Source organism: Falco biarmicus, chromosome 1 (genome assembly GCF_023638135.1).
Source record: "Falco biarmicus isolate bFalBia1 chromosome 1, bFalBia1.pri, whole genome shotgun sequence".
Taxonomy (NCBI): Eukaryota; Metazoa; Chordata; class Aves; order Falconiformes; family Falconidae; genus Falco; species Falco biarmicus.
Window position 1 is genome coordinate 61,842,497 of NC_079288.1, and position 144,179 is coordinate 61,986,675.

The 144,179-nt window shown below is 41.0% G+C and overlaps 1 protein-coding gene across 3 annotated transcripts; it reads left to right on the top strand.

The window, feature by feature from the left end:
* Positions 1-22,518: 22,518 nt before the first annotated feature.
* On the top strand, positions 22,519-90,316 carry TECRL (trans-2,3-enoyl-CoA reductase like). Of its 3 annotated transcripts, XM_056350489.1 has the most exons (12): positions 22,519-22,854; positions 37,935-37,986; positions 59,593-59,637; positions 60,906-61,009; positions 74,473-74,588; positions 77,259-77,364; positions 79,134-79,206; positions 81,277-81,320; positions 85,045-85,102; positions 86,409-86,494; positions 86,908-86,953; positions 88,522-90,316. In XM_056350489.1, the coding sequence occupies exons 1-12, from the start codon at positions 22,621-22,623 to the stop codon at positions 88,647-88,649; spliced, it is 1,092 nt and encodes a 363-aa protein (XP_056206464.1). In that variant the 5' UTR covers positions 22,519-22,620; the 3' UTR covers positions 88,650-90,316. The 3 variants fall into 3 exon arrangements, with proteins under 3 accessions (XP_056206464.1, XP_056206475.1, XP_056206484.1); XM_056350500.1 differs by lacking the exon at positions 59,593-59,637; XM_056350509.1 differs by lacking the exons at positions 81,277-81,320; positions 85,045-85,102.
* The last annotated feature ends 53,863 nt before the right edge of the window (positions 90,317-144,179 follow it).

Sequence of the window (144,179 nt, forward strand, 5' to 3'; positions counted from 1 at the left end):
ACAGCGTGAATTTCTGGATCACTGTGTCCATACCCACATTTGGCATAGATCAGAGCCAACTGTTCGGTGGCTGAAAGCAGAATTGGCCTTTGAGATCATTCATGGACAAATAGTAGCACCCATTGTAGTATTACTAGCATCAAATAATGACACAGAAAAAATGTGCAGCCATATGGAAGGAAGGTACAGACCGTATCTGTCTGGGTCCTGCTGGTTTTCTGCACAGGTACTGTCTATATTAAGATCCCATACGTATGGTGTAGCTTGGAGCAACCCCAGAGCAGCTTTACATGGTAACTTGGCCAGTTCTGTTCTTCAGAATCATTGTGTTGGGAACAGCTTTATCATAGTCTGCAGTTTCTGATGTGTTAATCAGTCTGCCTCAAGAAGCTGACAGTGTTCAGTCTGCTGTATTTCAAAGTAAAGAACAGGATTTTCTGAAGAGTCATGGTTAATTTTGGTTATTTAATAAGACATAGCAAGGAATTGTCTAATTAGCAAATATTGTCTGATACAAATTATCCGTTACTGAACATCTGATACCCTGTCTGATTGATTGTTGTTGAGCATGAAAAGCTGTTTATTACTAGTGCTATTTTCAGTGGGTCTGAGAAGACAGTTTTTATTTTGTTAACCTGCACGTAGGTAATTCTCAGATAGCCATCCTGTTGTTCCTCTGTGGGATAGATGTATATATCTTATAGGATGCAAAAGGTGTTCACTTTTAGTGTGGAAGGGCGAGAAGCAAACTACAGTCATCTTTCTAAAAACTGGCAGTCATGGCACTGTCGCTTATGTTGCTGTTCTGAGAGCATGGGTAGGATGCAGTTCCCTTCATTTCGCAAGGAACTACTTGGCCATGTTGACATTTGCAGCCCTCTGGGATCGCCCCAGCTACTGACCTGTTTGCTAAACACTAGTTCAGCTGTGTCAGTTCTGTCGAAAACTATTTCCTGGCATTTGTGTTCAGTTCACACTATTTTGCAGTATCCCAGCCATGATTGTTTCCTTTCTTGAGGAAAATAACCTCTCTACTTAGGCCATTGAAAACCTGGGTGTTAAATGCCTTTCATGTCTTTTATCAACACTGTGTGCCTGCCTTCTCTCTTGTGATAAATCATTGCTTTTCATAGCGTGTCCATTTGCCATGCTTCGTGTCCGCAGACTGTTAGTGGGGTTGTTTCTGAGAAGCTACATGGTACCACATGACCTCTGAACACTCTGAACCGTGCATTTATGCTTGGAAGCAAAACTCAGACGCTCTGTCCCTTGCGCAGCAGGAACAGCAACATCTGCCTTGGGCTGGGAGGGAAGCTGAGTCCTCAGAGGCGCAAAGGGCTGAAGCTATTTCCTTCTGTTAGTTACTCAGCTGAAGTCACTGGGAAATTACTGAGGACAATACATCTTATTGGAGAGATCAGTTCTGCACATCATGACAGCACTATGCAGTATGCATAGTTCCTTCAGGAGCAAGCAATAGAAGTTACTCACAGGCACAGCACACCTGCAATTCCTTGAATGTACTCGCTGGCAAGCAGCAGAGATGAGGACTAGCTTTCTGTTTGCATAGCAGCTCTACCACTGCTAGATAATAATTCAGCTTGAAGGACAGCACATCTGCTTCCTACTCCCAGTTCTGTACTGTACACATCTGTAAGCTCCACGGGTATTCCCCATATCTGTCCCAGTGCGCAATAGGTATTATGCCATTGCATTTCAGAAGCAGCTAATCTCATACACGTAACTGGCGCACACTCCAGTGAGATTCTTTTGGGGCTTAGGTTTTACTCAATGAGATAAACAGACCTGAGATTCTCTGATTCAGCAAGAGACAAATACGTTGGAGTGGGGAAAACCACAAAACTATACATGGAAGTGGATTAAGTTTTATTAAATTCTATTTTTTACAACTATTTTATTGAAAACTTTCACATGTATACAGCACAGGAAGAAAATATTGAAGGAGACAGTCTACTATTCTGATAGAATCAGATCAGAATTAGATATTGGTCTGCTACCCCTTTAGAAAAAGCCAGTGGCAATCTGGGCTGCTTTACAGAAGTACTCTGGTGTGCTCATTTCTTGAATGTCATGCTGAGTCTGGGCATTGTGTTATCAGTAGGGAGAGGTCAGAACTGAAAGAGAAAAAAATGATGAGAAGATCACTGACTTGGAATGGGCAACTTGTACAGCATGAGGAAAGATTAGAAGTACTAAAGTGATTTATGCTAGCTGAGGATCTGAGATGGCTAGTTTAGTTTTGGCCCCTAGCCAACCTAAAGGGTGAGAATGAAGCTCAGCAGTCTGCAAATAACTGAAGGCTGTTAAATACCAAGGAGGAAATGAAATGATTTAATGAAGCACACAAAGGTGTAACTAGAAGTAGTTGGACTTAATTAAGGAAGGGAAAATCGTAAATGAGTATCCAGAAAGCTTCTTGCTAATGAAATATAATAGTCTGCAAAATCACCTTCGCCTGACACTTTTAAAACCGGGTGTGACAGAATACAAATGTCTTGCAGGTCAAGAAAGATGGTGTGTTTATAGCATATTAATTTGTAGTTACCATGGGGCTAAGCTAACTGAGGATTCACAGTCTTGAGCTCATAGTATCTAATACTTCCCAACAGACACACCAAATAATATGTACATCTTAACTGTTGAATGCCATCATGTATGCCTGAGAGTCGTAAGCGCATACCCACAATTTTTTTCCCTGTTGAAAAAAACTAACAAAACAAAAAAACACCAAAACCCCAAAACCTCTAGCTGGTAAGGCATGCTTAGCGGAGAAATGGTTTTATGGTTAAATGAAGAAGTGCTGATACCTATGTGGAAGAGTAAAGGGAGGATAGCCCTAGTCAAAGCTTTTGAATCAAAAGACGTTTTCTGAGCTGTCTCAGAATTCTTACAAAATGCCCACCCTGCAGCGAAGGCACTTCAATGGGACTGCCTGTGCAGTCCCAAGCAGAACTGAAACTCGGCTGGAGAATTTAGGTACCTCTATGATGCAAAAAGGTATAGAATTGTTACTGCTACCTTGACATTAAAACTAGTAGCAACAGACTGGGGAAGTGACATTTCCATTTGTGAACAAACTGTGTATCATTAGCTTGGATATTTGAGAGATGGAGATTATTCTGAATTTGCTAAAATGGCCACATCTGAATTTGTTTCATAGCTCATTAGGGAGCTGTGTATAATAAATTACCCAGCATGTTATGTTCAGCTAACCTGCCAGCTCCCAGGTTTGTTTTATGCTCTAGGTTGCTGAATGTGAATGGTGCCTATTTGACCATTGTTTCATTGTGCGAGTGTCAAAAACAGCGACTTGACAGAGCTTTTCTTTCTATCAAACCTAAAGCATTTTTTCACAAACATAAGAGGTGATTTCCTGCGCTTTACATCCATGAGGGCTGTTTCCAGTTGATAAGAAAGAACACATTAGCAGAAGGACAGAGGTACCTAAGGTCAGGAGGGTCTATTTTCCTTTCCTAATTGTTGCCCACAGGGATGGTTCCTCTCTGCCCAGTAATTTCCACTGCCCAGTGGGCAGGATTTCCAGACAGGCTTGAGATGTCCAGTATACCTCAGGGACATGCTGGACACAGGCTCAACCTTGCCATTTTGTTACTCACTTCGTGCTGTGCTTTCTTCTGGCTGCTGCACAGCCTTGGGTGTGGGGAAGAGGCTTCAGTTCCATTTCCATCTGTGGGGTTTGGGGGCTGGTTTTGTTTTTCACTTGACTGTTCAGTCCCAGTTTGCTTTGTGGTCCCACCTTATCATCTATAAAGTTGTGAGAAGGCAGAGTTGCTGATGTGGGTCAGAGTGTGTAGTGGTGCTTGTTTTTTTTTTAAACAGTTCAACTTTTCAAGGAAGAGAGGCTTTTTTTTTTTCTGCTCCCCCCCCCCCCCTCCCCCCATTTGAATACTCCTGGGCAAGATTTTCTTATTTGTACTTAATCTTTTTTTCCTTTTCTTTTTTACAGTTATTACCTAAAATAGGTCTCTACAGAGTAAGAAAATGTTTCATTAACTTCTTTGATGCTTCCTAGGAAAGAATAATTCATTAATGAAACTAGTTGTACATATATATATATATATTTATATATATATATATGTAAGTATGTATGTATAATAGTATTCGGGCTTTCTCATACCAAAAGCTTTTGATGATGAACAGGGAGCTTTTGTGAGATGTTTCACTGTGGAGTGTTTCCATTTTCTGCCAGCACCGTTCATCAATAGGATTGATTTTTTCACAGGCTGGCTGTTCTTGGTCATAATGCTGGCTGTATGAGACTGTGTGGGAACAATTGCTGTTCACTGTTCTCTGGCATATTTGCATTAAATATGGTCTAAACACAAAAACTGTACTGACTGTCTATGCAGATTTCCCAGTTGATTTCATTATATCAGCAACATCCATAACTTTGATAAGTCTTTTAGATTGGAGAGTGTTTTTTTCAGTGTTCCATGAGTTGTTAAAAAGGAAAAAATAAAAACAAAACCAAAATCCAAACCAGACAAGGATTGGATACTCTTATCTCATATAACGTGGAAGAAATAAATGTATCTTTACCAAATCAAATTTCAAACAGATATAGGAAGACTGGTGCTCAGATAGACTCAGATTCTTCCATGAAGTAAGTCACAGTGTAGACTTTAATTTACGGGCTGGTATTAAGGGATCAGTAGCATTCACAGGTACACAAAAGCAATACACGGGTGTTAAGGCATCTGAAAGCAGCTGCATTTGTAAAACCAGCCACTTCCATCTGCTGGGACGAGGCCAAGGTTTTGTCCACTCATGTGGTTGTACGGCTGACCAGCTTGTGCACTGAGCTGGCATTTGAGAACTGCAGACGCCTTGCAGCAGTCAGTAGCTGTGAGCATAACTGGAGGCAGACTGTGCCATACTTCTGTTTCACCAGCTGTGGCCAAGGAAAAAATTGCACTCACTTCTTTATACGTGCTATGATGACAAGTGCTCTGTTAGAGCCAGGCACTAGGGCAAAGAAAAATGGGCTGCCTTTATTCCCCTGTGCAGTGGGTAATGCTACTAAAGAACCACCCCTTCACACACACACACGCATCCAAATAGCTCTGCAAACTTCTGATGTTTTCTGACACTGACCAACGCAGGGGATGGAAACAATATATTGTATGCAACAGAATAGAGGGATTTCCATTTTCTCCGAATCATATAGTTTACCTTAATTGCTTTCCTGTAATAATATAGTGATAAGGTGTTGGCTTTGTATGAATATTTCAGGGCAATAAAATGATAAAGTTACCAACAAAAGATGGCTTACAGTGATTATTTAATGCATTTCATAGATATTTAAAAGACAAAAAGATATATCTGCAGGTGGAATGTGAAATACTACATTGAGAATGAGTACAAATGTATTAATTTTATTACTGGGGTAGAGGAAGAATAAGTTAGCTGAAGGTAGTGAATAAAACATTTTTATATTTCCTGACTATCTGCGATCTTCTTCTATTAATGATCAAAAGATCTTTGCAAAATTCAGATAATCTCTTGTGCAATAGGTGTACTTTATTTCATGAAAAGGAATGGGAAGACTTGAAGAAGACACAGGACTCTTTTTCTAGTGGACTGGTTAATATATGGGGGCAGATTTTATACATGGGCTACACACATCAGAGCGCGCTAAGGCTGTTACCGAAATCTCGGAATGAAGAACTTATCGACACCAATGTGATGTAGATAAGCAGACACTTCTTTATTGATGCCTGGGTGCGTGAGCGAGTCCTCTCACAATCAACGCACACCAAGTCTCAAAATCAGACACCATATATAGAACTTATTCATGCATATTCATTAAATATTCATGCATAATCATAATATTTCCCATAAATCATTAACATATTCTCCTCCTATATCCGATTCTGTGCAGTAGAGCTTAGAAAGGTCTAGAAATGGGTCTGGGGTACGATTTGGGTAGGTGGTATGTGAGTCAGTGGTCGCGATCTCCCCCTGCCGGAATTACCTTTTACTAAAGTTCACGATTTCTTGGCAGGTAACTACAAGCTGTTCCAGTCGACTCTCCCCGGTTTCCATTAATCTCATATTCTGACATTTCAATACACCTTCTACATGCAGAAGACTGGTCAAATACAAAGAAACCTTTCAAACCCTAAAGTTATTACCTAAGTTTTAACAATGGTTCTAGCCCATTCTTCTAGCCTTGGTACAGGATGTACAGAAGATCTCATAGCAGCTTTTACTGTGCAACTATAAGTTTCATTAAAATATTTCTTGTCCTTCTATATTTCGATTTTATAAAATAATTTTATAAAATCAAATAATCAATCAAATAAAGTCAATCAATCTTAACTTATTAGCAAATCTATAACAAGGCTGTACATTAGAAAACATGCCCTGCATGCAAAGATATTCTTGCTTTGTCCCCCTCGCTCCCCCAGTCTCCATGCTCTGCGTGGTGTGGGAGTGGTGACCCAAAGTAGCAACTGAAAGCAGGTTAAAAGCAAACCACAAAATGTTACAGCTCCAAGCGTTCAAGCTGCAGTAACGTTTTGTGCTGCCTCTCTGGACCGAGCTAGTGCTAGAACTGAAGGAACTGAGCGAAAGAGCTTGTCAGATCAAAACCCAGTGGCTACTAAAACCTCTGGATGGCTTCAGTGAGTGATTGTGTGAAGAGCAGCCCACCTTTCCACAGGTCCCCAGTTCCCAGAGCGGCGTGGGCCTGTGCATTTTGCTCCCTGCTTGGAGCATGGGGAAGGTAGGGAGCCTTCTCATAATGCAGAGCAGGACGGCCATCTCATGTGCTGCTTTTTCAAGCCAACCACCAGGAAAACCAACAAAACAAGATGCTTTATGTAGGAATCCTCCTGCATGCTGAATCCTCACTTCTGCACCTCCTAGTCAAGGAAGGTGGCTTTCCCTTGAGTGTCCTGAAATAAGCACTTGCAGAAGCAGGGAATGCATAGACACACATTTGGAGAATTGCCTGAGGCTCTTGGTAGTTTGCACATTCATCCACTGCCTCCCACTGCTGAGGCTCAAAGGACTATGGTGTATCTATTGCTGCTCCTTACAGCCCACTCAGGAGGCAGTCTAGACCTTGAGAACTACTTGACCAAAGACCATGGCTTACCAGCTGCTCTGGAGAACAAAGGCTGTGAAGATGAAGGCTTTGAATTGTTAGGGGCAAGTCTGAAGTCACTCTGAAGTTTGGACCACAGTTTACTTTATGTAAATAATTTATCCATGTGTTGCCTAAACTCCCTCATTACCAAACTCTGATTTAGTTAAGAATGTGCACAAAGTTTAGGTCAATGACTCACCCTTTCAAGTACCCACCATCTCAAGTTATCAAAACTGATGAATGGAAGGACTTCTAATCAAGGGAGTCAATCTTGGAAAACAAAGAACAGTTAATGATAAGAACACCGTTATCTAAATTATAAAGAAATGCAGAAAGAAGTCTCCAAGTGAAAAAAAATCTGGCTGCAAGACAGACAACCTGATAAGGTGTTGCAATTCACAGAAGATTAGTTGAAAGTAGGAGAAAGGTAATTGCAATGGGAGATCATGACCTCCAACGCAAATAGCACCCTGGAAAGAGGGCAGACCCCTGCTTGGGGAGCATGGGTAGGTGGTAAAGAACTTCAGCAGTGCTACCTGAGGATGTGCGCTGATTTGCATTAGAAGTGAGAAACTTGTAACCAATCCTGTTCGTGAATGGAAACAAATATGTAATGTTCTATGAATACACAAGTACCCTACTGTATGTAATGTGTACCTTCGGGTAGCTTGGTGTGCATGTTAGGAGGAAAGATCCCCCATGCACTCAGCGCTGCAATAAAACAATGTCGGTTTTCTAAACTATCATTTGGTTTGGAGAGTTTTTCTGGTTACGATTTTCAGTAATGCCTGCAGTAAAGTTCTTTCTATTTACCCTTGAGAAGTGCAATCACCACTAGGCATCTGCCCCTGAAATAAGCTTGAAGATTTCTCTTGTGTTAAGTAAATTGCTTTGTTAAATACATGCCCCCTTTTTTTACATTCCTCCCCATTTAAAGAAATTAAAAAAGGCATCTTCACTCTTCAGTGTCAGAGAGAAAGAAAAAAATTATTGACTTAATGGTCTTGTCTTTTTTTCCTCCCCATTCTATTACCCTTTATACTATTCATTTACCTGTTCACTATTAAAATAACTCTCTGATGGTGGCATTACTTGGTGAAGTGATACAGATATGCTAAGTGGTGTGTGACAGATGAATTCCATTAATTTTAAAACCTGCTAGCTATGAGGTAGCAAGAACTGCCTTTTTCTGTCTTTATTGACTATTAAAGCTCCATTTTGCAGCACATACTGTTCCAGTGACATGGTTTTCCATGCAGAAGTCTTGATTTTTTCTCAGAAATCAAAAATCTCCCCTTTCTGAGTTCAGGTGGGCTGTGTAATATTGCAGTTAGAGAAAGTACTTTGTTTTGTTAATAAAATGGCTTCTCATTAGCTTCCCAGAATATAATGTTTTTTAATAGGTAAATTAAATCCTTGCTTATTAATTGCAGTGCCTGCAAGTGCCATTGGCATTCTTTCAGTATATACATGCCAAAGCTGTTGCTGGCCAGGATGTGACAAGGCAAAGGAAGAGATCTGAGGTTGAATGAATCTGTCTGGTCTGAGTGATCCTGATGGGAGATCTGACCACAAATCCCTCTTAATTCCTTTCTGTGATTGCTTTCTGCTCTAATTGCTTTGTGAAAAGTCAGAATTACTGTCTTTTTGATAAGCTGACATACTTTTTAGATTGAAATTGTAAAGTGTTTTACTCCAGTGGAGGCTTCCACTTTAATGGACTGGGAGTGCTTACAAACTTAGTTAGCTTATCTCATTTTGGCTCAGTTCAGTGCAGCAGCAAACAGCTGAGGAGTAACTTCATTAAATGTGCTGTGTGGCAGGGGAGCACTGCTTTGCCAAAGTCTATACTTACTGTCAAGTATGTTATTTTAAAGAGGAAAAGCTAAGATTTCATTATACATTTATTCCCATAGTAAAGATAATTGTATTTGTCCATCATACAGCAACTTTCATGGATTTCAATAAACGTGAATTAAACCCAACCTAAACATTTAGTCTGCAAATAAAATGATAAATATACGTATTTAAAAATTAGCTCTCAAAATAGGCTTTTATTTTATATATGTATCTTTTTAATTGGACTGCGTGCTGAATATGGAAGGCCAGATCTTGATCCTGGTTACCCATTAAGGAATGACAATAAATGGGCTGGGGCTAACAGATTTATGCAGATGTTTTCATAATAAAAAGCTTAGTTTGCAGTGTTTAATATTGGAATGGTAGCCTTGTCCTTCATTCTCTGGTGGCAGATGTGTACATGCACTGCTCTGAGAATGGGGTAGTAACTTGTTTTAAGTCTAGTGGGAGTCCTGGGCTACTGGAAGGCTTTTTGTAGCTGAAATCTAAGGTGCAGTTTCTGATTACATACAGATTGACTGGATACCTGCCTATCTTCTCTGAGAAGTCTGCTAATCCCAAAATTTAGGCCATGCAGTGACTAAAGTGGATCAGAAAGCAGAGCAGAAAGCAGAGCTTTCATCTTTGTGAGTTTCTGATGGTGGACGTCTAGATGGATGTTCAGACAGCCCAACCTTGGGCATGCAGATCCACAGAAAAGGGAGTGGTTTTTTCCCAGACCTAATTTTGGTGCCTTGATTTGCCTTCTGTCCACCAACTATGTATGTAAGAAAGGTACAAAAAGCAGTTTCCTGGGCTGGATGGTGTGAATAGCTGTATTTTATTTATTTCTAGGCTAAAATAATCTGAACGGGACCACGACCAAAATGAAATAATTGTAAAACTTTTATCCTATAAAATGTTACTATCTTTTTTAGATTTAAAAATATTTGATTTTTTTAAGTGCTTCTTTCAGATACTTTTAATCAAGGACACAAACATGCTGGTGTTATTCAACCAAAACCAAATTTCTTCTTGAAGTTTTCTGCTGTAAAGAGTATAATTTTGGTGTGTGTTGTTTCTGAGCTCGGCCTCCAGGTCACTGTCCACTGAGTCCTGAGGCCCTTCAGTTTTTGGTAAGCTGCCTCTGGCCAAATGCCCAGTCCATGTTAATGCATTTTCTGTGATTTTCAAAATTCTGCCCAGATGGTCTCTTCCTCTGGAAGAATTTGCAACGCTCAATCTCACATTTTCCTCAGGGGAGAAATATATAATTTAATTTGTGGGTTTCAGTAGTCTTACTAATGACTTTCTACTTGTTCTGTTGTTTTTAAGTAGTTTTGGATGCTTCACTGGCACTTTTATATTGTCCTGTATTGTTTCCATCAGTTGCTCAATTTCAGGAGGGAGAGATGTAAACTGTACTTCAGCTGCTCTGAGACAAAGCTGACAGAGCTACTGAAAATGAGGCACATGCTGCTGCTGAAGATTTTGCCTTTTAGGGCTGTGTTTTGCTAGAGAGAGCTGGAAAAGTATATCCATGTGAGAGCCTACCGATACTGAAATGCTTGTCTCTCAAAGTCTACAAGAGCATCAAGTTGAAACCATTAACTTTTGGCTCAGAACTTGCCCTTTAGCAGTACACAGAACATTATTAAAACAACCTTTCAGGATTTTGCTGGTGAAGAGGTCTGACTACTTCTTTATCACCGCCTCAGCAGTGCTAACTGAAGGCATGGGCCGGAGGAGCTCAGCCTGTCTCCTGATCCGACAGGTTCACAGGTCTGCACAGAGCCCCGCTGGCAATGAGTCCAGCCTGCACATCAGCTACAACAGGGGACCTGCTGGCCTCTCCGTGTAGCATTCCCGGGACCTCTACTGTTCTTAAAAAACCTCTCACTTTGTTTAGGAGTGTTTAAAAAAGGTGTGCTGCAGTAGTTAGTGTATAATAACAAAAATGATAAAAGCAGAACAAGCAGAAATTATTTCATCTTTACCTTCTGGGAAGCCATGCAAAAGCAAGATAGAAGGTTTCAATGTTCCTGTTCTGACAAATTCTTTTTCAGTTACAGCTGGCTGAAAGCAGAAATGTTTTCTGGGAGAAACTTAAAGAGCAACTTCTTTTTTTGGCCCTATTCATTAAAGCTGTATTCTTATTCTGGCTAAAGAACCAAGTATTTAAGTTTCAATAGGTATTAGTCTGCTAGGGGAGTGCTCTGAAAGAAATATTTCAAGGTGGAGTTTGTGGTTCCCTGTATGTAGGTAGCCCTGTACTTAGCTTACAACAAGCTGACACCAGTGGTCAGTCTGCTTTGCTCTAAATGCTGTGAATTCAGAGAAAAGCTGTGACCTCAAATGTTCATTAGAAACCTGAGGCTTTACAATATGTCCATATTTTTGTTAGTAAGACTGTGTACACCAACAGTTCACATTGCAGCTGGGTGCTTTAATAGCTAAACCGACAAAGAAAAACTGCCACAGACAGTGATAAAGTGCCTAGTAGTTATTTTCTGTGTCTGTTCTTGGCTGTTGTGCTTTTGCATGCAAAATCAGCTTTTTTTGAGAACAGAATGAAACTACCAGTTCCTCTGTTGACAGCAGAAACAGCAAAGCAGGTTCTTTACCTGTGAAGAAACTTGCAGGCACAGCCAGTTCCTCTGGGGGCGGACATGACACCAAGAGCTTGGGCACAAAGACCGCTAAACTGGGTGGACTCGGGTTCAGCATCTGGGGTGCTTGTACATGGTTTGCTCTCAATGGAAAGTCACAGCAGAAAGCAGTTGATGCAGGGTCTCTTGTACGGCAGCGATGACCACAGTTGTCTGCAATTTTGGAGAGAGAGAAAAAGAGACAGAGACTGTGAAGGTACAGTGTGGATGTCACGCATGCACAGTGAGTAATCCTGGTGAACTCACACCTCCCAGTCAGCATGATAGAGCAGTACACAAGGATTGTTGAAGTGGATCTGCAGCAGTAACATGGTTTGCCAAATGTCTGACAGCTTGAAGTGTTGGACATACGTAAAAATAACTGATGGTCAGGAAAGAAAAAGCAAAGCTATACCTCATTGTTTTTCAGATAGGACACAGGACTGATTATTTGCTAAGGCTGTGGAGGATGTCTAGCAACCTGGCTGATGGGGGTGGGCCCTTTCAAACGCAGACATATTCCAGTCTCCTGCTGTAAGACAGCACAGGTAAGGTAGGATTTGTAAAAACCATGAATTTATGTATCTCATCAGCTTGTGGTAGCGATAATTGCATCCAGTCCTGCTAGGCAACTGTGGATTTTCCCTTTGCACTGGTAAAATTCTAGTCCTAGAAGACTGCAGCTGTGATGCTGAATCTTCCTTCATTTCACCCTTATAAATGAGCATCACCTTTAGCCTTTTAGAGTACTTCCTACAGCTGGGTATAGAGGGATGACATTGTTTCTACCCAGGGGCTTTATTTCACAGCATTTTTGAAGCTGTCTGTGGATCTGAGTTGCTTTCTGCAGCAGGAAGTCCTGGTGAAGCATGCTGATATATTACCTGTAATCCTTGAGTGTTGCTTCCCAGACTGTTAAATGTCAGGGCTCTCCTTGTCACATCTATCTGTATGACCTTGCCCACGGGATGGCTATGGAAATTGCAGGAATGCTTTACAGCGACAGTTGTCAGCCTACAAACAGCATCAGCTTTTTCTTTTTTTAAAGCAAAGATAATTCTGACAGCTGGATATAACCACACAGTGGTTGTCCTGACATTGTTTGCAAGCTGGTCACAGTCATTCCTGACTAGCAGCTGTTAAACTGGAACACAGACTCCACAGGTGTTGAGTGACATGCTGTTGCCCTAATGTGCCAAGCAACAAGTGCTGTCTTTTAGCAGCCTGAGCTCATATGCTTTTGGAGTATACTATGGCAATTATCTGCTTTGGCTTTGCTTGTCCTCAGAGCCAAACTACTTACTGCTGAGTTGTCACATGCTAACTAACATAAGCAGCAAGCCTCTGTCCTTTCTGGTTTGCTACAGGAAAAAGGAAGTTGTGCATTGCAAACTTCACACAAATTACTGCACTCTTCCCTGCCAGCTGTGCTGTACAGAAGCAATTTTTTTTACATTAAAATGCTTCTGTGCCAATGTTGGTGTGATAAAACAAAGCATGAATGAATTGGGTTGTGCCAGTAACAGAGAGCCAGGTGGAAAATGCTTTCTTCACTGGGAATACGTTTCACAAGAAGCCACAAAAGCATTTCTGGAACTAACAGTACCATTTTTCCTTGGAGCTCAAGTTTAAAACGCTGTTCTTCTCAACTTGTTCCAGGCTGCTGTGTGGTATAATGCCATTACATGGATGAAACGCACATTGTTTGTGTCTGCGCTTCTTTCTGGTGGTTAAGAAGGAACGTGAGGGGAGGCCTGGAGCTCACATGGGTTCCATCCTCTTGCGTGTAGCAGGATGCCCTGACGCTGTGCTGAGATTTATCGACCTTATGTCTGTGGGCAGCTCACCTTCCCTACGGGCCAGTTCTCCTTTCCCCTCAGTGCACAAACTTGTGGCACGGAGCATGAGAGCACAGGCCAGATTCTAAAAGCGACCCAAGTGCTACAGCACTCTGCTGTCAGGCAGGCAGGTCCTGGCAAGGTATTCGGAGTCCAGTTGAGATGTCAGGGCACCCTGTACCTTGTGTAGGGGAGGCAGGTGTCTCAGCATGGGGTACTTACACAGATCTTGTCCTTTGAAGTTACACAGGGACTGAAGTCCTGGTCTGTTGGGTGTTCTCCAAGAAGAGAGAGGTAGTCAGGAAGCAGGTCTCTCTGTGCCTGGTTTCTGGAACCTTATCATGTTTAGGCATGAGTGAAAGGACCAGGTTGCTCCATTACCTTGTGAAGGAGCCAGCTTTCACGATTCAGCGTGGCACACATGGATGTGCCACCGGGCTCCCCATGGAGCTACTACTTACCGTGATTCTGTCAGTACCCTCTAATCTACTTGGATTTCCTGATGGAAGGCAGGCTTTATTTCAGGGTATGTGGTGACTCCAGGCGCTGTGAGGATGGCAGGTTTGATGAGGTAGTAATCCTGAGTGCATGATCCTGCTACATTAGAGGGAGTAAGTCAGTGACATTTTCACCTAAACCTGCTGCAAGCCGGGCTGCCTGGTGGAGCACCGTTTCCTACGCTGGACCAGACCCCAGCTCCAGCAGAAAAATGGTCTGATCTCAGGGGAAACTTCATTCTGCTTCTGAAGTATAAAGAGTGGGTTTCTTGTAGTGCCTTAAACATGATAGATTTCTTCTACTGTTTTAAGTAACACTAGTGAGGAGACCCTGGACTCTGATGCATACTTGGGACAGATAATGGTCAAAACATGAAACAGATAGCTCTAACTAACCCAGGACAATATTCAAATTGGGATAGGATCACTTCATCATTGGAGTCATTACTGAGAGTGGTAGTAGTCTGGGGGCAGATGATTTGGTTGTATAGGCAGAAGAGTCTAAACAGGAGAAAGCATTTTAATCTGATGAGCATGCTAGTCTTGTTAATTTTTCTGCACGGAAACATTTTCCCAAACATTTCAAGCTTGAAAAAACCTGCCACTGAACAACAGTTCTAATGAAATAAAAAGAATCCCCTTTTGTTCACTTGTCTAATTCCAAGTTTTCTGGAATTCTGTTCCTCAAAATCATTCTGCTTTGATAGAAAAATGTCACAAGAATACTTTTTAGTCACAAAATGAATATAAAAATGACTGATCATTTTTCTTTTAGCTCAAGAATAATTTTCAGGCTGAGCCTGAATATTAAAAATGTCATAATAAATGGCAACTTTTCTGAAAACTTGAAAGTTTGTGAAAGAAGGAGGTTATGGTGACACATGTTTCAGAAACCTAATTAATGAAGCCCTGAAGTGAAAAAGACTGAGAACAATTTGACTTCTTGCATGAGAAGAAATAACGCATAACATTTCGAAAGTAATAAAAGACCAATCACCCCAAGAACTTCAGACAAAAAGGGAGGATTGTAAAAGAGGAGTTAGATTTCTTTTTGTCGTTGTAAACCTTTAAACATATCTCTGTACAGAACTGTCTGAAAGACCACAATTGTATTTTGTGACAATTACTGAGGTTTCAGGATTTTTATATATTCTGCATTAGCAAACAAAACCTCTTCAATATTATGTTGAAATAGCTCCTTTAGGAATCTCTAAGTGTTCTAGTCAAGGTTGTTCTTCCCTCCTACTGGTCATGAGGAGACCAGATTGTTCTGAACCTTAAAATCTTTTCATTCAAATGAGTAAATCTTTTGAAGTGCTCCAGCGTCAATGAAAACTGCATTTTTTAACAACTTTTTGTTTTCCTGAAACTATTCCAAATGACTCCAACTTAATCTTGAATGTAACGGTTTTGCACAAAAGAAAGATGAATTTAATCTCAACTATAAGAGCATGGATTTCCAGTTCTGTACTGCTGCCATTTGTGAAAAATGGCTTTGCCTTACTGTATTTCTTTTCATCATCCTTACTTAGGGGCTGATCAGCTTCCAATAATGTGGTTACTCAGTCTTACCCTGTGAAATTACAATCCATTATCTCATCAGGATATTTTCTGTGAGGGGGATTAAAAAAAATGCTGTCTGTAATACATATACTCAGTTGAAATTAAGTAAGGATGTGAAGTAAGCTTATACTGTTGAAAAGTACAGGGTATCAGCACCTGTCCTTCATTAATCTGCTCAGTCCTCTCTTTACACTATGAAGTGACATGATAACATAAAGCCACAATGAATTAGATGGCAACTTTCTTGTCTGTCCATGTTTAGAGGACTCTCATCCACCTAGATGCTGCCTTGTTGCTAGCTTTGCTGCTGGACATGAGTATCGGTGCTGAGATCGACAGGAGGCTCATCACACTGGCTTTCCTCAAATGAGCAATGGCACATTAGAGTACATGAAGCCTATTGCAAAACAGTGAAATGAAACCAAACATTTGGAAGCAAGTTTCTAACCTTTGTTAATTAAGGTGCCATTTTATTAGGCAGAATTGATGATGTAGTAAGTGGAGGTCACACCATGTTAAGGCCGATGGATGGAAACACCTGTTGTCATTGAAAGGCAAAGGCTGCTTAAGAAGACGCTAAAGGGTGAGCGTAATGCTATAGAGAAAATTCTGCAGGTAAAGGTCAGTGAAATTTTCCTTAAAAGTAGTTCTTGGAAGTGTTCGTGTGACATTTCTTTGTCTGCTTTCTAATCTTTGCCTTAAAGAAACAATGGGGTAGGATATTGTCTGTGTAAGGACTTAAACATGAACAGTATTGATCTCCCTGTCTGACTGCAAAATGCCAAGACTGGCTTAAAAATCATAGCCTTTGTTTTGAAACAAAAAAGTATCTTTGTTTCTAGACCTCTTGAGGTCAAGTTTTCAGACACGCCTGTGTGTTTCTAAGGGCTCCACATCTACCTAAGTGAAAAAGAATAACAAAATATGTAAGCTTAAAAAACAAATACATTTCACATAGTCATGTAGTTCCAAATGCCATGTGTTTAGAGGAAAAGACCATCACATGCCTCAAATAATGAAAGTTAATAACATCAGGAATAGCACAATTTGCACTGATCGAATTCAAACAAGAATGAAAATTCTCACCTGCAGATCTGTAAATATGTTATTTATTGTCAATGACATTAAAAGACTGATCCAGCAATCTATGAAGATTCCTTTGGGCCTCTTCATCACCAGGAGCATCTCCTCAGGCTTCTTCCATGCTGCAGTCCAACAGCTGTCTTTTACAGCATATCCTGACTTGTCATCACATTTGAGCTCTGCATCACACTGTACTTATTTTGGTAGAGAAGTAGGTGTGTGTTTGTGTGTGACAGGGGCTGGGGGCGGAGGTTTCACTTTGTACTTCTTGCAGATAGACTTACTGTGCCTGTTTGTTGACTTTGCTTATTTCTCTTATATCTCTTGGGGATAAAATAAGCACCAGCTTTAGATTTGATTTGCACTGTGAATTTGATTCTAATTGGCACCACCCACACCAAGGTTTAAAGTCAGCATTTTCAGTCTTCAAAGCCAGAGGGATAAAGCCAGGCTACTAGAATGAGATTTTAAACAGCAGGAAAAACTCCATTGCTGTGATAGTCTGTGATAGTCAGTGGCAAAAATGTCTGCAGGGACAAGGTGGGCACTGGAGATCTTTGAGCCCTGCTTGCGAGGTGTTCCCTGGAGTCTCCCTTCTCACAGCCTCTGAAGGATGTAGCCTGAGGCTTGGAACTTTTGGCCATGTAATGTTACCATTATGCAGCTCACAGGGTCAGAAAGGCTGCCACCCTTTGCTGAGGAGCCCTGCCAGTATAGCCAAAGGGAAGGAACATGGCTATGTATCACTTCTGCCCTGCCCCTTAGCTCTGGTGAGGTCTAGTTCTGACTTCAGTATTATTTAAAGCTGTTTTAGGATTGCTTCATGTTACAGAATCAGTGCACTCTCCTTTTGCGCCTTTCTATCCTGTCCATTACTTATTTGTTAAGAGATTTAGCTTCAAGAGAGAAAATATAAGTGCCCAAGTAGTTTTTGTAGTAATACTACAGAGCTTTTTTCTAAGTGGCTTTCTTGAGAGTATGTACAAGTAGATAGAATGCTTTCAATTGATGTTAAGGTTGCTAAGGTAGACATGTGCAGGCAAAGAAACCCCAGAGGATCATGCTTTTTTTTTTATTTTTTTTTTTTCCATGCAGCCTTTATAAACAGTGTTTGGGAATAATGTATCAAATTCCACATACTATATGCTGCATTCTTAGCTCTACGTTCTTAATTTCTAGCAGCCAGGCTTGCATGCTTAGATTTCTGTTATGCTTCAGGAATGAGTTCTAGTTGTTACTAATATAATACAGATAACAAAATCAAACCAAATATTTAAAAGCATTAGCCCCCCAAATAATCTGGTAAACTTGTTCCTACACTCTCAGCCAGATAAAGCTAGGAGCCAGGCAAATTACTGTTAGTGTTTTTCCAAATGAGTACATTGTACCAGGTTCTTAAATCCTTCCTGTGACAGCTCAGTAAAAAGAGACTGAAAGCACAGCTGCCCTGCTGCCTGGCTCTGAAAACACTCGATCCCAGATTGAAACGGGAAAATGCAGAGCAGTGCTGCTTAGATCAAGTGCAGGAACAGGCATATGGGCTACACAGCTACTGAACTACTGTTTCCATCTTCACCTGGCTTATAAAACTCCAAGAAGGGGTCTGACTTTCCAAACAGGTCCTTTTTATCCAGTTTTCTGCGGGCCATGCTCAGAGTAATCACCCTGTTTTCAGAGAGCTCTTGGGCAGCTATTGTTATCATCCCTTTCCCAGTCAGGAAAGGAGAGAGACCATGGGCCATGGTATGTACCACATACATACTGGTTCAGACCTCCTTTAGCAAGGGAACGCCACTGCTGGTTTGCAACGCAGTTGAGTCCTTACTTGGTCTCAGTGTCTCCTTCCCCAGCAAAATGCATGGCAGAATTTCAAAAAATGGGACACTGAAGTGAGTATGTGTGTGACCTTGGGAATCTGCTTTGCTTTAGGCTGCATGACCTGTGGTACTGAACCCCACATACTTTGGGGTCTGGAGTCTTTTTGTCTTGGGGGTGTTGTTCAGTTCTTTGGCATTCATGAAGCTGGTGGGAAAGTAATAACCCTGCTTCCACCAAGCGTTTGAAGTGTGCAAGATAAAAAAGCCATGTGTGAGGGGCTGCTAACAAGCATCTGGACTGATAGAGATCACCCTCCGTTGCTGACTTAACAGCTGACATTCTGCAGACTGAAAGGAGATGACCAGTTTTGTGGGGAAGGAGGAGTACAAAACATGACCAAAGATGAAAAGGAACTTCAGAAGCACCTTAAGGACCCAGCTGAGATCTTATGAAATCCCTTTGTGCCAGGCTGTCTGCAAAATGCACAGTGCAAGAGAGCATCACGCAGAGAAGACTCTCTTCACGTGGGACGGGAAGGGAAAAGCAGGAAAAACAGCAGTTCCCTAATGTCTCACAGGAAATCAGCGTCATAAACAGAAACTGAATGCTAAGTCATAGTCTCTGCTGTTTTTCATGACCTGCACAGGTTGATGCTTTTTTCAAGATACTGTATTAGATAAGGGTGCAAAAATCCACTACAGGTGTCACTTTTGTTGTGAAAATATCAGCAGTTCAGTTAACCAGAAACGATGGCCCTGCTGCATGCTTTGGGGGGAGGCATTCCCTCCCTCCTGGAAAAAGTGCCTTTCAGAAGGATGGCTTAACAAAATGTCTGCCCGTCTGCAAAGTGGTTCGTGTCAGCCAAGTGTCAAGTGAGGAGAGGAGGTAGAGCCACAGTTTGAGAAGAGTTATGCCCATCCTCACAGCCCGTCAAAAATACTGGCCCCTTATATGGCAGGAAATCCAGTGCGAGCTGAAGTTGTCAGAGATGATTCAATTCTTGCTGAGTGCTCTTTGACTCTTCTCAGAGTCCCAGAATGAAGCTGAGGTCAGGGACTCAGTGACTGCTGGCTACTAGCCCTGCCACAGCTCTGGGAACAGCAGCCTGTACCCATCTAATGTGGATCTGTAGATCTCACCATAGGACTGGCTGACTGCTTGCCCCCAGGTGCTGAGACTCCCCATCTCCAGTGTCGGGGACTGAGATGAGGTACATGTAACTGCATTGGAAGGGAGGATGTGCCTTCTGTCCAGTAATGAATATTTCCCTTCCATGTACGCTCCTACATAGAATGGGCTGAATTATTTCACATTGAGCCAGAACATCTAAACCCATTGATGACATTTCAAGCAAGTGCAGCACTTGTCACATTAATGGCAAAAGCTCCACTACTTTTATGTGTCTCCCCTTTAAGGCTCAGGTTATCAGCTGTAACTCTACCTCTGATTATTTTTGGTAGAGTAGCTCTCACCCACCTTATATGCAAGTAATATGTTTGCTGTAGACATGGTGCTGCAGTCTAATCCTAGACCCATAATTTAAATATAGTAAGGAAAGGGCCAGCCACCTTCAGGGAAGCCTTGCTTGTTTATATCAGGAAAGTATTTGGCTCTGTAAAGACTGTTGTTTATCAAAATTTTGAAATTGCATATGATTATCTTAGATTAAAAAATAAATTATTTTGTAAGCATTTTCTTGGAATTGGTTCAGATATTCAAATTTTCATTGGTCAGTAATAAAATTCTGATAATTTAAATGTCTGCAGTAAATCAAGCTTTTTTTCAGAAGCTACAGTTCAGACATTGTAATTTTAAATAGTTGTGAATATACCCACAGTAATGACTGCAACACCAGTTCCTTATACATAGAAATTAGCCATGATGATCAATATTATTCTTTATTGCTTTTGAATTGATATCAATTTAGAAATTTATTAATATATACTGTTACAGCTCACTGATTCATAGATTTTACAGCTAAAAGGTGACGTTATACCAGTTTGTCTCATCTCTTGTACAGCAGTTTTATACGGTTTCCTTATAGTAGTCTGTTCAAATAAGTGAATCTCACACTTGGAACTTAGGACCTGTGTGTTCTGTTGTCTTTACCTGGCTGTTTTTAACAAGCCCCTTACAGTTAGCCAACAATTCGTCACTCAGTGCTCCGACTAGCTCACAACAATATTTTTGCTTGCTATATTGACACAACTAAGACGATGATTCCTTGCATACCTTCCATCTAAACTCAGAGACAGGTGTATTTTGATCACAATATAATCTTGTTCAAGTCTAACATTTTTTTTCTTTAGGTGCTGACTTGGTTTGCATCAATGGCAAGACACTAACTGATTTCAGCAGAGCCAAAATTTAATCCTTGTTTGTATTAGGTTACCAATATTACTATCCATCTGCATTCCTGCAGTCAGGGCTTTTCGCTAACAAAGCCAGTGAAAGCATTCAAAGGCTGCGTGACTGCAGTTTATTGTTATCAACAAGTAACAGGGATTTTTCTTTCAAACTTGAGCTACACACAGAAGTTTGTTATGTCATGTGGACATAAAGCATCTTAGTTATAAGCTGGGGTTAGCCTGTTTAGTCAGAACAACTGGCTAAAGAATTATAAATAAATTAGACTAGCTCTTGGTATTGGAAGTATTTTGTCCTGTTACCACTGAGCTCAGACCCATTCATGAGTTCAGCCCCTGCTAATTTACTGTTTCCTTTTCCTGTTTGTAAGCAGGGCACATCTCATGGATGCAGGCTTGATTCTTCAGAACTTAGAACTTGACGTAGCATGGATTACTCCATCAACAACAACTATATAGCTCATTTATGTGAAGATGGGCATTATCTGTGAATACTATCTGGAGGGGAGCCTTGGTTTGGAAATGGCTTCTTTGGGTGTCCCCCTCACTCTCATTTTTAATTATTGCAACAATTTATCAATTAGTTTCTCCATTATTTCATAGAGCTTCTTGTCATGTGTCACTAGACAAGATGTGGTGGCCACTAAATTTTCTGCAAGTTATAGCAGAAAAGAAAAGAGACCTGTTCTGTTCCCACCCTGCCTCCCAGAGCGGGTATTAGCTGCAGGGTCACTTTTATCTTGTGAAACTTTTTTTTACCTGATTAAATTTCCTTAGCGTAGCAAACCTATATGACTTTTGTAAACGTGATTGTAGTTTCCTTGAGGTTTTATGTAAAAATGTATTCAGAACTTACTCTGTCTCCACTGGAAAGAGTTGTCTGCAGAAGTCTGTGGTGCCCTTATAACACTGTAATCCCAGGCAGCTCAGGGAAATTGAAGGAGAATGTCAGGATGGAAAAGCGCAGCTAGTTCTATTAAATCCTATTAAAAAATCATATGAGGAAAAATGAGGTTTAAGCCAGGCTTGGGGAAGCCGTTTTAGAGAAAATTTGTTTTAAATAATCCTTATTTTTACCATTAAGACTACCTCTGTTTTGCTGCAGAGTTGCACTGTGAAAATTTTCAGGAAAGAATAAGAAAATAGTAAAATGATCTGAACTCTGAATTAGTGCCTTTATGGTTATAATTTCCTTTACTTCAGTTGAGTTTCCCTGGCAGAGCTGCAAGGAAAACTCTACCCCATTAAATAACAGAGTCCACAGTACTAAATACAAGCAGGTATAAGTTCTCTCTCTATTTGCAAGCAATCCCTAAATTTTGTTGTTGAACTCCTGGCTTTTTGTGAGTAAATATTTCTAGAAAAGACGGCATCTCACATAATTTTGTAGATTATGCTAAGGGTGCATACATACACTACCACCCCCACCCCCACCCCCAATAGATGTATATGTGGACACCTTTAAACATCTGTCTCGGGAGGTAACAGTGGAATTTGGTGCATTCATTCCTGATTACTCTGGGGCTCTGGAATTTCAGGATCTGACTCCTTCTAATAGGGAATCTCTAGCTGTGTCGTTTGAAATGGTGGTTTAAATAAAAAAAAAAAAGCAGCAGCAATACAGCACATCACAATAGCAAGTTAAATATAGACAAGGATTACAGAGCCATTGTTTTCACTTCTGCTAAATAAGACAGTACTCTTAAAATGGAACACCACTTGACCTTTCAAGTCTCATCAGTCTGTGATTGTATTTAACTGTGCGGGGAGGAAACATATTCCCCCTGGAACTGTCCCCTATTGATATGACGATCACTACTGCTGGGTCACACCATGCACAGCAGGCAGAAACCCAGTGCTCCAGAACACAAGAGGAATCTTGCAGCGCATGGAGGAGCTCTGTCCATGTCCCACAATGACACACGCTCTTTTTTCAACTTCTCTCAGCTTGTGCTCTCTGCTGGCCATCTCAAATCACCACCAGTGCTCAAACATTCAAAAATCACTTACTTTGAAGTGGAAATTCTTGATGTGCAAAGCAAGAAGCAGATCTGCATTGTGGACAAGGTGAGTGTGTTATTCCAGCATGCTGGGGACGTGCCTGGTTTACACGGTGCCAGTTCAGGGACTCTGTTTTTACTCTGTTGTGGTCTTACTCTGTAATGGAAATGCTTTCATTCTTTTCTCTGGGGGATACTCAGAACTTCTTGTTAGTTGCAATCCTTGGCTAATGTTGTCCAAGATTTTTACAAATAATCCCAAACTAGTTTCTTTTAGATCTCCTGGCTGCTCTGTGGATTCTAGATATGTCCTCAGGCTGTCTCTTGACACTCAGATTACAGTGTTTATTTCAGAGCATGATACTTAAACATCTGCTTCAGAATGGATATTAAGTTTTAATACATTTGTAAAGCTTAGCATCTCTGTGATCCTATAGGTTGTTGTTATCTAAATGTACTCAACTGCACCCTACTTACCAGACTGGGCAGGAACCTGACAATTTTTTAAAAGACCCTATTTTTTTAAAAAAAGGCCTTAGCTTAAAGAGGTGGCTTTTTTTTTTTTTTTTTTTTTTTTTTTTTTTGTAACGTGAACCACAAAAAAATAAACTACAGTCAAATTGTATAACTAGGACGAGAGGACTGGGTAGGAAGGAAGTTTACAATGCAGTAAACAACAACTGAAAAAATGCTTCATAAATATTTTCATCACAGTTTCTGTGATTCATTGTCCCTCAGCTGAAGAGCTGGTCTCTTGCGTGCCATGAAAATGAGAATCCTAATCTATTTTGACTATATGATTTGTCAGTAATGTAGTAGAGTTTTGAGACTTACTCTTTCACTAGAAGAAAAAAATAAAAATAAAAATATAAAATAAAACCCTCTCTTATTCTCAACTGGCAACAGCTGGGATCACTGGTTAAGTTTGCTTCAAGTGTTTAATTTAATGCCTTTGAAATATGCAGGGTGGAATACTACCAGAATTCTAGTGTTCTTGATCATTTTAAGGGTGTTTTTGCAATTTGTATGCCTAGTTAAAGGTACATGTCTCACTTGTTCATTCTTAACGGGGCAAAATATTTTTTTTTGAGATTTTTTAAAATCTAGCCAAAGGGGAAACATGTACAAAATAGTCAAACTAATATGATGACTATTAACGCAGTTCTACTGAAAGTGTTTGCTGTATTTAATTTACTGAGTGACTTTTATGCAGTTATTAAAAAGGGTTATCTAAATACTATACTGAATAAGGTTTCAATCCAAAGAAAGACTGAGTCTTTTTTCCTATAGTGTCATTAAAAGAAATACATTAACAGAAACAGAATTAGGTGAAGAGCCACATTTCAGTAATCCTTCCATGATGTATGGAAGAACTGTGGTCTGCTAGGACAATAGCAGACCTGTGTTTTAATTTTAATCCTGAATTTTGATGAGCCTGAACATTTTCTACACCTTCTCCAAACATGGACTCTGCCCCTGTAGAGGTGGAAAGAGAGTTATGAGTGGTGATTGCAAAGTACTCTGTCTCTCTATAGGGATAAAATACACTCAGAGGAGCAGTAACAACTGTAAACTGAAACTGTTGGCTCAGAAATCTATGTTCAATTTACATGGCCATGGCCAGCAGTACAAACCTTTTTTTTTGGCACAGACTGCCTAAAGAATTGGGATTTTGAATGTGCATTCACCTGGCTAAATCCGTTAATTTGCTGTGATAATCCCTTCCTAAGGCAACCCTGAAAGTAGAGAAGCCGAGTTCCTTAATCCCATGAACACTTGTTCGTATTGGTGAACTTCATTTCTGTTGATTATTGGAGCAAACAAGCAACCATTTTACTGGACTAGACTATCTTCTGCTTAATCAGATATAATATTGATACAGACCCAACATAACGCTTCTAATGCCTGTTTTCTATTTGAAAGATGATTACGATTAGCTTAATTTCTTGGGGTTGCATGTAATTATTACCTGTCAGAATTTATAATAGGAGAGAATAGGAACCACAGATTTTTAAATGCATGTATTTACACTTTTACTTCATATTGTTAGTAGTTCACATTATTATGATTTAGCAACTGCGTTTGTAATACTCACAGATTAATAAATCTAAAGGGACAAGCTCTATTGTAATGGCAGAGAGAAGACCCCTTTCTTTCTCCACCTAATAGAAACCCAGGCAGAGTGATTAGATGATTAATACTATGTGGTTAAATACCAGTCACTGCTTCCAGAGGTTTAGTTTCTGTGAGACACTTGCACATGCATATGAATCCTATTCAGATTAGTGGGAGCTTTGTAAAGTCTGCAAAATAATTCTACATCTAACTAGTTTCAGTACTTAGAAAAAAAAGATATCTCGTACTCAATGCGGTGTCAGGGATTTAGAAGAGGTGTGTTTGGCTGTGTGATTTCGAGCAATCGATTGAAATCAATAGGCTTTGGATCCAGCATAAGTAACAGTGAATTAATTCTCCATCTGTAAAACTAAAATAACGTTATTTCCTTTGGCTTTCTTACCCATCTTATACTTTGGGGAAGGATCAATCACCTATTAAGTGAACTGAGTGGTTACTAGAAGGTCTTGATCGTCTTTAAGACTGGCTTAGAGAAACAGAATAAATACATATTTACCTGGTTTTTAAGCCTGTAAGATACATTCACATCATGCTGCAGGGTTTTACACAGTCAGGAAAGGCAGAAAAAAATATTGAAAGAAAGTAGAAGAGGAAAACCCCAGACATTTTGTCTATAGTCATCCCCTCCAGGAGCTGGGTCTTGAAGAAAAATACATAATCTTGCAAAACTTGAAGTAAATTCACAAGAGTCAGGAACACTAGCAGTTCATTTTGCACATGCGTACTTTGAACATAATATTCTTTATAGGAGTGTAATTTCTTTTATTGAATATTGACAACCTGCCCCAGGGACTTCCCCTACTATGGATATGACATTACTGCCAGTAGTTTGGTGTACACGAGCTTTTCCAGTGAGTTACTTAAAGAATTTAAAAGAGAAATAATAATGTGAGATCTTTTTCCCCGGATTTACTCTTGGTACAGAAATTAATTCTGAGGTGAGAAGTCATGGAGAAGAGGCCTCAGATTTTAGGGGTGGGGAGAGAGGGAAGGAAACACAGACCTGTCTCAAAATTGTTTTCCAGTTATTCCACAAAATGTCCTCAAACTACTTCTAACAAAACAGCAGGCACCAGTGATTTACAGAAAAATGGGGGCTACCTTGGACATCTGGAAAAAGGCTTCAAAAGGGAGCTGGCAGGGAAAACTAATTTAAACCTAGGCTATAACCCCATCCGTCTGTCACTAAAAGCAATATATAAATGCTCAGATACCCTGGGACTGTACTCACATGACCAGAGGTATCCACAGTCTGATGTGATGGCAGCAGGGGAACAAAAGCCAGTGACGTTTTGAGGAGATGTATGGGTGACCTCCCGCTCTGCGCACTGCCCACGAGAGGGCAAGGGTCCAGGCGTGTGGGTCAGCTTGAATGAGAGTCCTGGGTCTGTCTTCCTTCCTTCCTTCCTTCCTTCCTTCCTTCCTTCCTTCCTCCCTCCTTCCTTCCCTCCCTCCCTTCCCTCCTTCCCTCCCTCCCTCCTTCCTTCCCTCCTTGCTCCCTCCCTCCTTCCTTCCCTCCCTCTCTTCCCTCCTTCCCTCCCTCCCTTCCCTCCTTCCTTCTCCCTCCTTCCCTCCCTCCCTCCTCCCTCCTTCCCTCCCTCTCTTCCCTCCTCCCTCCCTCCCTCCTTCCCTCCCTCCCTCCCTCTCTCCTCCCTTCCCTGCTCCCCAGGGAGGCAGGCCAGTGTCCTCACGCACAACATGGCTTGGCTGCAGCAGAGCATCTTGCCTGACCCGAGATCCCTCTACAGCTGGGGCAGGATTTCGTAGAACAGAAAGGTGTTTACACAAGCAGGCAAAGGCCCTGCAAAGCTGGTGGCTGAAAGTCACAATTAGGCAACCTTAGCCAGGAAATTCAGCCCATATTTTGACAGTCAGTCGGGGTTGATAAATAAAGTTTGGGCATCTTGTGAGTGAATCTTCAGTCTCTTCAACATGCAAATCAAGACTGATTTTTTTTAAGGTGTTCTGTAGTTGAAACATGAGTCACACAGGTTTCTTGCTCAGGGAGTGAAAGAAGTATTCAGCAAGGAATAAATCTCTTCTTTGGCCAGTGTAAAACAGCAGGTGAGCCTAGGTGATCACAAGTCCCTTTTTTCCTCACAATTTATTAATTTCTGTGGACGAAATTCCTTCCTGTCTGTAAAGAGGAGAGGACATGTAATTAGTGATTTAGTTTTAGAAATATTTTCAGGGGAAAAAGTCCCCAAAAGTCTAAGGATTCTGGCTCCTATATTACTTCCAAAAAGCTACGCAAAACAACACAACATGCAAAATTCATCATGTCTTAAAAATGAAAGAAAATAATTCCTGTTTGCATTTTTTAACAAATAATCCACATTTCTCATCGTCAGCCACAACTTATGAAAAATACATAGGTACTCAAAAACTGTTTTACTTGTACATTATTCCAAAAGCCTGATGTAGGTTAGTTTTAAAGTTATCGATGTGCAGTGATTTGATTTATAAATGCTGTTAAGGCAACTCATAACTGTTTCTGTTATAGCATTCATTGTATAATATTTTTTTTCTTCAAATTAACTTGTAGTAAAATGTATTTTCCCACAAACATAATGCAATGCCATTAATTTTGCATGAGTTGCTTTTAAGGCAGAAAGTGTTACACAATACAGTTTTTACAGAATAAATCACCTTTGGGGAAACCAGCAGAGAAAGCTTTTTCCCCACTGAAAGCCTCAGAGCTCAGTAGTTTCGTGCTATATGATTTTGCAAGTCAGCTATAAGCAGAGGTGCAAACTCAGGTTTTGGCTGCTATGCAATGTCCCTCCCTTGCAGAGAACTTCTTAAGGCCTACAGAAGAGAGCTTGCTTCTTAAGGCATGCAGGAAGAGCCTCTTTTCTTGGTGTGCTGCAAAGATGATGGAAGCTACTTTCCTACTGTTCCTTAAACCAGCACTCCCTGCACCCAGTGCCCTCTCCCACTGAAATCTCTTTGGAAAACCCAGTTACTGATAGTTAAATGTTTGTGGTTAACGATATATACTGTAGGAACACTTAACTGTATTTTTGTGAGTGTAGACATACCATGCAATGCCGACAATGAAAATCACGTGAACATTGTTATTTTTCTTAAATTAAAGGACTCTTGCATAGGGCTTGTCCTTTTGTTACACAGTTTTGTTGTGCCCAGCATAACACAAGTCTATGCATCAATCCAGTCACTTACATCATAGAATCTTTTAGGTTGCAAAAGACTTTTAAGATCATCAAGTCCAACCACTAACCCAGGACTGGCAAGTCCATAGCTAAACCATGTCCCTAAGCACTGCATCTATGTGTTTTTAAACGCTTTCAGTGATGGCAATTCCACCACCTCCCTGGGCAGCCTACACAACTCTTCTTGCTGTTAAATATTGCACAGTATATGTATTATTACTAAAAGATGAATTAGGGCTTATTCTGATTACTCTGAAAGGCTTGCCTGTCTCTGAAGGACTTCACAAGCATTTTTGTTTGTAAAGCACCTAAAACAATAGTGTCCTTTTATCTGCACACTATGGCTTAACAATACAATGGATTTATACTGGCACAACAGCAAAACCAGATACATGCAGAAATGGTACCTCCAGTATCAGAAATCTATTACTTCTGCCTGCGGGTTGCAGCTCTGTCACAGAAAGTGAGCAGCCAAGAACTGTCATCACCAGTTCTCTTTTGCATAGTCATCTCTAGCAAATAAAAATAACTTCTCACATCATGACTTGGAGGTTAGAGATACCACATTCATTTTAGGTAAGCAAATGCAATCATTAAATAGGCAATGAAACTCTGAAAAGGAACTCTTTGCAGTACCAGGACATTGTCTTTAACATCAGGCTCTCCTCATTTGCTTCATTCTAGGGAAGTATAGTAAAGAAGTCCTTTCCCAGGAAAGAAGATTAATATTTTCATCACCTTGTGTAGTGATGTATTTATAGTATATATTTTTTCCCCTAAACCTTGCCATTGTAGTATTTCACGTCACAGGACTCTATATTCTTTCTTGTAGAGAATAAGTAAAACCTGTGCGTTTCCACAGCAGCCTCATGTCTTGCATAGGATTTTTAAGATTATCATCTTTCTCATTCAAGCATTCTATCATTACAGATGTCCTGCTTCTGGTGCCAAAAATGCCCAGAGGGATTGAATAACTAGCTATGTCGGAAGAGGGGGCTTCCATGGCAAGACCACATGCTGATGCTGAGTCCCACAAACTATGGATTCCCACAGCAATACGGATGAAGGAACCCAGACAAAAAACTGGCTGGACATAGGCTCATTGCTGTGGAAGTCCTCTTTTATACTTCCTTTTGGAAGGAGGATTTCATGGTGTCTTGTGTCATTACTATATGTTTTCACAGCATCCAGCACAATGGGGATCTGGTCCCTGCTGGGAGGCATGATGAGTAAATACATTACATTTACAAACATATTACAAAGTCTATACATTTTCTTGCCCATAAGAATTGAATCTTACACCTACCCCCTGGTGCTGGAGGTGATGACAGTAGTATTTTCTTCCTCAGTTATTAGTTACAGTTGGCAAAGTAGGTAAACATATTCAAATTCCGTTGAAGCAATGCACTACACTCATTTCTTACTGCTCTACTAGAAATTCACATAATTTTAATGTCAATATAGTTTCAAACGAAAAGAGGCAACTAGACATATTAATTTCTGCTTGCTCTTTGCTGTCACTTTTCTTGTTTCAATAGGGCTTTTAAAATAGAATACCTGGAGAAATGGCCTTTGATTTATCTGGAAGAGAGAGACTGGGGAGGGGAGAAGCTGGTAACTTTAGGGCATTTAGCATTTGTAAAGGGATAATTTAAAGAATTACAGAAGCTACTACAAAAGACTAATGCTCCAGCTGATACTAATTTTCAGAGTAGTGTAGTGCCTTTAAATGACATGTTTTATACATCTTTTATTTTAGATAGAAAAGTCTAAGCCTAGGGAGAAGAAAGAAAGGGTGAAATATAATAAATGATCCAAAAAATTAAACCTGATTCAAAGTTCAGCAAAACCAAGAGAATGAATTCTTGAGACACCAGTGGTTTTCTAGCTCTTCATGAGCATAAGCCATTCTGGCCAAAAGGAAAAGCTATGCTACCTAAAGCAATGAATATTGCCAAAAGTGTATCATCTCTAGAGACAGATTCCCAGCCAGTGTGAAAATGTTCTCTTTCCCCAAAAAACTTTACAACATTTTACCCCAGCTGTACATTTGCCTTATTGTATCAAAGGTAATTCACAGATTATTGCAAATTATGAATGTACTAGAGCTGTAGGTGTTTTGTTAGTCTAATAGTTAATCAGCACAACCCACGATGGAAATTTAGGTGTATAATGGCATCTCATATAGGCATTATTGTAGCATTAAAATGCTCCTGCTCATGATTTATTGGTCCATCAGAACATGCTTGAGGTTCTTTCTTAAATCAGACCTGTGATTTTTCACAAAATACCTGAGCCATGTAGTAATGGATCTATAAATATCTAGCAGTATATATGAATGCTATTGCTATAATATATCTGTCTATGTTTAAAAAAACCTGGATTTTTAAAAGTCCTTAAAATGCAAGCTTTCCTTTTTTAATTTATACAGCTCTTGTGCTCCAAGAGAAGTGGCAGTCAGAGAATCTGTACCAGAAGTACAGCAAGCATCTTCATTGCACTTGGTGTTGTGAAAAGTACTTAGTTTTCTAACTGACCTGATGATCTTTAATTGTTCTCATATGTGACCCTGATTTCCCATTCCTTCCTGCTTCCCCTCATGGACCACAGGGTGCTTGCCTTCTCTCCATCTTTCCCTGCCTGCTCTCCCCAACAGAACTTTGGACATACTGGCCAAATTTAAATACAACTGTGAAAAAAAAAAAAAGAAAAGAAAAAAAAAGGCTCAAAAGATTACTTAGTTCCTGCTTGTCTAATGAAGCTGGCGGCTGGGGAGTGCAGTATTTGTGAGCAGGGAGCCCGGGCAGAGCTCAGCCTTCACCCCTGCTCTACACCAGTAGCCAGCTCAACATGCACATTCCAACTGGGCGATCAGCAAGTGCGTGGCAGCAAAACAGCCCCAGTTTCTTGCCCAGTGGAAATGTCATAGGAGACAGGGAAGGGATATAGGGCAGCTGGAAAAGGCTTGGAAGTCCTTTATTAGTAGAAATTAAGGCTTTATTAGTCCTGCTACTCATAGAACCATTTGTTTTGCCAGTACGTGGTTTCCTATGAATTTTCTTCTGAGTTGCCTGACCTCACTCTTGCTTTCTGTTTTCATACAGTCCCCCAAATAGTCTGTGACCATTCCATGGTAAATATGGGTTGAGTTTCTTTGGGTGCACTGCTTGATTTTAAATGTTAGTAGTCTGCATAGGTATAAAAAGCAAACATAAATCTCTACAGCCATTTGATAGAAAAGGGAAGACAAATTTAGAGAGATTTCACAGCTAAGCTACTTAATCCATGCTAGGACTGGCAATCAAAATCCAAACAAAACCCTAAGCCTCATTTTATTCCTGAAAAGAATTGGTCAAAATTAGGTTTGAGCTTTTTTTTGTTTATTTTTGTTAAGTGTCTATCCCAAATGCTGTTTTCTTTGCAAATTACAGTGAAAAAAAAAAAAGAGTCTTGAATTTGTGATGAGGTAGAATTTGGGAAAGATCGTATTACAAATTAATTTTGAATATTTCAATATATTATGACACAATAAGTATTTCAAGTACAATTTATTTTACAATTTAATAGTGTATTTATTTGAATGTTATTTCCTGTTGGGTTATTTTCCATGGCATGAGAAGCATAAGTTATATTATTTTACACTATCATGATTGATGTGTCATAAAATAATGCAAAAGTAATGAAAGTTCCATACCGATGAGGAATAAAAAGAAATGAAAATGACAAAACAAAATGAATTTTTAGCATGTTCCTGAAGCAGGATTTTTTTTTTTTTACAAAAACATTTTCTATTTAATTTTCAAAATTTGAAGTCAATACAAATTTACACATCCAGAGTTGTGCCAGAACAATTCCAGTTCCCCAGCAGAAGTGTTGTGACAGAGGCTTCCAGACTGGTACTGTTAAGCTCTCAAAGGTGTATACAGCAACCTTACTCAGCTACTTACCTAACAAAAGGCTGAAAGGCATGGAGATGCACCAATTCTAGTCAGATTTGCTCAGAAATAGGTGAACATGGTGAATTCAGTAAACTGAGGGATAGCCTGCATGCCTTCTGTTTGCTGGTGGATTGCATTCTCTTTACTTCCACTCTCATCTTTATAAAAGGGAGAAAAAGCTGTTTCTGGTGTCTGACACTTTTTCAGAAAATTTCTTCTAAAGGGAGAGTATTTTTTTTTAATGTAAATACACAGCTAGCAGTGCAAAACCAATATAACATGTTTAGAGACAAACTTGGCTAGTGTAAATTGACATGACTGCACCGGGCAAGCATGTGTTTATGTGTATTCTTAGATAATTTGACCCATAATTACTGGAAATATTAGTCAGTTGGATTATTTCATATGCCAGAATTCATCTAGGAGATTGCTAAGTGATACAGCCCTCTCTACTCACGTATACTGGAACTGACCTGAGGTAAAACCATAGTTCTGAATATCTCCAGTTTCTGGAAAGACTGGCTTTAGATCAGAGCTAGCTGTTGGTAGGCAGTTCACTGCAGTTTACCAAGTGAAATATTACATTCTGTATAAAGCCTTTGTGTAGTTGCTGACAACACTTATCTATATGTAGTTATTTCTATGTTATTACCATGGTGAGCTCATCCATTTATATCTCGTTAGACATGACCAGCACACTGGTTTACCAAGCTAACAAGAGAGCAGTATGGGACACACTGAGAGAAGCTACAGTAAAACAGTACCCAGTTTTTAATATTGTCTTTGAAAATTCACAATAAGAAAAACTAATCTGATCTAGAAGCCAAATTCATAAAATATGGAGATCGATTTGAACAGGTGTTTTCCTGATAAACTTTCTGTGAAATTCTGTTTCTAATAATACAGCATGGTCTCAAAGTAAGGACAGGGTGCAAAAACATTAATGATGAAGTATTTCTTTAGTGCTGAATTTGGAAATTACCTGGCTTTCTCATTAGCTGGTTAACTGTTTTGGGGTCAGATCCTTGGCTGCAATAATCTGATGTCACGCTTTTGAACAACTTTACCCTGGCTGAAGATGGGGCTGTCTGTGATTAATGAGCAGCTGGAGTGGCAGAATTTCTGAATTTCTGCAATTATGGAAAATTACTGCCCGTGGGAAAGTAGGTGACTCAGCAGTGCAGTGGTACTGACTTGTCCCAAAGAGAAAAAACATTCAAAGGGAAATGTTGAATGAAAGATCACGTATTTGCTAAAATTCTATTATTCAAATTCTTATTGATATTCTGCTAACCTTTAACCTCTAAAAAATGCTTTAGTGGAAGAACTGTGTGATGCAATTACATACAGATCACCAGATGTGTTATAATTCCTTGAGTTATAAATGTGAAAGAGGTACAAAAGTGGATAACTATCTGATTAGCTTGCACTTACAAAAGGCAGTATTAAGTTCCCATAATGTCTTCCACTTATGCTATGACTCAAGGAAAAGCACTAAGTTACTAATACAGTATTTTAAATCTTAAAAAGAAATGTGATGCTTTGTGCGTTGCTGCATAAAGGAAGGACAGAACTGGAATGGATGACCCAGAAGGTTCTTCCGCTTTTGAATTCCTGAAAAATGAAAAGTTGCCTCAAATGGAAAAGTAAAAGTATTTTGGCTGTGAAGGTATAGGAAAAATAGGATTTGAAGTTTTTAAGTTGTCCTTTTCTGAATGAAAAGTGTAATGAATACAACCCACACCTGTAAAATCTGCATTTCTTCATAACATTTTTTGTGAAGAAAAAGTAGTCTTGAACCTTACACATGATAGCAACTTACTAGAAAGTTAACTATATTTAAAATCTGGTGTTAAACTGCAAGTCTAAGAAGCTGGAGGGAAAACTGGCTTGACCATCACACATGGAAGGTATTGTGCCAATCGAGAGCTGTTTTTACAATGAAATCTGTCTTGTTTTAAATAAACTAAGGGTGGTCTTTCACTGTTTTCCCTTTGAAAAGTGCTGAAATAGAGGAAAAGGAAGGTTATAACACTTCAGAAATACTTTAAAAGAATAAAAGGCGAGTAAGACTAATAATTGCAGTGAAATGTTCCAGGGTGGTTTATTCAGTTAGCACAAAGGGTAATAAGAGCAGATGCTGTTCCAGTCCTTACAATTCTTTAGCTTGTATTGACGTACAATGAAAAGAACAAAAGATAATTAATGGTCTATGAAGAGGACACTCTTAGTAGTAAGCTCATGTCTCAGCATCCATCTTCGCGTTGATCAATATTAGAAACTATAACTTCAACAGTTGTTTTATGAGGCCTTTAAAAAAAAGGACACAGAATTATCAAGATCATAAAAAAATGTATTTCATTCTTTTGTGACTATAGCCTCATTATTCTGCCTGCGAAAGGACACTGCAATTCTTCTATGTCATAGCCCATCCTGAAGGGGAAGGTATTTGTGTTATTTTTCAACTTGCCGTCTGTGTAGTTTGTCTCAAGTGCAAGGGTCCTTCTTTAAGCCAGCTGGCCCATAAAACAAATGCCTCCCTGCCCTCCTGGCTGGCTGTGTGCTCCAGGCGTTCCCTGGGCACACGCAGCCTGGGCAGTGTGGTGCCATGCAGCGCTGCCAGACTGCAGCCAACAACCAAGTACATGCCCTGCCTGGGACTGAGCTGGCAGGACTTAAACCAGCTCTAGCCTAAAGCAGCTTGGATGCGCTCGGGCACAGCAGTGCTCTTGCTAACAAGCTCTGCCTCTCTCATAGGTGTCATACAGAGCACATTCCCCTCCCCCCTCCCACCCCCCAGCTGCAGCTACAGGGTTCAAGCACCAGCTTTGGAGGTAGGGGAGATGGTATGTGGTGGTTCACATCACACCGCGTGGATATGCTCACGGTTTCCTCTGCCACAGCAGGCCATCGTAAGCACAGATCCTGGCAGGCACTTCGTAACTCTTAAACACCTAAGGCATGTGAATAGTTCTGTAGGTAGACCTAAAACACAAGCTTAAACTATTTTTTCCATACCTAAAGTCAGGTGATACAAATCCAACGGTTGGCATAGCAGGATTTGGAGGGGAGAAAGCACTAAAAGCCTCAGAACGATAAATGGGAGAGGGATGTAGAAGTAGAGCTGCTGAGAAGGGCTGGACTAGAAATTTTGCACTGATTGAAAGCAACGCTGCCTTGAAGTTGACATACAGATCATAGAATCATTTAGGGTGGGAAAGACCTTCAAGATGATCAAGTCCAACCGTTTCTCAGAAGTGCAAGATATGGAGACCATGAGTTCTGTTTTGAGCTAGTTCTGCTCTGTGACTGTGCTAAGCTTAACAGTCTTTCAGCTTCCCTTGACTTCATCAGATGATCAGCTCTCCAGAGCATGGGTTGGCCCTGGCTACTCTTTCCCAGAACCCAGCATGATAAGATGCTGACCTCTTGTAGGGATGCAGGCCCTGCAGAAATGTGGCTTATACTGTATTTAGACAGGCAGATCATCCTCCATCACATCGGAAAAGATCATCCCATCCTTGAGCTGGCAATGCCAGCTCTGAAAACCCGTACACTTGCCCTGTGCTAGGACACATGAAAGATTTCGATCTGCTGTCATGTGTGCTGTAAAGTCGTTGCCAGCTAACAGCACTTGCATCCATATCTGATGGATTCTGGGCTCCAGACCTCACAGGTGTAAGAAAGCAATTTCAGATATTTTCAGAGTTTTTGAAAACACAAAAAAACCCCTATCCGCCATATTCATGTCCACAGTGGTTGTACGCATTACAAGAAAAGACTCTTGCAGGCTATGGGAGATGTGCTGTTCTACTGGATGTTGCATAGAATGGCTTAAGTGCAATGAATACAGATAAAATGTTTTATTTTCTTTTTGAACTGAGAAAGATGAGATGGGTCCTTCTATTGTTCCCTGTAGCTAGGAAGGAAAGGGGCACAGCTGGCATCAGGAACTGCGAGGGCTATGTCCCTTTCCTGGCCTGGTACAGTTCAACACGGTTTGAGTGCAACAGAGACCTTGATGATGTTGGGGAAGGGGAAAGGGTACATCCTTGGTTTCAGGGAGTCCAGTCCCATCGCACTGGAATTGGCATCGCTTAGCAGGCACATCAGAGAGACAAGTCAGGGTTTAAGTAGAGATTCACTTACAGCACTTTTTGCAAATAGGGACTTTGCCAGTGCCCAGTAAAACACTCTGTAACTGTGGAAAAGAAAGTGTTCTCATCTAAACCCAAAGAAAAAGCTAGAAAAATCTGAACTTTACATACCATTTAGCACAGATATAATTTTACAGCTTTAGATTATTGAAATCTGTACTGAGCTCTCTGTCTGTTCATATTATTGCTAGAAACAAGTTGACTAACTCCTAAGCATTAGTGGCATGTATATTGTATATTTCTGTGGGGTGTCAGATTGTATAAGAGGAAAACTTTTCTTTCTATACTGATTTGTTGTCTTTGAGTCAACAGTTTTATTTTCTTGAATCAGTATTTCTCCAAACTCGGCCTTTTCAGTGAAACAGCAGGTGCTGACTGATCTCTACTAGCAGAATTTCTTGTGTTCTTCTCTATGATTTTTTTGTATGGTTATTGTCAAAATTCAGTAATATCACTAATAAGTAAAATAGATAAATATCACTAATAACATTTGGAAGAAGTGGGGCTACAGTCTAAAGATGGTGCCAGGTTCCAAGCAAGGCTCAGTAAGTCAATTAACTTAAGTGTAGAGTCCTAACTAATGCAATGAAACAGCAACTGGATTGCCCAGCAAACCCCATATAAATCTTTGGGTGGGAAGAGACAGACAAACTTCTGCAGAGCAGAACCTGTGTAACTGCCAAGGAGGCTACATCAGGAAACTGCCACATTCTGGTTAGACTGAGAGAACCTGGAGATGGGGTAAAAAAGACAATGGATGCCCAGCCAGGCAAAATGGTGCCATGGCTGTTTGTCTACCTCAACCCAAAGAAATTCTGCTGCTCCTCAAGATTTTGCTGTATGTCACCACCACTTCACACTGGTATTAGCCTATGCTGCACAGGTCCCTAAAGTCTCCAGGGAAGGTGGTTTTCTGCATTCTGCTGACTGCAGCGATGAGGTATCTCGCTAGAGCTGAAGCAGATACCCATAGTAAAGACACAGTTTAATTTAATTCTTAGTCTCTGTGCTTAAATGAACAATACAGAATCAGTGTCAGCTGCAAGGGGACGGTCTTGTTAACACCAGACCCTCATTTCTTGCCACCTCAATCTCAAGCTCAATGTACTACTTCCTGAAGGGTTCCATTGCTTTTCCTTGTAAAAGCAAGGTACTTCTAAGTTTTTGCTGTAGTAAATTCTGTCTTTGTACAGAGTGTATTAAGAAATCAATATACATAATAAAATAGAGCCTAAAAGGCCTCCAGACTACCATCTAACACTGCGACACTTGAATTGCTTCAGTGCACATAAGCAACAGCGTACAGAAGGAAACTAATTCCAGGCAGAAAGGACAGAACATGCCATCTTTGCTACTGGCCCCTCAAGAAGATGCTTTCCTGTCTGTAACAGACATGCACCAGCATGCTTCAACCTAACTTTAAAGCTAACCCTTCAAGTTTTCCCACTGGTTTGATCTTGAAGGCAGTTATTGCTTCAAGCAGCACAAGCAGCTTTCCCTCGAATCCTGGGATTATACCCTTCCACTGGCCAAACAGAGGTGGTCCAGGTAATGTATAAATCAAATGTGGACAACCCTTAATAACATATCAACATCTGAAAGCAAATTTTCTGATTTGCTTTATTCTTGCCTAAGGAACTTGCAGACAAATGGAATAATCTCTTCATTAGAGGAGGCCAGAAGGGATCCAAGAGTGAAGATGACAAAAACATTAATCTGCATGCATTTTGTTTTCTTTTCCAGGTACCTCCATCATCCACCCTTCTCGATGTGAAACACAAATTTCACAAAGCATGTAAGTACTATGGCTAGCAGACTAGAGGCATGGTTAGAGGCCTTTCAGCTTGGAGAGACTGCCAAATTTATTTTTCATGAAATCTCACACAAAAGCTGAGACTGGCTTGACAGCTCCAGTGCTAAATAAGAGCAGTGTTTGGACTAAGGTTCTACTGTAGCTATAGCAGACGTGAGAGCCTGGAAGAAGACTGCATAATTTATCACTGCCAGCCCATGAGGGGCAATACTTTACTGCTTTTTTTAGCATTACACATTGTCAATTGAAGACCACAACCGCATTTGCCCTCATAGTGTTACATTAGATAAGTTTCAATAACATTAGACTCCTGCAAGCTGGCCATAAACAGACCATGCAGACCAAACAACTACTCTAGTGGGGAACTCGAGCACAGATGACTAAATGACTTATCTGGGCTTGTGCAGGCAATCTGAGAGACTTCTCAACTGACTCAGCCACGTCCAGTTCCTTAAAGGTTAGGGCAACCTCCCTTTCTTCTAGCACCACTTTTTTTTATTTTTCATATCCCAGGGAGGGGGGTGGTGTGGTAGGGAAATAGCAGGGGAGAGGGCAATTTTTCACACGTACAGACTGTATATATGGACCTTGTACCTGAGAAGAAATAAGAGCAATCACACTCCAAAAAATCCCTCTTTTCTCCCTGCCAGAGAACAGAACAGTTTTGCTGGATACTTCCTTTCTGCCACCTCCTAGCCACATGCCTCCAGCTCTTACTAGAGGGAGGTGGTTGGAAAGGTGGGGGAAAGAGCAATGAAAGCAGCTAAGTGCCAAAATCTGATGGCATTTACCTCTATCCACTGAATTTCTGCTCAGGATTTGGGGGAGTGAGGCCAAATATACCTGAAACCTCCAGAATATACATGTGCGTATAGTGTGCCTTGAGTTCTGAAATGCTAAAATGCTGCTGTATCTGTGTTTGTAGGGGTCCTAACTGTGCCACCCTTGCTCCTAGACTGAAAGATGTTTCTCCTAGCCCTGCCTGTGGGAAGTAATATGCTACTTGTGATGAGGACTGTTAACCCCAAGTGTCACCCACGTTTGAGATGTGTGGGTCTGTGCAAGGCCTATTAACTTGAACTAAACTTCTTAGAACTGCAGTTATTTAGTTGAGCAGAAGGTGCAACAAGAATTGAGGGTTAGAAGTGAAGGCCAGAGGAACTCAAATTAGGAACATGTTATTTGGTTCCAAGAGGCAGGATGGTTTACTGTTGGAGTAAGCATCTTAGATGATGGGCTTTCATTATTTAAAAAAAAAAAAAAAAGAAAAAAGAAAAAAGAAAAAAAAGAGAGTATATTCAACCAAAGGCTGGATGTCTTCTAAAAAAAAAAAAAAAAAAGACAAGGTTTAGTCAGACATTAATACTCAGACTTCAGAGTAGGATAAGTAGAAGAAATGTTATGCTTCCTCTCTATCCACAGAATTTTATAAAACACTAAAGCTGAAGGATTCTGTGGTTGCACAAAGGTTCAGTTGATGAAGCAAAAGGCTGTTGACCTGACTGCTCTAAAAACACTTGTTTTCACTCCCTTTAAGGACTTGCAAAATGCAAAATGGTAAAAGTTCAGAAAACCCACAGCTGAATATGAAAAGACTGAACGTGTAAGCTTTAATATTTCAATAAGAGGATGTCCTCCCATCAGTTTGTGAAATGCAGTGCATTTCTGCCTAGACTCTCTCTAAGTCAATTGAAACTGGATTTATATATTGATGCAGCTTAAATAGTTGAAGATCACTGGGGCAAACGTTTATGCCAATTTCACTGTAATGAGGTTTGTAATGGATTTGGGCTAAAATGGTGCAAGTATGTGTGTAAGCCATTTTAGTGGCATCTGTTTTCATATTTAGAGGTAGCTTATTCCTCAGATACTCTCAGTGATGTGAGCATAAAGGAAGACAGCAAGCAATACAGCAAAGCACGATGTGAATTGTGAACTGAAACTCTGACAGTGCAGCGTTCTACAGCACATGGAAGGGCTGGCATGTGCCTTCAATGCTTTTTCAGTTCTCAAGTTTTTATGTCAAATCCTCCCATTCCTGGGAGTACACTATATCAGTGTCCTGTATCCTCTCTTCCCATTCCAGCTCATTGCTTTGATCTCTCTTTTCCAGTTCAGCCTGGATGTTGCTGTCTCATGAGGTTCCCCCCTCCTCCTCCTTTCCCACTTACAAAGAACAAACCTTCCCTTTTTTCTCTTCATATAATTTGGCATATGACAGCTAATAGAATACAGTTCCTTCAGGCCGGAACTGAGAAGGGGCTGAAGCTGATCTGTGGATGCTTTTGGTTAGCATGCTATTTTGTAGTAGCTCATGCATTCATTTCTTTCATTTTGTGAGTGCCAGACTCACATGTTCCCCTATAATGTCTTGCTAAAACACACTCCTACGCACACCCCTTTACAGTCTCTCTGTCTTCATACATTCTCCTTTGATCGCCCATGCAATTAAGCTTTCTCCTCAGCTGGTATCTTGTCAGCCCTTCAGTGAGAGGAACCCCTGTGCAGCAATTTCAAGGCATCATCCCTGTCACTGATCAGTTTTTGCTGCCTGATTCAAGACAGGAGGAAAAAGACTAAATTATGAATTGCAGCACAGGAGGCTGTTAATTGTTAAAACAAAAGAAATGGGATGCAAGTGACACATAACATGTTCTTGCTAAGTAGTTCCTAAGTCAGTCAAACATTAGTTTGGATCTTTATTTATACAAAAGGCAGAATATGGACTTGGAAGTCCAGGAACAAATACTGAAATACTCCTCGGCCCTCACTTCAGCAAAATTGTCTCCACTGAAACAACCCCAGCAAAGCCCAATCCTGTTCTTTCTGTGTCCCTGAGTTCAGGGGGGTAATTCCAGTATTATCATTGGAGATTCGGGGATTTATGAGCTCTTACTGGTGAATAACAATTTAAGATAAACTGCCATTTCCATGAAAATTCAAAGGCTTTCTCTAGACTGAAGACAGCTGTTTTGAATCAGCCCCTGACCACTGTATCCACTGCCCCTGACAGGGACCAGAGACACCAGCCAGGGTCAGCACAGAACAGCAGTTTCCCTGTTGCAGCCTTCTAGCCATCAGCTCTAGGGGCTTTCTGTAGCAGATGTTAGATCCAGGCTGCCACGCTTAATAGCAAACATCACACCTGCCCACCATGAATCTGTCTAATCCTCTTTAAAACTACTCACAGTTTTGACCTCAGCAAAACCCTCTAGGAAGGAGTTCTACAATATAAGGATGTTGTGGACAAATGTCTACGCTTCTGCTGCTTGATACTTTCTGCCTGAAATTGAGTGGCAGCTGAGTGCCTGGGTCTTACTGGCCATCACACTGTATTATCTAAGGTATGGTCAAAGAAGCCTCAATCAAATTGGTGCTATGCACTAAGTGACTTTACCAAGCCAAAAACCTGTTTAAGAAGGAAGCCTCTTGTCCCATTTTCTCAGTTTCTTATAATGAGTTAGGTGCCTGGCATTTTCTTTATATATAAAGATTATATTTTCAATGGAGAAAAAAATACTTTGTAGGCTAAACTTTGCAAGCTCTTGCCCTTGGCAATAATTCTTCACCTTTAATTTATTTTTATCTTTGCAAAATGTATTGGACTGCTGGGGGAGGAAATCTTATAGATAGGAAATGAAAAACTGTAATAATAATGCTAATTCAAGTATCACATAACTAAAATAAAATACCTCTAGAACAGGTAATATAGTGGAGTCAGTGATCATTAAATATGTTCAAGGTTACTGCTCAAAAGTTGCTGAAAAAGCTCTTGAAAGAAGAGGGGGAAAAAGATCTCAGCAATACTGTAACAAACTCATGAATGCAGCCTCCTGCCCCAGGAGGCAGCACACCTAGAGCTACCCTTTGAAGTCAGAAGAGTGAACTTGGGGAGGCCAGAAATTGCCCCCTAGGTGGAAGAAACAGGCAAGGAAGGAAGGGCAGGTGGAAGGGAGCATGGTGACAGGTGGGATGGAAGCTGAAGAGAGAACCGAAAACATCACGTGCATAGTATCCTGGTCTGCGGAGGGGAAGGAGGTGCTCAAGGAATAAGGAACATTACAAGCTGCCAGCTGTCCCAATAAAATACTGACTCTTATTCAGCTCCAAAATTGCAGGCCCCTCCATCTAAGCTAACAGATGTTACATAGGACATTTAAAATAAGCAATATCAATGAAATAAATTATTAAGAAAGAAATTGTCAGTAGATGGCACTCAAGAATAAACAGCATCATTTCCAGACACTGAAACTTTAGAAGTCTGCTATACCATCTTACAACTGCTTCAGACAGGCATTTCTGTAGCAATCCTGAGAGCTATGTTCCCTAGAAAACCACTGAGATATTTTCTAATGCTTTTCTGTAGAGAAAGGACAAAGAGAAAGACAGTGCAATTCCTTCTTCATGGTGGGGACTAGTCTCTCTTTTAGCCGCCTCCTTACAGGTTTAGGGCAGTGTGTTAGGATACATTCATCTGCCAGGTTTTACCTACTGCTCTCATCATGCATGTTCCCTAGAAGTCAGAGGAGAACAGCTAGCCCCTTAGATGTCATCACCCTGCGGACCACCTGGTCAGAGCATAATCTGACTCCCTGCACAAAAGCAAGGTCAGAGGCTCCTGTGCAGGCCCTTCCAACATGCCATTTCACTGAGTCTATCAAACACTCCCACTGACTTCCAAGTGCCTTGCATAAGGTCTTTATCACCTAATGCAAAGACATACCTTCCCATTTAAGAGGATAAACATAAGCAAAAGTACCATATCACAGAATTCTTTTCCAGCTGCATGGGAGGCCTGTGCATATTCTCCCTCCTTCCCTTTTCAAAATTACCTGTTACTGCCTCCAGCTCACTTCTCCTCCCAGTTGCCTGCCAGTAGTGCTCAGCTCAGCCAGGGCTGAACAACTGGAAGGAGAGTGCAAGCAGGTTCTTGTTCACCCAGAACCCTAAAGCACATCTTCAAAACACAGAACAGCAGAAGCCAAGTTAGCCTGGTGAAGAGCAAGAAGGATCTCTCATTGCTTAGAAAACACAAGGTGAGCCTTATGAGAGGAGCTTAAGGCAGATGAGGTATTAAAACTAATCCTGTAGTGGAGGAGGTCCTCTTTTCTCCTTTCCAAAAAGTCTGCTAAGGGTTTTCACGCTCTGAATCTGAAACTTTCCTGTTTTTAATGACATCTGAGAGCTAGTAGCATGATTCCCAGAGCAAGAGCTTAAGCAATAACTCTGTATTTTGCCAGGCCTGTACTAAACACAAGAGCTGGATGCAGAGCTGTTGCTGGAAAGGATGACTGTTTGTACTGCATCACATAATTCCCTTCTAGAGGCTGGCTGTGATGTTAAACTGCAAGGCTCAGAGAGGTGAGAAAGGATGCTTTGGGGATTAGTCATTAAGAGCAGTACCAGGGAGAACGGTGACTGCTAAGCCAGTGCCTTGCCTAGCGGCTCTGTATAATCAGGACTGTCTGATAACACAGTCTTGCTGAGAACCTGCAGTTCCTCTGATTTCTCCTCACTGTCTGTTACAGCTGGATTCTCAGGTTGAAGAAAGTTAATGAAATCTGTCAATTTTGATGCCTGGAGAGACTCATGTGCCCAATGAATACACCTGCTGGGGACTCAGAGAGGCTGAATTATGCTATTTACAGCTCTTGCAGGCTGATTTCATAGCCTTGGCCTGTCAATCAACCTGGAACCCTTCATGTGTCTCACAAACTGAAGAGACCCAAATAAGTTATATCTAGGGCATAGAGCCTTCCAGAAGGATATTTCTTCTGTCCTGTATTAGATCAGGCTTGGAAAAAGCCAAAATTGTTGAAAGGCGGCCACAATCTGATCCTGCCTTGAATTCCTTTGTGCTGGATGCACTCCCAGACAGAAAGACAGCTACAAAGTCTGTGGCTTTTAACAAATCTCCAGTTCCTTCCTCCTGATTTTTATGCTAAGTAGCTCACACTAGCCCAGAGTAGCATTTCAAATCCATACATGAATGAGTTTTCAAAGGGACAGGCACTATCTTGCTGTGCATGCTGCCTGGCTGCAGAGCTCATATGCCCAGCATTACTTCCCCAGCTCAGATTCATAGAGCGCACTGGGCTGGCAATCATATCCAACCCTTGTTTTAAATAAATTTTCTCCTCTCTACATTCATAACAACTCAATCGGAAATTAACAATGAAGGTGAATCACTAGGGATGGACAGTTATTTCAAATGGGCACTAAGAAGTACGGTGATTTCATCTGGGTAAATTGCTCATTCATCTGTGTTGACTTTGTAAATGAAAATGACTAGATTAGGAGGAAACACAATGATATTTATTTCATCTTATATTTATAATTTATTTTTATTTAGTCACTCAGCAGATAGCGATAGAAGACTGGTTTATGACAAATTTCAGTATCCCTCAAATGACAGAATTCTAAGCTCTTTATACTTTTCTATGCCTGTCAACACAACTTAGTTTATTAGAAACTCCTTGAATTTATTGTTACTGCCACAGTGAGGCTTGTAACTACTTAAATTCTTTACTTCTTGTTTCGCAAGGCTAAGCACAAGGTAAGGAACAGCTCCTGCCACAGAACGCAAACTAGTCACTACCATCTTCCTCCTCAGCTCACAATCAAGAGATCTAATCCATGAGGAAATTTCTTCCTGCCTCTGCAGGGTGTGCACGTCAGAACAGAGACCTAAATTCTTGCCTTGGCACGCTGCTTTAACCACGAGGCCAGCCTGTCCGGTAGGCTTCATTTCTGATCTGCACAGAAAGAAGTGTCAGGAGGATGACCTCCTCTCAGCTTATTTGTGGCATAGATTTCTCTATACAAAATACAAGAGTCTGTCTGCTGGTACAGATTTGTGTAACTTCAATTTATGGCTTAGCTGTCAAAATAATTGAAGCACACCTGTGAAAGCTGGGAATACTTCATTTCCTCCACAGTAGCCAGTCAGCAAATGAGAATGACATCATTGACCTAACACGATTGAAAGAAGAAGCTAAACTGAGTTATCCTCATGATTTTCATCTTCAAAGAGACTAAAAATTTACCTTATACTTAGACTCCAAATCTCCCCTCTGTTCTGTGTTGGAATTGCGGAAAACCAATTCTGGCCAATTTTCAAAAGGGGCAGACAATGCATGGAGTGTTCCAGGTGAAATCACAGCGGTGTAGCCCTCCACCAGGTAGCTCTCCAGAAGGTGTGCACTTGTGCACTTCACAAACACTATTTTGCATCCTGAGCTGTGATCATAACCCTCCCATTTGAGCTCTGACTCATGTGTCTCTTGTTGACACTGCTAAAGTCCAGAACTTATAGTTGGACGTTTCTAGCTGGGCTGCTGATGTCTAACTTCTTGTTCCTGATTTAATCGGACTTAATAATGAGATCCCGCACCAGACTAGGCACCTGCAGTTCACTTTTGCTAAGCACTTGAATTTCATTATAAGTTGTGGATAAAGAGATATTAACTCAGTCTGAAAAGCATCTGATCAGATATCACTGGAGTTCTGCTTTCTGAAATGTACATGTGGTTACAAAGAATATTTTCATTATGTACTGAATTAGGAAAAGATGGTTGAGGTTTGGCTCACCCAGCTGGTTTAAAAGCAGCGCACTTAGTAACACAGGACCTTAAGTAAGACATTTAGGGTCAGATTTTTAAAGCATTTTGGTTTTCTAAAAATAAAAATAAAAACCAAAAGGGCAACTGGGATTTTTGAAGTTTCCTGATTCACTGAAATGAATGTGATGTTTAAAACTTAGGTCTTTAAGACATGATTCAAAACCAATGAGAGTCGTGTTATTGACTGGGGTGAGTTGTGTGCTAGACACTTTCTCCCTTTTGAGCTTCATTTTCTCATCTATAAAATAAGAATAATTAACCTACCTTTCATCCACTTCAGGATCTTTTGTCTGTTTTGGCTGTGATCCCACAAGAAACATTTGGGACAAAGAATGACTTAAATATATGCCTAAGGACCTACTGAGCCAGAGGGAGTAAGGTGTCTGAAACACAAAACCCAGGCTATCCATTAAACGCTTCTAGAAATAAGATGACCTTCAGAAAAAAAGTGATATTTAAACCAGCAACAGAAAAAGTTAAGATCAACTCAAAAACTTTAATGGAAACGCACATTATTTCTCTTTTTTTGGCAGCTGCTGCATCTGATGTTATTGCATTTCATTAGCAGGATTACAGATATCATTTCAGATGAATATCATAATAAAAGAAAAGGGAGCACATCTATTGAGGTGTAGCTTGAAGCAGAACTGGTCCTCTCTGCTCTCTGGGATGTTGTTCCCAGCTGAGATTTACAGGGCTCTAACAATGCATCACAAATGACATCCTATGTAAACAATCAGAAAACAAATGTGAGATGCTATTTAAATGCCTCATTAAGAAAAGAAATTTCATAGCTAGATTCTTTGCTTTTTTTGCCTTTGCAGTAGATTTAATTGACAGACCTAGACGAGAAACAACAAAATTTGTTTACCAGAATTGCCTCTTATTAGTTACAATCTGTCTTATATTGGTGCCTATGGCTCAGCTGAGAAAAGGACAGTGCAAGGCCCTGTAGAAGTAATCCAGGCCCTAGCAAACATCTAGTCTCATGTAAAATGAAGAATTACAGCCTTCTGAACTGTTAATAGAAGATGCCAAAGTAGTTTTGGTTTTTAAAGAGCTCCTACATTGATTTAAACTCATGTATTACATTTTTTGTCTGAAGAACAGATGGACTTGCAGTGTTAATCTGGTGTCCACGAACAGATTCATGTGTGATTAATGTTCATTCAAAGAACTCTAGATACTAAAAGCCCCAGAGGGTCTTCATGATTGCGAAAAGAATCTAATGCCCCTTAATAAGGTAGATGCCTGTTGATTATGGCAGGGTGAAGATCTGAAGATCACTTCAGGCCTGGAAATGTACTCTGCATCTACATCAGGTTTTTCATAGGAGTCCCTGTGCTTTTGGACACCAGGGTTGGGCAGATGGCTTTACAGAAAGATCCAACAGATTTTCTTACAAGAAGCTGCATGGAATGGGTCTGCACGAAATGTCCCAGGGACTTACTGTGAAAAAGAGCCAACAGGCACTGGATGACACAAAAGGAAGTGAATCTCCCATGCCAGAATGAGAGGACCCTACCTCCTTCTTGGAAATTTTGGGAGAGCATGAGAAAAAAATGACAAGGACCATGGTGTCACCTCTATTAGACAGGTTAGAGAAGAAGCAGAAGCTTCAGCTGCTAAGTTCCAACTTTTTGTTTTTTCTGCCTCATGGCTTCCCTGGCTATGCTTCCGCAGCTCCTGCCTTCCACAGGGCCAAGAGGAGGTGTGACATAACAAGTAGCTGCAGTTCTGGGGGTAGGATCAGGTGAGCAGGGCAAGAACAAGGGAGGCTGTTCAGACCTGAATGTGAAGGATGTCACTCTGTGATGACTTGTTTTGCATTTGGTTGCACATGCTCTGTCTCTCATGTTTGTAACTTGTTTGTTTATTTAATTTCCTGGGGCATGGGGTGGGGGGAGAAACCCTAAGAACAACCAAAATAAGGAATCTTTCAAACAAAACTTGATATCTGCCACTGTTTCAAGTTAATGAAAGCAATGCATCAAGGACAAGAAGCTGGACAAATAATTCACAATAAAGATAATGTAGTAGAGTGAAGTTCTGCCCCTTTCTAAATTTTCCCCGAATTGCAATGATATTGAATATATTTGCTGTTGGAAATTATTCAGCGTTGAAACAATTGATGTGCAAGTTATACTGGATCTCATTCACAAGCTGGGCTGATGTAAAGTGTGGGCTGACCTTGCCCACTGGCTGGCTTTTGTTGCTTCTGATGGATGTTAAGTGCCTTTGTTCATCTACCTCTATGTTCCAGTCTAGCATTTAGTTATTTCCAGTCCCTCAACCATGCTCTACCAACTGCCGTTGTTTTCAGTGAAGGACCCAAATACCTCATCTCATATCTGGGGAAACAGGGGTACAGGCACCTCTCAATCCTTCAAAAGGTTCTGGAAAGAGAAGCCAGGCTCTGAGACTATCTGATGTTTCACCTACTACCTTCCCTTTCTCATTATTTTAATCTCTTTTTTTAATGTTTGAAAACGAGCAAACACATTCACAAATAGATGAGGCCTCTGAAAGTGTAGAAGGTTTATCAGTCTAGCTAAAAGCAGATGGGGACTTATCTGGAATATACTAATCTTTAGGAAAGCAAGCCAGGTTTTCCTGGAGATAACCCTGGTTTAAGGCAGCAATCTAGATACTAGCCTGTTTTCCATGCACACTTACATTTTTACTTGCTTTTTGGGTAGTATGGCTTATACTTTTGATTTCCCATAAAAATGAACATAGGAGGTACCATGTTTTCCAGTCAAGACTTCCAGCTCAGAAAGGTAAGTCATGCCTGGCTTCAGTTAGTGAGACTGGATTTTCTTCTTAAGATTGGCAGACTTCAGAGCCTGCCAACCAGAAGCTGCCAAAACTTCAGACAAAGAAAAGAAAATTTATAGTATAAATTATTCCATAAATGTGATTGGAAAGAAAATCTGGAGGTAGAGTAAAAAGAGAACTGTACATGGAAAATCACAGGCTTGAAAAAGAACCAGTAAGCCAGTCACTGAACACAAGACTGTTTTTTTCTGGGTTTGAAATATACAGCGTCGCTGTCTCCATAAACAACTATGAATTCTAAAATAAAAGCTGTGTTTCCACAGCATCAAAAATATTTTTGAAAACTTTCAACTAATTCTGCCTGCAAATAAGATGACCAGCTCCAAAAATTATTATCAAATGTCATCGAAATAGTGCAAAGAGAAGGTTATGCCAGTGGTTATTTGCTTTGAATGACATATGTTCCTCTGGTTTAAATACATACTAACAGGAAGGCAATTTATTTTTTTAATATTCCACCATTAGAGCGCAAGTTCAGGGTTCACAACCAGTTCAGATGAGTTGTGGCTATAACATTTACAGAGGAAAATCAGAGGTGTTCAAAGGCCATGAAGTGTTTGCTATCTAGATTGGGATGAAATGTCATCCCTCAAGTATGAGAATGAACATAGTCACCAAGCAAGATCACCTTAATCAAGTCCCTCATGGGCCATGTCTGTGTAACTGCGGAAAAGCAGTTTGCTGATCAGTTTTCAGCATGTTACCCTTCTTTCGACATGGCTGCCTTGTGGTTGATGTGCAGACAGCCTGCCTGGGTTCATTTCCTGCTGGGAGAGCTTGGGATGGAGGGTCCTGTGCTCTCCAGTGTGGGCTAGAGCATCACTCACAGCATGCACAGGAGGCAACCTGGAATCAACCACATTTGCTGTTTATCCTCACAATGTCTCCGTTCACTGGGAAAGTATTATAGTCTCATTTCACAGCAGGGGAATGGCAGCATGCAGAGAGAAAATTATTTGTTCTCTATCGTAGACCTGAGATGGGAAGAGTAGTTTCCCAAGCCTCATGGCAGTGCTTCTGAGGCACTGAAGCCTTTGCTCTACCTAAGTAGGGTGGGGGGATGGGGGAATTAAACCCACCCAAATAACCTTCTCCAGGAAGGACATAGGAACATGACTGACCCTCTGCCTTATGTGCTGATGTCTGATCTGCTGCCAAAGCAGGGCAGACCTGTGCGTTATCGCTCATGGAGAAACTACAGTTTAGCCCTGTTATTAGTGGGGATTAATTTTCAGTGTGTTGAATTTACCAATGAATTTATGAGAATTTGCACTAAGGAAGAAATAATGTCAGTTCAAATGTGTTCAGTTAATTGTTGATGACATCGGTGTGGCCATTAGATTAAAAAAAAGCATCACTATTAGGGGTTAGTGAGGGAACGCATCCTGATTAGATTAGAGGCTGGAGAGAATGCTATCCCCTGGACAATCAAATACTGAAAGAAAATTATACTTCATTAACGTCTCTTATTAGCTAATTGACTAAAGAATGCTTTTAAAGAAACATAGCTACAGCCTGGGATAGGACTCTCCTCTGCCCAGTACATATGAGGTGGAGGCACAAATGAGATTTTGAGCCATCTTTTCTGTACCAGCTGTGATTGTTGGACCACCGGGTACTTCCTTATGCTGGAACATAAATCAGCAGGGCCCCAGGCCTGCTGGAACGTGTGCCAGCACCATACCGTATTCAGACAGCATGCAAGCAGCATGGGGTAAAACAGCAACCTCACCAGTTCTCTGGTCTCTGCCCTCATGCAGCTCTGTGGAGAGCTGCTACCTAAATGTACTTAGCAGTCATGCTGATTGTGGCGGTATCCAAACCAGAGCTTTCCAAAGCGAGAAGGCAATGACTTGTGTTGTCAGTGTCCTGAGACACAGCATATCTGTAACACTGCATGGCATAGCACTGTTTGTTCTCTCAGAACCTGGCACAGGCTGTAGATGAACAAACGTTTTAAAAGAAACAACATTTTAAACCAGGCCTTTATATCTTATCGCTCGTGTTTTCTGAGACCACGAGGATAGTCAGATACTTGTGTTTAAATGTGCTGCTTTGCTGCCTGTGAAACCCTTGGCTGGGTTGGCCACTGCCACACCAGTAAAGGTATTTGAGCACTTTAGGATTCAGATAGACAGCAACTGATTTCATTCACCACCAAATGTTAAGCTGTGTTTTTAAAAATCCCATGGTAGAATATGGACGGGGAGACAGAGAAGGAAGGATATTTTTAGTTCCTGAAACAAGTATTTAGTTTGGCAAATCTATGTTCCTTAATGTGTGGTTTCTCATGTTTGGGTTGTCCTTTGTTTGAAGGCTTCACTGATAGGGTTTGTATTTAGGAATAGACATCCTCCTCGAGTTCTCACATCCCCCTGAAACCTCAACAATTACCTTTGTTACCCTTTCTGAACTTGTAGAGACAAGACATCAAGGGCAAAGATAGCTGCCAGAATACATACCCTGCCTCAATCAGCATAAATTACTCATCTCTCTTTTAATTCTGGTTGGCATTTTGGAGCCAGAACACAACTGTCTGCAAACATGAAGCAAACTCAGTGCTATTTGAGCGTGTGGATCACAGGACGCAGTCCTTCCTAGGGGTCCCTGGTCAAAACTCTCCAAACCCATTATGCAAAGTCCAGCTTCACCCACCAGCCTGCTCACTACCACCCTGCAGTGACCTTGCATGCCTCGGTGCAGTGGCTGTGTATCACACAGGCAGAAAAAGCAGCACGAAGGCCACATGAGGGGAACCAGCGCTGCAGGCACGCTGCTCCAGGCCAGGCAGAACGTGTGTGTCATGCTGCTGCGGCAGGACACTAAGCAGTGGGATGCGTTCAGCACCTCCTCACCTCCTTGCACGGATTAAGGGCAGTCCCTTATGGGAATGTGACTTCAAGCTCCAGGCTTGTCAGAGTACCTATTTTCTTCTTTCTCTGTAATTTGCTCTATGATTGTTATTAATGAAATACAAGGTGATCCTCATTCCCTTTCCCTTCCCTTGCCCACGCACATTAATTTAAATGCAAATCCACACAGAAAGATCAAAATTAATTATACTTTCTGCAGCAGGGTATGTGGAAAATTGAAATGCACAGGGCTGGCTTTTCTTTTTCCTTTTCTCTACTTTTTGGAAGTGGAAAGGAGAAACAATATAGCAGAACTATTAAAATATTAAAATCTAAATGTTGCATGCTTGCTTGCTTTTAGTTTCTGGTGCTTTTTGCTTGTCTGAATTTCCATGGTTGCTTTCAGTGTTAAGCTGTTTCAGAAGGCAAATGGAAAGCTTAATCTGCTAATGACATAAATTGACCTCTAAATGACAAATAACATTCTGTTCACCACTAATAATAATAGATCTTCATTAAGAAAAACTATGCTGACTCTTAATAAATTTATCTGTTATTGCCTGATAAAGTCTGAGGGTTTTTTTAAGGGAAAAAAAGGGTGGTGGGGAGAGGAATGTTTGGTTCCTGAAAGAGTTCAGGCATTTATATAAGTTTTTTCAATAAAAATGCAATCAGGTGGATTTGTGACCCAAGGTGCAGTGCAGACTCTCATGAGCTGGAATTACACATCTGGGCATAGTCACAGCAGATTAACTGCTCCCAGGAACCAATGTGTGGACAGAGCTATCCTGCTTGCCAGATCCTGGGGAAGAAAAGCTTCTTAAGAGGAATGGCTGCAGGTGTTGTATGCAATATATTCTTTGCTGTAGAGACATGAGGCATGTACTGAAAAGCCCTCTGGATCAGGCTCTGTGGGGCTTCAGTGGAGATGCCAGGGTGACAGTTACATGACTTTATGTAGGAGAAATGGATGCTCACGGATTTTAAGCATGTAAGACCAATGGGAACAATCAAATGGACAGCTAAAAAGGAAGCATTTAGATACCTCATTCAAGCTGGGGCTTACTTGCTTAGTAGTCTGTGGGAAGCGTGTGCTGTTCTGCCCCCTGGCCAGACCCTGTCCTTAGCACTGTTGGTCTTTGTCAATGCCTGGAGACATCCAGTCAGCCAGCTCACTGCTTGCTTTCCCTGTGCAAGCAGTATGGTTGTAGCTAGATGCATTCATGTATTACAAAAAACAGAAGAATGAAATGGATGCTTATGATCAGATAGCTCCTTTTTCAAATTCCACATCTCATTAAGAAAGTGGTTATTTGTGTCCTCGTAGCACCTAGAGGTCAAGGTGTCTTTGTAAAACATGTGGCCAGAGATTTTCCTTGGGAAGCTTACAAATTAAACAAATCAGAGAAAATACTCAGCGAAGAAGGCTGACAAAGGAAAGGGATTTGTGGTGACGCAAGTCGAGGCGGACTTAAAAGAAACACTGTGTCTGCGTGGCTGGGTTCGGACAAAATGGCCTTTATTGTTTATACAAAATATTTATATATCTTAGACAGTGCAGGTGTTAGACCCTGATAGGTTTTTGTGTCCTTCTTCTTGCTTGCTATTTGCTGTTGCTGTAGGTGCCCGTATGCTGCGGTTCTAAGTTCCGATTCTTCACACCCTGTTTACATACCTGACAATCTGTGGCTGTCTTAAAGGTACACGGCTCAGTCTTTGAGGTCCACTAACTTATCTGCAGACCCGCTGCAGACCCCAACAGGGACTTACCCCTTGGTATGGAGCCATTGAAAACAACATCCGTTTCAGTACTCTGCTGAAACTTTACAGAACAGGACACACTGGATTTGCTCTTTCCCCTGACTTTCCATAAAAACACACATCTAGTTCCAGACCTTGCATCTGCTCTGTAAATATTCTTACACACCATATCAAAGGTCCTTCTACAAGAAAAACACAGCCTAGCTGAACATTCCTGGATCCAGCAAGTGCCTTCCCAAGGCCAGCCCTGTGCCCTAAGGACTTAGCAGCAGGTGGAAGCAGTGTGGAGTTGGCAGCCTGGCCGGGTTCAGGAGCTCAGGATGGTGCCAAGCCCGCACAGCTGGGCGGCACCCGGAGGGGGGCTGGCTAAAGCTGGTCTCTCTGCACTAGCCCTGAAAAGAAAGACCTGGGTGACTGTGCTGGCATTTAGCAGGTCAAAGCAGCAAAACATCTTTTGGTCTGTGGCCAGAGGGCCTTTTAGGTGGGACCATGCTGTCCCTAGGCTTGCTGCCGAGATCGGCAATTCGTGAAGTGGTCTGGTTGTTCAGATTGCAGTACTCGGCAGCTGTCATTCATTACAGCGAAGGCAAGCATGGTAAGTAAATAGCTTCAGATGCGTTCTCTCTTAGTCTTGTGGCCCACTTTAGTTTTACTGTGGTTTCTTAGGTGTGCTTTGCTTACTGCCATCATGCTCAGGAATCACTCAAGTACAACGATAGCACAGTAAATCCCACAGCCCTTTCTACCAAATAAAAGCAGAATGAAACAGCTTCAAGTCATTTCAAGATCCTGCTTTCCTGCTGTCAGCTCAGTGAAGCAAGGGTATGCAAAATTCAGTCCAGCAAAGGCTGCAACTGTCGGCACAGTGATATCTCTATCTATTCCTGTCTTCTCAGAAGCGTTCCTGAGAACACTCAAACGTGCCTGCTGTGACCAAAAGAGACAACACTTATGACCACTGACGTTTAAGGTCACGGACATGGAACAACTGTATTTGTTCAACATTTACTTGTCAAGGAAATACCTGGGCGATATTTGGATATTTTTGGATAATCTCTGTGTCAGTATGTCTGTCTGTCTCTATATACTATGCACAAAACCACCATTCCCGTACATACTAATATGTGAATTTTTCCTAGCAGTGTCTTCTTACTGCTACATAGATATCAAAACTACCATCTGGTTAAGGTGGTGGAACGTATTTCAGCCATGCTTGGTTCACATGGGCAAGTGCTGTTACGTTTCTCAGCTAATGTGCAACGTGTTGTGATTATATAAGGGATATTGGTGCCGCAGTGATCCCCAGAGTTTCCTGTGTTTCTGCAAATTTAAACAACATGCTGCTGCTGATGGATTATAGTAATTTTGTTGTTCATATCATCCTATTCATATCGCAGCAGGTATTGCTTGTAATTATTAAGGCTATTTGTTATTAGAGATGCATGGGTGGTGAAATACAATGAGAAGCAAACTACTTAACTGATAATAAAATTAGCTGCTCATGGAAAGTCAGTCTGCTAATTATCTCTAAACTGTGTCTGTCAGCTCTGTTTTGCATTTCTTACACTGCTTATTCCCCAGTGGAATAGCTTTTGCAGGGCTGCATTCTAAGGAACACATCAAATTTCCCAGCTTAGAAGGGTCTTCATCATGTTACACCTTTTCTACTGTACAGGTTCATGTAATTTCATAAATACTTTGTGACAAATAGGCATTTGATTGTGTAATTTAATACAGAACAGGCAGTGCATGAATGAATTTTTATGGAAGGCTCTTTATGAAACTTAGTAAAACTTGGACTGACCCCTTCAATTTCATAACTATTGGAAAATATCTAGTACTTAGATTTTTTAATTGTTAACTTTTCAGAGCCTTTTGTGGTATTTAAGTGGTGGAGCACACATTAAGATAAAGTTGAATTATGTGGATAGAAAGTACCTTTGGACCTTTTTAATACTGCATGTGGGCTTTTAAAACTGTTCTCAGTTCCTGTGATTGTCAGCTGATTAATTTACTCAAATTCTAATATAAATGCAGCGAAAACCCAAACTGTGGCAGTGGGACCAGTAGAACTTGGTTTCCTGTGCATCTTTGTATAGTGGTATTGACAGCTGGGCATGGCATTAAGGCCTTCATTTTAGCAAGCATTTCTAAGGTTCTTTAGTAGCACTAGTTTTCTTTTTATATCCAGTATTAATAAGTGTTTTCATAGTTGGATATGGTCAAATCAAAGGCAGATGTCAGTTTTTATATATCCTGTCAGTTTGCTTATATTTTAATTTTTGTTTTAAAAACTGGCAGGTACAACAATTAACCCATTCAAAATTAAATATTTTTCCTTATGTCCAGTTTAAAAACCAGATTATATTAAAAGTAAAAATTGAGTCACTTTCCAAGAAAATACCATCCTGTGTTGAATAACTATGGTGCTTTAAATATAATAGCATTAAAATATTTTAATGGGTTTAAAATAAATATATGGATTTTTTTCCACAACGTTGGAACAGATTGCTGACAGAGAAGATGAAATAAGGTAAAAGGCTTAAGACTCATCATGAATTGCTTACACTGCCAAACTAAAGGAAGCCTGTACATGTAGAAGGAGCATTGAATCATAACAGAATGAGTTATACAACTGTAGGACAGTTTGGGTTGGAAGGAGTGTTCAAATTTGGATTATCTAGTTCAGCCCCCCTACCATGGGCAGGGACATCTTTCACTAGATCGGTGAAGAAGAATGGTGTTGATGTCACTTAACATCAAGGAGTTTGTGAATAGCCTTTCATCTGAGGAATGGGCAAAGCTTTCAGGTGCCTGTGTGCATGCAGGTGGGAAGTGACCTTATTGAAGACTGAGACAAACATCCTTCAAGACGATAGCTCAGGAGGGTAGAAACAATCAAATAAGAGATGGAAACCCAGGAAGACATTTCAATAGCTGTTCTACACAAATGGTAGAAATCTAAGAAATGTGATGGAGGAACCACAGTATCAGCTAAATAGGCCTATGGTTTGAACCATGGTGGCCATTCTTATTTTATAGTCAGTCTGTATCTGCTTTTTCAAGTCAAAACCAGTCTGGGATATAACTGGGTTGAAATTCTGTTTTTGCAGTGTTGTTCCAAGTACAAAATAGCTACAACCACAACCACGTATGAATGGAATATGAACAGGAAGGAAGCTGAACAGCTCTGCTGATCACAAGGAATATACAGGGACTGTGACCTACCAAGTACCACGTGGCTGAACTCTGTTGTACCATCACAATGTCAGAAAGTAAATAACAATACATACCTGATCTTAGATGCAACAGGAGTTATAAGATAAACTTCAGTCACCCATCCTCTCGGATTGCCGTTAACATCTGCAGGAGGCACCAATGGAAAGTGTCAATAAGAATAAACGGGGAAGTATACCCTACTAAAACCAAAACAACCCTAGAAAAAAGAAACCCTCCAGCTCTAGGTTGGAAACAAAGCAAGCTTTGCCAGTGGGAGTGCAGAGAAGCCTTCAGGTGCTGCACACAGCTACAGCTGTATCTCTGTTTTCAGTGAGTGCTCGTTTACTTTGGGAGCATGCACTCTCCACATGCACTTCTGAACTCCCGCTGACAGCAGGTGAAATGAATCTGCCAGATAGTACTGGCTTTAGGTATCCAAGAGAGCCATCAAACCCTTATTCTGACAGGCAGTAGCAATAATTGATACAGTTGATAATTAGTCACTACATTTGGCTTCTTTTCACGATTAGAGAAAGGAGAGCCCTCCTCCTGTATGAATGGCGTGAATGTGTGTTTGCTAGAGCCAGGCTGGATTGGAATGGCTTCCCACATTGCCAAATAGAAATCCTAGTGAAAGCTCTGGAGGATGCCCATGGAAAACATTTGGTCATAGGAAAAAGATAGGTAAATGGTGACAAGTGGGGTCCCCTTGGATGACTGTTTCCAAGTGGTAAGCCAGTAAATCTCTGATACCTAGGAATGTGTGAGGTTTCCTCTCTTTGAAATGAGTCTCATCAGGCTGGGAGAGCAGACCAGCCAGACCTCTGAGACCTCCCAGGGCGACCAAGTTGGGTCACACTTCTATCTGGAAAGCAACACTGGTTTTTGCAGGACCCCAGGCAGCTAAGACTTGGGAACAGCCTTGCTAAAGTCTGCTGGCAGTAAGACTGAAAGTGGGAAACTTTCATGTTCAAATTAAAACCAACATACTTACAGAGATGTGTTTGGACTTTGTCTCCCACTCCATTTGCATAGTGTTTCTGCTTGACATAAGCTAGTGGCCCACCATCAATAGTAAGAGCTGGGAAGGAACATCCCAGCAGTTAATTCCAGGTCCCTCCAGCAAAATACACAGAGCACCCCAAGGGTGGTCTGGAAACCAGGGAGACACAGCGATGTGGTAACAAGGTCACTGCAGAGAAGCAGCAGCAAAGGCACACTTCCATCTATCTAAATCTTTAAGTATATTTGAACATAATGGCGTACTGAGGCTAAAGGACTGGAAATGTGGGATGACGTGCTTAAATGCACAACCCCTGTTTGCCCTTGTGAAGATTATGAGCCGTATCTAAAAGCGCATTGCCACAGGATCAGGTAAATTGGCTTTTATTGAAACATACTGTAATATAGGGGGGAGGGGGGCTCTGGGAGGAATATTCCAATTTAACACAAGTACATTGCATTTCAGGCTCCCAAATAACTACTGATATCTGCTGTCCTGGAGCAAATCATATCTTCCTTGACAAGTCAGACAGCTGCTCTTTCTCTATCTTCCTTTTGTTATCTTTAATAGCCATGGATTGTTGTGGTAACTTGAAAAAAATGTTTACAACTTACTTGATGGATGTCTCACCTTCTGCTATTAGGTCTGGTTCATGGGTTCATCTAATGCCTGTTCTTACCTATAAAACTCAAGTCAAGTGCTTCTGAAATGAGTGTGCCGAGTGCACTGCATGGTGGGCGCAGTACACACTGTGTACAGCTCCCCTTCCCCTCCAGCTGGCAGCTCGTGGGGTGAACAAGCTCTCCTGATCATCCTGAAATAGAGTTAAGGTAGAAGAAACCTCCGGAGCTCATCTGGTCCATAGGCCTTTGCTCAGAGCAGGGCTAACTTTCAAGTCCTGTAAGGTTGCTCTGGGTCTTTCCCAGCTGAGGCCTGACTATCTCCAGGGAAGTACATCCCACAGCTACTCAGGGCAAATGTTCCCACGTTTGATCACGGTCAGGGTGAAGAATTCTTTTCCATTTGTTTAAGCTACAGGAATACTAGTATCTTAAATACAGGAATACTAACAATTGTAAGACAGGTCTAAAGAAAACCATGGCTATATTTGACCAATTTTACCCAGACTTTGGATTGAAAAGACACAGTACATCTCCTTCAGGCTATCAACTGTCCTAAGGTGTCAAAAGAAATGAAGACAAATGCAATAGAAATGGCTGTGGGTGGTGATAGCGCAACATCCTTGCACCCTTGCTTTCCTCTGTCAGACTTTGCTGCCCCCAAATCTCAGTCAACACCATGGGCTGTGTAAGGTCTCTCCAGGCTGCTCCAGGTCAGCCCTGAAATGTGCTAGATCAGCCCTAAAAGCCTTCAAAAGCAAACCGAAGTGTGTGGGTTAAGTGAAGTTATGTGTCTTTGTGATGCAAAGGAGAAGTGCTTACACTGCCCATTCAGCAGAGCTGTAGGGGCACAGCCTTCTGTATGCAGGCGCTACAAATGTCGGACAAGTTAACAGTTTGAACAGCCATGATCCCTTCTGAAATCTTTCTGTGGCAGTTACCCACTTGTCCTGACACTGAAACAAATGCAGCTGGAGACCTGTACCTGTTTGAACAAAGTGACAGGTCTCTGTCTAAAATCATCAAAGGACACCTAAAACCAACTGCCAACTGCTATTGTGCATTTAGGAGCAACCTTTAAACTAGACCACTGAAAAAACTGCTTCTAGGATACATCCTTAAATTGATGGGTATCATGGAAGTCATAGGTAACCCAGTATTAGCTCGCTGGGTGCCTCTGCTTTTTGTGTCAATGTTTGCCTAATTAATCCATGATTAAGAACTAATGCTACCTGCACATCCCTAGTCATGTTTTATGTTCCTAAATGAGGAAAAACAACCCCTTTGCACCAGAATGCACAACAAGCATCATTCTGGAGGAAAGAGCAAGACTGACATATTTAACATGGAGCTTTGGCAAATACAGTAACAAACAGGGTCCTCTTTATGCTTCCCAGTGGTGCGTGCACATCCCCACTTTTTGTGCACTGATGGAGCATTCAGCATTGAGATTGGCCCTTCCAACACTCAAGTGGGGAGAAGGGATTTCTGCTCTAATGTGTATATTTGTGTGCTCCTTGCTCTCTTGTATTCCCTTTGTACAGCTGAGGCCAAAAGAGAGGATTATTTTTTAACCTCACATTTGTAGCTAACAGCTAAAAAGAATACTAACAGAAAGAGAAATTTAGATCCTCCACCATGAAATTAACAGCCAAGCTTTGTGATTTGAACAGGTCCCCAGTGGTACCCTTCCCGTGTTGGCCTGCAACTAGAACGCAGTAAGTATTCATATAGTTGAATACAGCCACCTAACATACTACTAGTCCTCTGGCAAGTTCTCCTCCTAACAGCATTGTGCTCTCTATACATGTTATTGGGTGAACTGCTAGCACTTTTTCATTAGCTGATAACAACGATGAACTTATTAGCTTTCTCATTAATAAAATAATCTAATGGTTTTCAGAACCACTGAGTAAAAATGTTTCAGAATACAGTATATAATCAGATAATGAAGGCAAGGCAGTTTTAAAACCATTCACTCACTTCCCTCACTCACTGCATTATCCATTTTAATATTTGCTCACACCCTCATCAGAAGATGCAACTGGCTGCAGGAGGCAGCCTCTTTTGTTTTGTGCCAGCACACCAGTTCTTGGTGGACATGGCAGTGGGAGATGAAGCTGCCATGGGCTGTATGGCATTCGGTATGTAGGCACATAGCATTGTAAAGCCCTAGAAAATGAGCTCAGCACCTGGTGGAATTTAGCATCCTCTCTGACTTAAACAGTCAACAAATATATGAAAAGGGAGACAGAATACATAAAGTGGAAAAGAGAAAAGAAGCGTTGCAGCCGTAGCAACACCACATACCAGCAGCTGTTGGGGTTTCCCAATAGCCAGCTCACTGCCTCTATAAGAAAAAGAGAGTGAGATATTGCTATTCTGTGTCTCTGCCTGTACACTCTAGGTCCATCAGGACTGGAAGGAGATGCCTCAGAATACTGTGGAAAGTAATGTAATGCTCAGGTACACCTGGTCTGCCTAGGTCAGGCAGCTTACAAAGAAATCTTGGACTGTGGGCCTTTGAGCGAGAAGTTGCATTCATCATGATGGTGCCACCTATTGTAAAATAGCCTGAGAATGCAAACACTTCAGCAAAAGGTATCAGTGAGGGAGACACTGCATAACATTGACTTTCCCATTAGTCTTGCAAGACAGAACAAGAAGTGCTTTATGAAATTGTCTCTGTGATTGCATGGCATGTCTCTAATGGTTTAGATTAACAGAGATAGCATCGTAACAATTGCTGTGCATTGCCACCCAGTGTCATGTCAGCCTAATGCTTTTGTTACAGTAAGATGAGAATAACTCATAGCAATGCTCTAAGTTGCTAACCTGGAGAATAAGTACCAAGTCACCAAAATAAATCAGAATACAGGTTGAGCCTACACCTTGACCGTTAGCAAGGCAGCCTCCATGTTATACTGAGCCTCTAAGAGGGTGCCTGTTGTTCATGCCATCTCCTCTTCCCTTTTTGTCATTACAGATGGGCCCTATTTGAAGGATTCCATTAACATACAAAGCCTTGCCGTTTCCTCCATCATTACACTGTATTTTACAGACCTAGGTCAGCAGGTCGGTTGGACCACGGTAAGTATGTCCTTGTAACAACCAACATGATACGTCTTAATGTACTGTAATATCAAATTGCTCCAGTTTCCTCAGCCTGTCCTTCCCTATGTCAAATGGTGTAATTACTTTATCAACAATCAAACCAGAATTAAAAGGATAGTGAGCCAAGTTATCAGTGCACTAACTCCTACATCCCATTAAAGATTAGAAGGTGGACGTAACAATATTGTCTGAGTTAAAAAAAACCAAAACCCACCCAAACACCAATGTTTGAAAACAGTTTTAGCTTATCTAGGTTTTATATGCCTGTGCAGGACCTGTAGCCAAATACATTTCATTTTCTGCAAGACTCCTCAGTTTTGAAAGTGGAAGGATATTAAAAAAGAAAAAATGGATTTCTGGTAATCCTGTTACTAATGCAGGAAAATTGTTGGATGGGAATTCTTACTCTTTGCTTACCGGAAGAGAGAGAGTGGTGAGGCCAAGGATTCCAGGCAGAAGATGCCCAGCCAGGCTCAGATCACAAAACTTTTGAGTCTCTGTAAAACAAAAGCATTTTCCATGAGCAACAATACCTGTATTATGCTATAGGTAGAACCATGGACTGTTTTTACTTCTGGCCTCAGTTTGACTTCAGTTATTTTCCAGTAAGCAGTATTTGGAAGGTCAGAGTGGTGGGAAAGAAGCAAATGGGGTTGTGGGGAGCTCTGACCGTACGGGCTCATCTATGCAAGGAGGAAGTGAAAGATTCAATTCTTTCACATCCCAAAGGCAGCAGAAATGTTTGCAAAGACAGTGAAAGAATGGGAGATGAAGAGACCTTTTCAATGTCTTGGTGCAGGCACAGGTGGCAGAGCTGAAAGTAGTTCCACTACTAGACTGATCCAGCTTTTGCTTTAGTTTGCATGTACTACATTAGCTGGATTAACACACAGCCCAGGTCTGTACATTGGGTAGCAAAATTCCCAATTTCTGCAGTGAGAAACATGAATAAGATGGAACCTACAGTTTCTGAAAGCCATAAAAGTCATGATGGGACTATTCATAGCAATGGAAAACTGCCAACTGCTTGCAATTCCTTTACTGAGGCAAGTGAGTTTTTGCTAACTGGCATCATGGCTGTAGGCCAAATTATTAGATTCTTACCTCTGGCAGCCCACAGATCCCACACTGCTCACATGAGGTGACCACAAGACCCACTAACAAGCCACTGTCCTTCCTTGGCTGCACCTATATGGATGGAGCTTCTGAGTGTCATGTCTTTAAGCAGCTTGCAGACGATAGCACCAGTTCCACTTTCCAGTAGGACATTATGGGCTAGGAAGAATTACTGTAAGACACTTAGAATCGACAAGCTATTTTACAGCTCCTTATCTCAAGGTGGATGTTACTGCCAGAACTGCCCTTGACTTTGGGAAGAGTCAGATTCTGGATCAGCACTGTAAGGCCACATATTCATCTCACCTGCTGAAGCTCACATGCATTTCTCTCTCTCTCGGGCAGCAGCTGGCCCCTAGCATGCTGCACAGACTCTGCCAGGTTTTAGCCCCCTATCTATCCTTCCCAGTTCTAACAGCAGGACCCAAATCGCTGGGTGGTGACAAGCAGTTTACTTCAGTGGAGTTAGAGCAGCTTCCACTCTGTGACCTACCTGTTTCAGTAGAGGTCTGAGAGTTTACCAAGGCTTGACCACACTAATTCCGATACTGATTAATGGTCTACTGGGGCCGTACTGATTAACGCTAGTTTGGGTCCTGTTTCCCCCCCAATGCATTCCACTACCTCAACAGTGGAATATCCTTGCAAAGCAAAATTGTGAGTAGTGCAGCCTCCTGTTTGCTGCAACTCAGTAATCTGCAAGAACCTTATTTATTCTCTCTTTTCCTGGTAGTTTATGTAGCCTAAGACAGTAACATAACTAAAGCTTAATATCCCATTATAAATAGTGCAGTTATGACTAGGCGTTGATATTGCAGGCAGTGGCATTTTTTTATGATTTAATCTGTGTGTGCAGAAAGTTGACTCCATGAGTTTCTGAATATTCATCTTATCCTATTCTGTTCCATATTCTAAATTGTCTCCGTTCTCAGTGGGAGAAATCTTCTTCCAAGCCACATCATTTAAACAGTCAAGAATTTTTTATATTATAGCTAGTCTATAGCAATACAGAAAAAGTCCATAGAAGAATGTATTCTTCTAACAATAGCAATTAAGAATGCATTTGTACACAGGATATATAGTTTTACTGTCATTTTTACTGTTCCTAGAGCTCCCGTCACCCTTGATGCTCTATCAGATTTATGCACACAGTGAGGGATGCTTCTGATTTAAAACATTGACATTTAAATAAACAAGGCACAGAATAAAAATATTCTTATCTTGTCAGCAAAATGATAGCTGAGGTACAAAGGGCCATGTTCAGGTCTGGACTCCAAAAATAGGCATGGAAGCACATGGAGATATGTTGGTGCTCCAGAGGTCGATGCATTGGGCATGGGTCTGTCTAGGGTAAAACTAAGCTCAGAGGTGGATCTTCTGGGGTTTGCCACCTCATTGGACATCAAACTTGAGATGCTCACTTAAGGATCAAGAACACTAAGACCCCCAAAACAGAGGATTTACACTGAGACAATATTATGTTTTTTAAAAGGAGAAAGTGGTATCCACCTCCACCTCCCAGGAGAAGTACCCTCTCCAGGCATGTCGTAAAATAAAAGATGCTGCTGTTGTCTGTTCCAAACAGTTTGGGTCTTTAAATCTAGGACCATATTTCTGAATCAAGAAACCTCAGCTTCCCTTTTGGAGCATGCACAGTCCCTGATTAACAGTCCTTGTCACACTCCACCTTGGTGGCTCAAGAGTTTGCTGTCTCCTGTTGCCTACTTGGTCCCTCTGTCAGAGCTTGGTCAGAGGCTACCACTTTGTAAGCAAGGATGTTTCCTTCTCATCCTCAACCTTCTTATAATATAGTTGCACAGTGACAAAAATATTTTTGGTGTTTTGTGCTGTGAAAGGCCAGACATACCCTGGGCTCAGGTTATACCACAGCTCTGAGTTTGGTTAACCAGATTTCAACAAGTTCTGGAGGCTGGGTTGCTCTGAGGGAGGACGCAGGACAAACTTGTGTGAGGGATTTGCAGCTCTCCTCCACTGGAGCAATTACTTGTTAGTATCTTTTGAGAATGAGGACCTTTCCTGGGATAATATACATAGAAATTCAACCTCAGCTGGCTCTCTTAGAAGAAAGGAGGCCCTCAAGGCTTATTTCCAGAAAGCAATTCAGGGAGAAAACCTGTTTCTTAGTACCATGGGTTTTGTTAGAACTCTTTCTCTACTCTGCCTTCTTTTTTATAAAACAAATATTATCTGAAACGCATAATTTGCTTCTACACAAGATTACCAATTCCTTTACCTTGCCTGGAGGGGACAGTTGAGGTTTGCTGACTGATTCCGCAGAGATACTAATGGGAGCTGAGTTTACAGATCTTTCCTGTATGCCTCCTGCAAAGACTGTACCCAGGGGGTGTTTGAAATTCCCACCACTGGAGTGATGGGTTTTATTTTTAATCTCTGTCCAATCTTGGGCCTAAGCATCTTTGACAGGGACCTATTTTTACATATTGCAATGTGACGTGACTTTTTGAAACACAGATGGCATTTTACTGCTAAGAATGCATATTGCTGCTGTAGTCAAAAGGAAAAAGAAAACTATTCTTCCTGCTTAAATCCAGACTTCTGTTAAAGCTTTCCTCATTTGAGCAGTGATTGCAGTTTCTGATTTATCAGCTTCTGTTGTCTAGTTGCTTCCCAGGCAAGCTACCAGAAGGATCAAAATAGAAATGAGAAAACAGCACAGAACTGTGAAAAATATATTTTACCTCCAAGTCTGTAAATTTCATAAGATCAACCCCGAAACACAGTGCTTCAGTAAATATTTTTCTGTAACTGTGATTTAAAATTAGGGATTGCTTAAATACTTTGACTCCTGAAAGCCTTAAAATACCAAGGCTGACAGCAGAACTGTTCCATTTCAAATTTTCTGATGAAAAAAATGTTCTGCTCTATTTAGAAACATAGAGACTAATACTTATTTAAACCTGAGAACATCTTTGAAATCTGAAAATCCACACTTTCACTAACTGGTCTGTTCCATTTTTGTTGGCAAGCAAAATTATCACCAAGTTAGACATTATGGAAAATGAACAAGAAGCCAAGACATCTACGTTTGAAGCTTTGTGCTTGTAGTATAGCAGGTGTGCGCAGTGGGGAAGTGCATGCTGAACTGAATAACGAGGTGCGCCTGTTCTCTCAGGGGGAAGGCAGTGTTTTGGTCAGCATGATTCTCTCCTTTTACTTGCACAACACACGCGTACTCAGGTTTTTCTGTCCTGTGGGTGTAGGAGGGTGGTGAATAGGGGAGGAGCAGTTTGCTCTGACTGTGGCTGGCAGTCACACATGAAGTCTGTGGGGTAAGTGTGATAAAAACCAGTCTGGGAGTATTGATGGGTTTGAAATTGAGGTTTGCTGACTGTGAAACTGCTGCAGACTCGTTTGCTCCATCTTGCTTATACTGAGGTCAGCTTTGGACTTCCCATGGGGAGCAATTTAAGACATTTTCTGTAATTTGGCAATGGAATAAGAGACTTCAATAAAGGTTTATAACCTCTCAATGGGGTGTAGAAGTAAAGACAATTACAATAGAAGAAAAAAGACAGGATCAGAGGAATCTGAAGGCATGGGAGGGCTGCGAGTCCCAACAAATTAGTGGGCCTGTGTGGAGAAGATACGTACAAGAAAACTCATATAATCACTGCTTAGGAAGGAATTTGAGATCAAGGTAAGAGAGGGAGCTGAGGATCTGTAGGATGTACTGGTTGAGAATGCCAGTGAATATATTTCTCAGTGGATACCTATCAAAGCTTGCATATTTTGTGGCCAATTGAAACACACTTAGTTGTGGGAGAGGACCCTACAAATTGAATAACACTTTTAGGGATTTGTGGGTACCTGAAAAACTTAGCAGCGATATCAAATAAACAGGATGTGTGATTCTGCGTAGATCTGTGGGTGGCTTAAGAAGAACTACAACGAAGTGCCAAAGACAGAGAAAACTCCAAATGGTTTTTCATTGCTAAACTTCTTGGATCAATAGATAATTTGATCATGGAAGATGACCTCCAGGAAAAAAAAGAAGTCACTATTCACTGCAGTCACTCCAGCACCTTTTCCAAGCACAATTATTTGTAACACAAAGCACCTCCATTTTACAGCTAATAGTTTGTACTTGGCAGAGGTTTCTGCTTGAACACACAGTAAGTGTTGCTGTACCTTGGTACAGCTGGCAAAGTCTTGAGCTGATCCCAGTCAAATGCTACGAACTTTCCAAACATTGTAACCTTTCACAAAGGCAAAGTACACACACAAGACTGGTCTTCTTTTTTGTTTAATTAAATCTAATAATTTTCAACCTCCAGGGTTATCAGGAGAGAACAGCTTGCATTTGCCTGATTTCTTGCCATGGTTTTATATTATTTGTGCCTTTCCTTGGGCCACGTACACTTTTGGCTCTTTGTTACTGCCCAGTGGCAGCATGAAGTCAACTGATAAGGGAAGAGCAGGTTTCTGAAACCGCCAAGCTGGCTGAGCTGGCTGATGGGGATTCCTCAGATGCTGCTTCTAGTAAGGCAAGCAGTGTTGCAATAATTTCTCTTGGTGTCTGCAACAAATACCATTAGCTCACAATGAACCATACTGCTGTGTCAATTTTTCAGGTGCCAAAGGGAGTTAGGGAGCTACTAGGAAAATTAAATCTGATGGGTGAAGGTTTTAGTTCCTGTTGAGCACAGTACAGGCTGAAGAACCTATGAATATGTGTTTATAGCGATACCCTTGAGTTTTTACCACTTCAAGTGCAAAAAGAAGGTAGGGGGAATTCAGGAAATGTAAACAGAACAAGCTGTTTCTTTCAGTTATACACAGCTTCATGTTTAAACCCTTCCTGCTAGTTCAGGAACAAAGAGCTACCTGATGTATGGTGCTGTTAAGTGTAGACCCTTTCCTATTTGTATTCAGAGTAGCTAGGGAGGTTGACAATTTGTCTATGTACTCAGATTTGAGAAGTTTTAGTCCCTCTAGACTCATACCAGGGGTAAGGAGAACACAAACAGGAGAGTGAACCAGAGAGTGAACCAGTGTTTGAGAGGACAAGGTGCCCCTTTGTCATTCTTTGCCCACCTTGTCTGGTGACCTTGACAAGTCACTGAATTTCTCTATATCTCAGTTCCCAGATCTGCAGCAAGAAACTAACAGTATTTCCCCCTTCACAAAGTACTTTGAGGCTACTAGATGAAAAGTGCTGTGGAAGAGCTAGTTAAGGTTATTAGTAATAGCCAGGTGTTAAAAGCATTATTTCATTTAGGTATCTACACAGCAGATGATAAATACATATTTTAGAATGATACACGTTATATGGCAGGTTTCAAAATGCTGTCAAAGGCCTGTAAAGATCTGGCAGCAAATCTGAACTCACGTTGGTGTTTGGTTACAAACCGAACTTGAATGCTTTGCTGGATATGTATGGGTACAAACATATATAATATGCATATACATGTGTGTGTATAAGAAGAGCATTTGATAATTTGCAGTGATTTTCCATTTTGAGTAAGAAACATGCAAAGGCTTGTGCTCTTGGGGAAGAATCTTGACCAGAGTATGAAGTGATCTGATGCCAAACCAGTGGTTTCAGACAGCTCAGTCTCAGAAGAGACAGGAAGAAGCTGGGATTTCACCTCCCTTTTCCCACAGGGGAGCACAGGTCTAGCTCAGGGACAGACAGCTTCCATCACTGTTCACTCCCCAGCTCCTGAAGCTGGCCTGAGTCAGCTGCAGTTTGCCTATAAAAACCTATAGCGAATCCATCCCTATCTCTTGTATTTGCAGTAAATATTGAGCTGCAGCCTGAAATATTCTTAGACATCAAGCCACTGCAAAATCTGCCCAGACAAGGGAAGTTTCAGGTGACTCTGCGTGTGCTATTTATTGTAAAATGGATTAGCCAGTTCCATGAGAACGGGAACAAAAAATCATTGAGTATTCAAGCAGGGCTTAAGAATTTTACTACCTGATGCAAAACTGCTGCTGCTGCAGATTTTTGCAAACATGAAAATACAAAAATTTTAAACAGATGAAGATCTAGAGATGCTGCTAAAATTACGCTGTTACCATCCCCAGGTAATTATATGGCATTTAGTGAGGTAGCAAAGCATATGAAGTAGAAATTAGTCCTGAAATTAATAACGTTTCTCAATGATCATTAGCTCAAGAGTACTTAGGGCTGGGATTGTAAAAGGAGTCTAAGGTAATCAGATGCTAAGTTTAATGTGATTTTGGGACTTAGGAGTGGGTTCAGCTGGCTGTTTCTCTTCTCAAAAATCCCAGCTGCACTCTGTACACTTGCACATAGTAATGGTCCGTCTGTCTGATATCAGCAGATCCTCTTCATATGGTACATACCGTCTCAGTCTGACCCTGGCTCAGACCTGCAACTAGTGCCTTTGTCTCACATTATCAGACAAACTAAGCTCTGTCCATTAGATAATTTATATACTGCAGCTGCTTTGGCTTCGCCGTCAAAGTTACCCAGGGCATGCTTGAGCTATTTTTTATCTCTTGCTGTGCCAACAGCTTCAGGCAGTGGCCCAAAATCATTGTCCTGGCTGCAGGTACTATCCTTGTACCACACCCTCACTTCACCTGCTTCAACCCAGACATCCCGTTGGTATTTGAAGAGAAAACATCACAACCAGCACCAATGAACTGGGAAACTGCCCCTGCATGGCATGGAAAGAGCTGCAGGAAGGGATCAGTATGGAAAAGGCTGTATGGCCTTTCCTCAGCACTGCTGTGCTGCTTGTTATAAATGAGATGTTGTGATACTATGCCAAAAGGCAACGTGATGCAAGATAGGGTGTTTTGTGTGGTATTACAGAAAGGGCATGTTGTAAACATTATAGAGAGGAATTAGCTGATGCCCTCATATGAAGATCATTAATCCGTGGGCTGTTCCTTTACAAACATTCCACTGGACTTTTTTCAGACTCTCTCCACTCCACCCCCTCTGTTTATAGCTTCCTTTTGTCCTTTTCTGCCTTTTCCCAACTGGCACACACAGTACTATTAACTCGCATCAAACCCCTTTCCATTCCCTGTAGTAGACCTGATGGGATGGTGTCATGGCACTGTGCTAGCTGCTCCTATCAGCCAGAAAATTCACCTCACATTCCCTCAAATGACTTCAAAGAGCTTCTTTCACCTCTGCTGAATTCATATTTTCCTAAATATACCCTCTGCCTTATAAGGTCTGGGATTATAATTCTCGACCCGGTTGTTACTCAGTTCAGCAAGGTGTTACTGGCATGATCCTCTCAACAGTTAAAGAAGGCGGTACAATCTGGCTCATGCAAGATGAGATGCCTTGCTGGTCTGCGAGTTAGCTATCCTGTATTGTTTTCCCATTTGTCTCATCATCTCTTGAATGATGGAATTTCCTACCTTAGCTCTCTTTTGACATATTACAGATATCAGTTTTGTTGTTTACGTAGTAGATGTTACCAGTTCATGTATTCCTGAGCCAGGTCCCCAAGGACCTGATAATTGAGACACTTAAAGAAGCTTGAGTTTAACATCATCTATAGAGCTCATGCCCGGGAAAGGTTTGATTCAAGAACAGCACTTACTCTATGCCACTGAGAATAAGAGGTATATAGAGTATATAATGCCAGACACTAGAGAGGAGAGAAAGAAGGTAAGAGAACTGGGCACTGTGCATGATATGAAATAGAGAGTACAGATGTGGAAAAAAGCAGCAGGGGGTTATATCTGCAGGGAGTTAATGATGAGCTCAACAGTTAAACACTGTTGAGCTACGCACATAGTAATAGAGATGTAATGCTCCTCAAGGAAAATATCTTTGTGTTTACTATGGGCCACCATATTTAGCTGTACCAAATAGATCAAAATAATCTAGGAGACCTACAAGATGGAAAATAAAAAGTAATTTTCTTCTAAATATTGGATTTTTTTACATTTATACAGAAGAAAAATACTCTGTGTTTTAAATGATCACTTTTTTAGTTTTTATAATTTTTTTTTTATAATTCTTTTTTGTGTGTGTGTCCAGAAACAACAAGATACAGTGTTATTATTTTCAGGATTTTATTCAAAATTTGATTATTATTTTTGCAGAATATGTCAGCAGGAACTAGTATCTTAGTAATTTTGTGGGTTTTTGGGCATCTGTAAAAACGATAGGTTGAACTGATGCTTCATACAACTAATAAGTCCCCAAGACCAGCAATTAAGCAGCTATAGGATGAGTATCCTCATACTCATCCTTCCTACTCAAGTATGAAGTTCAAGGTATGCCCTTAGACCTTGTATTCACAAACAAAGAAGGACTGCTTGGGGATGTGAAGACTCGGGGAAGCCTTGGCTGCAGTGCACGTGACATGCTGGAGTTCAGGATCCTGCATGGAGGAAGCAGAGCAACAAGCAGGATTGCAACCCTGGACTTCAGGAGAGCTAACTTTAGCCTCTTCAAAAACCTACTTGGAGGAATCCCATGAGTTACGTCTCTAGAAGGTAGGGAGGTCCAAGACAGCTGGCTAATATTCAAGCATCACTTCCTCCAAGCTCAAGATCAGTGCATCCCCATGAGCAAGAAATCAAGCAAAGGGGGCAGGAGGCCTGCATGGATGAGCAAGGAGCTTTTGGCAAACCTCAAACAGTAGAATGAAGTTTATGGAATGTGGAAAAAGGGACAGGCCACTTGGGAGGAATATAGGGATGTTGTCAGAACATGCAGGGAGGTGATGAGGAAGGCTAAGTCCATTTGGGATTAAATCTGGTGAGGAATCTCAAGGACAACAAGAAGGGCTTCTTCAAGTACATTAGCAGGAAAAGGATGACTAGGGAAAATGTGGGCCTGCTGCTGAATGAGGTGGGTGCCCTGGTGACGAAGGACACAGAGAAGGTGGGGTTACGAGTGCTGCCTCTGCTTCAGTCTTCACTGCCAGGGCCAGCCCTCAAGAACGCCAGACCCTGGAGGCAAGAGAGGAAGTCTGGGGAAAGGAAGACTTTCCCTTGGCCGAGGAGGACCATGTTAGGGATCACTTAAGCAAACTTGACACCCACAGATCCGTGGGCCCCGAGGGGATGCACCCCCGAGTGCTGAGGGAGCTGGCAGATGTTACTGCTAAGTCACTCTCCACATCTTTGAAAGGTCATGGAGGACAGGAGAGGAGCCTGAGGACTGGAGGAAGCCAGTGTCACTCCAGTCCTCAACGAGGGCAAGGAGGAGGGCCCAGGAAACTACGGGCTGGTCAGCCTCACCTCCATCCCTGGAAAGGTGATGGAACAGCTCATCCTGGAGGTCATCTCGAAGTATGTGGAGGAAGAGAAGGTTATCAGGAGTAATCAACACAGATTCACCGAGGGGAAATCATGTCTGACCAACCTAATGGCCTTCTGTGATGGAATGACTGGCTGGGTAGACAAGGGGAGAGCAGTAGATGTTGTCTACCTTGACCTCAGCAAGGCTTTGGACACTGTCTCCCACAACATCCTCATAGGTAAGCTCAGGAAGTGTGGGTTAGATGGGTAGACAGTGAGGTGGATTGAGAACGGGCTGAATGGCAGAGCTCAGAGGGTTGTGATAAACAGCACAGAGTCTGGCTGGAGGCCTGTAGCTACTGGTGTTCCCAGGGGTCAGTGCTGGGTCCAGTCCTGTTCAACTTATCCATCAATGACCTGGATGAAGGGGCAGATATACTGCATATGTTCATTGAGAATCAATAGTAAATGAATGGTGCTTGCCTTTGACTGCCAGTGGTTAGGACCAATTTTAATTTGGCGTTAATTGAAGACTACTTTCACTTCCACCTGCTTGAACTCATGAGATTTTTAGCAGTTTCTCTGCCTCCCCTTCTGAAACTCACTTTTCATTTCCAATGAATTTTAAATCAGTGAGCCAAAGAAGGAGACCAGAGGTCGCAGCATGGGAGATGCAACAGAGAGAAACCGACTGAAGGTCACCCAAAATGTAAAAAAAAAACAAACCCAAAATGCTACAGCAAATTGAACCTCATCATTTGAAACGGAATGCTGCTGATCTTAACTATGTTCCAGCAGTGTGACACAGTTACGACAAAGGCTAATAATGCAGTCTTGCCTGCCAGGCAATACCTAATTTCAGTGCAAATCTCACAGCTGACCCTGGACCACCTGCCTCCAATGGGTGATGAAGTCTTTGTGTCAGATATGTCTGACACACAGGTAAAATGGGTCCTTGTCAGCCGCCTGTAAAGCACTCTGACATGCTGCTGCTGCTCACCTCCACAAACTGACTCAAGAACTGCCGTTGGTGCTCTCAGCTGCTTCTCTGAATTGCTCTGAGGGGAGGCTCTGCATTCCTCCTCCTACACCCAAAACCACCTCCACAGGGATTCAGGTATCCTGTGGCTGGTAGCTTTGGCTGTTAAACAGAGACTGGATTTTTTACTAAACCCTGAAGCTTTCCTTCTCCTTCCAGCATCTGAAATCAGCCAGGGGGTAAGGAGGGAATACTTGGTGCGGTGACAAGTAACCACAACTTGGTGCTAAGTCCTGTCAAACTTTTCATGGCAGCTCTGTAATATGCTCACGCCAAACAGATGATAAAAGCTGGCAGTTACAGGTATAGTTTGTGGTGCAACTCATGGCTGAGAGGAAAAGCTACAATGAAGAAAGCAGCTCATTCCAAACTCTTACACTGACCTGTCCAGACCATATTATCTGCACCTCTGTCTCCTGATACCACCATTGCCTATATTTAGTGTGTTAGGTTTTAATAGTGGAGGCTGTCCCTTACGGTGTTTGCAGAGTGCCTAACACAGTGGGCTTACAGTTAGGAATAGACCCATACAAGTGCTAGGACAAACTCTAATAAACCCTTGGCTGTGGTGTGTTCCACAACAATGTGGGCTCTTACACACTCCTTGATTAAATGTTTTTGTACACAGACTTGCACTTGGGATCATGCAGAGTCTAAATGGAGCACAGAAATCATGGTGTCATGTGGAACAAAAGAGAATTTGAGATTTCCCTGGTAAAGAATGCTTAAGTCTGTTACTTTTGGAGACAGTCCTGCTATGAAAGGCTGAAATTTCAAAAAGTTTCCCCCTGTAATAGAGGAAAAGAAATTGTTCTGGGGGTCCCAACTGAAGAAAACCTAATTGCAGAATAGTTCTGCAGGAAAACCCTTCTGTTTCAAAGCTCTTCTGAAAAGTGATTAGAAGACTAGTCCATTGGGGGTCAGACAGCCTGAAAATACTACTTTTGAGAAAAGTAGTCTAAATTCAGTGATGCTTCCTTAAGCCACGGGTATTTATCCATGACAATTCTATACCAGTGCAACTAGCCACCTTGAAGCCAAACGGCCCATTAGTTATGAATCTTTATCCCTTAAGCAATACTACGTACTTGAGTTATGATTTGCCAGTTTCTGGTCATTGTGAACATGTAGGACTACACCATTTCTATTTTGTTCTGAGGTTCATTCCCGTGGGGACAGACGGTCAAATCCAGACCCCCACATCACCCTGACCACATTTTACTTCCTCCAGCTGTTGTAGCTTAAGTGTGTGCCCTGAAAAAAAGCAATACAGGCTGCACCAAACCAAAGCCAGAACATAAAACTGAGGCTGGCTCATGGCAGCACCATAACTCCACCTTCTCTCCCTGCCTCCATACGTACTCTCCTTGCTCTGTGGCTAGCAGGGGTGACAGTGAGGCTGTGAAACTATTTCTTTCTGTTTTACAGGGCAACTTACTTGTCCAGTCTGCCCACCACAGGCTACTTCTGCTGCTGCCTGCACAAGGAGTCATCCCACTGGTTCACTGAATAAAGGCTGATAGCACCACACACCAGGCAGGCAGGTCCTGCTCCTCCACCCACTACCACATTTCAAACAATGATCCCTCCCTTCCAGATGACTCTGCTAGCAACCAGGATTCAAAGCTGTGCTTGTTTCTGTCATGCTTGGTTGGCTTTGTGAAAAAAAATTATATATATAAAAGAAAAGGCAGATAGCAAGCTGCCTTCAGCAGTTGGGCTTTGATTTTCTGTGTTATTTAGATTCCAAATAAGCATCTGCTGGCACAGCCAAAAGTATAAAGAGGAGATAACTGTGATTTTGACCATGTTCCACAAAGCATTCCTGACTGGGTTAATGTTCTGCACAGAAACTTTCCCTCATTCCTGGATGGATTTTACTCCTTTGCTAAAGGGAGCAGAAAAAAACCCAGGTGTAATTTAAGTCCTAAAAATGAAGTCAAAATGACATTTGAAAGATGAACAGATGTTGTGGGTAGGGGTATTATTTTTCTCATGTCTTTATTGGTACGATTTCCTACTCTGATACAGCTATTTTCTTTTCCACTTCTAGTTTTTTCTAACAGAATACACCGGGCCTCTTCTAATATATCTGCTCTTTTACATTCGCCTCTCAACTATTTATGATCAAGTGGAAAGTAGGAAGAATTTCCGCCACCCAGTGGTTCAGTAAGTGACACTTGTGTGAACTGTTTTCCTGGGGGACAGGGAGCCAAAGGGATGGAGGCTGCATTTCCAGGGCTGAGGATTTTACAGGGGATGTGAGACTGCACGTCTGGTCTCAGTCAGTGGGAGTTTCAGATTGTTCTTATCAATAATGTTGATATTTTATCAGCACTCATAAATCTGACCAAAAATGGGATCCCGGTTGAAATGGTCATTGTACGTGGTCACAATGGGAGCTGTAGTATTTTCCTCAAATAGTTTGAAGTCCAGAAATATAGCCTGAACAGGGTGAAATAATAAATACAGTGGTAGTTAACCAAAGTCATGCTTGACAGAGAAGAGAGGGCAAGACTTCAGGTGTCTCAATCCCAGTCTCTTTACAATGCATTCTCACTCATAAGATTAGTAAGCATCAGCCCCCAGCACAGAAGATAACACCCCTCCCCCCCCGCCCCCCCCCCGCCCTCCTCCCAGCTCCCACCTAGGCACAACGAGGAGGAATCTTGAGAGGTCTGCATGTCATGAGTCAGGTCAAGAAAAACTGAGAAACACAAAAGAAGCACCACAGGAATTCAGAAGTGGTAATCTGATTTTTGAAACTAACCTCTTCAAACTGCAACTGTTCCCTACGGCCATATGTAACATATTTGAGTTCTGAAAGACTTTTAAGGAATAGCACAGTCAAGTGACAAACAAAACCAAGAGCTCAGCCGCCGTTACTGGACAGCAAAGAGCACAGGTTGTATCTAGCTGTACCGAAACAAATCAGAGCAGCTCATATATAAGCACAAACCAGACAGCTTTGCTTCTTTCCATCACTGAAACAGGAATGCTAACAAGGAAAATTAATCTCCTCCGATATAATACAGTAGGAGCTGACCACAAGGAAATGCAACCTGCTTAGTCTGCTAGAACTCAAGAGGCTGCCAAAAAGCAATGAAGAGAGGACAGTCAACCAAGATAGCTTTTTATGACCTTCAACAGTCCCTGCCATTCCCAAGCCTTTTGAAGGACTGGAAGAAACAAAACAGACATGATCAATGGGAGGGATTAAGAACTGTTACAGGCAAGAAAGTGGCAAACAGCTATCCATGATAACTGCGAGAGGCTCAAGGCACTGCCACCACCTACTGTACCCTTCCAGGGAATGGTGGCTAATGCACCAGGCAGGCTGGGAACTTTCACACTTAAGGAAGTTCTCTTCAGTGTGGTTGTCCCCATTCCAGGAGATCAGTGCCTGGTGGAGGGGTGGAATGTGATCAAGGGAAGCCTGTCAGCTGTGTAAGTTGGAGCAGTGGAAATGGGAGGGCACACAGGGAACTAGGAGCCTCAAGGAACTGTTCAGCTTTCCCACAGCATTTTTCTACACACTGATCGCAGAATCAAGGCAGCTGGCATACAACAGAGAAGCACAGTGAATAATAATACCATTTACAGATGGAGGAACAGAGACTTGGAGAGACATTAAGGGAGCCAGTGGAGCTGGGAATGAGAGCACAGAGTAGCTGAATTCAAATCCAGAGCTGCAAGATGCTTGCCTGCCTTCTATTGCTCATACACTTAAAAGGAGAGTTTCTGGTAACACAGAAGAGACAGCAATACCTTTGCCTTCTTTCAAGTGGTCAGGGGGTGTGCAGAATGCTTCCAGTGACTGCTCCTTAATGGGTTCATCTAAGGTCCCCATCCTAAGTAAAATTAATTTTAAAATTCCTAGCAAAGCTGGAAGTTTGCTCCAGACTTTGGATAAGTCGTTAATTGTTTGAATTTTTCTTAGCTCAATTCTCTCTGGTTTAATTACTTTGAAATTGTTTAATCTTTGACTCTGGCTACCATACAAGATGCATAATAAAAGCATTTGAGATTTCACATGCTGAAAACCACTTTTCATTTATGTCTTATAATTGGTTTGCAGTGAGACGGGCTCTGGTAGTACAGTACATGTAACCAAGATAAAATGCCACCAGGAATCACTCCTGACATTTGTTTCTGAAACTCAGTCTCTATGAGCTGCAACTCATTCTTGGAAGCAAATCAGCAATGCCTGTTATTGTTTCATAATCTTCCTCAAAAGGGAATCAGTATAATAATTTCTACAACAATTACCTCATTTCTTTGTAACGGGCAACAAAAAAGCCATCAGAATGGATTAACTTTGCAACAAAATCTCATTTTGCGTCCACAAGGAAATGAAATACAAACTACCTCCATGCAGCTACTTGAGCTGGCAAAGGACAAGGAAACCATTCAGAAGATATTTAGAATGTTTTTAAATGTCAGGCACATCCTACAGGAGCACTCAGGTAGCCTTAAAACACGGGAGAGATCTTTTGGAAAAGCACAGCAGACGCCTGCTTGCATACACAGCTGTCCTGTTTTAATGTCTTGTCAGGGCTATGCATCACATTCAGAGCTCGAGGAGCTCTTTTCATTTCAAGGCTAGTAAAAAGAAGTTGCTTCCCTGCAAAATGAAATCAACTTTGTATAACACTGAAAATGATTCCATTAATCTTTGGTTCCAGATGCTTCAATTAAGGCAATATCTTAAATCTCATGATTTCAGTGTGACTGCAGTTTTGGAATATTAGTCCTTATTCCTTTTGTGACGTTAAATTGTGAAATAATAAAAAGCAGTCTTTCACTTACCTTAATTTCCTTTTTTTTTTTTTCTTCCAGCTTGGCCTGCTTCTGCCATTGTTTACACTACATCAGACATCTTCTGGAGACATTATTTGTTCACAAGTTTTCAGGAGGGCACACTCCTCTGAAAAATATGATAAAGGTGACAATGTGTTTATGATTCTGTGTAAGAGAGAATATCCTCATATCAAAGCAGTCTTTGGAAGAAGATAAGAAAATTAAAAAATAATTTATTTTCTAGCTCCAGAAATTACGGTTAATCAAAATACAAAAATAAGAAAAATTTCAGGGCCATGTCCCCAAGGACACCAATTGAAATCAATGTCCATTTTAGCTCCTGCATGTCAATGTCCACCTTGACTCATCCACCCAAGGGGCTAATTCTCATGTCCAGGATATTTTTCAGGCTGAATGCTATTTTATTATGAGATATGCTGCTGTGACATCTAGCAATGCTGACAGAAATCACACTCCACATCCTCAATGCAATATAAATACAGAGCAAGCAACAGGCTTTGCATTAGGAAACAAAATTCAAATTACAAGTAGAAAAAAACATACTGTTTTATAGATCGAGGCCTCAGGAAGGAAGATACTGAGCTAGCCTAAAGTCTGTCCTGCAAAGCCTCTTGAATTTCGACTGTGTGTCACTCATAGGCTTTCTTTTCTTTCCTTTCATGTACCCGGTCTTGGTCATTTTGTATCACCTTTCCTCCCACCCCATTCGGTGACCCGCCCTGTAAAACTTCTACAATATATTGAAGATTTTAGTGAAGGAGATAAATGTATGGCCATAACAGGTGGCTCAATTCAATTCCAGTCAGAAAGGAGTTAATAGGATACACAACTAGAGAAGTTTTACAATATACAACATGTAAGAGAAATAAAATAAAGTTAAAAAAAAAAAAAGAAAAGAAAAAGATGAATATAAGTTAAATGGCTTTGGAACCAGAGTACCATTTCCAAAGTGATTCATGCATGTGGGAGTTAAAAGACCCACAGTTACTGCTAGTTCCTTGTGTACCACGGGAGCGCTGCATAAAAAGATTAAAAAGAGAATGCCTGACTTGGCAGCCCTGCTTATGGGGTGGAGCTGTAGCCAGTACCAGCACACTGCTCTTCCCAAGAGGGAACTGAGAATGGGATCCTTAACTCAGACACACAGAAAAGCTTTATGCAGTCTCCAGGGTGGTTCTGGTTGGTTGGCTGGTGGGTTTTGGTTTTTCCTTGTACAAAGCATGGGAGCAGTGACCCCTATACAGAGCAAAACATGATCACATTCTCTCTGCTTGGGCTTTCCCAAGCCCACGGCTTCATTCATCAAGCAAAGGCAGCTGGGGTGCTGCTTTTCAACAAGAAGATGAACTGGGGCCGAATCCAATGGAGTAGGTGCAGTGTGTAACTCAATTATCTTTATAGGAACTGTGAGCCTTTATTTTGGTAGGGTTAAAGCAGGCCAATTCAGTTTTACCTCAGTTTGCCTCAGCTGGTTTAGTGTTCTGTTTGGCTAGTTCAATCTTGCTTGGAAATGCTGAGTTTAAGGTATAGTAACAGCTCAGCTGTGTTAACCAGCCCGAGACTTTTAGTAGTACAGCTGCTCTAACAATAGAGAAATGTGCCCTTCAGCAGCAGAATCAAATAAGAATTTCCTACAAGAGGCATAAACCACATTCAACATACATAAATACAACAACATACGTAGCCACACAATCTGTGACCTTTTAGGGTTCTTTTTTTAGTGGCTTCGTAGCATCTTACAAAGATCTATATTCTGTGACTCAAGAAGCTGCTGCAAAGTCTTGCAATGGTCATCTGGGTTTTGCACTTAGAATTTATATTTATAAAGTTATGGTTTGAACTTGCTTATCACCCTTTCTAACAACAACAAAAAAAATCTTTTGTCCATTCCAGGGCTGTGCCTTTTACTGGGGGTTCACTTCCTGGATTGCATACTACATCAACCATCCACAATATACGCCACCATGTATGTATAAGTAGCACACAAAACTGCTTGGTTTTAAAAAATTTTTGATATGCAATCTTAAGTCCTCCAAAAGCAGTAGATGTCCCCAACATGAGATCATATGACTAAACTAGTCAGAGATTAGCTTTTACTCCCTGCCAGAAGGAAGACTGTCATGTGGGAGGCTCTCCTGCTGTGTCACTGAATGTATGTTCCCATTCAGCAATGGTCAGTCGCTGTCGAGTTTTATGAACTGGAAATATTGCCCAATGGAGAAAACACAAAGATTGATACATTTTGCTCATCTTCACCATATATGTACTAAGAATGCAGGAGAGAACTAGTGCCAGCTCCATTTTCTTGGAGGCGATATTTGTTTGCTAAAGATACATCCTTTTCATGAAAATTAAGATTTGTGAGTGTGTGCGTGAGAAACCAGTAAAAGTCAATCAGATACTGATGCTGATAATGAAAAAAAATCCTGGTTTTTGCTTCTAGATGTCGTTTATCATTTTGTTCTTTCTCATTATATTTTATTGTTGCTCTGCTGTTTCTTCATTATTTTTTTTCTTCTTGTTTACTCTTTGAACTTTTGCTTCTTTTGAGCATAATTAGCGTAAGTTTTTTCCTGCTACTTTACTTTCCTTGCTACACCTTAGTTTTCCTTTTCCTCTGCATGTTATACTTATTTATGCACTTTAGGAACAAAGGGTTTGCTTTGCCATTTTTATTTACACTCAGTTAAATTACTAATTTTTTTAAATCAGAAATTTCTCCTACATGGCACCTGTTTTCCTTTCAAAATAACACAGAAGTTCTGTTTCAAAATTATGTGATTCTTTGAAAGACAGCTGAATTTAGTGTGGCTTTAAGAGTAACGCTACAAACAACGTTGAAACTTTCCCAGACACAGGTTTTAGCAGTCCAGATCATCAAATCACTAGGTGCAGCTTCTTTATAAAGGAAACCATTAGTTCAGGACACAGCATTCCAACACAGAAAACATTCATAAGTACTTCTAATTGCTTGCCACCACCTTAAAATGACAATTATAGGTCCATTGGTCTAATGCTGGAGATCACCAGCCCTCTGGCATAGTTATCTAGATCAGTAAAATGTTGGTGGTTTGTTTTTGATGCGGCAGCAGGTGACCTCCACAGCCATACCCAGAGATGGCGAGTTTGGGGACAGGTAAGGAAAGGCAAGCAGGGAGTTGCAGAATGCTATGCAGGCATGGTAAATTAAACCAGGCTGACAGAAGGCCCATGGAAAACATCTGCTTAGCAGCTACAGACTCGCAGGTTGACATGCTCTGGTTGTTCTGAGGAGGAGTTTTAGAGCATGCCGTTGGAGCCATAGAGGAGTCATGTGCCAGCCAGAGAAAAAGGGTTCTCAAAAGTAAAGGCTCGATGAGACATGGTCAGGGAAGTGAGGTACGTACACGTGGTCTGTGGCCCTCAGCCACGACCAAGGTTTACTTGAGAACTGTAAACCTTTGGAGACAAACATGGTACAGCACTACAGTGGTCTGTGGACAACATCAAAAAGGAGAGGGCAGGTAAAGAGCACATAAAAATTGAAAAGGCGAAATATATTTCTTGCATGGTGAGACTGTGAAGCAGATAGTGGCTATATAGTAAAACCTTACTACTGTGTCACTACTAAAAACAAAAAAAAGTAATGGATAGGTTATGTCTTGGGTTCTCTGCTCAGGCAGATAAAACGGCCTATGGATAAGACTGTGATACCCAGCCTGGTTCTGCCACTGACCTTCACTTCATCCCTCCCCTTGTCTTTCCAAGAACCTTAACACCACCAACTGCATTGACAAAGCACTTAGATATATGAAGCTGAGAAATACCAGAAAAAGTTAGGTGAAAACTGCCTTGAGATTAGTGGCGAAGAGACTGGCATTTCTAGAGTGATGTTATTATTTGCATTCTCCTCATATTGTGTGTGATAATATCCATTCTTTCTGCAGACCCTGTCAGGAAAGAAGTATTTCTGCTCGTCAACACTAGATTAATTTCACCTATATCAAACCATGTGCTTACTGTAAAATGCAATTTATAATTTTGTCCTATTTTCTAGCATTTGGCCACAGACAAATTTCTTTTGCTGCTCTTGCTTTTCTGGTATGTACAGAAATAACTTTTATTGATGATAGCGAAATAGGAGTAACTCACGATTTAACAAAATGCAATAACATCACATGCATTTGTGTGTACATATACATCCACACTCACAACCCTGTGTCCTTTGACTGGATTTAGTGATAATCGATTAAGATTTCCAGGCCAGGAAGTCTCCTAATACTATTTACCTATACAGAGCTTAATGTGAAATACTGTATCTGACTGCCATGAGAACATCATCAACAATATTACTACTCATAATTTTGTGTAAAACCACTAATATTTAGACAGATTGAAAACTGCCATTTTTAAAACACTGAAGAATTACATCCTAAGCAGACTTTGCAATAGTGCTGTGTACCCTGACTAATTTAACCTCAACAGCTATTAAAACCAACAAAACCAATTGCTGCCAAGGCGGGTTAAGTCAAGAGAAAGCGCAGGTGACAAAGGGTGGCCGAGACTACTGAAACTCATGTTTGAATGAAGATAACTGTATAGTAAGACAGAGACTCAGTAAGAAATTCTCATGTGGAAATGTATATTCTCTTCCACCCTCTGCGGGAATTGCACTTGGAAATGCTGAGTGTTGACTTACCCAAGCAAACACGGGTCAGTAGCCAAAACAGCCTCTTTGAAAATCAGATACAGATCAGTTTCTAGAAACATAACAGGAAGGTGGGACAGGTAACATGTTTAGGTTCCTTCAGGCAAACACTCTTCAAAAAATCATTCAAATAACTCCTTAGCAATATTTAAATGCTTTCGCAAATTGAGACGCTTAAAGATCATATTTTTGGCAGTGTTTGTTTCTGGGGTTGTCCATGCAGTTCTCAGCTTTTCCTGCCGTAATAAGCTAAAGCAAAGACAAGCAAAATAGTCATATGAAGAAGTTCATACCCTCAATGAGGCTCTACAGTTGAAAGCAATAATCCTGTACTAGGAGACAGGAGATTTTGGCAGCAGCAGGCAGTAGTGCATCCAGAGCCTTACTGTCTGCCCTTCCTAAGCTCAGGGGTTGCTTGAAACCAAGCAAACCATTTGCCTGCATACTCAGTGTTACCAATAAAACTTGTCCCTGTCAAAATCTCTGCATAGAAAAAGCCTCCTTGTCTAATGAAACATCCTTCCCCCTGTCAGTGTAACACACCCTGCTATAGCTTTTAGGGAAAACGCTGCCATCAAGCAGAGAGATGAGTCCTGCCGGGGGAATTTGCTATAACTATGGCCATCCCCTTCAGATCTGCATCAGCACCTGCTCTGTGGTCTGAATTCTTGCAGCTTTATTGAGAACTTCCTACCCATGGAGACTCAAAACGTTTCCCTTTCAGATCTTGTTCTGGCAGGTTCCCAGACAATTAATTTGAAACAGCAGTCTACAAAATAAAATAGTTTGAAGCTGTTTTCACAGTTTTCTAAAACATATGAACAAAATATTTGGAAGATTTCTTCTTTTCCCCTCTTTTATGGCTTGTCTTTATTACATATCCTGATTTAAGTATATACATCTGCAGCTGCTGTAAAAAATAGTACTGAGTGATTTGAAGAGTGTCAACAAGCCTGTCTGAAAGATTCTCATATTTAGAGAAATTACTCAGAGCTTTGCAGGGACGTTGTTCTCATAAGATACACATGGAATATAAAGAGGGGGAACAGTATGTAGGCTTCAATATTTTATCATCATAAATATGATAAGCCTTTTTTTCTGCTGTTCCCCACTGCCCCATATTTTATATCTGAGACACTAAGGACTAGCTTACATTTAGCAGTACATCTTGATATAGAACATTAGCAGCCACATTTCTAAAGCGGAACAGAACTAATTACAGCAGAATGCAGCTGCAGAGTCAAAGGTAAGCCAATAAAAATCCCTGCAGAAATGCCCTTTGCTTGTTTTACTTAAATGGATTATAGAATTAGTAGGTGTTAACTATAGTGTGTGACTCTCTCTTGCTCCACAAGAATATGAGCATTGCACATTTCAGTATGTTTCACAAAAACACTTCTAGCTTTGAAACTTTTTTCTTTAAAATAATAGTAATCAGAAAAAAATCATGTTTCTAGCTCATAATTGGAAGTATGCAAATTAAAATTACTTCTATTGCTATGGCTAGAATTACAGCTTCTGATATGGCATTTTATAATAGAATTTCCTTTTCTGGCTATTTAGTGTTTTACATCTGGTGTTTGTGATAGATGAGAGCCAGTTAATTGTAATTAAAAAACACAAAAGGACTGCAGGATTTGACCCAAGACTACATATCCATGCAGAGTAACAGCTTTGCTAATAGACCTGATTTACACTTTCCTAACAAACCCCATAGAAATCTCTGCCAAAAAAGGGAAAATTTTTCAGCATTGCTATCTACAATGTTCTTCCAGATAATGGCACATTTCAATATAAAATGAAGTTACATATTTCTTTCAATTGGTTTTAATTGAAGTTTGTTATGGATGACTTTCAGAATTAGCTTAAAAATTACAATCATATTTCTTTTTTTCTGCATTAGTTTTGTGACTTTATACTTTTAAGGTCTCTAGGTTTTAGCACTCTTCCTTTTTATTTTAATTTTTTAAGTTTTTCCAGCTTTGCAAAATTTAGAATGACAAATGATATAAGAAAACACAACTTTTTGACACTGTGGGTTTTTTCAGTTTGAGAGGAGAAATCAGTCTTCAAACCCAAAAATGAACAAAAATGTTCAGTTCAGCCTGAGACTGAAATGTATATAGCATTTTGATTTTCTTTGTAAAGCAGGGGAAACATGAAAAGCATAACATTAGATTGTTGTACTGACAGACTTTCTTTTTCAGGAATAGAAACAGGTTTTCCTACCAGTTCCCACTTTAAATATGGGTACTAATTGGTTTTGATTCTACAGTAGTTGTAATTGATGAAGTACTGAAAGCCACAAGCAAATGTGAAATCACCTTGTACTACATGCTGTATAACCCACCCGGGAGACATGGTGTGTCTTCCAAAGATTTAAACCATATAAATATTAAAGACCAAGTTTGAGAGGTTGGTTAGGGCTGGACATGGTATAACCAGAGAGCAGCAGAACCAGGAATAATACCAGTCCTCTTCATTTATCAATTCCTGACTGCTTTCCATTTGACCAGCCTGCCCTTCAGAGAAACACTGCCTTTTTATTCACCCTGTATTTCCTTCCTCTGCGACATACCTAGAGAACTGGTTTCTGTGCTTTGTAACCAGCGTTAACAGAGGTGCTACGCTGAACACCTTTGAAAGTGTGTGTAGGAAGAGGGTAGGCACATTAACTCAGGACATCTTTACGAAACCAGTGGTCAACTTTTCACTTGCTGCTTTGCAGTCTGGGTTAAATCCAAATCCTGACAAGGATGTTGAGTTCAGAAAAGTATCTTGCTAAATTCCTTAAACCCCAGGGAGCCTTTTGGATCTCCCCCGACCAAAGCATGCTGCACATGCTGCGCATGGGAACCACGCTGAAGGCTTGCCCGCACTGAGCTGTATGGAGTTGAAGCATTGACTTAACCCCAGGCTGCACCCACGATGCTCACTAGACACTTGTGTGTTTGACAAAGATCACAGAATGTATTTCCCATGGGCGAGTCATTTCAGAGTACATATTTTCTGGATACAGAGATTAAGTTGTAATAGGGGATTCTGATTATGCACTGAATCGCAGTTACCACAGCATTTTAAGCATATGACTGAAAATATGGTTTTAATGTCTTGCAGATGTGCGAAGCTGGAAATCACTTTATCAACGTAGCTTTAGCTCACCAAAATCATTCAGGTCTGTCTTTGTTTCCTGTCTATTTAAGACTGAAGTGTGTTTAACCTATCCATCTTCTGCTAGTATACAGTAATTTATATATCTACATCCACAGAATAAAGAAAGATGAAGTAGGTACCATGCCATTGGTATAACATCTTCAAAATAAATGTGGTGACAAGGATACATTAGCAACAATGTTGTTGCTCCAAAGCTTATAAAAAATTTATCTTAATTAGACACAACTGCAATTTAAATATGGATTTAAACATGGAAGTTCTCTAAAGCATCCTGTTGGCTGACAACAGAGGATTCCATTTTAAATGTTTCAAAAGCTTTTAAATTAGATTGCAGAGTTTTTAGATACGTGCATCTCGTGCAAAGATACACACACAAATACACAAAGGCAGACTCATGAATACCTACATAGGCAACAATGTATAGGTATGCGCTTAAAAGGCTGCTCCAAGCAAGGGTTTTCAGGATCTTTCATACCATGAGAATTAAAGTTACACTATATACACTAGAAAGTAAAATATATATTATCAGATAATAATAGTGTCATTTCCCACTATAACATGCTATTCAAGAAAATACTTCACCACAGTGTGATTAACTGCACACACTGAAGTCAGTTTCTATTCTGGAAAGCTTTTGATGTGCTGTGGTTAGGCAGGTGCTTACGCTGTTTGTTGCAAGGGGCGTAATTCAGGTACAAGCAGCAAGAGCCAAATAATTAATCTACATGTTCAGTGCCTACAAGTATGAAAGATAGCATTGTTACCAGAACTTAAAAATGAAGTGTTGCATGTGGCATTTTGTGTGAGCATTACCAGTGACTGTAGAGTCATCCTGTTAGCTCTGGAGTTGTTTTCCTGTTCTACTCTGGGATGAAGGATGAGGACGTGAGAAGGGACAGGTTCATGTCCCCGAGTCAGGCTGCGTAAGACACAGCTGCATCATTTATATCCCAGAAGAGTGCCCTTAGCCCTCACCTGCTGGCTAGTCTGCATTAAACTACTTGTCTCTCTCTTCCTCTGAACAAAGGTTGCATCCTTTGGACATGCCAAACCTTCCTGTAGAAGCTGATACATGGCTCACTAAGCAGTATTCTCACTAGGATAAATACAGCTTTTTCTGTCTCAAAAGATTTCACAGAAACTTTTCTAACAAGTTGTACTCTGGGAGCGCTGGGCAAGGGGAGGGCTGTTACACAGACAAGTTGTGATAAGGGTCAGTTCCCCTTTCTATATGGAAACTGGTTTTATCAAGTTGTGTTGTTTTCTTTTTTCTTTTTTTCTTTTCTTTCTTTTTTCCTTTCATAAAGGTAGTAAAGCCTGTTTTCCAAGTCCAACCTACAACCCCTTCACATGGCTTTTCTTGCTGGTATCCTGTCCCAACTATACATATGAGGTACGTGACTTTCTTCTGCTTATATGTAAAGAGTAGGTGGTTACTGTGTTTCAGCCACTGGCTGCAAAAAATCTGCACCTCCATGCAGTTCCCTCTGCACATCTATCATTATGTTCCGTATGTCAGAGTCTCCTTGCTCCACAAATGTTTCTCCACCAGTCCCTTCTCTTCCCTCACATCAATATCATGATTGTTGTGTATATTCCCCTCCACTGCAGACTCTCCAGTGATCCAAGAATTTACCACCCATGTCTTTACCCCATCCAGCACACTGGGGGGCTCCTTTCTAGCTATTTTTCCTCTCCCTCTTCCAGTATAAGTGTCATGCTCTTCTTCCAGGGGAAGCTTTTGAAAACTTGCCCTTTTGCTTTACATAAATTATACAATTAACAGTGCGTTTTTCTTTGCAACAGGTTGGTTCTTGGATTAGTTTCACAGTGATGACACAAACCCTGCCAGGTAAGTTTGAAACAGAATGAAGATAGCCTGTACATTGTTGTATGTGGAAGTGCATTCTGGAAATCTAAAATTTGCCAAAAAATTTATAGCATACGAAATACTGACATCAAATCCCCCTTGTGATGTGACTGTATAAACCTTCAAAGTGTTACCCTCAGAAAGCTGCAGAGTGTCATGCTAGTATAACACCTTCTTTTGATCAAAACCAGCTCTCTGCTTTTTGTGAAATATTGTTGTTTCTTCTGTTTTCACAGTGAAAGCAGACTTTGAAATTTAGAAAAAGAAAAAAAGTTGTATTCTTCATTACAGTCAATCATTTTTGATATAGGAATTTTTTTTTTTTCATTGTAAACCTGGAATAATACTTCTAATAGGGAGAGGAAAACAGAAGTATTTAGTATTTCAAAAGAGGAAAGAGACATGTTCCTGGCAACATTTCCCCATTTGCTTATATCAGGCAGCCAGCTTGTAACAGCAGTCTGCTAGTAGCATTTGCAACTCCTGCTCAGTACTTTCCTGCATCTTTAGAGACTTAAAGACCCATACAAATATGGTCCCTGGGACTGAGATTCTCCAGACCATTCATTTTTTAATTATTTTTGCATTCCAAACCAGAAACTTATAAAAGCTACTTGCAAAAAGTAGCCTCGTGGTTTAAAAAATGAAAAAGAAAGAAATTTCAAAAGTGGATTAAAGTGCATCATGAAAAAATTAAACTTTTAAATTTTTTTGAAAAAATAAAACATTTTTGTGCTTTAGGCTCTGGTATGGAAATGACCTGAAAGTTTGGGGACATTGTAGGACTGCATTTACAAAGGCAGGGAGCAGCAACATACACAGCACACTCATCCTTGCTGTAATTGTCCCAAACATAACTTGACCAGATAGCCTAATGAATGTTTCTGATGCAGCACCTCATTTTAAGGAAGAAAGGATAATGAATTTGCAAAAAGTACCTGTAAAAGCATTCCCCATTTGGTGCCACTCATCCCAAAGGAAGAGGCACTCAAAAGACCACTTACTGGCTCCTGACAACCACAGTAGGGGCCTGGGCATCTCTGGTTGTTGTGAGACCTCACTGCCAGGCAGCTAAATCTATTTGTGCACCTACTGCCTGCTTCCCCCAGGGCTGAGCTCTCCCTCCATGCAGCAGGGAGTTACGGCACCGATCCCAAGTTACAGTTCGGAGCTGGAGGAAAAAAACAAGAAGTGTTGCAGGACAAAAGCAAACCAGAAAAATAGTCGAGGTCATGGGTAATTCTGTGTTGAGATGGCACCATGCCCAAGGAGGCCTTGGGATTTATGGTGAAGTCATAGGTGATACAGGGCATGTCTAATAGATGTGCATATTGTCTGTGTGAATTCTGATGCAGAGGCTGAGCCTCAGGCTATGGTATATCAGTAACTGCAAGGCTGCAAGAGCAAGGGCACAGTTAACCTGTATCTGCCCACAGAAGGGACTACTGCAGACTTTTCCATAAACCCTCTTGTATGCACAGAAACAGCCACTGAAAGAACAGACATGATCTTTTTTTTTTTTTTTTTCCCCTCTCTCTTATTCCTTGTAGTTGGCATTTTTGCTTTCCTGATGGTCATCCAGATGTCTCTCTGGGCCCAGAAAAAACACAAGCTATATCTGAAGAGGTTTTATCCAGAGGTGCGGAGAAAAGCAGCTATGATTCCTATCATCTTCTAAGCTCTTCACAAGAACTGAAGCCTAAGTGTACAGTTCAAGAGCTAACTCAGAGTAAATGAGCCATTTCATTCAGTAACCAAAGTGGATCAGAGGAAGAACTACTGGATATCTTTTTCAGAAAATTAACAGTTCAAGACGAACAGCTTTTAATTAAGTGATAAAATGTAGCTCTTGAATTCTTGGTTCCTGCTAGAAGATATGATTTAATTAGATTTTCTGTAATGGAGCTAATTGGGAAGGGACAAGAAAATTGCTTATATTGAATGTTAGGCTAGATATTTAACTGGTGTAAATGGGCACAGATGCTGTTAAAATTAATGAATAGAGCTCATCTGCATGCATTCAGGTCTGGTGATTTTAAGGTTCAGTGTTAGATGTTGACGAGAGCCTTGGATTTTTGCATCAGATGTTTCACAGCCCTATTTTTATTAAAAGGCACAGAAACAGCACGTTCTGCCTCGGCTCCCCTAAAGCATCACATCAAAGAACGACCACTATGCTGTTGACACAGTCTAGTCCAGCTTTACAAGGTTTTTCTTTCTTTCTTTCTCTGTAATTGAATCTCATAGCAAATTGTTCAATACAAGTTGGCTTAAATTGATCATTGCAGAGAGGTCTGGCTTTCTTTCATTTTCAGGTAGGCAGATCAGACCTATGATTGCAGGATGGGACTGTTTATGAGGTGCTTCCCATCTTGCTACTAATTTGCAGCATGTCCTTAGGAACATCATTTAAGTCCATTCCCCTTTCTCACATTGAAAAGTTCTGGAAATAGCAAAAGACTTTCTGGACTAACAAGCACATTAAGATCCCCTTGTTCAGTGCCCAGCTGCATCCAGACACCATTCACCTTGTTTGTATTAAGCACTGTGAAATCCTTGGGCAGAAGGTGAATCAGAGTACAGCTCATTATCGAAAAAGGAAAGAGATCCTGCCAAATACATTTCAGTCTGTATCTGAACTGTTTCAGATGGACTCTGCTGAAAGGTTTCAGCTCTTGCTTCAGTTTGGTCATTCTCTATCTGCTACTTTGCTTTCCATTACGTTATTTTTTAAGATATTCTCTGGGCTTTTTATTCAAGTCTTGAAAACTCTTTTAGCTCCATTTGCAAATCAGAAATCAGTGGCATCTATGTCATGCAGAAGTATAACTTTAGTTACACAGAGAAAAAAAAAAACACCCAAACCCAGAACTACTTCAGCCAGCAAGTATTAAGATATGGAGAGTTGGGGCATTAAGTCCAGTTTTCATTCTATTTCTGTTGCAAATTTATCAATGTCTTTTGACTCCCTTAGGCTACTGAAAAAGCTTGCCTAAAGAACTTCATAATCATTAGAGAAACACTGCAGTGCACAAGCAAGGCAGGCAATTTGTCTCCTAAAGGCACTGTTATCTTTGCACCAGCTCAAGCTGGTTCTAACAAAGTTAATTTGCCCAGTAAACTGGGTTCATATCCCTTTTCTAATGTCTAACTTGCAACACTTGCCCCTATTAGCCACGGTAACTCAATTTCGTCTTAGTAATGTAAATAAATCACTTTCCATATTTTTGAACTTGTAACCTGTGAACAGCTAAAACTTTTTACTCCTCTCAATGGAAAACTCAAGTCACAGTGAACATTCAGTTCTCTAACCCAGACTGCTAATAAAGATCTATTTTTGAAAAATTTTCTGTGCTCTTTAGTCCTTATATCTAACAACAATATTTCTGAAACTCATTTTTTCCAAGCCAGTGTTAGATGTGTGAGTGAAGACTGCTGTCTATTTTTTTGATCCAGCTACTGGGATTGTTTTCATTTAATGTTTACTGAATGTCTCATTTTAGCAATGTTCAAGTTTAAAATAGTTCATGTGGGAAGGTAACTTGCCAAAATTACTTACTTATCTGTTCACCTCTTGATTACAATAGCTGCAGTTTTAAGTCTGTTCAAGGCATGTTTCCAGAGAGATTCCAATCGCTAGGAGCACGGTTCCTATTCAGTAGTCGGCTTAGGCAAAGGAAATACTTCAGGAATTGTTTACCTTCCTGCTTATTAGTTGATCATTTGATACATGGAGTGTGTGGGAGAAGGGTTTTGGCTCCTGTAGTAAACTACAGTTTTAAAATGGGGTTAAGAGCAAACACTAGCTAAGAATAAATGAAGATACATTACAGAAGACTGTCACAGATAAACATGGCAGATATTTTGAGTTTCACCAATGGGGTGTTGACCAGCTAAAATTGTTGTCAACAGTGTTAAATGACTCCACAAATAGCAATAAATCAACATCCTGTACCTTCACAGATCTTTCTGTGTTCCTCTGCCCTCTCTGATTTTCAGGGCAAGTTCCATGTGATTAGAACAGGTAAGTTCATAGAATCGTAGAATGGTTTGGGTTGGAAGAGCCTTAGAGATCATCTGACATGGGTAGGGATACCTTCCACCGCACAAATTCCTGGCATGGGGGGCATGTTTTGCTTTTAAACAAAAAGTATATGAAAATGGTCAGCCTTTGTTTTGATGAATATTTTGAAGGCCTTGCTTTTTTTTTTTTTTTTTTGGGGGGGGGGGGGAGCAGAAAACCCCCAAGCAAACAAAAAAGCCTAGACAAAAAGTGAGTATATTAACTACATAAAAAGTTGCAATTGACAGTGATTTTAGCCAGAAGCACCATGAACCTTTTGAACCAAAACAATTGTTGCCACAGAAACATTTTCCTGAGAGTTTTTCATGCCTGTGCTGATTACCTGGGGGAAAATAATGCCTTACTGAGCTCTAAATATACTGGGACTTCTTGTATTAGGGGCTGATGAGGAAGCAAACAGTTAACTGCAAATTCCTTTGGCAATATTTTCTCTTAAGCACAGACCTAAATTCTTCAGAGCCAACAGCAGAAGGAAGGCACGGGCAATGCCACACTACTACCAGAATGTCATCGTGTTTCAGGGTCAAAGGGAAGGAGTCAATGCCCAGGATGAGCCATCAGATGCAGCTGGGGTAGTTGTTTCCCACTTTGGCCAATCTTAATATAGAGCCGCTTCACAGGCATTGCTAAGGCTGTCACCATTCCAGTGCACTGGATACACCGGTGTCCCTGGAAAAGGGAAAATTAGTGGGACAACATGAATTACATTTTGCAATCCTGCTTCTCCATGAGGGCCATGAAATCCACTACATGCATCCAGTTTGCCCCTTTGAGCTTTTCTGATGCGTTTTCCCTCAGTTTCTGCATCTGAAAAGGTGGCAGACTGCAGGGCAGTGATCCGCTCCCTGTGGTGCTCTGCCCTTGCTTTGCTCCCAGGGCCAGCCTGAACTGTCCTGTGGCTTCTGTCTGCCCCAAAGCTTTCCTGACAGCTTGCAGAGGTGAGTTACAGCATCTGTCACAAAAGGCAGGAGGCAGCAGCACTGTACAGCAGAGAAACCGAGTGGCTGACGTTGGAGACACGTTCTGGTTAGACGTGAGGAGCTGGTGCAGCCAGTGGCACAGCTGGGCCCCCAGGTGCAGGGGCAATTCCTGCTCAACACTCCTCAGAAGCTGGGCTGTCTAAGCCAAGAGACCGCAAATAAAGCAAGATACAGAGATACTGGGCCTACTAAACAACAGTTTTTGCAGGGGTTGTGTAAAAATAAATCAGTTGAAGTACTAATGCATTCTTACTGGCCTGCCCGACCAGGACTGTGCAGACGGCATTGCTCAGCCTGTGGGCTCAAAGCGTATCTCAAAATAGTTGCTTCCTAGTCCACCTGGAGAGACTGCTCAACATCCAGGTCCCTCTGTGTTCACCCTGCAGCTTACAGCTGGGTTTCTGCTGTGATCCTCCAGATGGGCGAGGCCAACATTTCCCAAGTACTTCCCAAGACTTTCAAATTTAGGAGCCTAAAATTAAACCTTCAGACACGCAGCTCCGCACGTTTGTGGCCTGCTCTTGCCATGAAATGCCAGCCTGGAAAAGAGCGGGCACCAGCTCAGGCTTCTTGGTGGCACGGGGAGATGTTGTGATGGGGAACTGAAGTGGCAGATGCTCCTGCACACAACTTGGCAGCCTATATTTGGATTCCCAGTTTGAAAAAGCCCTTAAGACCCAGCCATATGCTTGTCTTATAAGATGGTTACCACATCTTCGCAGCTGACAGAACTGAAAATTATCTCAGTGATTTCGTATTTCCATAGGGAAAGCAGAGCTCAAAAGGACACCGAAAGCAGAAATCAAAAAAAGGCAGATGGTCATCCTTTTTTAAAGATGCTATTACCATCAAAATATCTTGTACTTTCCATTGTTTTGTATAAAGAAAATTACTCTAAATTGGCTTTTATCACACTAGGAATTGAGATAAAGCAGCCCGATATCAAAGTAGTTCTGTGAAAGAGAGCCCGCAGTGATCGCTAAATATAATAAAATAAAAATCACTGAATGTGAAGACTTCTAAAGCACACTATAAGAGGAAGAAAGCTACAGGAAAGCAAGAGACTATTTATCTATTTATAGTTTTAACAAGTGCTGCTGAACTAAAAATTAATTCAAACCATAAAGAGTTTTTCAGCAAGCTAATATTTTCCACATGATGCTTTATTGGCTTTCCCTTTTCTATATTTTCCTAAGCACAAGCTTTGTCTTCCAGCGATATTTCCTGTCATTAACATTCATGAAAGCTTTTAGAGAAACTCACTGTATGCCTGTTCCAGTGTTCCACAGATAAACGTAAATGAAGTGTTGTGCTGTCATTGCACACAGATTAGTATCTACATGAATAATATTTTACTATGAAAACCCAGGTTTATCATAGGTGAGTGTCTAAAGGCTGCTGTATAGCTACGATTAAAGGCAATTTTCACATCACACATATTTAGCATCACAGAAAAATGTTTATTTTAATGGTCTCTGCACATCTTCAGCCATATGTGACTCAAATATACAACTCTTTCTACAGGTATGGGAACCAACAGCGATCTGTCCCAGACCTTTATTATGGTCCCAGTGTTTGGTTATTTATTTGTCTAGTACACCAAAGGCTGGCTTTCACCCGGCTCTGCCCTGTGGGAAGATCTGAGAAAATATTTTCTTGTCTATCTTGTCTGACTGGACAAGCAGATGTCCAGGTGAGGAGCATCAGTCACTGAGTGACTGCAATAATACACACTGAATTTCCTTGCAATGTAATAGTCAATCTAAAACCTCTTTTCCAAAGGAAAAGGCAAGTTAATGGGTCCTCAAATATATGCTTTTAGATTTAAAATATCTAGCACATATTAACACCTCCCAGAATACCCAGGCTTCTAACATATACCTGCTTTTATCTAACTTCTAAAGCCTTTGAAGACTGAGGAACCAAGTAAGAGGAAATAATTTATAGGTAAAAGAAATACGATAAGGGTGTTCAAGAATACTAATTAATTCCTTATTTTAAAAATCAAACTTCACATCTTTTGTCAAAGAAATCTGATTGTTAGCCAGGTTCCTCCTAAAACACAGTATTATTCCTGTGAAAAAGTAATATCGCTCTACTAGCAATCCCTTTCATTGTTCTGAGTACCCAGCCATACTCAGTAAGAAAGGCGTTTATTTTAAAACTACAGATTTCACCATTTGGGGGCTCTTTTGAAGCACTACAGGACAGGCTCCAAAGAAAACAGATGATATTAAACATTCTTTTCCTTTCATTCATACCGAAAAGTTGATGAGTTTTCAGTTGACTGGTGAAACATTGTGACACTAAATTATAAAAGAAAAAAATATTTAAAGGATTGTCCCTCTCCTCAAGACAAGAATAGAAAAAAAAAAAGGTACTTTCTGTCTTTTCTATTAATAATATGAGGCCATTTCCCAGGTTCAAGGGCATCCTTGCAGAAGGAAACATTGATTAGAGAGCTGGAAGGACCAGAATGTGGTCACAGCGTGCTTTCAGGGATTAGCAGCTATGTCTTTTTGGAAAGAAATTTCACTCTTTCTGACAACTGAGCTTGACAGAAATGGATTAAAGATGACACATCTCCAATGTTGTATCTAATGAAAAACAAAGTACCTATTCTTAAACCAGCAGGGAATATTTGTCACATATACAAACACTGTATTCTTCCACTCTCTGCTTTACATCATCTCTTTGCAGAAGGTGCTTTGCATTTGGACCTGTATGCTTTTCATTCTAACTCTTAATTACCTGTTAGAGCTTTGACATACTCAGTGATACTGCGAGAAAATCAGCTGTTGATTTCAAAACACTAAGGATGAAGAACCTATCTATACACTGTCAACCAATTTCAGCCCTATTGCCCCACACATATGTGATTATTTAGCTGCCATTTTCAGATATCCTTCCAATAACCACATGAAGCATTACGCCGTTCTTGTTCACAGACTTGCCAAACATCCCACCTTAATCCAGTTGCAAAGCACAGAGCTAAATCATGAAGACATGAATTGCAATACTCTTCACTACCTGAGCCCTAACTCCTAAACGATTCTCTGTGTTTCCTTTGCTCCTAACCTCTGCAGCGGTGAAGCTATTCAGGAACTTCTCTCTGCCAAAATACAGGTGTAATTCTTCCAGGTTTGCAACAGTATCTTACTATTAAACTACAAATCTAAAACAATAGAAGCTGCAACACGCTCATGTACATTTGACATGCTTTCTTATTCAGAGGGCCCTAGCAGGTAAAAGGAAGATGGATATTGTGCTCATATGGATACAGGGACAAACTGAACAGGGCTGTAGTAATCAGAGTCGACGTCTACTCTGGGGCTCAGTTCCTTGGGCACCTATCCCAGGAGAGGGCAGTGCAATAAAGATTTACTGCAAGCTAATAGAGGCAATGCTGATCTTAATTGTGGATCTGAAATTAAATAAATAGGTAATCTATTTTGATCATATGCAAATGTTTGCTGGACGCTGTACCTCAAACATTTTTGTACTTGGTTTGGAAGTATCAATTTTAGAACAATTCTCACTTGCACAGTATAAGCATGACAGACTTGCACAGAGTAATGCAAGTTATGCAGGGAATTACTGCACGTCCTGTTATTATATCTAGTTACTTGTCTTCATTTTTTCTCAGGGAAATTAAGTGCTTTTCCTACCAGAGAAGTGGTGGCAAATTTTCCTGCCCTTATGAACTGCAATACCAAATCATTAGGGCACATGCAAGACTTTGACGAAGTGTGTCAAAGTGCATGAGCTTCACAGAGGGAGTTCAGGAGTCATTCACAGATAGGTAATAACAGTATCCACAGACTGCCCTGCTCCAGTGCTGATGGGTCTGAGCCCACAGTGGACCAAAGCCCATTTCCACCACTGCTTCTCCTTCTCAGAGTCCCTTTGACAATGGGCAATGGCCCTGGCCAGCAGTTTCAGTGCACAAGTCCTCTTTGAACTGCTCAAGAGCTGAAATGTCACAAGCTGGCCACAGCTACACTAGAAGATGTGCTGTAGGTGCAAGGCCAGGATGCTGAGGCCAGATGCAAGATGGACTTAGCCATCTAAACAAGCAGCCCTCCAAACAGTTTTTCATTCTCGAGCAAGTGATTGATGCTTGCTTCTCATCCCTTAGGCAACTTTTATGGTCCTTCCCAGCCCGTGCTTCATTAAGGCACACATCTGATTTGTTCTCAGAGGTAGACGACTGCCCAGACCAACAGAAGTGAGCACAGCAGCCGTTGCCATCAAACGCTTAGAAAAATGACTACTTTTATTTACTGGCAAACATTTTTTGTAAGAGCACTAAATCTGGGCATGCACAACAGGCAATATGGGGCAATCTTGCCTACTGCAGTTCTGGAGCCTCAGGACTGCAGGTGCATATATCATCCAAAAGGAATATCTAAGCAAGCAAAAAGGAAATACCTCATCTAATCATATTGTCGTGTTGTAATTATATGTGAATAATGCATTATAAAACATGTTGACAATATCCCTATTTCTCAGCAGCCCTTTGAGCAGTCACTTTTCAGATATCATTGACCAAACAGAAATAAAATCAAATCCTTCAGCACCCACAAATGTGCGGGCTGACACTCACAATCAATAGGCAGTTACAAAGAGAGAAAAACTGCAGGAGTATTCTTATTGGAGATAAGGAGCAGGGGGAGAAGTAGTTTCTCCCCACCTTCAGCAGAGAAAATAAAATTGATTCATTGGTTACAGTGCGAGATGATGAGCATCTCCAGCAGAAATTAAGGGCACAAACAAGGTCACAATACATAAAATTTTCATGCAGCAGCAGACAGGACTGGCTAAACTGACTGCCATTTTAACTGCAATTGTCAATAAAACGGTCACATTAAGAGGCAGGCTGAAGGATGGTCAAAGGTTAAGCCAGGCAGGCTAGTGAGGAAAACACAAAACCCATCCTCTGTCACAACAAATGTCTGCAGACAGAGCTTCTCCTGCTGCTGTTCTGACTGAAAGAAGGATGGAAAACTCAGGGCAAGTAGGGGTCCTGATGCCTTGAACTCAGGCAAGCCCTGTAGGACTAACCAGTTGAGGCCAACAAAGTTTAGTGGCACCAAAAATCATGTCTGGTTTTGCTATTACTTCTAGAGCTTCTAATGAACTTCCCTGCAATGTTTTCCCTCCATCTTAATTTCCTTTATGCCCAGAGGATATACTATATGCCTTTATGTTGAAGCAAAATATTCTACAGCAGCAAGAAATGAAAGCCATCTGTTCTTTGAAAGTAAAGTGTCTCAGCCAGGATTGTTTTAGGGTTTTTTTTTTTTTGCTTTCTTTCTTTTTTCTAATTAACACAACTAATCTATTGGCTTGTTTGCATTTCACACAGAACTGAAATACTAAGCTTTTCAGTATCAGCTAGGAGAGAAAAAAGTTAAATCAATCCAAAATGACTGGGTTTTTTCCTTCCAATTTTTTATTTACAAAAATGTTGAATATTTATGTTTGCATTAGAAATCAAAATGTACAACTTCCCAACTTCCCACTGCCCGCCCCCCCCCCCCCCCCCCCCCCCCCATCTCCTTTTTAGGAGCGAGTTGCTCACAGTGCTTCTTTCCCTCAAACCAAGCATCACTTCATTGCTAATTACTGTAAATTAAAAGTGAAAGGGGCGGCATTCCCTTATTTTCAGAGAAAGAACCAACTGAGCTGAACACTGCAAACTGGAAAACATAGTGTTTGATTTCCCCAGCAGAAACACCCTCTGACTTGCTTTGTACATGGGAGTCTGACATAGCTTGAACTGCAAGTGAACCAAGCCTGATGCTTCAGAGCACCGAAAAGTCAAAACGAGCAGCTCAGGAAGAGTCAGCATGCAGCCAAGGGGGAAACAAATGTAGCTGGAAAGCTCTGACCTTTTCTTCAATGAATGTAACATGGGGTAAGAGTATGAAGGGAAAAAGACTGTACCATAACTGAGACCTACTGTACACCCAATGTTTTGTTCTGAAAATGGGCTACCTTTATACTTGAAGTGGGAGTGTAGGCATGGGGCCAGTGTCCAGGTTGCTCCATCCATGGGATGGATGTAGGAGAGAAATGGGTGAGAAAGAGGCTGCCTCTCTCCTTTCCCCCAGCTGATGCAATGGAGTTTGTCACTAGCACGGGCTCACTGTCCAGGGGCCAGGAGGAAGCAGAGGGTCTCTGAGACCCCCTGGCTCCCAGGGATAACCAGGTGGTGCAATGGGTCATGCATCTCACCACACCTTGCTTGGGGCTCCAGCCCCAAGAGGCTTCTCTGTAGTGTCACCAGACTGCATGGCTCCAAAGTGACCTCAGGGCAAGAGGGTTCAAAGGCATCAGAGACACAAGTGTCCCTTTGCGGGACATTTAGCAAACCTTATCACTCCAAGTGAGCTAATATCTTTGAAGATCTGCCTTGTCTTTCACGTTCCCCTGCCCTCGATGATGCCATAGCATTGTTCCTCCAAAACAAAAGCTGCCCACAGTTGCAGATGGCCATTGTAATCTCCCTGAGTGTCATAAATAAAAAAGATGGATGCAAGCAGACTAATGATCTACTTTAGGACGCTTGGTTATGATGCACTGAAAAGAACAGCTGGTTGTCAGCAACATATTTACCAGGAATTTAAAAGACAACAACAGCCATATAATCCAGAGGATTTAATGACAGAGTGGAATGAATGATGAATAAATGCTCCTTTTGATAAACTCACAAACATTTGGGGGATGCAACAGTGATTTATATTCTTCTGGGAGAAATAAACAAATTAAGGATTTCACGGCTTTGTGGAGACCAGATTTTGTAAATGTGAATTTCTGTGTACTTTCAGATTAACCTTTTCTCTCTTGGTATCAAGAGGGAAACAAACCATGGAATTTTCAACTTGCAAGAAGCTCCAGATTTTTGCTGTTCAATTTGCTTGTTATTCTGTGCTCTTTAAATCAAATGAGAAAAATCTGTTGCACACTCAGAATGTATTGTGGAATAGAATTTTGAACCTGGTCTGTAGTGAAACTATGAAAGACCATACCAAAAATTTTACCTTTGTGTATGTCAAAAACGTTTGAGTAAAAAGTTCAGTTTTCATACTGTCATCGCGTTTCCTTGGAACATGGTAGAATCACTGCAATTCACAGTGCAGATTGTGACAGTCACATTTAAAAATGACTTATCCAGACTAATACAGATAGGCAATGTTATTGATGGGTAAAATGAAACTTAAAAAATAGAAGTACTTTTTCTGAATTTGGCTGTTGGATATCTTCTTGCAGAATTTTCAGATGTCAACAAAAGACATAGAATTATTTAGGCTGGAAAAAAGCTTCGAGATCAAGGCCAACCATTAACCTAGGACTGCCAAGTCCACCACTAAACCATGTCCTTAAGCACTGCATCTATGTATTTTTTAAAACACTTCCAGGGATGGTGATTCCACCGTCTCCCTGGGCAACCTATTCCAATGCTTGACCACCCTTTCAGCAAAGAAATTTTTTGTAATATCCAACCTAAACCTCCCCTGGCATGACTTGAGGCTGCTTCCTCTTGTCCTGTTGCTAATTATCTGGGAGAAGAGACCCACCCCCACCTGCCTACCACCTCCTTTCAGGCAGTTGTAGACAGCAATAAGGTCCCACACAAGCCTCCTCCTCTCCAGGCTAAACAACCCCAGTTCCTTCAGCTGCTCCTCACCCTTCACCAGCCTCATTGCCCTTGTCTGGACACGCTGCAGCACCTCAGTGTCCCTCTTGCAGTGAGTGGCTCGAAACTGAACACAGGATTTGAGGTGCAGCCTCACCAGTGCCGGGTACAGGGGAATGATCACTTCCCTGGTCCTGCTGGCCACACTGTTTCAGATACAAGCCAGGATGCTGTTGGTCCTCTTGGCCACCTGGGCACACTGCTGGCTCATGTTCAGCCGGCTGTCAGCCAGCACCCCCAGGTCCTTTTCCCCCGGGCAGCTTTCCAGCCGCTCTGCCCCAAGCCTGTAGCGCTGTGTGGGGTTGGTGTGACCCAAGTGCAGGACCTGGCACTTCTCCTCATTGAACCTCGTGCAGTTGGCCTTGCCTCATTGGTCCAGCCTGTCCAGATCCCTCCGCAGACCCTTCCTGCCCTCCAGCAGATCAACACTCCCCCACAACTTGGTGTTGTCTACGTACTTACTGAGGGTGCACTCAATGCCCTCATCCAGATCATCAATAAAGATCTTAAACAGGGCTGGCCCCAGTACTGAGCCCTGGGGAACACCACTTGGGGCCAGCCACCAGCCAGACTCCATTACTGCCACCCTTTGGGCTCAGCCACCCAGCCAACTTTTAACCCAGCACAGAGTACCCCTGTCCAAACCATGAGCAGCCAGTTTCTCCAGGAGAATGCTGTGGGAGATGGTGTCAAAGGCTTTACTAAAGTCCAGGCAGACAACATCCACAGCCTTTCCCCCATCCACTAGGCAGGTCATCCTGTCATAGAAGGAAATCTGGTCTGTCAGGCAGGACCTGCCTTTCATAACCCCATGCTGGCTGGGACTGATCCCCTGGTTGTCATGCATGTGCCATGTGAAGGCACTCAGGATGATCTGCTCCATAACCTTCCCCAGCACCAAGGTCAGGCTGACAGGCCTGTAGTTCTCTGGATCCTCTCTGCCTTTGTAGATGGATGCCACATTTGCTAACCTCCAGTCTTCTGGGACCTCTCCAGTCAGCCAAGACTGTTGATAAATGATGATAAATCATTCCAGAAAATGGCCTTGTCCAGCTCCAAGGAATGCACCAATAATAGAAGGTACAAAGTGAGTCTCTGGCCCCACCTGCCCTTGAGTGTCAGACCTCTTGCACTTATGCTCCCCAGTCCTCTTATCTCTATACTCTCCAAAGACAGAGCAGCAGGCAGCATGACATAGCCTCTTCTGGCTTCAGCAGCAGCCGTGTACCAAGTGCTGTCAGTTCTCAGCTCATTAAACCCAAGTGTGCAGAAGTTGCTCCCTCCGTATGCACCCCCCAGTAACGCAAACCATGATGTTTGAGCAAGTGATGCATTATGAATCATGGTCATCACATTCAGTGTATCAGATGGGTCCAACCCTGAAGTAAGAGATCTCTCTCCTATCCCACCCTGGAGTGCTGGCAGGACTTGAAGCACGTTCCACATGGAGCCTGTGACCAGATCAGGCTCTCGTGAGAATTTCCGCTCCTGCATGTATGACTTGGGGGGGGGGGGGGGACCGCTTTGCCCAGATGGTGCTCAGCAGCCTATTATGGGGCAGGAAGCCCTAGATACATTAGATGCACAAATCAGACATGGCCAAAATGCTGGGAGGACTCTTAGATATGACCATTAGGTAGAGGATCCTGCTATTTACTGAGAAAATCTTTTTCTCACTTCTTAGCATAAGATGTTGCCATCTTTTGCTGAAGTCCTTGCTGAAAAACAACTCCTTTCATACTGCCTCATCATCAGATACAAACCTTCAACTGTAAACATGCGGCATTTTTGCTGTGCTGTCATTGCCACCACTGTGCTGAAGGCAGTTATTCTGTACCCTGACTAACTGCTACCCGCATAGTTACTGATCTGCATTACACAAGGGGACAGAGTGCTCTGGTCGCTATCCTGAGCCAAGACACAGGATCATACTTAACCTCATGTAGACTGCAAGCCTCACACAAATCAATGGGCCAAGACTTTTGCAGCCCTCAGTACCTGACATTTACCACCGAAAGCAGTATTAAAAGTCTTCCCCTGCCCATGGTATTCAGCTATGTGAAAAGGCCATTCTTTTAGCATTGGCAAAAAGTTCATGAACTCAGCAGGGGAATAGTGTTGCAAATTCACCAGGGTGCCTATTTTTCTTTCTGTTGGCTGCTGAAGGAAGCAATGACCTGTGTTTCCTACCACATACTCCGTTCCCCCAGACAGCTCACAGCCTCCTCCTCTTTCCCATACTTGCACCCATTATTGCTTTTTAGTTGCTACCTTAGTACCTGAAGCACAGATCAAGACATCATTGTGCTAGATGCTGTAAGCAAAAATAAAAAGGAAAACAATTCCCACACCCATCTGAGCATGAGGGGAAGCAAATAATACAACAAGGTATGAGGACAATAAGTCGAGTTACGGAGGATGATGTGGAAATTAAAAATCCTTCTAGATTTTCATTACCAAACTCATTTGGTAAACTGGACAAATGATAATTTCTTGGAGGGGAAACGAACTTCATACAGTTAAGTCTGTGCTGCAAAAAGCAGAAGAATGACCTTTGCTTTTAATGTGTTTGTCTTTCCATATCCATTCATAGACAGTGAACGTAGCCTATTAACACCATTGTGTAACACTAAAAGTCAATTTGACTTAACCATACTTGCTGGCACTGCAAACTTTCTGACTATCACTCAATTAGAAAAGAGACATTAGCTCAGGTGTTGCCTAGAATCCAGCTGCTCTCTTGCCTTTGTAACGAACCCAGAATTCTGCTTTAATTCAATATTCTGTAATCACCTGGGTTTAAATCAATCCAGGGTTGTCAAAAGCATATGGGATCAAATGAAAATGCAAAATTTAAAATACAAATAACCATTGAAGGTAGATTTTAACTGATAACACTGTGTCGTTATGGCAAAGTTGATGTCATTTACAGCAACATTAAAGCAAGTGTTATTAAGAGAAAATGAGGCATTTGTCAATGAGTGGTTTTACTGTCATTGAAGGTCTTGGAATTAACACACTTGGAATATTTTGACTGAAACAAGCTCATTCAAAGGCTCTTTCTAGCTCATTAGCATCTCATTAGACTTCGAGGATGTTTCAGATCTTCTGTCCTTAACTAGTAAAGGAAAAAATCAAATTCCAGTAAGAATGGTACAAAACTGTGGAAGTGTATTATTTACTGTTGCATGTATACTGTTGCAAGTACTCAGAATAGATAGATCAGCCTTTTTGCCAGAAAATATAACACTTACTTTCTATGGTCCCAAAAGGAAATATGAACAAAATTCTGATATCCCCAGCCATTACTGAATAATTTTTGATTATATTAATTGCCCATTACCTTTTATAGGGCTATTTCTTCAGTGGGAATGCATCCATTGAGATTAGAGGTCTGTCTCCAGCATCATAAAGTTAAAACAAGCTCCTAGTGAATATCACAGATGGGTATATGCTTATTGTGAGAGCATTTTTTGAAATATTCAACTGCAGCAGGAAACTTCTGAAAACCAATCTGTTTGCAGAGCCCTTAAAAAAATGTATTCTGTCTCTTCTCCTCCAACCACCTCAAACACCTATAGTATCTTGTACACACAGGTACCTCAGTACAGAAAACACATGGGAAACACCACCTACTTTGTGCTATGCCAAGAAGGACAGGCAGATTTCCCCCTGCACGGACAGACATCTGGGTTTTGCTCCCAAATACTGGTGCATCACAGACACCCTTCCTGGACACTCCTGTTTTCTCCTCTACTGCCTCCCAGCCCAAATCCTTGCATTTCCCACTCTCTTTAATACAGTGCTTCTGGACAGAGCTGCCTCAAAAAGATATTTTTGCAGTTCACTTCAGGGGGACTTTTCAGAAAAACAGGTTTAAAAATTAATGTCCAGTTCTACCTTCCCACTTTTTGCTGTTCCTAATAAAAGCCCATGTTACACCCAGACTGCCTCCCTGCTAAAGTTACAAATGGGAATGTGGTGGTGTCAGTGAAAGGTTCACGAGCACACGGAAGGTTTGAGGCACAGCTGTGGGCAGCCTGGTGCGCAGCAGAGAACTGCGCTATGGCCATGCTGCATCAAGTGAAAGGCCCGTCTGACCCATCCCCTTGTTTTTAAAAGCATCCAGAAAGGATGCCAGAGGAGGAATGCACAATGACAAAGGGATTGTATAGGCCCGAGGACTGTGCCTGGGCAGGTGTATCTATGCAGGCAGAAGCATAGGCTCAGTGTACAGTCCAAAGAGCCAAAGCCAAAATATTTCTGGGACAGAAAACATGTAACAGCAATAGCACATATGCTCAGGCAAATACACCCTGCTTAAAAGAACTGCGTCTTGCAGGCTACAGTTGGCGTGCATCTGTCTAATTCAGAGTACAGCAAAAGAAATAAACTGTGGTCTTATCTGGGGTCTTACACCTACCAGCCGTGTGTTAACCAAGATGTACACCCCCTAACCATCATATACATTCATTAGAATATAAAGTTCTCCTCCTACTATGCTGAAACGTGTGAAGAGGAACTACAGGTTTCTTTCCCAAATGGTTTGCATTCATGCTGTTATATTTACAGGTTCTAAGTGGCTTGTGCCAAGTAGACAGAGCCGGCATCCTCATTTACTGAAGTCCAAATGTGATGAGATACAGAGAAACTATGAAAGTGCCCTTCCAGCTGGCTTACAGACAGGGTGAGACAAAAGAAAAAGACATGAAGATTCAGGTAATAGTAATAAATGTTTTAAGTTGTAGAAGACTGCAATGTAAGTACAATTGTGCTGAAACGCACACTGAGCAGGCTCTACCTTGCCACTGCGAGTGACATCCCTTTCGGCTGAGGTCTGCTCTGTGGCTTATTGCTCAATTATAAAGTTAATCAAAGAACTAATTGATCTTGGTCAGCTTGGTCTTCTGAGCCTTTTCCTATGGATTAACTTTTATTAGAGCTAACAGAGGACATGAGGAAGGCTATAAAGGGCAAGGAGATGATAAACCTGGTATGTGAGAGGAATTATAGTTGTATGGCATATTTGTGAAGACAAAATTGGATTCTAGAAAGGAATATGACAGAGCCATGTACCTTTTAAAGCCCTATAACCCGTATGGCATTAGAAACCTTTCTTGCGATGTTTTGCTATCTCTTCTGTTTCTCTGACTGTGTTTGTAGCTTTTCCAGCCTGTTTGCAACAAACCAGTGCCCCACAGGAATGAGAGACTTTGTATCTGCCTGTACCTGAAACTAAAAACTGTACCTCTTAGAACAGAATGATCTCAAAGAGAAAACATAGGTGTCCACCTGATATTAAATATCTGCATATATAAAAGCATTGACATGAAGAAATAATATGACAGAAAGAGCTCAACAATAATAAAGGCTGTGCAGAAGAAGGATGATTTAGTAAACATGCTGTTAAAAGTGAACTTGCATTATTGGATGTGGGCTTTGAAATTAAGGCATATGATCAAGTTAGGTGGAAAAACAGCAATATGTTACAGTTCCTCACACTTTTATGTTATATTTTCTCTGAGACTAATATGGAGGAAAAAAATTGCTCTATTCTTCAGAACAATGAGGATATTTCATCTTTTAAAAAATTGTTTTGGAAAGTAAACATTCTGCAAATGCCTTAGCTCGTACTGGATAATGATGAGCAAGCTAAACAGAATTTAATTCTTTCTAAAATGTAAATATAAGGAGGCATTCTTTTCTCTTTCCAATTATCATCCTATGCTAGAGTTTGCCTCCCTTTTGGCTGTACAAATGATATTCTCTTGATGAAAGGGAAAGCGCTCGTGGGAGCTCCCCCCATGTAGTTACAGAAGAAGAAACTATCTTATTTGATGCCCAGCAGCCAGGATTCAAAGGGAAAATATTGAAATTGAAAGTCCTCCCTGGCTATGATTTTTGCTTATTTCTGGTCTGGTATGAAATGAGAGCTACTGACTGGGAAATACACCGCTAGTGTAAAGTTCAGAGTTGGTTGTTTGGGTTACACACATTCACTTCTGAAGACTGATGCAAAATAAACCACTTTGGTGGCCCCGATTCCCACCTTCCAGGAGAGGAATCATTTCCCACATAAGACAACCTTGGGAGACCTTGACTGAAGTTAAGGGGACAGTTCTTGCCAGCTCTGTGCAAAAATATAAACCGAACAGTGCATAGGTGCAAGATGATCAAAGAAATTACGAGTTTGCCTCTTGAGAATGAAGGAAGAGTGTTTGTCTTACTTAGTTTAGAAAAGTGGAGGCTGAGAGAGATCTGATTGAGCTCTATAAATACATCGGGGTAAGCATCAGGGAGCCAGAAGAGCAATTTAAGCTAAAGAACAATGTTGGCATGAGAACAAACGAGCATTAATTGGCATGAATAAATTCTGGCTAGAAAGCTGCGGGTGATTTCTAGCTATTCGAGGAGTGATTTCCTGGAATAGCCTTCCAGTGGGGGTAGAAAAAAGCAAAAATTAAAAAAGCAACAAAAAGCAAACATCAAGGATATTTAAGGTAGAGGCTGATGCATGCCTGACTGGGATGAGACAGCATGGCCATCTGCGATAGCAGCAGACAGAATTTAAGTGATCCTTTCCTGCCCTACTTTTCCGTGTTCATTTTCTTGGTGGGATTACCGTTTACAGAAACTGCTTTGCTTTACAGTCGGGGATGTTACTGATGCTTTCAAAGAAACGTAAAGATGTCCTACAAGCACAAATGCCTGCCTTGGTGATACAAAGCCTATGAATCTTGGACCAAATCACACACCCCTGGACAGTACGTGAGTATGCCTACCACAACGTATATGATTCACTCAAAGTTAAATCTCTGCACAGCACAAACAGTGGTTCTAAGATGCTAATGTCATGAACAGAAATATACAGCAGAAAGGACAGCCCTTTATTCTTTAATTAACTCATCCAGTTCTTCAGCCATATCATACATCAAGCCTGGCCATAAAAATGGCAATTTTATAGTGTGTAAAAAAAGAATAAAATGATTCACAGAGACTGAAGATCCATTTACAGCAAATGTGTATGCCTTTCTGAGTACAACAGATTCCAAACAGATACATTACTGTGATCCATAAAACTACTTCGATAACTTATTTACTGTAATTTTGGGTGACACTGTCACAGATTAATGGTTTTCTAAAATGCATAGGTGCATCAGGTCATCATATCGTTCTTGAAGGGAATTGTTTTTGTCAGATATGTCATGTTGGTGTGTAGCAAATGGCCATTGTAATTGCTTGATGTCCATTATTTTGTCCACAGATTGTTAGGGCAGAAAATGAGCGTATGAACAGTAGAATAACCTGGACAACTTAAGGCAAACCTAATTAGAATATTTCTTGCCTAAACTTTTTACCCTGAAAACTTGAAAGACAAGATTTAAATGGAATGTAGACGTGACCAGTTAAAAAAAAAAAAAAAAAAAAAAAAGATTTAAGATTAAAATGAAGATGGGAATAAGAACATAAATGCTGTAATCGCTGAAGAGTACCAGCAATCAAAGTCTAATATCCTCATATTGTGCCAGATAATGAAATATTAAGCTGGAGATAATAAGATTTCTTTCCACTGTATAGTCTTCAGCATAGTTAAACCTATGAATGCACAGTTGAAGTGTTTTATATAAGCAAAAGGTTATATGTCAAGGATTCTGAGGGGTGAAAAGAAAAAAAGAATCTCAGCCCATTTACTACAAACTAGAGAGAACTGACATCAGTCATTCTCTTTTAAAACTGTGTCATAATTAAATGCTTTTTAAGAAAGACAGCTTCACCACTGTGCACTGATGGGGACTGGGGATGCAGTGGACACTTTTTGCCTAGATTACCTAAGGAAACAAAGGCAAGGTAATTATGCTGTATGTACGTGTACATCTGCCCCTTCATACTCCCCTGTAAATGCAAAGAATTCCATTAAATTTAACAAAAATGCAGGGATATTAAAGACAGTAAATTCCTACAAACTTTCACAGAACTGGGAAAGCTAATAAAGAGAGATATATTAGTGTGATGGGTTGACCCTGGCTGGATGCCAGGTGCCCACCAAAGCTGCTCTGTTGCTCCCCTCCTCAGCTGCTCGGGGAGATAAAATATGACAAAAGGCTCATGGGTCAAGATAGGGACAGGGAGAGACCATTCACCAGTTACCGTCATGGGCAAAACAGAAGACTGGTATTGGCTCCATTGGACATGGGGAAAGATTCTGATATCTCACAGAAGCCACCCCTGTAGCCCTCTGCCACCAAAACCTGACCATGCAGACCCACTACAATTAGCTGTCTCCAGCTAAAGGAACAGATAGGGACAAGTCACCTGCATCAGTCTCCAAGAAGCCAACACAAAAAGCCATAAGAAACCAAGCTAAATTCATCCCACCACCAACGGAGCTGTGAGGTCTTTAACATGCCAGTGAGGTGCAATAACACTAAAATAATTACTGCCTTGACTGTCTATATTTCTGGACTTCTGTGGCCATTCACCTGAGGGGTTTTACATTTAGAGCTGCAACGAGGAGATGAGCCCACCATGCTCACTATGGAGCAGAAATAAAAAATGAGCTTTAGATTGTAAAGAGAAGTCAGAAGAGAAGCATTTCAGCTGGGATCTTACAAAACCTATAGGACTGTGGCAAGCACAACTCAGCAAAACACAGTTCTCTGCTTCCTTGAACTTCATGTGGAAATCCAAGACAATCATTTCAGTAAAAACTACAAAATGCAACACAGGAATTACAAACACGGCCCTTGTGTATCAATTCAAATGTCCACAGAGTGCGTTTCTACCTCTGAGCCTGACAGGAGGAAGATCTTGCAGAAGAACATAGAGGAGAACGTCGACAGAGTACCTATTCCTCTGGGACTCCCACCTTCTTGCAGTGTAGAGAGTTGGATCCAACAGGTTACAAGTGGACCACTGCATGTAATAATTACCAGTGGGCCTCTCTCCTGTCAAGGTCTTTAACACCTTTTTCCCCCAATCCTTCTTTTTCACTGATCTTTGCTCACTTTTACAAAACCGGTATAGATGTTTTTCAGATTTTCAAAAAAGTCTTTGAAATAATAGATCATCAACCATTAACACCATGCTCTACCAACAGCAACCTGCTGTACAATGAACAAAAAAAGAACAATCTTCCACACCATTATTTAAAATGCATTACATTGCTAATGCAATGAGATAAGCAGTGCTTTCTCATGGAATAGCTTTTGAATAGAAGTTGTCTTTTACATGTTCATGAATGCCTATGAACCCTTTAACTATCACAAATATTCACAGCACATCTCTGCTTCATCCCACATTACAAAATCCCATCAATTAATCTTTTTCCTTCATCTGTATTTTTCCATGGTCCCTTTTGTAGAAAAATTGTGTAGAGTCAGAATCGGTCATATAACCAACGTCAAAGTCGAGGACAATAAGAGCTAAGTGGATTTTTATTTTCTAAAAAAAGATGAAGATTGTACAAGCTGGATGGGGAGGCATCACTGAAGTGCACTTTGGGAGTTAACACACTGAACCACTGTAACATACAAGATCAGACATGGAGTGGGGCAGCACTGAATGCTACATTGCCATTAGAGCATTGAATGTCAACATAAGTAACGTCATATCACCAACAAATAATACTCTACTCATGGAATGATGTGTGGATGAACATAAAAGTTGTACTTTTTCTATTTTTTTTTACTTCTGCTAAACTTTTTGTTAAGCAGAATCTGACAGAATTACTACTTCTTAACACATTAGAAAATGTGCACAGAGAATGTGAATTTATACTTGTAGCTGAACTACCTTTCCATCAAAGGCAAAGCCAGGTTCTCTTAGGAGCATGTTTGGTCTTGCAAAACAGCAAATATGTTAGGGTTTTTCTTCTCTTTCTAAAATAAACCAGAGTAATGCACAAAGAAGGTGGCAGATGGTTGCTTCCTAATCTGCACATGAAATATCTTGCAATTACAGAATTTGTTGCTTAATGTCTCAAAGTCCGCATTAATTATACACACTAACAGAGGGGCAGTACTGAAAATGACTGGATCTGGTGGTGAGGCTGAACAGTCTTCAGTGTGGAGTTTAATTGTCATTCCTCATAAAACAGGTGAAAAGCTAAGACAAAGAAATTTTGCCAGATGGCAGTTGATAACACAACATGTTGTGTTGCTTTTTCTGCTCCTAACTGCCAGGGGAAAAGCAGGCTGCAAAACCTCCCTTGGGTTTGAGGCTGTGGGATTTTTTAAAGCATGGGATAGAATTCATGCTTGGTTTTGAGGTGACAAGGTCTACATGAAGTACTCTGTGAGACTTCAAAACAAGCTATAGGTGGTATTCTAAATGCCATGCAAGCCCTGTCCTGATCTTCTGCCAGGGTTAAATACTCCACAGCTTACTATCAGCCACCAAACTACAAGAAAATGTACTTTCAATACACACATGAAGGAATCAGACTAGTTGTACACCCATACCCTTGTGAAGCTGCAAACCTGCAACAGAGAAGCCAGCTGTTTTATGATGCTGAAAGGAAAAAAAAACCCCACCAAAATACCATGGCAACATTTCTGTGCTATTTAATCACATTTACTGAAATTTTATTAGGTGCTTTTGAAGTAAAATGGCAGGAAATAATCTGTAAAAAGTAATGTGCTTTTAAATACAAAGGCCTTGAATTTGAGTGTAAAAAGGAAAGCAAATCTCTAATTTAGTGGAACCAGTATGACTAAAAATAATTGCATTTGTAAAGTGAACATTTGGAGAAAAAAAAATGATTAATGTGCTTAGTAATATCATCCATCTAATTTGTATAATGAGCATTTTCATTTAAAGCCATGTTTCCATTCAAAATACAAGGAGATTAAAAAGAAATAACTCAGAGTTGTTAGCATCATCTACCCATATTTACATCAGCATCCTGATTCTGAGTACGACATGGCTTTATGGCTCTGTTTGCCATTCAGTCTTTACAAAAAACCAATAACGACAAGTTCTAATTAAATTTTTTAATTTATAAACTCACATACATGCCATGAAACATTAATTGTGGCAAATCAAAAGAAATACCAGACATTTAAATACTGATTGCTAGCAATGTCAGCAAAAGCACAGAAGTTAGCAATCTATATGGATATAAATTAATATTCATTAGTGCTCTATTAACTTTCCCCGATAACAACCTTGGAAAATGTTACTTTGCCTTTCCCTGTGTGGTTATAACTTTAGAGTCTCAGTTTAATTTTCACTCCATCCCAGACTGCCCCATCTCTTTTTCTACAAAGGGCTTGGTCATTATTTTCATTATAAGTAGTGGATGATACTGGATCATGAACAGAACACCATAGCTCTTCGAGTTTGCCTCCTAACAGATTCCAAAATGAGAAGTCATTTAATCTAAAGAAACAGAAGTGCTGTTGCTTAGAACATGCCTCAAAAAACCTGCAGCACAAGACCTGCTGTCTCAGAGTCCACCCTGCTCCCATGGCACGGCAGGAGCATCTCTTCCTCCCAGGACTCCACTCCTTGGGTACTACAAGGAGACCAGCATGGCCTGGCCAGTGGCTGAGCTAGCAAACTGAGCCCTGCTGCAGGAGAGAAGACACCGGCCAGTGTCACACGAGACAACATGTTGCTACAATCTGGGGAATGCCTGTGTGCTTGTGCTGGGTGACTGATGCCATCTCCAACTCATGTGTCTGCACCCAAGTCCCATAATCTTAGTGCTCTGCGTCTCACACCAAAGACAAGTCCCGACTGCCTCAGAGGTGGGTAGCAAACCTGCACCTGGAGAAGGTGTTTCACTTCTCTGGTCCGCCTTCAAATTAGCAGTTTTCCCCTAGCTTTGTACTTGACCTGAAAACACTGTACACTGCCAAGACACCTGCACTGAGACGGCATTTGAAGGTTCACAGCATCTAGAAAGCCCTGAGGGCCCCGTAGGTGTCTAGGATAGACATCACCCAGCACAGATGCTGCAGGGGGTCTCAGAACCTCCTCACTTTCCTGCCAAATCCTGAGATGTGCTGCATGTGGCACACCAGTCTCAGAAATATAACACTGTGCTTCACCTGAGAACTTATTCATGCTTTACAGCTACACTGTACCTGCATCTCATCCTGTGTCCTGCTGCAACTGGAGTAAGAAGCGTCTAAAGGGGTTTTCCAGGAAAGCAGCCACTAAACTCACTTAAGTTTTCCCTCATGAAGTCTTAATGCTTTATTAGTTTCCATGAACTGCTAAAGTGAACAATTAACTACATCTACTATAAACTCCAAATTTACCCAAGTCTTGTGGGCAGGGAGGGAGGATGATCCAGAGAACAGGCACAGGTCAGCTCTAGTTCTAACTTTTACATTCCTTCCTGTTCTCTATAATTCAACTATTCCTATAAGTGTGTGTGTCTGATCTAGTTCATTGCATTTCAAGTCAAATTCAAGAGAAGTTCCACAGAAAAACTGAACCTCATTTGTATTACTTTTTTAATGCAGTGGTTGGTTAGAATAACTTCATTCCCATGCACTCTCTAAAGGTTTTTCAAGCAAAATATGTTTTCTATTTGCTGGCTAAATGAATGGAGAGGAAAAGAAACTAGTTCACATTCAATCCAAATTACTGTAAGGCACCAAAAATGAGAATTCTGTTCTCAAATCTCATTTTTCAAGGAGACTTCAATAGGAATTTAAAAAAAAAGAAAAGGTAATTCCCACAAACTTCCTCTAAGTGTGTCACGTTCTGTTTTCTGAATGTTTAATAACACTTCCAAGCTTGCAGACTTATTAAACAAGACAAGGACATTGAATTTCTCCTGCGTCTCTAGCCTTGCCTATGCCAGAAAAGTTTAAGTGGTTTTTATGTCGGCTGACTGAGCTGGTTATAACTGTCTGTGCTCCCAGCACTGAGAGACTGAACGTGTACAAGAGAGTCACAAAAACACAATCTGATAGTTTATGTGTTAGATGCCCAAGGTCAAGGGTGCAAATCCCTTAGTCTGAGTGGTGCATCAATGGAAAATTAATGGGGCCGTTAAATGTTAAGGGAGGCTTTAGTCACGTTATTGTGCTTGGTACAGGGGCACAGGGCTGAGATGTTATGGAGGGCAAAGCAGATGATCTAATGTGTCCTCCTGGCCTTAAAATTTATGAAAATGAATAAAGCCTGAACTTAAACTCTCATTTGGTATAAAAGTGTCTTTTCCAGTATGAATCAAGTTGTGTGGAAATATTGCTAAAATTATCTGAAATAAGAAGGCCCCAATTTCAGCTCTGCAATGTTTTAACCATATCTTACTGAGACAAACTTAAGAAATTTCTTACACTGGCAAACCAGTTAAATCTTTTCTTTAAAGAGTAGCCCTTTGCTCTTCAGGGTCTTTTCAGCAGGGACCTGCCCCAGCTGTGTCAGAGCCAGTTTAAGCAGCTGAGCATTTTGGCAGATGAGCTGGGGCGCTCCTCACCGCAGTCCTGCAAGTTGTCCCAGCCTGCTGTCCCCCTGGGGTTTTGCCACCACCCCCTAGCTTCCACGGAATGATGACAAGTGGTGATCCTTGCTACAGGACATTATCTTTGGCAGAGAAGATAATGCTGGGAAGAGCAGCCTCTCCAGCCACCACAAGCTTGTGAGACTGCAGGGTGGAGTGGGAAGATCCACTTCTCATGGCAGAGCTGACGGTACAGGTGCCCTCCCTTGCTGCCAACCCGTGCTCCCGAATCCAAAAGTCATTAACTTAGACCATTTCTATGATCCTTTTCATAGAATAATGCTGCAAGAAGCTATCCTACCTCATGCTGGGGCAACATTCTGCCACGGCTGGGGTGGAGGAATTTCTTACACCACCTCTGCTCCAGCAGAGACCATATCCTTCACATGCACTGCAAGATAAACAGGAGTGCTTATTGCTGCAGTACCCACTAAAGCTTCTTCTCCTTTTTCCTCCCACTATCCTTTCACAAGGAGAGAGGAAGAAAACCAACCCCCACAGACCTTAACTTCTGCTGCTTTTTTGCAAGTGTAGTTCCCTTTAAGAAAGAAAGGTCAGCCAGGATAGGAAACTAGACTGTCATTTCTAAGGTAAAACAATGAAGACTCTGTCATGGCCATTATTCAACTAATCAGGGATAACGTCAACGACCTCATTCTGTCAAAAAATATGTACAACAATGACCTCTTCCTTTATCAGGAGCAATGGGATATGACAGCACAGCCATTATTTCTGTGTAGATAAGAAAGCATCCCCCTGCCGCACCCCTGAACAGTGATGCATGCCCGTAGCTTTTTCTAATGTCTCCCATTTCTCATGTCTGGCATATTTTGATTCTGATATTAATATTTTATTTGAATACCCTTGTAATAATTTACAGATATACCTCATTAATGAAAACTGAGTGTTGGTGGTGGGATATGGTGTTAATTTGGGGAGTGCTGGCAGCCCCATTTGCTTTGGGAAGGACAGATGGAGAGCATGGCCTCGTTGCAGTTTGGCTGGGAAACCTGCACACAGAGTAATCAAACCACCTCACTGCACAAACTTCTCAGATAATTGGTAGTGGCTTAAAGCTTTATTATTCTAGTTCAGAGTCCATGACCCGCATTCCCAAAATGATTAATAAATTTTAAGCCATTTTAATACATTTGCAAGGACGATTATAATTTTACAGACTTATGCTCTGCATAAAGCCAGGCAGATACAAATACCAAATAATCTCTGCATTGATCATGCAGTTCCTGACTGAGCACTAGTGGTTGCTTTAGAAAGATGTCACAGGAAGTGATGGATCATTCACCCAACTTGAGGTTAGTTGTTACCTCCCTGTTAAACATTTCCACTTTATTTATAGACTCATTTTGGCCAGCTTCATTTTCCAGCCAATTATTTTCACGATGCCTCTTTTCTACGGATTTCTAGTATCAAAAATCCCTGCTGCACTCCCCCCTAACTCTATTTCGCAATTCCTGTTTGTCAGAAGCTGAGTGGCAAAGACGTTGTGTGAAATCAATGAAGCCCAGAATTTGGGAAAATGAACCCCAAATTGCCTTTTTTTTTTTTTAAAAAAAATAATCTTTAGTGAACAGGAAAAGAACTGGAAGGTTGAGAAGCCAGAGGCATGTGCAAAGAATCCCGTCACGGTTTCTAAATTGAATTCCTTAACGCCATTCTCATTAAAAAGTTTTTCCTGCCAAATGCTGTTTGCCTATGCCTTCAAACTGTCTGCATTAATGATGAGTAACTCTTCTGCAAGGTATTTACATGTTGCCTTGTCACTGCCACAGACAGCAATTTTATAAAGTGTGAAAGAAAGAAAGAGGGAAATCTTGGGGAGTGAATTCACAAATTGGGCCTCTGTACTCACTGCAAATGACCATGTGATGTTGTAGGATAAATGCTTTCAGCACATGGATCAGGAAAACATCTCTGTGGACCTATTATAATGATTTCACACAGGTGGGTTTTTGCTGAAGTTGTCAACTCACATTCTGTTTACTACTCTTGCAATTCTCAACTTCTTTCCTTAAACACCATTTTCTGAGATACTCAGCACCATTTTAGTCAGTGGGAATTACAGTGTGCATTCTTGGATGCATAATCTTGTGTTGACTATGCTAAAATGTAGTTGAAACCAAGCAATGGCACCGCACATTCTCACTTGCCTCATACAACTTGATTGTCCCCATTGCTATTTTTCACCCTACCGATTCTATAATTTTCAACTTTTTTTTCTTTTTTCCAGCAAAGGCTGGACAGTTTCTTCCAGACCACAGGCACAGATAATGTAAACTAATCAGTCCAAATAGGTTCCTGGGGAACCTATCACATACGCAACCATCTTGTTGTTGACTCCCTGTTTACTAATGCATTTGCGTACCTGCCAGTAAACACACTTGCAATTGGTTCAATAACAGAGAGATGCAAGATGAATGAGATGCATGTCAGCATTTTGTAGAAATTTGCGGACATGCTGACATCAGATAAAACTGTGTTCAAGCTCAGTGTCAAGGACAGACTCACACTTCCCAAACCTGGCAGTTCGTTTCAGCCCCAAATCCAAAGTTCTCTGAGTGGGAAAGCCATAGCCATGCTGAACTGGACATGACCAAACAATCCTTTTCAAACCAACAGTGTGAACAGCAATGCATACCATGGAGCTTCACCTGCTCATGGCCACTTGCGCAGCCGCAGCTCCCCAGGCACCCAGAGATGCACCTCCCTGATGTGCTCCTTCCTTCTTCTACCTCTCTTCTCCCTCCAGCACCTGCCATCCCAGCTCCCAACATCCCAACAAAAGCAGAATGTAGGCATTCCCTTCTGTTTCCACTTCTATAGATGCTCACAATGCACATCTACTGATCAGTTCAGGCCTTGACTGTCCCAAAAAAGCCTGCCCGGAGATGAGAAACAGTCACTTGTGAGATGAAAGATGCAGGCTCAATCTTACCCACTTGCACTGTGGCTGTACTTTATATTGAACGCCTACTGTATAAGCTACACAAAATTAAGCACTGCTTGGAAGACCACATACGAACTGGAAAAAACAAAGCCACTACAGATGCCAAAATCAGTTTCTTTCACACCAATTATAAAGCTCCATGCCAATATGCAGTAACAACAGGTTGCCAATTACTCACATTTAAACACTGAGCAGGAACTGTGGATATATATTTTACAAGGCTACAGGTAAAAAAAATAAATAGAAAGGAATGGTGAATACACAGGCTGTGTATGTTGCTGGCACAGTTTGAGCAGTATATTAGACAGATAGGATGTGTATTTATGACAGCCACAGTGGTCCCTACTGACCTGAAAATCTGTGACTCAATCAAACAAAAACCTGGACAGTGCTTCTTCGGTTGTTGCACGATGGGTGCAACTTCAGTGTAGTTTCTGGAAATTTGTCTTGGCTAAGCAGAGACAGGAAGCAGCGGGTCTGGAGAGACGCACATACAGACCCACCTGCCTGCACACATGCTGACCCCATGCAATGCAGATTCCCCAGTACCGGCAGGATGAGACCAATCTGGAACTTGCAGCAGCAGAGCTATATCCTGCACAGACACATTTTCAGACTTCAGGACTGTATCATACTAGCTGAATGATGCACTTTTCAAAATGAAATGGACTATCCCTGCAGGGTGCTGCATGGTAGTATAAGCATACTTGGAGCTTCAGCAGGCTTTGCGATATGCTGTGTTGGGTACACACATACTTTGGGTAGACACAGCCCCTCTCCATGGAAAAGCAAGGGATAGATGGAGAGCTGGATGGGCACACAGAAAGAAACCTGGCTGGAGTGTGAGTGCACATTTGTGCAATGTACATTTGTAGATATGTTATTAATTTTACTGCTACACTTCAAAATTGAGTACGTTTGGAATACAGATATGTACCACCACAAGTCATGTGGAGTAAATTCTGAAGAAATGAATTAAAAATGCAGTTAATTTATCCATGGGTTAGAGCTAGATTTTACTTGCTATACAGATTCCCAAGGAGACTCATTTAGAGAACTAATGAAACATGAATGCCTGCAAAAGATTTTTAAGAGTGGTACTTTAGGAACTATTTGGCTTTGATGAAAGGTTTGACTGCCTGATAACCCCAGAGCCTGCAGTTATAGTACAATATTTATAAATGGAAGAGACATTTACAGCCTCATAAAAGCTTCTGTTTATTGTTATCAAATTGCAGTGTTGCACTGAAACATTAATATGTAGCTTAACCTGTTTCTTGTAGCTTTGTTATGAGAAGAGATTAAGTAGCTAAGCAGGCACAATGGGCAAAAGTTAGCAAATACCAAATGACAGGATAATGCGTGACAATGAAAGAGGGCAGTCCAGACATTGCTACCAAACCTGTAGCCTGCCTTTGGCTCTTGAGATATCCAGCTCAAGAACACCAACATGTTGCAACTCCAGTGCAATGTTTCCCGTGAACAAGAAATTGCTTTACACTCATTGAATCCTCTGAGGCTCTAGGACACAGCACGAGTTACAAATCTCACTAAAACGGGTCTGATTACTGGGGAGTAATTGGGCCAATACAGGCCCCTGGACATCTGCTGCTTAACAGATGTCCATCCATTTCTCCCTTGGCCCCCACACTGACTTGCTTTGGCACCCTGCTCTGCTTCTGCTCCACCTTCCAGAATGTACAACTACAAGGACTGAATAAACCTACAAGAAACAACATCTTATATGACTGGGTAGACTCAGATCTGGATCCTGAAATGGGTAGGGTTTGGTGTGGGAGCTGAACAATGAAATGGACTTTTCATCTGTTCCACTGGAAATAAAATGCCATTAACAATCTATCAGGAATCATATTTTCTGCTGAAATATCTTTTGGGTATCAATTTTGCAGCCAGGTCCATGAATTCCTAATGAATTTCTAAGAAACTAGAGTTCCTAAATCCTGTAACTATTTTAGAAGGCTTAATTATTTTTTTTTCTACCCACTGAGAATGAAAATCTGATGTTCCGTATTTCAATCACCTTTTTTGCTACAACCTGTTAGGCAAAACATCAGTGTGACACTATCAAGGTCCTCAAAGTCTTTTCAGCATACACACTCCGGGGTCTCTAATACAGCTAGCGCACATGCTGTGGGAGGGTTTTATATTCCACGTTCAGCATTCTGGATTACAAGTAGTGAGTCCTACAGACCAGAGATGCAACACACTGCAGAAGTGCTCCTCATGGGTATATATGTAAAGAGCTGAGCAAGGAAATCATAGAAAATTTTATGCCTCAAACTATTCCACAGGCTAATGGCAAGAAAATAATGAACTGGGGAAGTCATTAAAAAAAAAAAAATGAACTCAGTTGAAATATTCACTTTTCTTTATGGAAGGACCGAGGTTCTAGGAACACTGCGAATACTATGAGTATATAAAGCTAACTGCTGAGCTGCCTACTCCAATGTGTAAACCAGAAGGGCTTAATCACTGGTCTTCATTTACAGTAGAGAAGACAGCAATCCTCAAATCATGTCCATGCACAAGTACAGGTAGATTTGGTCAGGAATCTATGGGAGCACCTCCGCTGCCACACACCACTGGTTCCCACCATGGATGTAGATAATTAGAAGGAGTTCTCAGATTTATAGGACAACAGGGAAAAAGGCCAGAAGAAACTCCCAGCACTGTCTATCCATTTTCCTTCCCATCCCTCTTACAATTATCCTTAACTATGAAACACGTATGTCTCATGCTTGTCCTCATATTTAAGGCTTAGTATCTTTTCTTCCCTTCCTTAGGAATCTAAAGACAATATGAGATTATTTTTTTTTTTTTTTTTTTTTAAAAAAGTAAAATATTCTTTTGGCAATGGTAATTCAGACATAAAAATCTTAACTGCTTTTTCAATTCACGCACTGCATCCTTTTAGAATTGCTCCCTGCTGAAACCAGCACGATAGCTGCAAATTTAAAATTGGTTCTTAATTTGAAGACCTTTGAGTTTTGATACTCTAGACTTGCATTTTCAAACTTCATGACATTTATACCAAGGCACAAAGTTTATTTGAATATATTTGTCATTATCAGTAAAAGAGCCTTCAATACATTATGTCATGATTAATTTGAACACAAGTCCCTGAAACAAAAGAAAAGCAAGGAGAATGCTTCTAACTCTTAAGTTTTAGTACTAAGCAGGTTTTTTTCTAATGGAAATATCCTACCTTTTCTACAGATTACTTGATAATTTTAGGAAGATGGAGATGAAGTGTTTAATGTCCTTGTCCATTTAAAAGCTTTTCTCATCATCTCAAGCCCCAAAAGGCTAGGTTCTGATTAGTTTGTTTCCTAGTGGCTGAAACATTATAAAGCAAAGGTTTTACTACCGTCACGCTGTTACCCTGTTTCAATGCGGATACACTTTGCTCAAAACAGTTTGCAATGAAGACCAAACACATAAAACTTTACTTCTAGCTGTAAGTATAGTAGTGTAGACCACAAACTAAATGTGCACACAGAGTGCCCAGAGATGCTTTCTTCCAGTTCTGACTGTTAATTTGATGCTAGCTCACTTGTGTGTACCACCAAACTGCTGTCATGGGCATAGATATACTTGCCAGCTGTATTGACTCTAATTGCATTCTGCAGTTTCCCTCCCTTGGCAGGCCTGGGGATGCCTTCCCTACATCCCCAGGAACAGTTGTCTCCACAGCACAGATATTCCGTCTTTCCAGAACATAGACATCATCTGGCACTCCTGGCTCAGGAAACCACAGCCCTCGCTGCTTGCTTCCTCCTGGGAATGGCCCCTACAGGCAGTGGTGTAAGATCACTGGTTCAGCCTATGTGACAGCAGCAGGGACACAAAGGTGTCACACTCGGCAGGTAGCTCCATCACCGTGCTTATTTCAACAGCAATTGCTACTGCCAGCCTTGTGCTCCATAAGCTGGTCCCAGTGAGCCGTACACACAGCACAGAAGAAAGCTTTGCTAGGGGCAGCGTGGGCTGAGGCCATGCCTGGGCCTTAGACACGAAGAACAGAAATGAAATAGGCTCCACCCCACAAATTCCTCCGGCAGAAGCTGGCAAACAATTACGGCAATTTACGGCTGCCAACCCCAAACATAATTAATGTGCAATTGCAGCCAGATGACCATCTTAAGGGAGAATGTGGTCTACTTAGCTCACTTACCCACAGTAAAAAAGACTTTATTTTTAGGGATCACTGCTAATGGCAGACAGTTTCTTGGGGGCCATCAGGACTTAAGCAGATGTGGGAGCAGATGGTAGGACAATAATGCTTTTTTGGATGATTGACTAATACCTTTTGCCAAATGCCAGTGGTAATAAAGACATTTTGCCCATCTTAGAACAAGCAACAAGGAATTTTGATCCCAAGAGGTGACATGAGCTGAATTTTACTTTTCTTTGTGTATTTGTGAGCACCAAGAAGTACCCATGAACTGTACTTAACAATGCTTTTGCCTTCTTTCCCTCCACCTGAGAAACTGTAATTCTATATATATTTTGAAAAAGTAATACAAATATTTGATCAGTTTTGTCATGTCTTGACTCTGTTGAAAGCAGGATGACATATATACCAAAGCAAGGGAGTAAAATCTGTCCGGCAGAAGGGGAAATTTATGGCTGCAATTTTGCAGAGGGGTCCCTATGATGCAGTAAACTGCAAGAATGAAGCATGAAGAGTTTATTAAAGCCATAAGAACCCTGAGATGAGATTACAGCCTTTATACTCTGCCACGCTTCAGATTTGATAACGCATGTCTCCCACCCACCCCCTCCCCCTACCAGCTCTCCTGGCAAGGCGGACAGAGAAAAAAACCACAGTAGATTGATTTTGATTTCGCATGTAGCGTTCTCATTAATTTTCAGGGCATCAGCTCATGCAGATCAAAGTGGCAGAAGACGCTGACATCAGCTTTCATATCTGAGAGCTTATCACTCCCTGATGATAAAATTGCAGGATTATCAAGGAGTGCATCTGCAAGTCTATAGCTACTGTAAAAAGCATTGTGACATATAAATGCACAATGTGACACCATTACTGTATCATCTTTACTGGAACACTTAGCAAAACATTTTCAGTGTCATCAAATGACAGTCATGCCTTTGATTTTATTTCTCAGTTTTGTAGCCTTGGAAATTATGATTTGGGGGCTAGCACACTTTTTTTCTTTGTCCCGGCTGCCCCCAGCTCTGACATGACCATCTGGAATGGAAAAAGTGCCATGAAAGATTTGGACCAGCACAACCAAGGAATCCTTCAACTTTTTCAAACCTGCTGATGGAATGTCATTGTGACAGCAACCGATCCCCTAACATCACTATTAGAAATGCTTATTTTATCATTCCAGGGTTGGGTTTTTTTTTTTTTTTCACATTTGATTTGCTGCTACACAGAACTTCAGGAGTAAGAGACATGATGTTCTGTGGCCTTCACACAAGCTATGCCCTCTCGCTTGCTTGTTTTCTTAGCAGGGGGGCAAGTCAAGGAGAGCACCGTATCTTTCTTTAGTCTTCCTCTTTAATGCAGAGGACTGATACAGTTCTAAGAGCTCTTAGGGCATTAAATAAATGGGAAAACAGTTTCCCAATAACCCTGGAGTGTAACATTCCTGATACTTGCTTTTTGGCAGCAGAGGGAAGGGTTGCAAATTCTCTGCTATGCAGGGATAACAGTTACATTTGCAGCCACTCTTCACTCTTCTACGCCCTCCAATTCAACAACGCAGGCTTTGGGACGAGATTGCAACAGGAATACAGGGGAAGGGCTATCTAAAGAAGCCTAGACATTTAGGTAGACGTTTCAGTGAAAGCCTGGTTGGTTGTACTGCTCTAAGTAAATTTTAGAGGAAACAATCCTGTAACATTTCTCCCCCTTCTGGGAATCATACAGGTTGGCAGATTCATCCTTTCTTGATAATTGTGGTACTGAAAAAACGTACATCACCCAAGGTCAAAATGTGTTTGTAGATTACAAATACTGTAAAAGTAAGGGTAGAAAGAACACTTGTAGCACACATCAGATAGGCTTGATTCTCACCAACCACTGCAGCAGAGGAGGCGGGGGAAAGTTATGTTCTTGTTTACCACAAGCCCAAATCAATCCAGAAATCTTCAGTCAGAAATACCGCGTGAAGACCAAACTTCAAAATGCAAGACTAACATCAAGCTGTTCTGAAGCTCTTAATACACAGTTCTCACCCTCAAAAAGGCATGAGTGAGCAGTCCCAATGAATTTTATTTTTATGGCTTCAGCTTTGGTCATGCCGCTCCTTACGTCCTACCAACTTGGATAGCACATATGTGCCTACTGCAGTTGCTTCTGCACAGTTGCACAATGTAAAGCACTGCATCTCCACTCTGTTTTAGTGTTTTTCTGATTATCTTTGATCTCTGAGGAGTGCAAAAGAGTTATCAGTACTAGTCAGGATGTAGATTACCTGTCTCATAGTGAGAAACTAAAGATGTTTGATTAGGTTTATCCAAGACAAAACTGTGATTCACAAAGGCAAGAGGTTTGTTGTAGAAGCAAACTGGAATTAAGTTTCATGTCCTCAGGGACAGGGTAAACATCACTTGCAAATGAAGGCCATATGCCACCTCAAAAAAATACAGTGTAGGATAAAATTACAGACCAGAAACAATAAAATCACGATTACCATTGTAATGGTTCATCTTGATATTAAAATAAGGTATTTTTGGTAAGTCTTATCAGGCTCACTGTACAGAAGCTACTTGTGTTGCTGATAATAGTGTGTCTGTGAAGGCTTCAGGCTGGCTGTAGGCTGCAGAACACACTCAAAGAGTGCACGCATCCAAAATACGGACACATCCAGATGCCCTAGATGTTAGCCCAGAGTGAACTCCATAGCTGTTGGCTAAACTGCCTAAACTTACTTTGAACTCACCCATCTACCCATCTACCGTATGTACCCCAGGTATCCTAAGGACTCATTTAGATGAATGATAAAACCAATCCCTTTCCAAAGAAAGGGACTAACCTTAGCAATAAGAAACAAACAGAAAGCCCATCTCGCTGATTAATGGAAATAGCAGTTTGGTTTGTGATTAGAAATAACATGCCACCCAGGGGATAAAAAAAACAACAACAACAAAACCCAAACAAACAACAAAAGCCAAACAGCAATGAGTGCAATGCTAGGGTAACCTGAAGAGGAATTATGTAAAACACCTTTCTGGAAAGTCATTGACCACCTCCTTTATATATGGTGTGAGGTCACAATCACCAAAACACCAAATAATGCATACCTCTTTTCTTTAAATGAAAAGAAGCAGCCTGTGATACAAGACCAAGATGATGACTACTTAAACCAATTCTAGACAGAACTCAGACTGAAGACATAATGAAGAAATGCCACCCGGCAGAAGTAATAATACATCCTGTCATTACTTGTAACAGTCCAAAAGCAATTTATCGACTAGAACTGGGAAGAAAATACTTCTGTTCAGTGTGATCTTCTGACATTGTGAAATACATTTGTATTTTAAAATAGCAAGAGATTTCTTGTGAAACGTAAAATTGGGGAATACCAAAAGGCTGTGTTTAGATAATGTTGAATCTTTTTGTTTAAAAGGATAAAAGGAAATTTTAAATCAACATTGAAGCAGTATAAAAGAAAAGAAAGAGCATTTTAGCAGAAAATGAATGTTACAGTACAAAAGTCTTATTAAATGAAATAGCATGAAAATTAAATGTTTTAACTCATTGAGACAAGCAATTCAGCCTTACTTAAATTATCTGAGCAAGTTATTTGCTTCCACCCCTTCCCATTGAAAATGGCATCAAAACGTAAATGTGAAATTTCTACTTTGCTGAAACTGCACTATTTCAGTGGAAAAAACTCATTTTGACACATTTTTCTTTGCTCTTTTTTTCTATGTATAGAATATGGAGTCTTCTGCAAAAAAAAAGCTCCACTACCCTGTTCATGGAAGAAAACTGGCTATGATAGTAAGAGCCCCATTTTTTTGCAACTCATACCTAAGGAACGGAAGCTAGTAGATGGTGAGGTCTTTTGAAAATGGTGTCCCTTTTATCTTGAAGTATAAATATTTGCCGAGAAATCTTCAGATCATGCCTGGGAAAACGCTCCTTGTAGTGAATTTTGAGAGCTACACCATGCTTGATGGGACCAGATGCAACTCAGATGTGCCGATGGGCTTTTAGTAGTAGCAATCCTAGTAAACATCACTAAAAGTCCAAATCAGATTGTGACCTTCCCCAAATCAAAATATAACAACATTAAGCTCAACACAGTGTACCATAATGCTCTTTTACAGCCTTCTACTTCCTTTTCCAACTTGTCAGCTCAGGTGACGCTTTTTACAGCTAACCAGTGACATTCCGCTGATAAATCCAAATATCTCAGTGATGTACTCAGGCTGCAGAGCTTCTGGCCACTTTGACACACAAAGTGAGAGGGTCCTCTTACTTGGCAAAAGGATTTCATTGTCAGCTAGGTCCCTGTCATTGTTTAACTCTTAGCTGGCAATTAAGCACCACTTAGGGAAAAAATAACTATCACAGCTGAAACCAGGACAGGCAGGTGAGGATCTGTTAAGCTGAATGAAAATAAAAGTTGCCACTGAAGACACCACTTGGAATTTTAAAACCTTGATCATCCCAAGTCTCTTGTACCCATCAAAAGGTTATTACTTAACCTGCAAAATGGTGTGTGACTAAAAGGTCAAGCTTTTAAAGGAGTGCACATTTTAATGCTATCAGTAGTGAACCTGTTGAGCTAATGCCCATATTAGGTTACTGAGTCAAGTATTCTAGCCTATTAATATATTATAGCTAAGCCACTGAATGAAGATCTTTGGCACCTACACGATGCACTGCTTGAGCATACACCCTACATGCAGGAGATGGCAAACAGCATGACTTTCAATTTACTGAAGAAAAAATCCAAGATGCAGAGAAGACTTGCTGCCACATGCTTGCCCAAGATGACTTAGAATCTCATGATGCTGGGAACTTGACCCAGCAATCCTAGAGGCTGCCCCTTCTGAGGCACAAGCTCTTAGCCAACACAAAGTCCTGACCTGAACAACAGAAAGGAGCTTCCACATATCCAGGCATGTTTTATGGAGAAGAGAGAGGAGAGAGGGGATACTACAGCTCATGGCAGTACCATGGACTGACTCCAGGAGAGCAAAGGGCAGTCAAGACAGCAGAAAAACATGATTACAAATGATCATCACTATTTTTCAGATATTTTTACACTTAATTTTCACCCATAAAAGTGGTGTCTTTTTAAAGACACTAATATCATCTGAATTTTCAGTTCTTGTAAAGAGTTTTCTGCCATGTTAAATGTAGGAAAGGTTCATTCTCACAGTCATGAAAGTGACCCAAGCCAAAGACTTTAAACTCCATGTTGCAACTTTTGTGCCTTATGGATAACTCATTCTTATTCTTTCTTTCCTCTTTTCCCGTTGAGTTTATGTTTATACTATCTTTCAGGTTTAAAATTGGATTAATGACTAAAGAACCTTCCTATTTTTACTCCGTGTGAGATTTTTCAAAATAAGATGTTTGGTGGCCTTAATTACTCTTGACAAGGTTTGTTATACATATCTGTTGAGATAATTCAGTTACATTGTTTTAGGTGCTTTGTCTTAGTACCATTCTTTATAATTACTTCTGAAATCATAAATCTCTTGTAAACCTGTCTTTTGTTTTCATTTTGCTGCCTGTTTGAAAGCCATTCACACTGAAATGGTCTCATCGGCCTTTGTAAATTGAGAAAGAAATGTTAAATGCGTATTTCATCCTCTTCTTGATCAAACCCATGCATTTCTAAAAAGGTTCCATGTTTTTCTCTTTTTGCTTTGCAGAAGTGCCTTGTGAGCACCAATGTTCTGGTACTATACTAGAACTACAGTAAATTTATATGGATTTCCCAACCATACTACTTATAATATGGGTCTAAAAGAGTTTCCTCTGGCTTCAGTGCAAACACATTACATCACAGTTGAAAACTGTGAACAAAGTTATATAGCAGCTTCAGTCACACACAAAGAGTTACTCAAGCCCCTCAAAAAGGGTATGGAGGTGTAATGCAGAGTCGCTCTGTCCCACTTGATCCCTCCTCCAGCCCTTCTTAATTCAGCAGCCACGTAGCTCTGCAACAGCTCTCTTCTCTCTTTGGGCTGATGCTACAGAATAGGGAAATCAAAATGACAGCTTGATTCCCATCTACTGCAGAGACCCACCTTCCCTCCCAGCAGCCATCGCAGCTTGTGTGGCATCCTGAAATGGTTGTTCCATGAATGACAGTAAGGGATGTATTGCTTCTCTGACCAGCTCACATACAAAAATAATACGACTGATGTCGTATATCCACAAGCACCAAAAAGTCAGATCAATGAAATTAAAATGGTTCAAGTCTCCCATTTTTCTTGGCTTAGAACTGCATATAAGTGTATTTTGAACATTGTTGGAACATGAGCTGGGACAAAACCAAGTCTACCTGTGATGCAGCTGACCTGACTCCTTAAGAGACACATAAATACAACGTACATATGAGCCTGCCCATAGTCCAGAAGCCAACCTAGCCAGCACAGTCTGTACTGTATTTGCAGTTAAGTGTTACGTTATACAATAAAAAATAAATAAAAAAGATCATTGGCTGCCTTTGATAAGCTGGTCCTTATTTTTTCTAATTTAATGCATTCCTTCGTGGCATCTGACCTCCTCACAGACCCCAGGAGATACTGCCAAGAAATGCCACCTTCAGAGCCTGTGTAGTGGGACTGACAGCAATGAACTCATTTTCCACAAGAGAAGGGCTATCTTGTGGCCACTGATGTGGGCTGCCTTTGGGCATGCATGGTGGAAAGAGGGAAGGATTACCCTCCCACTGACCTGACACGAGCCATTGCAGCAAACAGACCAGCAAGTGACAGTACAGAGCTGTTCCACCTCCCCTTTTCATTGATGTTTGTATTTATAGCCTCAGTGGTACCACAGCTCTGATGCAGGATAAAGCAGTATGTGGTATTTCTTGCAGAGTGAGCCAGGAGATCACAGTACACCTCCAGAGCCAGTCAGTGCACATAAGAGCAGCGTGTACAAACCCTCAGGAAATCCTTACCCAGGCCAGCCTGCTGTAGATCTTGTACAAACTCACAAGCATACACTTCAGGCCTGCAGTGTCTCACCTGCACACATCCACTCCAGTCTGATAATCAGCCCTTGAGCATACTGCCACAATCTTGTTTTTTCCAAGTAATTCACATCTAAGCTACTGCCCCTCCAAGATGTCAACCCGAAATGAATGATACAACTTTGTGGTAATTTCTCCTTCTTTTACACAGGGAAGTCCTAAGCAGAAACTGAGCCCAATGAAAACTTCAAATACGGATGCAAGACGAGACAGCAAACAAAACAGTCACACAATAAAGCTGCTAGAGAATTCACATGTGCTTGCAGTCCCTTCTCAGGCAAACTCTGCTCATCTATTCTTACAGCACAAATTAGGAATGACCTCATATGGCAGGGAGTAACAGGCTCTCTCTGTTCCAAGGAATATTTAATGATGCATTCAAAATGGAACAGCTGTAATTAGAGGGAAGAAGAAAAAAGCAACTCGGTTTAAAAATTCATAGGTCATCTGTTCTGCTGGGGTGCAATAAACACAGTCTGACTCACAGCTGGGACATGGATAATGTTTCCTAGATCCCCTGAATACCTGAATCCTGACCACAAATAGTTCAGTAGATCTAGAGTTAGAGGTCAGTGTACACATGTAGACATGCACATCTTCATGCTCTTTCATTTCTTATTGTCCCATTTTTATTCCACCATGCAAAAAATAGATGCTCTCCAACTGGATTTTCTCTCCCCAACAGGATCTTACGTCAATGGCGCCATCCCCTCCTTTTTGCTACAAGCAACCACCTGCATATCTTCTCTCAGTGATCACGTTTACCCATTAAGGCTCTAACTTACTTAGAGAAGTGTTTCATATGTATGTAAATCTGTTGCCCAAATGCGATTCAACTACAGTGCATTTTCTTCAGGAGTTGGTCTTACATATTTTTCCCTGGAACGGACGCGTGTGAAGTGGTAGGTTGCTAGCCAAGTGGTCACCCCCGGGAACATAGCAAGCTATGCATACTACTTCTCATTACTTTAATCATGTAAATGTCTGAAATGAGTTTATATTGGGCTCTTGAGACATTGGATAGGAAAGATAATTGCATAGGTACCTGTCCTTATGCTAATTAAAGAGAGGAAAACAACAGGGCAATAAGCTGGCCAGACAAGACACAGCAAGCATACAAGTTGGATTTTGCTCACCGAGACAAAAAGTCATCTATGCTCCAGCTCACACCTACCGCATTCCTGCAGCAGCTACCTAGTTAGGCACATCAATCCAGACAGCCACTATTTAGTAACATCCCATGGAAATTATAGCTCCTCAAGAAAAAAAAATCCAAAAGGGTTTGAAAGAAATGACACTCAAGTAACTGCTAATACTTATCTGTTGTTTGGGCTTTCTTTTTATTGTTTATTTGTTTGTTTTAATTAAATGTATTGAAGCCTGCAACTGCTGTGGTTTAACCCCAGCTGGCAACTAAGTACCATGCAGCTTCTCGCTCAGCCCCTCCTCTCCCTGTGGGATGGGAAGCAGAATTGGAAAAAAGGTAAAATCCATGGGTTGAGATAAGAACAGTTTAATAATAATAATAATAGGAGGCAACAAAAAAGAGAGAGAGAAATAAAACCCAAACCAGACAAGTGATGCACAACACAATCGCTCACCATCTGCTGACTGTTGTCCAGCCAGTCTCCTAGCAGAGGTCAGCGGCTCCTGGCAAACTCCCCCCAGTTTATATACTGAGCATGACTTTCTATGGTATGGAATGTCCCTTTGGATAGTTTGGGTCAGTTGTCCTGGTTATGCTCCCTCACAGCTTCTTACGCACCTCATCATGGTCAGAGCATGGGAAATTGAAAAGTGCTTGACTTGGGTAAGCACTACTTAGCAACAACTAAAACATCAGTGTGTTATCAACATTATTCTCATACTATATCTGAAAAGCACCATACCAGCTACTAGGAAGTAAATTAACTCTATCCCAGATGGAAACAGGACAGCAACACAGATTACAAACATTCAAAACTTCAAGTTTGAAAGAGAGTAGATTTAGATTGGATATAAAGAAGACATTTTTTACGATGACTGTAGAGAGACACTGGAACAGATTGCCCAGAGACATTGTGGATGCCCCATCACTGGAAGTGTTCAAAGTCAAGCAGGGTGGGGTTTTGAGCAATCTGATCTAGTGAAAGATGTCCCTGTCCATAGCAGGGAGGTTAGACTTTGAAGGTACCTTCTAACCTGAACCATTCTATAATTATATGATCCCTACCAAAGACAGGAGTACACACAGGGAGGCAAGTGTGCTTTGCTTGTCAGTTCGTCAATGGAAACCCTAAAATTTATTAGAAAAACAAGTCAGCAAATATGGGAATTATTTTGAGAACTGAATTTCTTAACTAACTCTGATAAAAATGTTAAAACTATGCCAATCCAAAGGTAATGAGTATCACTCTTAGCAGGAAGAATTCAATTTAGAGTAACTATCAGTGCAATCACAGCTTTCAAAACAGACTCAGAAAGGAAGCATGCCTACAAGAAGACATCTACTGTAATCAACTTTTATCTGTAATGAGTATGCCATCATCTCAGGTAAAGAAAAAAAAAATCACCTTCTCTAAGACAATATAAAAAAAGACCTTCAGTAGAAGTGGAATATGCAATTTGGGTAAACATGTTGTTAAACAATAACATTTCAGCTACCACGGAGAACATGGCAAGCTGAAGGCACTGAAATCACATACTATAAAAGCAAATAGACTCAGAATATCCCAGCCTGTTTCAGCCATTATAGGCTGCCACAAAAAACATGAGAATAAAAATCAAAGCCAAGTCAGAAGGGTGTTATGAGATACGTGATAATTAAACATCTCCTATAAGACTCTTTTTTCCACTCCTACACACCGAATGTCATGCCCCAAACACATAAACGGTAGCCAGGAAGTTTTTCTCCTGGCGATGTTCTTGTGTGGATTTGTTACTGGAGCTTCTCTCCCATATGCCAGACAGCAAGTAACGCCGTTTCATGTCCTACACAACCACTAGATAAGTGACTGAAATATCATGGAAATATCATATCCAGCCCTTTTTCTTTCCTTTTCTTTTTTTCTCTGGGAATTTTTTCACAGAACAATTCTTCACCTAAGTGGCTAATCTAGAACCTGCAAAATCCAGTAACATTGATGCCGTTAAATGCCTGGAACAAGAAGCATCAATCTTCTGGAGCAGCCATCTCTTCAACTCTAACTACATCCATATGACATTTCCTTAGTAAGGTCAGTGTGAAAAGACTGATTTATAAATGGACACTGACTAAAATGCTTTCCTAGGACATACAATCTGCTGTAGCATCACAAGATCTATTTTATCACAGGGTTTAACACCAATGAATGATTTCCAGCTCATTGGTTGTCACTTTTTCAAGTATGTCCCCTTCTCACCTCCAAGGGTCTCCCATCCCTCAGCCACAGCCCAGGCTTTGCAGCACTGAAAAATCCCACCTCTGCCAATAGCTGTTCAGCTTTACTCCTTGAAGTAACATAAGGTAAAGAGGTATGCCCACACAAAATACTGTCCCTCTGCCCCAGGTGACACATTGATGTGCTGAGGTAGACAGCAACGACTACTGAATGATGGAAACAGCAAAATGCATCTTTGGCTCAGTGAAATGCATTACCCTGCTGTCCCTAATCACACACCAACAGAGAAAATAGCCAATTGCTGGGGTTTTCTCCATGTAGCCAGCAACACTACAGTGGGATTACTTGGCTGAAAGGTGAGCTGAATGCATCTGGATAGAACTGCATGCTATTATTTACTAGAGGATATAATTAACAATCACAACCTAATTCAGGGATGGCATGGGATTCTTTGCCATTTGAAGCATTTAAATGAGGATCCAGTGCCTCCTTATAGGAAATGCAGTACCTCTGCCAGAACTACAGGGTCTGTGCAGGATTTATGAGCTCTGATCTATGAGTAATACTGAAAGTCAGAAAAAACTCTCTTATTTGGCTTTGAAATCTTGAATCCAGGAATAAAAAATAGGACCACATCATCATGCACATTCTCTGTTTCACCTCTATTGTTTTCCTGATACGTTTTAACCCCGTGACCATTCCTTCTTCACTGGCACACTGGAAGGATCAGAGGAAGAGGAGAGTCAGTCTTGTTGCTCCTGCAATACACAGTCAAGCCTGTCAACTATTTCTCCATCCATTGGAAAACACTTGCAAATCTCTAAGTATTAGCTAATATCACATCAAAAGAGGCAGAAAGGGGGTCCCAGCTATGCAAGATTTATAGTTTGTCAAGAAAAGAATGTCAAAGTCTGGGAGAATGGGACAACTTCTACCCAGACACAAGAAGAGGAAAAGGTTCTCCGCTTTACTTCCACAGGAGTCCTTGACAGAACCAAAATCCGAGCTACTGTGGTATTTTCAGGATACTGTATTTGTGTGGTTAACAGTTCTGCAGCATTTCCAACCTAGGAACAAATAAAGAGGCTACTGTGTGGAGGTATAAGATGAAGGTATATCTTAGTCACTGATCCCTCTTTCCTTTCCTACCAGATGAAGTTTTCACTGCAAGTGCTGAATAGGAATGAAGAACAACATGCCTTCACACAGTCAAAAAAAAAAAAAAAAAAAAAAAAGAAAGTAAGTTTTGCCTATTAAGGCTTACCTAAAAGTGTTTTTAAGAAAAGATTTTGCATTGGAAGAAAAAAAAATAAAGAAATTTATAGCTATCCATTATGTGTTCTAGGCAAAGGAAAGAAAGCAAAAGGAACAAAAAGACAATTACTTTATTCTGGAAGTAATGCTGATCCAATCTGATGTAAATCAAGAGAAAACAACTCGACATACATTTCAAAGAGTAATTGATTAAAAGATTAATTTATTAATTCTGTGATGCTGCTTCCTATCTTCCTGTGTTGTTTTCTTTCTCGCCAGCTCTTACTTTGCAAAATTATTTTCTATTCAATTGAAGAATTATTTCTTTGGTTACTAAGACATGAAATGCCACATAGAGACAGACCACAGACCACACCAAAATATTTCTGCAGTCAGTGTATTCTTTGAACGACCCAGTCCACAGGAGGTCAGTATGTGTAAACTCTGCAGAAATCTCATATACACAACTAACAATGTCTCAGATTTGCACGGGGATACCTCACTGACAACACAGGCAGTCTGATTTGCAAAGATGTTTGGGACACACAAGTTGATCTCCATCGGGATTCCTGGAAATTTGGGCTTTTAAAGAGGCTTGTCTTTGGGGACCTGTGCTTGACAGTGCTAATGATATGATTTCAGCTCTGTGGCATGCCTTTTTCCATCTCCATGGCTGCTGCTAGGAGATGAACACTTTCAAGAATCAGCCTCATTAATTCCCAGAGAGTGAAGTTTTAAAATATTATGTAAACACAATATGGAAGGAAAAGAAGTAATATATAAGGGTAGAAGCCAGAATACATTTTGCTATTCCAAACTGTGGGACAGGTTTGTCATATGCATCACTCAAATCAGCTAGCCCTGTAAGTTCAATTTCCCATTTAATCAAGGACTAGAGTCACCTCTTTCTCTTTGGGCTGCTGGATAACTTTGTGGCTACCAAGAACTGATTTGGGTTACAAAAAGAGGGTTTAAAAGTCAGCACATCAGATCTAACCTTAATTAGAGACAGTTGTTACTTCTTCTCTATCAGTAGCACTGTGGCCACAAATGGAAATCTATACCATGAATCTCATTAATAACACACTATTGAACATCTTTCCCTGTCCACGGCAATTCACAGTACCAGCTCCTTGCTTTATTACTCTGCAAGTTCAGATGACATACCGCAAATAGCGACTGTATCTGTATTACAGTTTGTATCACCCAGAATCCCTCCTTCCCAAACGTTTTCCAATGTGTGATGTTCTTAGATGGTCATTGCCACATCCACTGATCACTTACATGCTCAGGACTAAAGTTTGCTCCTCACAAACTGGCTGGAAATCTTGCTGCTTTCAGTAGAAATTGCAGCTGGTAAAACTGTAGGCCCCATGGGATTGAAACCCAAGCCTTTACCCAGGCTGTATACAGATATAAAAATCACATATCTAACTGAAATCAGTGAAAAAAGCATTAAAGTACAGCCTTCAGGTTTCTTTAGATGAAAAGTGTTAACAAAAACTGCTGGGGATGAAATATCTTCACTGAGAAGTGATGTATACAAAATCTTATACTGGAATTTGAATATCAAATTATTCAGTGCCCTCAGCTGCTGGGGTTATGCAGGGGTAACAATGCACATTTCAGAAAGATGCGTTTTGAGTAGTTGTGGTGGTGGGTGTTTGTGTATTTTTTAAACAAAACACAAATCAGTGTTTCTGGAGTGCATTGTTATTTGAACAGACAAACACCTTGAATAAATAACAGTGGGTTTAAAATGAAGGTATTTAACGCATTGAGCACTTATGTGTGAGAGCATTACCTTTGGAGGCCATCCCCTCTCCAAAGTTTATTACATTTTAAAATAAATCAAGTTTGCTTAATCTATAGTTAGCATCTGCATTTAATGCATTTTTCCCCCTAAACAAAGATAAATACCACATATAACAAACTAATGGTTTAGCAATAGCTTTCACATTAATCACCCAAGTACCAGATTGGTGCCAATCCATTTATCTCCACTGTGATACTTTTAGAAGAAGGATGGATAAATAAACAACCACAAAATATGGAGGTGCTTAGCTCGAGTAGAATAAACTCCAGTGTTGGTGAAAAGGAAAATATGAAAGAGGCCATTAAACACATGCTCACACAAATTTATTTACATTTAAAGAACAAGGGGACCATTTGCTGTAACTAAATGTAAGATAATTAAAAGTAGGAATTACCAATTAGAATATATATATTAGCAATAAGTACTCTTAAAAATACCGCAGCGCTGAATGTGCCAACACTATCAGTCCATTTTATTTTTCAAGTACTGCTATTTCTAAGAGCTTTAAATAGAATTTTTAGTATACAACATAGTTCACTGATTTCTTATGAAGACAAAGCACACTTAATTTCCCCTTGAATTAAATGTCCAGTAACAGGCAGTACATACTAAGCAGCCTCCCTTTCCAAATGCTGCTTGCTCTCACTCTGTATTGACCTAAACATGCATGCAGGAATCTAAATTTTCTTAGTGTTTCCATAGGTTGAGTATAACCTGTATCAGCAGCTACAATAATACAGCAATAATTTGTTAAGAAACTACTACAATAATACAGCAATAATTTGTTAAGAAACTACTACAATAATACAGCAATAATTTGTTAAGAAACTACAGCGCACCTGCTAAAGCAGCCAGGTCTGATGGTTGCAAGCTGGTGCCCAAAAGCATGGGTTGCCTTCCTTCTGTAGATGATCTTTAAAGGCCTCTTCCAACCCAAACTATTCTATGACTTGCTGTCCATGTTCTCTAGCAATGTCCAACCCCTCAAGATGGTTACCTTTTTTCCATGGATCACTTTATAGTCCTTAACATCAAGGGACACTTCCAGCACAAAAAAATAAATTTGTTCCTTTGAAGCCAAACTGCCTGAAGACCTACTCAGTTGTGCTACTTACCACCCAGCTCCTGGCACAGGCAGGGCCAGCTTTGAGTTTTAGGTGTTGCCACCAACAGAGTGATGAGGAAACTGGTGTCCCTGTCAAAAAATAATCACACCTGGGAAGCAGCAGGAGTAAGAGTCTGGATAAGTGACACATAGGTACCTTCTCAGTTAGGACTGAAACTGCAGGATCTGCAAGTGCTTCTTGGGTAGGTAGCAGCCATGGTGGGTTCTTTCCATACCCTGCTCAGAAAGGTGTGGAGAAAACTTTACACAGTCCACACCTAACTTCTCTGCTGCAAGCCTGATGCATGGAAAGCTGCCTTCCAAACAATTGCTCTGTGTTTTTGTACATCCCCCACCTCCCTGAAGCCTAACCAAAAGCATGAAGAACAGCAGAAGGTGCTGCCAAAGGCAAGGCTGTGGTGCAGCACTGCCTATGCAGCTACCTGCTGCGCTGAGGCTCGTGGGGCTGAGACAGGACAGGGCAAACACAAGTAACACCCAGAGACCAGGCAAGTCTGCAGCCCAGCTCAGGCTGGGTACCAGGCTCCCTGAGCCCTGCTCAGGAATAACCTGCTAGAGTCCCTCCCCCGCAGTTCATAAGTAAATATTCTAAAGTACAGTAGCCTTGTCAAATAAACAAGGTCTCCTGTTCTTGCAGGCGAGAGAGATAAAAGAGCATCAGTTGCTAGCTTGTTTTTGCATGAATGCAGCCACATGTATCTTCCATTACCACAAAAGAGCTTTACACACATATACACACTGAGAAAATACTCTGCCTCCACACCTCTACTGAAAGGAGAACAAAAGTACTGAATGAATGGCAACCCTAAATACAGTGGTTAATAGAGTATCATGTATAACTGACAAGCAAGATAATACGCCTGCAGCCAAAGAAACACATTTTTATTATCAGTAGGTAAAAGCAAGTGGATGTAGTGTTTCTTACAAATTCCTATTTAAGCATTTCATAAAACCTTGATTCCCTGTAGTCCTGTCCACGAAAGCACTTCAAATTCATTTCTGCTAGCAGCCCAATTCACTGTTACAAAAGCAGGCTTTAGTCCCTGAAAAACTGCAAGATTAAGACTATTGCAGGGTCTTTCACCAGCAGACAAAGAAAATCTCATCCATGAAGATTTCCTGGATGAAAGTCCCCATCATGACACAGATACATATGAAGATCATGACACAGGTCAAGGAGGAACACTACAGTAAGACTGCAGGAAATGTGTAAGACAAGGTGCTTTGCCAAGAAATTACCATTTAGCATCTTGCAGAAATATAATGCCACCATAGCAGCACCTCAAAGCTCCAGCAGAGGTATGTGCTGCAGGCTAGGAGGTTCCTAGACCCCACAGATCTTGTAATCTAAAGAGACAGAATTAGATAGTGCCTGGCAGGGGGTAGATAGGCAAGAGGGTAAGCCAACTGCTTATAGTTATTTTATATTTAGGCCCAAGCTGCAAGGTGCCCGGAGTGCAGGCTTACGTACTAGTGTTGTCTGCAAAATAGTCAATTTGCTCCTGGTACCTACAGACCTCTTGAGTAGTCCGGCCATGAGCCCATATGGAAGACAATCTTCATAAAAAAGTAGGACCAGCTGTATTTACCTAATTTAATACCATAAAATGCTCTCAAATAAATTGGAATCATTGTTTTACTTTTAAACTCACCTGTTTTCGTGTCTTTGAACACCTATATACCTTTCAGTATGGGTTGGGGGACCATACTACCCCCTCTGTTGACCACTTAAAAAACTTTGTCCTGTATGTTTTTATCAGGATAAAAGTCTTCTCTAACTAGCTTACAAGTGCTAAGCTTTCAAATTTCTCCAGGCCCCTTTCTGTGGCCTCATATTTCTTCTCCTTACCTCTGAAGTCCATTTATTTACTCACAAACCAACTCATGACAACATTTGTCAATGAATTTAATGCTCTAGTTAGCAAGCAAGAAGCTTGTTAGCTAACATTTATTATAAATACTTTTCACTCAGCGGGCAATGGACTATACAGGCATTTGACTAAGAGATAAATTGCAGCAAATAATTTTAGGTATTTTTTTATTCACTGGAAGTAGTCAATCTGAGTTGAATGCAACAGAATGATTTTCATGGTGACAGCTGTAGCAAAAAGGCTCCTATAAAAGATATGTTTGAACATAAAAAATAGTTAATAGGAAGTGCTGCCTGTAGACAGAAGGGAATACGTAGCATTGTATAAAGTTCTTGTTGTGCCAGGCAAATGGCTGATGGTCAGCAGCCGGATGAACGCAGACCTAGACCATCTGAAACATTTCAAACAGCGAAGAAGGAAAAACTAAGCTAGGCAGCTTATAGGGTTATATAGAGGGTCTATGGAGATTTGGCCTCTCATTCACACTGAAATCAAGATGTTATGCTACTAAAATAGTTTTGAAAATCATACTAGGTATATATCTGCTTCTCAAGGGACCCCTAAAGGCTGTGGTGTCTGGCCCTCAAGTAGGTCTATAGTGCTTCTAAATCCATTAAGGACTCCTGAACATCTCAGAGTATTTCTAAATTGCCATTCTCATAGCGCATTTCCTAGAGGAAACTCTTGAGTCAAAACAACTTCTGCTGGAAGCACGAAAAGAAAAACATTACTATGATGCATGGAGCATTAGTTGCACTGCAAAAAGAAACAAAATAATGGAATTGCACTGTAATGATTTTCAAAACTATTAACTTTGTTAACGAGTCATTAAAAATTTACTCCCTGCACTGATTCAGTGAGAGAACACAGTCATTCATTAAAACCTCATCCAAAAGCCTTTAATCCAGCTGCCTCTTGAAATGTGCGGACAATGCATGTGTTTGGTTTTAAATTACAAAAGTTTGGAATGTGAAGAAAAATCTTTTTGGAAGGAATAATGTAGAAGTTTCCTTAAAGTGTTTACTACAGTTTTATTGCAGATGCATAACAGCAGTTAAAAAACAACAACAAAAAGAGATGGACTCATGTCAGTGGGACAGATATACATTGAATACTCAGCCATTTATCATTATTGAACATCTCTGCTCTGCTGCTAATCATACATTCAATGCAAAATAATTAAACATGAGTCCACAGAACAGGAGGGATGTAGTAAAGGACAGTAATATTTAGTTTTCCAGGAACACTAGTTCAATTTTAAAGGGTTTTGGTTTTAAGGAGTACCAAAAGACAGTAAGTTGGCAGTCCTGCCAGCTCCAATGATTTAATTATAAATCCAGTGACATTTCATGATCAAGCTGTGGCTTCTGAAGCCCTCTACCATAAAAAAAATATCTCATCTTTTCTTTTATTCATATGTGACTTGCCTTTCAGCTGGCAGAGGAAAGCTTAAAAATGTAAACCCTAAAGAAATACGCAAGAGAAATACACACACACATATCCTGGAATCTCAGGATTTTAAGGCAATCTCATGATTTATGGATTTTTTTTCAGAATTTCTCTATTTTGGAAAGTAGGCAACTGTTCTGAAGTAATCTATGAATATGAGTACAGCTTTACAGTATCAACACCAGACACTGTTGTATTTTAAATTAGATTATTTTCTCTTGAAATACAAAGAACTAACATACAATGGTACTGTAAGAAAAGTCGTCAGGGAATCAAAAGCAGGTGCTTCTCAAGAGCGTACCAGAGGGAAGATGGCCAAGCTTCAGGCTTAATGTCCTCAGTCATGCTGCCAATTTTGTTTTGTTGCAGCTTAGGATCCTAGATCAAAAGTCCTTCCCAAGACAGAAACAGGAGCATCTGCTGGAGTTGTCTACTTAGACAAGTCAAAAGAGATAATCGGAAAGGAGAAAGAAACTGAGAGGCTTTTCAAGTCAAGGAGTATCAAAACCAAAATCTGTAAGTCATGCTTAGTTTGGTTTAGTGTTTCAGCACAAGCAAAAGGACAACATGGAGGACTGCAGGAATGTCCTTCCCAGCATCAGTTGGAAGTCACAGTCACAAAAACCTCACTACCCTCCACCACTCTGGTAGGGTTTTAAACTGGTTCTCTCAGGGTACGCTATAAGCAAAAGTGCAGATTTCCATGACTAGGATTGCAAAAGATAAAAAGATCTTTAGCTTTGGAAATGAGAGAGAACATGAATTACTAAAAGGCACAATGGTATTATATACTAGTTTCAATAAAAGGGTTGTAGGTCTGTAGAGAAGCTGATAAACCTTCAAGAACTGCCCACAATATCCAATATGAATTTTCTTGTGTGTCCTAGAAATTCTTTCAACCTAATGGGGATGATTCTATGTATTTTTCAGTAAAAAATAAAAATAATCCTACTAGAAGAATACAAACCTTCAGAAAAATATAGAGGAAAATATTACATGGAAAAGACTGCACAAATCTCATGCAAAGGTAGGTAGCATTAAATAAAAGGAGTATTCCGGTTACCTGAAGGTCGAGCTACACAGCTGAGCTGCTTTAATCATCCTGACAAATGGATAAACTATAATTAATTACCCATCTCACCAGCTCAGGCCATAGATGAAGAAAATAAACGTTGCTAAAGACCTTCCCAGTCACATCACCAATGAGATTGATTAAGAAAGTCCTCCCCTTGGCTGTGGCTTATAAGGGCCTAAGAACGTTAAGAACAGGAGGGTAAGGGGTAAGTACTGCTGCCATCATCTTTTTCGGACAAGAAGGGCAAGACTTCAGGATGGTTCAATATGTTTGGGTCATGGACCAGTGCATGTGACTGCTGTGCCCCTGATCTTCAAAATGCATTTACCTTTGCTAAATAGCAGCAAGATAGTAGAAAAATAACAACTTCATGAATTCCACTACATTTTTTTCCTGACATAAGAAGCAGCAGCTGGGCTAGCTCCCTTTCCCAGTAGTACTTCTGGCCTCTCCCTTTGCTACTGCAGGAGTCTGTAAACCAAAGGCCATGAAAGCAAACATCAGCCTCTCCAAAGCTGTCATTAGAATTAAAGTCAGGACCATTAACTAAGCATCTGTGTTGGTGTAAGGCAGCGTAAGACTATTGGATACTGGGTTGAGATGCAGATCAAGATCTAAGGTCCACTAAACTCAGTAAGGCCCAGAATTCTCCTCCAAATACGTTCCTGCCTCTGACACTGAGGCCCTCAGCAAGTCGTTTCACTGCTGTTTAACGTTGCCTGTGCAGCACCAGTGCCTATGATATAACTGTGCAGCACAGGAAGGGACCATCTCTTAACCATGCTTGTACAACAGCTAGCACAATGAACCCCTGAGGTCTACTCTGTTCCTATCAGCAGTGACTAAACATATTTAGCCTTTTTGTAGGGACCTTCGAAGTCCACTACCCCCATATTTCTGTTTTATTTTCTCTGCCCCTTTCTTGGAGTAGCTTATTGTGAGCAGGAGGACAAGATTTCCAGATCTCTCCACTATAACCTCCATTCGCTCCTCACTTAAGTCAAGAGGACTTTTCCCCAGGAGATGCACACACCTTCCAGTGTACCAGCACTCTCCCAGCTGCTGAGCTGTATTGTGGAAATCTCTCACAATAAACAGAAGCAAACATGTAACCACAACCAAGGAGACACTTTCCAAGACCCGATATAATCATTGTAAACATGGAAGCAACTGTGTGAATAAATCATAATTAAATGCCATCATCTTTAGTTACCATGTTTTTCCCAGCATGTTTTATTTTGGTATGTTGTGTTTTCAACTCCTTTGGGTTGTTCTAATTGCCAGTGCATGAGCTGCTCTTGTCAATGACAGGTGGGCTGATCCTGGAAGATGCTCAGGGCAGCTGCTGATGTGCTAGGTGCCTCTAGTTTCCATCGACATTGCATGGGAACTGAGCAAGCTGAGCATGATGTAGGATGAGACCCCAAAAGCATTTTGAAAATAGATGTTTCTCCTCTGACATCCAGCAGGGACAACACTGATAATTAATTTTCTATCACTCTTAGAGCAGTTTCATCCTTCTTTATTTTCCTTTAACTGCCTTGACAGTATTTCCTAATCTGATCAGAGTGGAGCAGATTTTAAAAGATATATGTTTTGCCTTCTGCGCATACTGTTAATTGTTGACAAGGCTTAAACAATTTTGTTAAGCAAAAATGGCTGCTTGCTTTGGACCATTTCATAATGTGCAAAATACAATGTTCCCCCATTGCTGTGTTCCAATTCCTGTGCACATGAAGGATAACCACAAGATTAAAGTATCCTACTGGAAACCAAGGTACTAGTGTCTGCCTCAGGACAGTGTTTGCAGCTCCATAGGTAATCAGAGAGCATCTTAAATTCTCCACTATTTCCATAGGTTGACCAAGCAAAAATAAAAAAAAATAGTTTCTTTCTCTCAGTATTTTTGCCTTATCTACTTGTCTTAGCACATCTTCTGGGACAGGAACGTCTTTCACCGTGTGCATAAACAATGCAGCATCACTCAATATGCCAGATCCTGGCTCAGCTGGTAGCCTCTAGCTGCTACAGCAGCATAAACAGTAAGAATTATTGGCCATATCTAAATGACATTTGAAAACTGATCCTGCTGTAACTCTGCTGAAAACCCCTACTGCTTCTGCATTAGAATTAATCAGCTCATCATCAGATATATTCCTCTTGAATTTTTCATCCCAAACTACAATGCATAGTAATTTCTTATTGCTTTCTGCTATAAAGGCTGCTGCATTAGTTTCAGCATAAACAGGACAAATGAGCTTCAGTCCATGTCCCAAAATACGTACTCCAGATGGACTCCCATTTTAAACATGAGAAATAAATGTCCACTGAGGTCAAAATGACAACTACAAAGTCACGCAGGAAGTGGAAGCAAAGACTGGTTGCTTTGGTCTGAGCTGAACAGCATAACATTGCGTCTTTGCATTAAAGAATCTCCTCCCACCCTTGCACACATCATTGCAGTTTGGTCTTAGCATAGTTTTAACCTTCAAAAATGGTACTTTTTCACATTTCCATAAACTTTATATCAAGATATGATTTCCAAACGATCAAAATATTTTCTTTTTGAAAATGCCACCTTTATTTCAGCATTTTTAAGCAAAAGCAAAAGAACAAGGCAGGAGCAAATTATTTGCAGACTCAGGCTGCATTCAGTAGGTAGTTACAGTTAACAAAAAGCAGCATTTTTTCATCAGGTAAACTATTCAACCAAATCAACTGTACACATATCTGCTGTGAACACTTTAATTCTGCTTCTTTATTGGGTTTTGAAAGGAGTTATTGAGTTCCTTCATTGATTTTTAGTGAGTGGAACAGTAGTTTTTGTTGGGATCTTGACTGGGCTAATTAATAAGCTCTTGGTAATCAACAATAGCAGTGGTAAAAAGGTAAATGAAACGTAATCAATGCAAGTCAGAGTAAAAAAATGCTTTCAGAAACTTGTGCAATGCTATCATAGCTACAAGCCAAGTGTTACTGCAGAAACACTTGAGAGCTGTTGGAATAATGAGTGTTACTGGAAATGTAATGACTGCACACTGAGTAATTAACATGTTACATGAATTACTGATACATCTAAGGATACATGTTTATTTTAGCTTGCTGGGCAAAATTAAATAAAATAAAGCATTCTACAATTTACTCGGTATGGAGTTTTTATTTCCTACAGCTTTGTTATAACTTAAGATTGAAGATGCAATTGCAGACATGTACTCTGCATGCACTGTTAAATCAGTAGGGTTCAACTTAAAAACTGTATCAAAGACCACAGCCTGAACTCTCTTTGCAAACTATTAATAACTATTGACCCATTGTGTAAACAACTTGTGAATGGAACAATACAGTATAAGTCATTGTATTTTGTTGGTCTAATGCCTTTTAAGTCATGCCTGACGCAATCTTAGTCAATTCACTCAATAAGCGGGGAAAAAAAAAAGTCATGGTTTAGGGCGAAAATAGTCACTTTGCCCAGATAATACAGATATAATGCAGCTGTTCAATGAAGTAAAAGAGAGTGCTTGCTTCCCTCCCTTCTCAAGGCACATATATTTTTAGGTATTATTAACTGCCATTATGAAATCTGCTGCAGGTGACAGTTCAAAACCTTAAGCCATAAGGTCAAGGAGGAGAAGCTAATGTAGTTACTGTGGAGCATGTTGGGCAGATGCAGAGTTTATCCCTTCCACGCTGTTGAATAATGAGGTTTAATTGTGCAAAAAATGTAAGCAAAGGCTTGAAAAAGAAAAAAAATAAAAAAACCCAAAACCCACCACACCAAAACTTTAGAAAAGCATTTTTCACTGAAAACAGTTTCTTTTTTATGGGAAGTTGAACACTGACAATTTTCAAGCGCTACTGACTAATTGGAAATGCTGCTGTGGCTCCTCATGGGTATTTCTGTGCCAGAGCCTCTCTCCCTCCGGGTCAAGGGTTCCAGAGTGGACCACATTTCTCATGAGGTGCTGAAAAGTTTCCCCTCCCTGAGCTGCTGTGGCCTCAGAGCCCTGCATAAGACATGGTCCAGGGGGGGAGCTCTGTCCCCAGGAGGGAGTGTGAGGCTTCACTGCCACCCTCTGCAAGACTTACAGCAAACTATCAGAAAAAAACATGCCCTGCCTCTCACCAAACCTCTGTCCCTTTGCAACAAGACTCGCCCTCAGACCCAAACAGGCAGTTTTTCCCCTCTCCAGGTTTTCAGCTTTGCTGCTGCTTCTGCTTTCCTGAGCTCAATTAAAAGATTCAAATGGATGCTTCTCCTGAAACTTTGAACACATTTCAGACTTGCCTTAAACGAAACTGCAAAAGGAGATGGCAGATGAACACAAAGACAGTGTGCCTGACAGCAACAGCCTTTGCCCATCCCATTAATTGTACTAATTGAGGCACTGGGAAGTTCCCCCTCTGAAGTCTGCTAGTCTACTTGTTTGCATGGAAAGCACTCTTAATTTATCAAGTCAGATTGCAAAATAAGAAGAAAATACATGCAAGAAAGCCCGGCAGTCTAGCTCCTGACCACAGCACACAATGACGTCCTCATGCTTTCCATGGAGAAATCAGCCAGTGGATCGCAGAGTATGCTGAAACCGTCAGACAGATCCTTACAGGCCAAGAAATTGAGCAAGGTGCTGTGGAAGGGAAAATTCCTCTTGGCACCTGTTAGGCTCCTGGCTAGGTCAGGACCCTACGTTTGCCACCTGATTTGAAACAAGAGGGGCTGGAAATGGAAAAAGTGGAAAAAACCCTATTATTGCTTGCTAACAGGAAGATGCAGGATGGGGAAAAAGGATACAAATGAGGAGGGCTGAAATAGGACTTGGCGTTAAAAGTGCCATATTCCTTTGAGCTT

Excerpts from the sequence above, each read along its gene's own strand:
- TECRL (XM_056350489.1), top strand. The coding sequence starts at position 22,621 with ATGCACAGCAGGCAGAAACCCAGTGCTCCAGAACACAAGAGGAATCTT. Across the intron at positions 22,855-37,934 it reads AGATCTGCATTGTGGACAAG|GTACCTCCATCATCCACCCT; the intron begins GTGAGTGTGTTA and ends TTTCTTTTCCAG. Across the intron at positions 77,365-79,133 it reads CTCTGAAAAATATGATAAAG|GGCTGTGCCTTTTACTGGGG; the intron begins GTGACAATGTGT and ends TGTCCATTCCAG.